This window comes from Eptesicus fuscus, chromosome 14 (assembly GCF_027574615.1).
Source record: "Eptesicus fuscus isolate TK198812 chromosome 14, DD_ASM_mEF_20220401, whole genome shotgun sequence".
Classification (NCBI taxonomy): domain Eukaryota; kingdom Metazoa; phylum Chordata; class Mammalia; order Chiroptera; family Vespertilionidae; genus Eptesicus; species Eptesicus fuscus.
In genome coordinates, this window is record NC_072486.1 from 66,992,987 (window position 1) to 67,137,165 (window position 144,179).

The following is a 144,179-nucleotide window of genomic DNA, read 5'->3' on the forward strand; positions in this document are numbered from 1 at the left end:
CCCCGGCGTCCCGCCCGCCTGCGGATTCCACGGCGGAGTGACGTCCCGCGGTCGCGCCCCAGAAGCAGGAGCCGCGCCGGGCGCTTCGCAAAGGCGTCCGTGGGTCCGAGAGGGGCCCGCAGCTCCGCGGCGGAGACCAGCCTTCCCTCCCGGCAGCAGCCGCTGGCCCGGAGCGTCCGAGAGCTGACACCACCGGCGGGCCCCGCTCCCGGACCGCAGCCCCCGTCCGACCGCGCGGCGCGCGCCTCGGCCGGAAGGGGGCGGGGCCCGGGCGGCGCGGCGAGACCCGCGGCGCACGGGGTGGTTCCTCCCGTCCGGCCCGCAGCCGCGCGTTTCCGGCGCGCTCCCCCGCGCCCTGCGTCCGTGGTCTCGCCCGCCCCGCAGCCATGTTGGATCGTGCGGCCGCCGCCGCCGGAGGAGGGCTGGCGGAGTAGGGAGCGTAGCGCGGTCGCCGGAGCGCGAGGACTGCGGCCCGCCGGCCAGAGCCTCGCCGGGCGGGAGCTGGGGGCTCCCCGTTCTCCGCGCGGCCCGCCGCCGGCTCCTCCTTCCCGTGGCCGCCGCCGCCGCCGCCTCCTCCTCCTGGCGCCGGAGGAGTGGCGAGATGCTGAGCCTGTGACTCCCCTCCTCCCGCCCCTGTCACCGAGGGGAGCGCGCGCTCGCCCACTCGCCGGAGGAGACGGCCCTGGACTCGGAGCCGCGCCGGCGGAACCATGAGCTCCGGCCAGCAGCAGCCGCCGCCGCGGAGGGTCGCCAACGTGGGGTCCCTGCTGCTCACCCCGCAGGAGAACGAGTCCCTCTTCACCTTCCTCGGCAAGAAATGTGTGGTCAGTGGCCGAGACCCGCGACGCCGGGAAGTGGGAGTGGGCAGGAGGCGGGAGCGCGCCGAGGGTCGGGCCGCCGGCCAGGCCTCCCCCGGCCTCTGGCCCCGCGTCGGCGCCCCGACCCCGCTCCCCTAGGTCCGCTGCCCGGGTGCGGGCGGTGCGGGCCGCGGCCCCGGACGCCGCCTCCGGAGCTGCCCGGGAGTGGGGAGTGTCCGTCCGTCCCGGAGCCCCGCTCGGCCGGGTCCGCACCCTTGTTGCTGGCTCAAACTTTAGCGCAGGGAGGTCCCGACGCGGTTTCCTTGCAAGAGCGGCTGGCTCTCTCTCACCGGGCCCCCGTCCTGGCCCTCGCTTCACCTCTTACCGCTTGGTCTGCACAATACCAGAGGTTTCCGCAGTGGGTCGGTCGGAAAAAGAAACCCAAATATGAATGAAACGGACCATAAAGTTGTTTTTAATCCCACTTTAGGGTTTCAGGAGGCAGTGAAGTCGAGTGCATCGGTTCAGGACGAGGGCAGGCAATGCTACTGCTTCCCATTCCAGAGCAGCGGGGTTTTATTTCTCTAGGAATCTCGCCGAGGCCTGGTTATTACTCTCCTCCCCACTGATTTTCCTTTTCTTTCTTTCTTTTTCTTTCTTTTTTTTTTTTTTTACCTGGGTGGGAGGAGGGGCTGCTCTCCCCACAACCATGTGCAGGGGAACCGAACTCTAGTAGTTCTTGACCTTTTGGGGCCTGCGAATGATTCTTAGGTTGGTGGTGTGCGGCCTGTTCAGACCCCAGATGGCTGGCTGGGAGCAAGCAGTTCCGCTGTGGGAAGGGGAATGCGTGTTGTTGACGGAAGCATTCATTACATTGGCTGCTGGCACGTCTGGGGGTGGGGAGGCCCTGTTCCGTGGTGCGGGCCTTGTCCAGCTGCTGCCGACTGCGGTGGCTGGCTGAGCTGTGGCTGAGTTTGCTGAAACGCCGCGTGGGTCCCTTTCTCCCCTCGTTGCTTGTTAGCACCTGCAGGGTGGGTGCCGCCGGAACCCAAGAAACACCTACAAAAAATGTCCATGGAACAGGTCTGCATCTTTGCAGAGTAGAGTTCAATGTGTCAAAACAGGCTACACCTGCCTAGGAGTAGTTAGGCTTTGACAGTTTCCGGAAAATTACTGCATTCATGGTTAACTTCATAGGAGTCTACTCTTTGTATCCCGTCCTATCCAATTGGACATTGAATCAGTACATTCAACTCCGATGTGGTTCGTATTTCAGAAGTTAGATCTTAAAGGACATACGTTGAGTTTACTTATGGAAAGAATGAAATAAGAGAGGTGGCTTAAAATGGGAATTTTGGGAAACTAATTTAAAGACAATCAAGTTTCCCCCACCCCCCCAGCTTTTTTTAAACAAATGAGAAAACTGTGCCGGTGAACCCTAAGTCACACAGCAATTTAGTCATGTGACCAGAACTAGGAAACCAGGACTCCCGAAGCCTAGGCTGTTGTCCTTTCCACTACATCATGTTGTTTTAGAAGTGGTTTTTCTTTCTTGTTATTGGTTTATTTCTGGAAGTGGTATTAAAAGATTAATAACTTTTGTTTAACCCAAAATTGATGTAAAGTTTAAGATTCTTATTTAAGCCCTCATTTATTGCATATTTTCAACTTAGGTAAATCACTAGCACTTTAAATGTTAAATTATCTGCAAATGAAAAATAAAAACATTGTTGTTTTATTACATTTGCTGTCAGAAAGTAGTTGTATGTTCTTTGTTTTACATACCAAACACATTAGCTTTAGGCAGGAAGGACATTGCAAGTATACTGACTAATTGCTCTGTGCTTACCTGTAAGGAGTACTGGTTTCAATAAATGACAGATGTGGAAGAATACGGTGATAAAGAATATTTTTTACTAGTTAGCATAAATGGATTGCAAATAAACTGTCTGTATTCAGTGTTTAATTTCTTTATGTCATTTATTAGTAATAAACTTTACCTTTTGAATTTCTGTCATTTAAAACCACACTGCTATAGTTACCTGCTCTCCTGGTATGAAATTATTGCAAAGATTACTTTAATATTTGACATTTCAAGCTACTAGAGAGTAAAGTAAGAATGATATTTTAATTTTTGGAACAATCTCCCCTGCCGCCCCTCCCCCCCCTTGCTGACTATGCAGGTTTTTTGTTTGTTTTTTTTGTAGTTTAAGATAATACTGAAATACATTGTTTCATTTTTAAAAAAAAGTTCAGCAATAAGATTTACAGGTCAGACCAAATTTGTTCAGCAACTGTATTCAGAGGAGTTGTTACAGTGCCAGCTCTCAGGCATTTCAGTCTTTCATTCACTCAACAAATATGTATGGAGTAACTAAATGTTGAGGTCAACCCAGGGTTGATGCCTGCCCTCAAGAAGCTTTGTGTATAAAAAAGGGAAGCAAATGTGTAAACTGATGTGTAAGTCAATACTTCAGAGTGATATGTAAGAAGCTGCATGTTACAATGGAAAATGTGTTGCTTTGTAGTCAGGAGACGGGTTCAAACTCATGTGGTCACTGTGGACAAGTTAAGCTCCCTGTCCTCAAATTAGTTTTCTTATCTCCGAAATAGGGATACCATCTTATGGGGGCAGTGGGGTTGTGGATTAGAAGGACTGTATGTAAATATATGGGCTATTATTTTTATAAGGATTTAGGGGACCAAAAGAGAATGAGTAAAAGCTTTTTTAGAATGGTGTATACTTAAATATTTAAGATTAGTGGGTACTCCCCCAGGTTAATGAGAGGTATGAAACAGCTTGGAAAGTCAGGGGACCTATTAATAATAGTATGTTATGGAGCAAAGAGGGTTTCTGCTTGGGTTCTCAAATTTAGTTTGCATTGGAATTATGAGGAGATATTACAAATGCATAGAACTAGGCTGAATTCCAGATCATGGATCAGCAGGAAGGTGGGGCAGAGAGCTACAGGAAGGGGCAGGGCAGCAAGCTATGAGGGGGGAGGGGGTGGGGGAAGCTACAGGGCAGCAGGCAGAGAGTTATTGGAGGGCGGCAGGGAGCTACTGGTGCATGGATTCGTGCACAGGGCTACTCATATGTAATATATGTGTTATGTGCTTCCACATAAAGTAAATAGTTCATTAGATGGTAGTATTTTCTAGAATAATTAAAAAGAGTTAAAACAAGATTATCAGGTTTTGTTTTATAGTTAGTTTTGTTGTCTTTCATGTAGTGTGGTTTAACTTATTTTCTATAAAGAGTGAGTATGTGCTCTCTTGCCAAGTGGAGTTTAATATATAGTCCTGAGTAAGAAATTAGGTAAGGGTTGGAAAAAATAAAAACCTTATACTAGCCCTCTGCAACCAACCATCTCTGGCCTAAAAGGATTGGGGTTTAGTAATGTTATTGGCAGTTACCTTTCCCTGTCATACTCACCTGGTTTGTTTGTTTCAAGATTTAATGATACCATTTTTATTAACCAACTTTAATCTTCATTTCATTTAATTCCTAGCACTTGCTTATATTCTTTAGGTGTTTGTTTTCTCATCCTGTATATAATTCTGGGAGATTGGACTTCATGCCTGTGTAGTTTTCTATATAATTTTTATAACATCTAGCATACAGATTACTGAATACTCATTGAATTGTTCTAATTGCTAACTTGTTTATTACTTAGGAGCTCATTCAGCATTTCTTATTGCTTCATCAGGTTGTTAAGATCTTCCATTTCTAATGTTCTACTAATAAAGTCTTTATTTGTTAGGGAAACAAAGTGGTTTAATGTTGCTACTGATAGAGGTAGTATCAGTAAGTGTCCAACAATTACTTATTTCTGTTCAAAATCCTTAAATAGGTCTAGACTGAGGGAAGGGTGCTTAGAGTGGTCATTGTGTTGATGAAGGCCTGAATTAAGGGAGTTAGGGGTGGAAATGTATTTCACCTTGAGTAATGTGGAAGGAAAAAGGTTAAAAATTCATGGGATTTGGAATATACAAAGCTGAGAAAGCAATCTTGCCTAGTATAGAGGAAAAAGGTGACTACAAAGTGCCAGAGTAGACATTTAGAAGAATCCAGATCTGGGTTATAAATCCTGTTTCTTGTTATTCTTAGCTGTATAACATCGGTTTTCAACCTTTTTCATCTCATGGTACATATAAGCTACTAAAATTCTGCAGCACACCAAAAATAGATTTTTTGCAGGTCTGACAAAAAAAAATAGGCATAATTTTGATTTCTTTTATACTGGACTAGAGGCCCAGTGCACAAAATTTGTGCACGGGGAGGGGGGGGGGAGGGGGTGTGTCCCTCAGCCCAGCCTGCACCCTCTCCAATCTGGGATCCCTCTCACAATCCAGGACTGCTGGCTCCCAACTGCTCGCCTGCCTGCCTTCCTGATTGCCCCTAACTGTTTCTGCCTGCCAGCCTGATCACCTCCTAACCACTTCCCTGCCAGCCTGATTGATGCCTAAACGCTCCACTGCCAGCCTCTTTGACCCTAACTGCCCTCCCTTGCAGGCCTGCTCACACCTAACTGCCCTACCCTGCAGGCCTGGTCATCCCTAACTGCCCTCCCCTGCAGGCTTGATCGCCCACAACTGCCCTCCCTTGCAGGCCTGGTCCCTCCCAACTGCCCTCCCCTGCTGGCCATCTTGTGGCAGCCATCTTGTGTCCACATGGGGGCAGCCATCTTGTGTATTGGAGTGATGATCAATTTTCATATTACTGTTTTATTAGATAGGATAGAGGCCTGGTGCATGGGTGGGGGCCAGCTGGTTTGCCCTGAAGGGTGTCCCAGATCAGGGTGGGGGTTCCCTTGGGGTGTGGGGCAGCCTAGGCAAGGGGCCTGTGGTGGTTTGCAGGCCAGCCATGCCCCCCGGCAACCCAAGTGGAGGCCCTGGTATCTGGGATTTATTTATCTTCTATAATTGAAACTTTGTAGCCTTGAGTGGAGCCAAGCTTCCTGCTTGCTCCGTGGCCACAGCCATTTTTGTTGGGATTTATTTATCTTCTATAATTGAAACTTTGCAGTCTTGAGTGGAGGCCTGGCCAGCCAGGGTGTGTGGAAAGCTTAGCTTCCTCCATTGCCCAGGAAACCCAAGACTCCTGCTCGCTCTGTGGCCGCAGTCATCTTGGTTGGATTAATTTGCATACTCACTCCTGTTTGGCTGGTGGGTGTAGCGGAGTGGTGGTTAATTTGCATACTATTCTTTTATTAGATAGGATGGCTATTGTTGTGTTGGCTGTTGTCACTTTTTTTATTTGACAATCTAATTGAAAAGAGGTCATTGCCCTTGACTAAATAGTCAGGTATTGCATGTTTTAAAAATTCTTGTGGCACACCCATTGAAAATCACTGCTCTATTATACACGAAAAATTCTTAACCAGTATGAGCCTCAGTGTCTAGATTTGTAAAATGGGCTTAGTCAAGGATTTAGAAAATAATGCCGTAATATATGTAAAGCACTTAGAGTGCATGACACGAAGTGTTTGGGGAGTTTGAAAAAGCATATGAAAGAATGCCATCATTAGTACCATTCCTGTTACTGGCAAGAAGGTTTTAAAGTAAAAAATTTGAACTCTATATTGTATTTGTTTTGATTTAGGGAAATTCTCACAATTGTATTTAAATGTCAATTAATTAGAGTTTATAAATTAGAGTTAAGCAGTAGCTGGAACTGAACTCTGGGGAATTCTAGGCCAGCCTTAGCACCCCTGACCAAAGAGGAAAAAAGGGATTCTGGTATAAGAGTTAAAGAGTTCCTGGGTTTTAGTCTGTGCTCCACCACCAGTTGTGAACGTGAACAAGAATAAGAATCTCTGCCTTCCTAAACTTCATTTTCCTAATCTAAAAATGAGGGCTTGGACAAGATAACACCAGTCTTTCCAGCTTTAATATTCTATCATTATAACTATTCTAGATGCCAGGGACTCTGTAGCAGGAAAAGAATAGCCTTCTGTTAATTTTGGCATACATGTGTTTTGCACACTAGAGACAAAGATATATCTAAGTAAAAGGTAGATAATCAGAAATTTCATTGCAAATTCCCATTTCTTACTAACCTTTTTCAAAGCATAACAATTTAATAAATGTTTTACTTTGAAAAGTCGGGTGAATATCATTAAAAGGCATTAGTAATAGGATTGTCAGTCTTAACTAATTTGAATTATTATGAATTATTTCTTGTGATTGCAAGGAATATTTAGCTTATTAGAAGTATGGTGCCTTTTAATTAAGGTGGAGTTGTTTCTAAGAGTTTCTCTTATTGACAAATTAATTCCAACTAGAACCTTATTTCTTACATGAAATTTTATTAGTGATATGATATTTAGCTGTTACATTTTGTTGCTTATTTAAGGTAAAAACGGTTTTTAAAATTTTTAGTTTGTGCTAGATTCAATAGTTACAGTGAACAGACTTTATTTTAGAGACTGATTCAAAGTTAAAGTTTGAAAGAGCAGATAAAGTTGAGCTTCGTGTAAATTACTCTGTCCAATAGATGAGAACCCAGCATTATTAATAGAGTTCACTTTTACTGTAAAGCTTCTAGAAGCAAAACAAGTTCATACATTCTTGTCTACAGTAACAAATATTACTAACTGTAAATACACTTTTTATTGGTGTATGACTGAACAGTCTAGTATTTTTAAGTGTTTAGTAATTAGAAGATTTTTGGCATATTTAACTTGATTCATAAATACAGTGTAACAAAAGTATATTCTGCTTTTATCCATATCAGTATTCTTAGAAGAAGTAGATTACAGCACTATAATATCAGTATAAGAAAATGAAATTAATAAGGAAACATCAGTTTCATTTTGGAATCAGTGTTATAGAGGCATTGTGACCCCCCCCCCCTTTTTTTTTTAAGAGAACAAATGTTTGTAAATGGATGTAAAGAATGTTGAAAAGGCAAATCTAGAAAAGCCCCCTTTAGAAAATAGAATCAAATGAAAGATTTATAGTAACTTCATATTTCAATTACTATGATTATTTGTTACTTTAATTGTTCCTCAATATTCTTGGCCACTTGCTTCCTCTGCCATAGTGATTTTTCTAAAACTTATTTACTACAGAAATCTGTCCCTGTAAAAGGAGTATTCACTAAATATCAGATAAAGTGAAACAACAAGGAAATAGAAAAGACATTCAGTAATATAATGTGCTATTAAAAATGATATGAGGAGATAGAAATTATTATGAGCCAAATATACAATAACTTTAGGGCAATGAAATGTTTTTCAAGTTTCATTGTAAACTTTTATATTAGATTTGGAGAAGTTAAAATTATCTAGTATTTTTAAGAATTAAAAAATAGGCAAAATTATTTATTATACCTCTGGTTCCAAAATTAAAAATTTTAAATGAAATGCTTCCTCTACTATGGTGAATACTTTTATTGCCATAAAAATATCAGAGGATACCTAAATATCTAAGAAATTTTCATAATAATGGAGCTGATTAATTTATAAGCAATGCATAAAGCTAGTCAGAAACTCAAATGATTTTCTTTACTTTTTATTAATGAAATATCATCATGATCAAGTATTGAGACTTACTGAGTACATAATAACCTCCCAGTACCTTGTATAAAGAAGGGGTAAGTAAGGTTCAGTTCTTACCCCTTCGTTGCTTGCTACATAGCTGCGGAACACAAAAATTATGCACACAAAAAATATGTTTTACAAGCTAGTCTATAATAAAAATTTGAATAGAGAGGAAAGAGGGGTCACTGGGATACATCATTGTGGGGCTTGTCATAAGCAAGGAAGCAGCTCAGTTGAAGTATGGGGAAATGTGGGAGCAAGTTTGAAGTAGAAAATTTGCATCGAGTATTTGGAAGTATTGAATAGATTGGCTTGGCTAAAACTGAGAATTGTATTTGCTTGAGGAGATAGTGAATGATGAAGCGTAAAATGAGTCCAGGTTTTGGAAAATCAGACTTAGAGGCTGAGCTTTAGTCCCTAAGTAGTAAGGGATCTAAAGTTTTTTGATTCAAAAAATGTCAAGATAGGAAGGATCTAGAGATGGGAAAAACTGGAAATTATTATTCACTAGAGGCCCAGTGCATGATTAAATCATGCACGTGTAGGCTGTCTGTCCGCTGGTCGGGACCTGGTGTGGCCGGCAGCTCCGAAGTCCCTGGGCCCCTAGGGCGCGGCAGGGCGGGGGCGTGGTCCTCCGGCGGCCGGAGCCCAGGCCTGGGTCTTGCCTTTGCCTCCCGCCCAGGAAGGCTGGGGCCGCCGCCGCCTGCTCTGCCTTCCAGCTCCCTCATGAGCCCTCCCTTGTCCGGCCCAGGCTGCACAGAAACCCGCATCCTCTGTGGACACCTCTGCGCGCTCCTGTGGCCCAACTGCCGCCAGACTCCTCCCCCGGGAGCCGCGCTGCCCGCCCGCGCCACCTCGTCAGCCGTGGCCCAGAGGCCCCTTCTGTGCCGCAGCACAGCCATGGTGCAGACGCTGAGCTCAGCGTCCTGCCGGCCCAATCACCACCCAGGCCACCCCGAGTCCTGCCCCCTGCGCCTCCCGCTGGCCCAATCGTGGGCGTAGCAGAGTGATGGTAATTTACATATTACCTTTTTATTATGTAGGATAATAGAAATGCTTTAAAGTTTACTGCTCACTTTTAAAAAGTATTTTTATTGATTTCAGAGAGAGCGGGGGAGAGAGAAACACCAATGATGAGAGAGAAATCATTGATTGGCTGTCTCCTGGGGATCAAGCCCGCAACCAGGGCATGTGCCCTGACCAAGTGACCTCCTGGTTCACAGGTTGATGCTCAGCCACTGAGCCATACTGGCTGGGCATCTACTAAACACTTTTGTACTTATTATCTCAGCAGGCCTGACCTGGCTAAGGAACTTGAATTATAACAGCATCTGCAACATAAAAAGGATTATGAGAGATACAAAGTCCTTGGTCTTTGTTTGTACTCAAGGCACACACCATCTAGCCCTCACAGCATTTTTCCTTACTGCTTCCAGGAATGGTTTTTGAATACTCAGCATATGCCTAAAGGCAGCCACTACTAATCAGTCCAGGTTCATAGTAGATGAAATCTAGTTGCCATGTCAAAGCTATACTCTACAAAACACTGTGAAGAAAAAGAATTAGCTGTGTGAATTCTAGATGACAACAGAACCTCCTAGTGGAAATGGCTAGATAGTAAGAATTGCAGGACTAGAACTTTGGAATCCTTGCAGAGTGTTGTTATTGAGGTCTTGGGAGTGGAATTAGATCTGGGATGGTGTCAGTGCAGGTCAGGATTACAGAGGGAGGCAGTCTGGCTCACATTTGACTTGGCCAGCATTTGAGAAGGATAGATTTCAATGAGGAGTTGAAAGGGAAGAAAGATGTTCTCTTTAATTTATCAGAAAATGGTATTATACGTATTCTGTAATTTAAACTTTTTCACATATTAATGTAACTTGCATATATTTTCATTCCCATTTATATCTGTCGCATACTTTTTATTACTTCATCCTGTATTTTATGCATTTCTTGTAACTTCTTAACCTCTGTCGATGGGGTGTATTAGTTTCCTAGGGCTGCCGTAGCAAAGTACCATAAACTGGGTGATTTAAAACACAAATTTATTTTCATACTTCTCGAGGCTAGAACTTCATAATTAAGGTGTCACAGGGTTGGTACCTTCTAAGGACACTGAGAATCTGTCCCATGCCTCTCTCTAAGCTTCTAGCATTTGCTGGCAGTCCTTAATGTTCTTGGCTTATAGATTCATGACTCTGATCTCTACCTGTAATCCCATGGTGTTCTCAACTTGTCTGTCTCTGTCTTCTCTTCTTATAGGACACCAGTCATTGGATTAGTGTCATTCCTAATGACCTCATCTTAAACACTGCGGATGAATCACGGGAATTCTCATGTTTTCATATTACACAGTGTTTGACAAAGCATCATACTTTAAAAAGATATTAGCTTGTAAGAACATGTAATAAATAACTTCAAAATGCAATGGATATTTAATTTTAAGGCATGCCTTTAATATTTTTGTAAAATGTTTTTTGTACTCATTCAATAGAAATGTATCTGGCCACTGGGTAAAGCTAGCAATAAAACTACTGGTCTGCAATGTTAACTTGGTTGCATCTCCAAAGACCCTCTTTCCAAATAAAACCACATTCACAGATACAGGGGTTATGACTTCCACATATCTTTTAGGGAGACACAGTTTAGCTCAACAATGGGTATGTTTACTTTCCAAGTTTTTGCCTTTAGAAACAATGCTATAATGAACATTCAAATACATATTTTTACGTATCCTTTCCAAGTATTTCTATAGAATAAATTCTAAGAAATGAAGTTAGAGGGCATTAGAAATGAACATTAGAAATACTAATAGATATGGCTGGATTTTCTTTCAAAATAGTTGCTACAAAACTATATATTCTCATCAACACTAGGATTTAAAATTTTTTTTGTTTTTGACAGTTGCACTGGCCAAAAAAGTCTCATTGTTCCATTTGTAGTTAATTATCTTTACGTGTCTGTTGGTCATTTATATTTCTTACGTGAATTGCTTTTCTTGTCTTTAGACCATTTTTCTACCTGTTTTTTTTTTCATAGTAACGGGAAGAACTCTTTAGGGATAGTAATTAAATTACAAATTACAATATTTTTGGCAGTTGTTTTGTTTATCTTTGATAGAACTATTTTTGGTGTTTTTGGTCACTGTATTGGTTTTAAATTTTTGTGTATCAGGTTTTTATTTAATATTGTCCCAGCTCAGAATTGCAAAAATATTTACTCACATTTTCCTAGTACTTTTATGGTTTTATTTTGAACATATTATCTTTGATATTTTTGGAAGTGACTTTGGAAAATGAGTATAGTAGAAATCCAGCTTGATAATTTTACAAATGGCTAGTTATTCCAGTACCACTTATTTTCTCCTGCCTATTTGAAATGCTACCTTTATAATTTACTTAATAAATTACCAGATTGTTTAGATCCACTTCTGCATTCTCTTCTATTTATTTTATTTATTTGCCAGGATACAGAGTTTTTAATTAGTGTAGCTTTATAATGGTATTATTTGATTAGCATTAAGTCCTTCATTATTCTCATTTTCAGCATTTTCTGGCTATTTTTATGTGCCTATGCATAATATTTTTTGAGTACAAAAGTAACACCCAATTATACTCATTGTTTAAAGTGTGCACACACACACACAATGTACTGTACAGAGTTAAAAGTTAAAATCACCCTTTACCTCTCTCATTTCTCAATACAATTAGGCTCCATAGGAAGCTCTTCTAAATTGTTTGATGTGACTCTTCCCCTTTTTATATGCATAGGATATGTGTGTATTTTATATTTACATTTACATCTGTTTGCATTTTACCTAAAAGGGGTCATATTCTGGGCAGTTTATATGAGGTACATTTATATCTACCTCAAGTTTAAAAAAAAACAACAACATTTTTATTATGGAAACTTAAACACATACAAAGTAAGATAGTATTATCACCTCATAGCTAATCTTGTTTGCTTTATATTCCTACCCACCTTCCCCATTCTGAACCCCACCACCACCACCTGAATTATTTTTAAGTAAATCCCAGGCGTGTGAGATTCCCTCCTCCCCCCTTCTCCCCCCCCCCAATCAGTCTGGCTAGATGTTTATTAATTTTATTTTTTTTTTAATGTTTTTTGTTGAGTCCTGGACAGGTGATTTAGTTGGTTGGACGGTAATCCTGCACACCAAAAGGTTGCTGGTTTGATTCCCGGTCAGGGCACATACCTAGGTTGCAGGTTCTATCCCCAGTTGGGGTGCATATGGGAGGCAGCTGATCAGTGTTTCTCTATCTCTTTCCCTCCCTTCCTCTCTCTCTAAAATCGGTAAATAGCCCAGCTCAGTGGTTGACCACCTGGTAGTTGAGTGGTCAGGAAACATGCCTGGGTTGCAGGCTCAATCCCTAGTAGGGGGCGTGCAGGAGGCAGCAGATCAATGATTCTCAATAATGTTTCTATCTCTCTCCCTCTCCCTTCCTCTCTGAAATCAATGAAAATATATTTTAGAAAATAATAATACTACAAATATTTCTTGTTTACTACTAGTATTTCATTGGCTTCTACTCTGATCTTTATTATTTACTTCTGCTTAGTTTGGGTTTAATTTACTTTTCTTCTAGTTTTCCTTAAGGTAGTAACTACTAAGGTGATTTGAGACCTTTTTTCATTTTCTAATATAGATATTTAGTGCTATCCATATCCTCCTAAATATGCTTTACATATTGGATATGTTGTATTTTCATTTTTATTTTTTAAGTTGCTTTCTGATTTTCCTTTTCATTTCTTTGACCCACTGGTTCTTACAGATGTATGCATTTTAGTTTCCAGAGATTTATGGTTTTTTTCCAGATGTCTTTTTATTATCAATTTCTAACCTAATTCCATTTTTTTGGAGACTATATATAAATCCTTTTTATGGAGCAGTGTTTTATAGCCCTAAATGTGGTCTAAATTGGTGTTCTTTATAAACTTAAAAATATGCATTCCAGTCTTATTGGGTGGAGTGTTGAGCAAATGTTAATTATATCAAGTTAGTAGAGTTTCTATTGGCTCTATCAATTATTGAGAAAGGAGTACTGAATTCTTCCGCTATAATTATAAATTTGTTTCTCCTTGCAATTCTATAGTTTTGCTTCATATATTTTAGATGCATAAACATTCATAATTATGTCCTCTCAAAGAATTAACCATCATGAAATGACCCCCATAGTCCCTGATAAACTTTGTTCTGAAATCAACTTTGATATTAATATAGCCACTGAAGCTTTCTTTTGATTAGTGCTATAATCATTTTTGCCCAACTTTTAGTTGGGTTGTTGGGTTTCTTATTGTTGAGTTTTAAGAGTTCTTTGTCTAAACACATTCTTTATTAAATGTGTGTTTTTTCATATATTTTCTCCCTGTATGTGGCTTTTCATTCTTTTATCAGTGTTTTTTTGTAGAGTAGATATTTTTAATTTTAATGAAGTCCAAATTATCAATTTCTTTCATGAATTGTGTATTTTTTGTTTGTTTGTTTGCTTGTTTGTTTTTGGTTGGTATTTCTAAAAAGTGAATCCCAAGGTTACCTACATTTTCTACTATGTTATCTTTTAGAAATTTTATAGCTTTGCATTTGACATTTAAATCTGTAACCAATTTTGCATTAATTTTTATGAAAGATGTTAAGGTCAGTGTCTAGATTGGGGTTTGTTTGTTTTTTTGCATACGGATATGTAGTTTTTCACCATTTTTCAAAAAGATATCCTTTCTCCATTGGATTGTCATTGATCCTTTGTCAGAGATCTGTTGAATATGTTGGTTTACTTCTGGGCTCTATTCTCTTCCACTGATCTGTTTGTCTCTTCTCTTGCCAAAATTATACTGCCTTGATTACTATAACTTTATAGTAAGTCTTGAAGTCAGATAGTGTCAATCTTTGACATTGTTCTTTTTCTTCAATGTTGTGTTGGCTAGTATGGGTCTTTTGCCTTTCCATTATAAACTTTTTATTTTATTTTACATATTTTCCCATGTAAACTTTAGAATCAGTTTCTTGATACCCACAAAATAACTTTGATATTCCCTTGAATCTATAGATATAATTGGGAAAAACTGACATCTTAACAATATTTTGTTTCCTGATCCATGAATATAAAATGCCTCTTTTTATTTACATTTCCTTTTATTTCATCAGAATTTTGTAAATATAAAGCTCTCATGTATATTTTGTTAGATTTATACTTATTTTTCTTTTTTGTGTGTGCTAATGTAATTGGTATTTGTTTTTAAATTATAAATCCCAGTTGTTCACTGCTATATATAGGAAAGCAATTCACTTTTGCATATTAACCTTGTAGCCTACAACTTCGCTATACTTGGTTATTTGTCTCAGGAATTTTGTTGTTTTAATTCTGTGGGATTTTCTACATAGATAATCATGCCATGTGCAAGCAAAGACACTTTGGTTTCTTCCTTTCCGATGTGTATTTTTATTTCCTTTTCTCCTTGCATTAGCTAAGACTTGCAGTACAGAGTTGAATAGGAGTGGTGAAAGGGGACTTTGTTCCTTGCTTTGTACTTGATACTGAGTCAGAAAGCATGTAGTTTGTTAGTAGTATGTATGATGTTAGTTTAGGTTTTATAGATGTTCTTTATCAAGTTGAGAAAGTTCACCTCTATTCTTAGTTTGCTGAGAGTTTTTATCATGGGTGTGGGATTATATCAAATGCTTTTTGGTATCTTATTCATGTGATCATTTGTTTTTTCTTCTATAGCTTCTTAATGTGATGGATTACTCTAGTTCAGTGGTCGGCAAACTCATTAGTCAATAGAGCCAAATATCAACAGTACAACAATTGAAATTTCTTTTGAGAGCCAGATTTTTAAAACTTAAACTATATAGGTAGGTACATTGTTATTAATTAGGGTACGTAGTATTTTGTGGAAGAGCCACACTCAAGGGGGCAAAGAGCCGCATGTGGCTCGCGAACCGCAGTTTGCCGACCACTGCTCTAGTTGATTTTTTAAAACTTTTATAAATTTTTTGTTAATCTTCACTAGAGGATTTTTTTTTCCATTGATTTTTAGAGAAAGTGGAAGGGAGAGGAGAAAAAGAAACATCAATGTGAGAGAGACACATTGATTGGTTGCCTCCTGCACATGCTCTGACCAGAGCTAGGGATCCAGCCTGCAATCCTTCAGTCCATGGGCCAACACTGTCCACAGAGCCAAATCCGCTAGGGCACTTTAGTTTGTTTTTGAATGTTGAATCAAATGCTGCATACCTGGAATAAATCCAACTTGATCATGGAACATAATTCTTTTTATGTATTGTTGGTTTCAACTTGCTGAGAATGTTTACATCTATTTTCATGAGATGTATGCATCTGTAATTTTGTTGTTGTTATAGCTTTGTCTGGTTTTGGTATTCGGTTAACTGGCCTCAAAGAATAGTTATGGAGTGTTCCGTCTGCTTCTATCTTCTGGAAGAGATTGTAGAGAATTTGTATCATTTCTTCCTTAAATGTTTAGTAAAATTCATCAGTGAAACCATCTGGGCCTAGTGTTTTCTTTTTTGGAAGGTTATTCATTATAGATTAAATTTCTTTGCTAGAAGTTTATTCTGATTAGCTAGTTTTCCTTGTGGGAATTTTGGTAGATTGTATCCTTCAAATAATTGGTTCATAACATCTACCTTTGTGCACATAGGTCCTCTTTCATTTTTGTTATTTGTGTCTTCCCTCTTTTTATCTTGGTTACCTTACCCTGTCTAGAAATATATCATTTTTATTGGTCTTTTCATATCTCCCTTTGATTTCCTGTTTTTTATTACATTGATTTATGCTATAGTTCCCCCCCCCCCCCTGCTTATTTTGGATTTAATTTGCTCTTTTTCTAGTTTCCTAAAATAGATGCTTACTCAATTGATTTTTAGATCCTTTTTTGTTGTTTTTTCATATATGCATTCAATGCTAAATTTCCCTCTAAGCATTGCTTTTGCTGTATCCCACAAATTTTGGCCCAGAATGTGGTCTCTCGGTAATTATTCCATGTGAGCTTGAGAACAATGTGTTGTTGGATGAAGTAGTCCATAAATGGGAACTAGATCCAGCTGATTGATGGTTGAATGGTGTTGAGTTCAATTCTGCCCTTACTGGTTTTCTGCCTGCTGGATATGTCAATTATTGATAGAGGGGTGTGTGAAATCTCCAGCTAAAATAATGAGTTCATTTGTTTCTCCATGTGATTCTTTCACCTTTTGTCTCAAATATTTTGATGCTCTGTTGTTAAATGCATACACATGAAGGATTCTTATGTGTTCTTGGATAATTAACCCCTTGATCATTATATAATGCCCCTTTTTATCCTAGATAATTTTCCTTGCTCTGCAGTATGTTTTGCCCACAGTTAATATAGCTACTCCAGCTTTTTTCAGTTATTGTCAGCATAGTATATTTTCATTTATCCCTTTGCTTTTAATTAACTTATTTTTTAAAATGTACCTTTATTAATTTCAGAGAGGAAGGGAGAGTGAGAGGACATTAGAAACATCAGCGATGAGGGAGAATCATTTATTGGCTGCCTTCTGCACGCCCCCTACTGGGGATCAGCCCACAACCAGAGCATTTGCCTTTGGAATCAAAAATGAGACCCTTCTGCCCACAGGCCAGTGCTCTATCCACTAAGCCAAACCACCGGCTAGTGCCCTTTGCTTTTAATTTATATGTCCTTATAATAAAAATAGGTTTCTTGTAGACAATATATAGTTGATTGTTTCCTTTAATCCACTCTGTCAATCTATCTTTTATTTGGTGTTTTTAGACCATTTACGTTTAAAGTGCTTATTGATATAATTAATTAATATTGACTATATTTGTTAACTGTTTTTTATTCGTGGCCTTTGTTTTCCACTCTTACTCTGCTTTGTTTGGTTTTAATTGAGCATTTTATATGATTTCATTTTCTCTCCTAAGAAGTAATTTATACTTTTTAAAAAAGATTTTGCCATTGTTTGTAGCGTACACTTTTTATTACTTTATACTTTTAGAAACTGTACTATTCTATTTTCAATAAAAGGTCTACTTAAAGTGAATTAGTTGGTACACAGTTACAACCAATCTATGTTCAATTTTAAATGGATAGTAGCGGTACCTTGTTTTTACTTTTAATTTTTATGTATTGATTTGAGAAGGAGAAACATCAGTTGGTTGTTTCAGCATAGTATATTTGCTGAAATGTTTAGTAAAATTTAGTTTCACTTTATTTATGCATTCACTAATTGAATCTTGTATGTGCTCTGACTGGGACTGAACCTTGGCATAGCGGGACAACTAACCAACTGAGCTACCCAGCCAGGGCAAGTAGCAGTACCTTATAACAGAGAATGCAATTGCTTCCCCTGATAACATTGCTGTTATTCATTTCACTTATCCATAAGCCATAATCACCAAATGCATCTACTTTTAATTTACGTATTGGCTACTAGAAGTTTTGAAATTGCTTATATGATTCACATGGTATTTTTATTGTACAGCGCAAGTTTGGCAGCTTTCAAAATAATATGACAGAAGTGCAAAACATCTATAAATCCCATCCCCCAGGAATAACTAACATTTTTGTCTATATCCTCCTGGGTTTGTTTTGTGTGAATTTTTTGCATGAATTCTTGAGTAACGTACATATGTGTTTACTCTCAGCAAACACACCTCACAAGCACAGACATGAATTTTTTGTTGACAGTGTTTCATGTCAGTGAGTATGTCATTTTCAATGGGTACCTATGGATTTACCAATCTCCAGGGATGGACAGCATCACTACGCTTGAAGTTGGGGATATTATTAAGAATAATAAGGGTTACTTGAATACAAGCACTGGAATACTGTGATAGTTGATCTGATAACCAAAATAGCCATTTAGTGACTAATGGGTGGTTAGTGTATACAGCATGGATATACTGGACAATGGGATGATTCATATCCAGGTGTGATGAAACTAAAATGAAAAGTATGGTATGTTTCGGCATCTGCAGATTACCACAGGTTAAGAAAGAGCTTAAATCCTTGCCAAAGAGTTTGGACCTTATTCTTAACATATAGGAACCTACTGTTGACCTATAAATCAAAAGGCCTTTCAAAGTGAGAGGCAACACGCATTTATTTGAGATCAGTAAGAATAGTTATTCCGGAAAGCACTGATTCAGGCAGAAGCAATTGTTCTGATTACGAAACAAAGGCAATGGGTATTTATGAGAAAGGGAAGGATAACAATTATATCAGTAGAAGGAAGGCATTTCTACTGGTGTAGATAACACAACATAGTGATGTTAATTCTAAGCAGTGCTTTTAATTTTCAATCCAGTATATAACTGCTTTCTTGTTACCTTTCCAACTAGTTTGGTACACAGTGTTGCTTTAGGCAAATTCAGAGGTTATTTCACCCTGTATTAACATTCCAAAGATTTGGGGCATAAGACATGCAAGGCAGTTCCACTAGAATAGCAGCTCCAGCTCCATTTTAAAGTAGCTCTGTTTATTATTGTTTACACTAGAGGCCCGATGCATGAAAATTCGTGCAAGAGTAGGCCTTCCTTCCCCCGGCTGCCAGCACCAGCTTCCCTGTGGCACCCGGGACCCAGGACCCGGGCTGCTTCCCTCCTCCAGCTGCCCGTAAGTACCAGGGAACTGGGCTTCTTCCTTCGGGCTGCCTGCAGGCACCCGGGCCCCAGGCTGGCTTCCCTCAGGCCGCCCAGATTATTATGTTTTTAAACATGAATCTATTAAAAGATAATTGGCAAGAAGAATTTATAGAGAACAAAATAGATGTAAAAGGTCTACTTAAAGTGAATTAGTTGCCAAATAATTTACACATTAAAAATGTAGAACATTCACGTTATTAAATGTATACATAGGATCTAAGAGTTACCCTTTTCCATTTAAAGACAACATCATTGGTTCGTTTTTGTCTTTACAGTACATAGTATAATTTTATGGACTTACTGTTATTATATAAAATCCTCTCATTCCCTCTCCACCCCCAAGTTCATGATTTATTGATGGTAAAGATCTTTTAAAAGAGAGAAAGAAAAAAAAAACAAAAACATGATCTACCTTTTATTTTATCAGTTAACTTCCTACTCCTTTGTGGCGGTTGCAATCAAACATCTAGTTATGGGTATTCATTCAGTGATAAAAACCAGAGCTAGAAATGCTCATGCATTTTGAATAAAAGTTGCTTTTTGAAACTAACAACATTGCGCTTTCTGAGGAAATACATAAAACCCGATGAGTTGAATTTTTCAAATTATTGACTAGGTATTTATTAATGTTTTACACGACAATTTTAAGTCTGCAATTGTGAATAAAGTGCCAGTCTTAAAAACAACTTCAGAAAGGTTCTACCTCCCCCCTTTCTTTTTTCTTTTCTTTCTTTCTTTCTTTCTTTCTTTTTTTTTGTGCCTAATTCTTATGCATAATGTATGGGAGAGTCTCAAATGTTGTACCTAATGTCCTTAGTTAGGTTGTACATTGAATTTAAACTTATTTACTCTCAGATTAACCTTATCTTTGCATGTCCTTCCCCCCACCTTGATTGTACATATAAAAGTCAAACAACTTAAATGTGTTTGTTTATATATATAAACACATATCCCTGTGAGTATCTTTAAAATCTTGGGTTATATGAGTTGCTACATATAAAATAACAAGTATGGAAGACAGAGCCAATTGAATTTTAAACTTGCTTATCTTGATTAATCATGGTTAAGAGTTCAGAAGACGACAGTTTGTGAAAGAAATAATAGACTTTGACCTTCATTACAAACATAAGCTATCATTGCCAAAGTTTGCTTTTTTATTACTTTATGCTTTTAGACACTGTACTATTCTATTTTCAGCAATGTTCACTTTTAATTTTTAAAGGGAAACTTACAAGTTACTAGAAATTTTTCCTGGGTTACAGTTTCTAGATAAGAAAGATGTTTCTTTTTGCTTTGTTTTACTTTTTTCCTCCCAGACTTGTACCATAGTATGACTTGAATTGGTATTTTTCGTGTGTGTGTGTGTGTGTGTGTGTGTGTGTGTGTGTGTGTGTTTCAAATCAACTTGAAAAGCTAAAATATTCACCTGGTTGAAAATCAGAAAGTATGTAAAGCAATTGAAAAGTTTCTCTTCCATCTTGTCCATATTTTTGCTTAAGTCTTTATTCCCTGACAAAGCACATGCACACACACAGAACCCTTAACAGCTAGCAACTATTACTAGTTTCCTATGTCCCTTTCTAAACAGTTTTATTTATACTTGGGCAAATGCAAGTTATTTATTTTTGTTACTGCTTTTGTGCCCAAATGTAAGCATATTATTCCCTTCATTTTACATCTTGCTTTTTTCTTCTGTAAAGTATCTTAAAGAGCCTCTTTATTCTTTTTTTGCAGCTGTATAGTATTGTATAGCTGAAGTGTGTTTTAATTGAGTGGGAATTTTTCTTGATGATCTAGGAAACTTCACTTGCCTGAGGAATTTTGGATAATTTTCAGCTTCTAAAGATTTGAATTAATAAATGTAAGATTTGAAATATTTTAATGGTTTTAATAGAAGTCTTTTAAAAATGTTACCTTTTACCCAAGTTTAATTAAACACATTATTGAACTTATTTCAATTCACATATGATAAACTAGGTCATCTGTGTGAACAGTTTGGGTACCATATATTTTATTATGCTATATTTCCTCCAAAGTCCATTGTCACTGTAGGATGCAAATTGCCTTATCATCATGCTGCACCTTTTGAAATTACTCATTTTGACCATGGTGAGACTTAAGGCTGTAATAGCTCTTTTCACACTGTATATTATAGTTTTAATTATGTAACATTTCTCGTCCCTGCTAATGATCAGAAATTTATACCTCAGTATTTTATAGATTTATTACTATTCTGCATAGGCAGGATTGTTTGAGTAATGCTTGCCTATATTTTCTGATTATGTGGGCTCAACTGCAGAGAACTTGTGGCAGTTGTGCTTTTGAGAAAGCACTCACTTCTGCTTTCTATCAGGAGAGTTGTTATTGGTATTAGGAGTCCTAGTGGGAAACCCATGTACTTACTAGCTGTATCAGAGATCATACATTTTCCTGTTCTAAGCTTTTTGTTTTTTCTAAATGAATTTAAAATTTCTCAGCAGGTTTGCTTCTTGTCAATGGTGTGATTATGTATTTCATCTTATTCTTTAGCAATTCCTGTTCGTTAAAAAATAAAAAGTATAACGCAACCATTTGTGTAGTTTGAGAGGACCTAATTACCTGACTAGTCCACTGACTTTTTTGAAGGTAATTTTCTTAGTAAGGCAGGCTTACTGAAAAGAGGAACTGCTGCTTCTTTCCTCTGATTTGGATGACTGAAGCTGACCAGAGTGTCTTGTTAGGCAAGCTCATGTTGCTTATCATCATAATAAGTAGGATATAACAGGTTAAGTGTTAACACTTTGGGGGGTGGGGGGAGGGGGCGGGGTCAGTTAAGGGATCCTATAGATGAAAACTGAGATTTGAAAGGTGAGCAGTGTTAGCCAAGTAAAAGGACGAGAGAGGGAGGATGGAACTGAAATGGAAGGTCAGGATCTTTTTTTAAAATATTTTTTATTGATTTCAGAGAGGAAGGTGGGAGAGAGAGATAGAAACATCAATGATGAGAGAGTAATCCTGCACACCTCCTACTGGGGATCGAGCCCGCAACCCAGGCATGTACCCTTGACTGGAATCAAACCTGGGACCCGTCAGTCCACAGGCAGATGCTCTATCCACTGAGCCAAACCAGCTAGGACAAAGGTCAGGATTTGAGAGGATAATGAGTTAGAGAAAGACTGTCCCATGCATCTTCAAAATTTAATGAGACAGAGGAGACCTACATGGCGACGGGAAGGACCTGAGTTAGGGTGAGAGTGTGAGTGGATAAATGTGTGTGAGGGAGAGTGTGCATGGGTGTAGTGTGGGCAGGCATCTATATGGAGTGGGAGCTCCGGGGGGAGTGGTTCAGGCACTTCTGTCAGAGGCGCTGCCGACGGCTACGTGATGCTGGGCCTAGGAGAGTGCTCAATTTGCTGCTGGGCCTGGGAGAGTGCTCAATTTGAAGGAGCAGGAGGGTATTCCACAAGAGGGAGCTGCGGGGAACGGCTCTGCACCAGTGGCCCTAGGCCACAGACAGATGCACATGGCCCCACTGCTGGGACCTTAAGCACCAGACACACTGACCAGACAGACCAGACATAGCAACTTGTTGTGCCTAACTAAGGACCAGCTGGCTGCATTGACAAGCAGTGCGTGGGGCCTCCCTTATTGGTGAGGGGAGGTGCCCTGCCCAACCTGCCCTGACTCATCCATGAGCAGAGCGATCAGCCCGGTCTGCCATATTGCCCCAGCCCCTCCACCAGTGGAGCAGCGTTCAGCCTACCTCACCCCTTCCGTCAGGGAATAGTGCTCAGTCCTCCCTGCTACCTTGACACGTGGCCCACCTGGACACAGGGACCTGCTGCCCTAACCATCTGACACCGCCTGGTAGATGTGACCTGGCACCCCCAGACACACAGACCCACCACAGCAATCCTGTGCATCTAACCCAGAGCCACCAGATTGGACCCACTGCTGCAACCCAGCATGGCCAGTCACCTCTGGATGCATGGACCTGCCCCCGCTACCCTTGCCTGCCTTGCCAGGCGCCCCAGACTACCAGACTGCTAAAATGAGGAGACGAAGAAGCAACCCCCAAATGAAAGAAAAGAAGGATTTACCAGAAAAGGTACCAAATGAAATGGAGGCAAGTAGTTTGTCAGGAAAAAAATTCAAAGTAATGGTTATAAGGGTGGTGAAGGAACTTAGAACTACAAACAGCTTAATGAAAATTTTAAGTAACTTAATGAGAACTATACCAACATGAATAAAGTGGTTGAGCATCGACCTGGGAAACACTGGTTTGATTCCTGGTCAAGGCGCATGCCTCGGTTGCAAGCTTGAATACCAGTGGGGGGCAGGTGGGAAGAAGCCTATCAATGTTTCTCTCTCATCAATGTTTCTGTCTTTCTATTCCTCTCCTCTCTCTCTTTGAAATCAATTTTGAAAAACATTTTTTAAAATGAGGTTGAAACAATAAGAACCAATGGGTAGGAAGAGATCTGCCAAAGAACTTGTATGCATATATGCATAACCCATGGACACAGGTGATGAAGGCCTGGGATGGGCTGGGAGAGGTCAGTGGAGGGAAAGGGGGACCATATGTAATACTTTCAACAATAAAGATTTATAAAAAAAAGAAGAATCAATGAGAAATGAACAATGACATAGTTGAAATAAATAATATCCTGGGAGGATTCAACAGTAGACTAGAAGAATCTGAGGGCAGAATCAGCTAATTAGAAGAGAAGGTAGTAAAAAACACATTCAAAGTAGCAGTTGGAAAAAAAATATATCAAAAAAACAGGAGGAGCTTTGGGACAACATGGAATGTAACAACATCCACATAATTGGGGTACCAGAAAAAGAAGAATCTGAGCAAGGACTAGAGAACCTGTTTCAAGAAATAATGACTGAACACTTCCCTGGCATGGTTTCACACAAGTCCTCAAAACACAGAGAGTCCTAATCAACATGAACCCAAAAAGGCCCATGCCAAGACACATCATAATTAAAATGCCAAGTGTTAAACACAAAGAATCTTTAAGGCTTCAAGAGAGACAGAAAGTTACCTACACAGGAGCTTTCATTAGACTGTCAGCTGATTTATCAATAAATCACTTCAGCCCAGAGGGAGTGGCATGAATTATACAAAGTAATGAAAAGCAAGGAACTGAATCAGAGACTGTATCCAGCATGGCTATTATTCAAAATTGATGGTGAAATTAGGAGCTTCACAGACAAAAAAGGTTAAAGAAATTTATTACCACCAAACCAGCACTGCAAGAAATGATACAGGGACTGTTGAAAGAAGAAGAGAGAGGGAGGAACATAGGCATAAAGAATAAAAATGGCAACAAATAAGTATCTATCAGAAATAACATTAAATATAAGTGGCTTAAATGTTCCAATCAAAAGACCTAGGGTAGCTGAATGGATATGGAGACATTTTATATATATATACACTGTCTATAAGAGACCCACCTCAGAACAAAAGATTTGAAAGTGAAGGGATGGGAAAAATTTTCCAGGCAAATTGAAATGAAAAAAAAGGGGGCTGCGGTACAAAAATACTCATATCTGACAAAATAGACTTCAAAATGAAGACCATAACATGACACAAGGAAGACCACTAAAGGGGTTGATCCAAAAAGAGGATATAACCCTGGTAAACATAAATGCACCCAATCTAGGAGTACTCAAATATATTTTTTTAAAAACTCAGGAGGAATTAAAGGGAGAGATTGACAGCAATATAACCATGATTGGGGGCTTGAAACCTCACTGACATCACTGGATAGATCCTCTAGACAAAAAAATCAATAAGGAAATAGCAACCCTAAATGACACACTAAACAAATGGATTTAATAGACATTTTCAGGTCATTTCACCCCAAAGCTGCAGAATATACATTCTGCTCAAGTGCATGTGGAACTTTCAAAGATAGACCACATGGTAGGACACAAACTAAGTCTCTACAAATTCAAGAAGATAGAAATCCTATCAAGCATTTTCTCAGATCACAATGGCATGAAACTGGAAAGCAACTACAAAAAACAAAACAAAAACACTAAGTAGCATGTTATTAAGCAAGGAATGCGTTACCAATGAAATCAAGGAAGGAATCAGAAACTTCCCAGAAACCAATGAAAGTTGAACACACAACAACCCAAAACCTATGGATCACAACAAAAGCAGCCCTGAGAGGGAAGTTCATAGCACTACAGGCCTACCTCAAGTAATAAGAAAAAATGCTAATAAACTGTCTAATCCTACAGCTTGAATAACTAGGAAGAGAACAAGAAAAGCCCAGAATGGATGGATGGAAGGATGGATGGAAGGAAGGAAGGAAGGAAGGAAGGAAGGAAGGAAGGAAGGAAGGAAGGAAGGAAGGAAGGAAGGAAGGGCAAGAGGAAGAGGGGAGTGGAGGAGAGGAGAGGAGAGGAAGGAGAGGAGAGGAGAGGAGAGAAGGAGTAAGTAGAAGGAAGGAAATAATAATGATCCGAGCAGAAATAAATGACATACGGATCAATGAAACCAAAAGCTGGTTCTTTGAAAAGATAAATAAGATTGACAAACTTTTAGCCAGACTCATCAAGAAACACAGAATGAAGACCCAAATAAATAAAATCAGAAATGAAACTGGTGAAGTAAGAGTTGACACCACAGAAATACAAAGGATTCTAAGCAAATCCTTTGTATTTCTGTGGCATATGAAATATGCCAATAAGCTAGAAAACATGGGTGAAATGGACACATTCCAAGAAAAATACAAGCTTGCAAAACTAAATCAGGAAGAATCAGAAACTCTTAAGTAGGCCAATAACAACTGATGAGATTGAAGTAGTAATTAAAAAAACACACACACAACAACAACAATAAAAAACAGCGAACAAAAGCTCTGTCCCAGACTGCTTCACAGAGGAGTTTTACCAAATATTGAAAGAAGAATTAACACTTACTTTCCTCAAACTATTCCAGAAATCCAGCAGAAATGAACATTTCCAAGCTCTTTTTCTCTAGGCCAGTATTATCCTAATCCCAAAACCAGATAAAGACAAGACAAAGAAAGAGAATTACAGACCAATATCTCTGATGAATATAGATGCTAAAATCCTCAACAAAATACTAGCAAATCAGATCCAACAATGTATTAAAAAAAAAATCATACACCATGACCAAGTACATTTTATTCAAGGGATGCAAAGCTGGTGCAACATTTGCAAATCAATAAATGTAATACAGCACATAAACAAATTGAAATACAAATCACATGATCATATCAATAGATACAGAAAAAGCATTTGACAAAACCCAGCACCCATTTTTGATAAAACCTATCATCAAAGTGGAAATAGATGGATCATACCTCAACATAATAAAGGTACTATATGGCAAACCTACACTCAACATCATACTTAATGGGCAAACACTAAAAGCATTTCCCCTCACAACAGGAGCAAGACATATTTGTCTTCTTTCACCACTTTTATTCAACGTAGTACTGCAAGTTCTAGCCACAGCAATCAGATAAGAATAATGAATAAAAGGCATCCAACTTGGAAAGGAGGAAGTAAAACTCTGATTATTCACAGACGACATGATATTGTACATAGAAAACCCTAAGACTCCACCAAAGAATTGCTAGACTGAACAAATGATTTAGGCAATGTAGCAGTATAATTAACACCCAGAAATTATTTTTATACAACACTAATGAACTCTCAGAGAATATAAAACATCAATCCCACTTGCCATTACGACAAAAAGATTAAGATACTTAAGAATAAACTTAACTAAGGAGATAAAAGACCTGTACTCAGAAAACTCTAGAACGTTACAAAAAGAGGGGAAGATATAAACAAGTGAAAGAATATACTGTGTTTCTGGATTGGTAGAGTTAATATCATTAAAATGTCCATACTACCCAAAGCAATCCCTACTAAAATACCAATAGCATATTTCACAGATCTAGAAAACACTCTCCAAAAATTTTTATGGAACTAAACAAGACCCAAAATAGCTGCAGCAACCTTGAGAAAGAAGAGCAAAGTTGGAGGAATCACAATACCAGATATCAAGTTATATTACAAAGCCACTGTACTCATAACAGCCTGGTACTGGCACAAGAACAGGCATATAAATCAATGGAACAGAACATAGAACCCAGAAATCGACCCAAGTCATTATTCTCAATTAATATTTGATAAAGTAGGCAAGAGCATACTATGGAGTACAGTTAGTCTCTTCAATAACGGTGTTGGAATAGTTGGACAGGCACATGTAAAAAAAATGAAACTAGACCACCAACTTGCACCATATATAAGAATACACTCAAAATGGATAAAAGATATAAATGTAAGTTGTGAAACTATAAAAATCCTTGAAGAAAATGTAGGCGGCAAAATATCAGGCATCTCATATAGCAAAATTTTCACTGATACAACTAGGGCAAGAAAAACAATGGAAAAAAAATAAATGGGACTACATCAAAATAAAAAGCTTCTACACAGAAAAAGAAACCAGCATCAAATTGAAAATGGAACCCACTGTATGGGAGGACATACTTGCCAGTATATTTGATAAGGGGTTGATTTTCAAAATATATAAAGTGCTCATACAACTCAAGAGGAAAACAAACAATCGAATAAAGAAAATTTTTAAAAATGGGCAGAGGACCTAAATAAACATCTCTCCAAAGAGGACATACAAATGGCCAAGAGACATGAAAAAAATGTTTGAAATCACCAATCAGAGCGATGCTAATTAAAACGACAATGAGGTACCACTTCACACCTGCCAGAATGACTACCATCAATAAGTCAGCAAACAACAAGTGCTGCTGTTGAGGATGTGGAGAAAAAGAAACTCTAGTACACTGCTGGTAGGAATGCAGACTGGTATAGCCTCTATGGGAAACAGTGTGGAATTTCCTCAAAAAATTAAATTGGAACTTCCATTTGATCCTGTGATTCCATTTCTAGGAATATATCCTAAGAATCCTGAAACACCAGTCAGAAAGAAAATATGCATCCCTATGTTTATAGCAACATTATTTAGAATAGCTAAGATCTGGAAACAGCCAAGTGCCCATCAGTAGATGAATGGATACAAATTGGTGGTACATTTACACAATGGAATACTATGCAGCTGTAAAAAAGAAGGGTCTCATACCCTCTGAGACAGCATGGAGGGACCTGGATAGCATTATGCTAAGTGAGATGAGCCAGTCAGAAAAAGAAAAATATCACATGACGTCCCTTATATGTGGAATCTAATGAACAAAATAAATTGACAAAGCAGTTTATGGAAGCATGCCACAGGTGGGATTCCCAGAGGGGTGAGGAAGATGGGTGGGAAGAGATCAACCAAAGAATTTATGTGCCTATGTGCATAACCCATGGGCACAGACAGTAGTGGATGAAGGCCTGAGAAGGAGACAGTAGTTTGGAAGAGGGAAGTCAATAGGGGGGAAAAAGACATCTCTAATACTTTAACAGGCAAGATTGGGTCTAAATGTATCATGTGCTCCAAGAGAAGACGGTATTGCTGGATTTGGGCAGATGTAGAAGTGTAATGCATCCTTGATGGAAGTTCCAGTATCACCTTCAGGGATTTCTGGTGAGGAGTGCCTAGGCATGAGGCTGGTGTTGGTGCTACCTCATGTGTCCCAAAGGAGAACAAGCCAGACCTTGTAAGGGGCTCTCCCAAGTAAAGGACCCTGAAACGTACATTTAACGACTTCATGGTAAATCTACCATGAATGTATATGTTACATCTGTTTGAAATTTTTTCTCATGCACCAGCAATCCTCTACTTCCCACCACCACCTCTGCCAACCTTCCTCTTAGTCCAGAAGGGATCAGTAGAGGAATAAAATTATGTCAAGGACATATAGTTCTTGTAAAATCATTTAGATGGGATATGGCAAAATTTTGACAAATTGGGAACTGGGTTGAATCAATGAGTAAAGTATGGTAAATATAAAATGAGTAGCTGATTGGGAAGTTTATCCAGAGCTGAGCAGTAAATTCATTTGAAAATGAATTTATCTCATTTGTAAAGTGAGGGAACTGAATTATATGCTTGATCAATTTTTTGTGAAATGGTATCAGATGGCATTTGGCTCTAGGATTCAGGAATACTCAAATCCTATCAATGACCAAAATACCTACTTTTTCACATTCTTATCCCAAACTATTACTTGCACAGGCGTGTGTGTGTGTGTGTGTGTGTGTGTGTGTGTGTGTGTGTGTGTGTGTGTGTGTTGCTGCTGTTGTTATTAAGGCTTGGGTCTCAGCTGGTAATGTTAAACTTCCATGAGCTAAAGTGGGAATCCTAGGAGAGCTCTTTTCTATGTTCATAACCTGAACATTCAAACCCAAACATCAGGTTTTATTAAATTTCAACTGATTTTGCAAGAGAGAGTTAGACAAAAAGTAAAAAGACAGAAGAAGAAAGAAAATAGAAACTTTTAAGCAGGTCCACTTGAGCTACAGAGAAGGGAGAAGCAGAAAAGAGCAAGCCATACCTCTGTTCTACCCTTTAACAGTGTCCTCACCTGCTTATAAACATGACCCAGTCTATAATGAGATCACCTTTATCTGTGTATGATTGTCTTTCAAGTTGAAAATTAAGAATACCGTTTGCAGTTTTAGCATCTATAAATTATATCTCTTGTAGCATCTATAAATTTGATTGTTTAGAGGTCTGTGTCACATAATTTACAATTTTCTAAATGTATGAATTTAAATCACAGTCACCATATGAGATTGATGTGTGGCTATGGTTTAATGACTGAGCCTTCTCAGTTGCCCAGCACATACCTTTAGTAAGGTTTTTGGATATGAAATAATTTTAAAATAGTTCCAAAAAAAGAATGTGTGCTGGTAATGAGAGTGTTCTCTAAAACTTTTATGAGTTCTAGTTTAAAAGTTTTGGTGACTTTAAACATATGTTTAATGTAAATGGAACAAAGGAAAGAGCTAGAACCATCTATGGTTCATTGTTTTTTAGTATATTTAAACAGTCCTGTATATCTGTTAATCTGTTGCTGCAAACAAACCACCTCAAAACTTGTGATTTAAAGGACTATCAGCTTATCACAGTTCTGTGGATTGGCTGGGTGGTTAGTCTGTTTCTGTTACCTAGGTTCACTCAATGCAGATGCATTCAGCTGGCATGTCTAATGGGAACTAGGCTCAACCAGGATAGGTAGGATGACTCGGGTCCTGCTCTCCATGTGGTCTTTCACTCCAAGTTTTAGGGCAGCGCTTAGTAGGTTCATGAATGAATATGCCTGGCAGCACTTCCAAGAGGGCAAGCCACAATGTGCAAGTACTTTTCAAGCTTCTACTTAGATTTCCTGAGGTCCTGTTGGTTAAAGCAAGTCAGCTGGACACACCCAGGGTCAGTGGGGGCGGAGACTATACAAGAACTAGGTTACTGAGACACATTAAATACCACTGTACCACATCTCCAAACAAGGGTTTCCAAACTCTATATGACTGTTTTATCTCTCAAAACCACAGAGTTGAGCCATGTTTGATGTGACTTTAAGTCTGTAATTTCATTCCATGCCACTAATCTCTTTTCCACCCTATACAGCTCCCAAAACTCCCCTAGCACTTCCTCATGGTTGAGTCTTTATTGATGCGTCTACCTAGGATATTACCTTCTCTCTACTTTGCTCACCAGACTCACCCCTTTTTATTCTTTAGGTACATTGTCTCTTTAGGAAAGCCCTCCCACCCTAGGTAGGTTTTACATTTTCCTCGAATACTGGATTTTTCCATTATAGCATCAATAATAGTTATTGATGTCTGTCTGCCCATTAGAAAACATGTTTCATGAGGACTCAGTCTAATTCATTTTTGTATTTGACCCCACTTTCATTTCCACCTCACCTTCATTTATTACAGTCCTGTGTACATGGTAGGTACTCAGTAAACATTTGGTGAATTAATATGCCTGGCACAGTAGTTTTCTTAAGTGACGACTAAGACCTAAAAGACTGTTGGTGTGTTTGTTTCCCAAGACAGCAGCTATTTTTTTTATTAAGCTCCATTTCCCTTCACTATTGGAATTGTTTGTTACTTAAGGCTTTTGTCATCCTCTTCCAATCTTCCAGCTTTGCTTAAAAAAAAACAACACAAAAGACTGTTTCTTGTGATGTCTTCCTGTTCTTGATGTATTTTTAAAATTTCTATTTTTTTCTTTTTCTTTCTGATTATTTCTCACAGTGGAAATTACCAGGTTAATAACATTCCTCTTTTTCAGAGTGAATTGTTTCTGTTTTCTTTTCCCGGATAATTTTCAGTGATACTCACCACTCAGGAGTTTTGTTTCTGTATTTTAAATTGCTGATTTCTTTCTAGTTTTTTAGGTTGCTATGTAAGTGAGGTGTTATATGTTATTTGGCAATTGCTCCTTGAGATCACTGCATAATTAAGTAATTATAAGAATTCAACCAATTTTTTATCTTTATTGTTATAATTCCTTCTATAATGTTTTATATTCAGGATAATAATGGGACACTTCAGGTGACTACTTTATCAGAGCATCTAGAAACATGTTGAAAAGTTTGCTTTTATATAATGAGAACATTTAGGATGAGTGTTCCCAGAATAGATTTCAGAAATTTGGGACACACACACACACACACACACACACACACACGCTGGAGTGTTTTGACCATTAATCTAGATCCTTGTAATCATAGAAAAGACTTTAAATTTTAAGTCAATTGATTTTTATTTATACATTCACTATATTTTAGACATTCTTGAAATTATATTTTTTTAAAATTAATTTCCTTTAACCATGAGAGTCTTCTTCCGAAGACTGCCATGGCTATAGAAGGGGACTGTCTTACATTTAATTTGAGTCATTTGTGCTCTAAAATATTTTTATTCAAAATAACTTCATATTTACAGAAAAGCTGCAAAAAAAATACATAGAATTCCTATATGTTTTTAACCTAGATTAGGCTAATGTTTATAACATTTACCTTGGTTCTCTCTTTTCATATGTACATACATATTATTATTTTTTAGTCACTTGAGAAGTAAGTTGCTGATAGGATGCCCCTTTATAATACTTCAGGGTGTGTATCGTAAAATCAAGGTCATTCCCCTATTTCTTATCAGAATCAGAAATTCAGTTTTTAATTTGACAAATATTTGCTTACAAGGGGCCAAGGTGAAATGAAAGTATAGGCTTGCAGAACTATTTTAGGTGCTTAAAGGAATAACAATGTATTTAATAGGTAATAAGTTAATATAGAAAAGTATTCTATTTTAGAAGAAGACATGATGTAATAAGATTTATACAAGACTCACGAAAAGGCACTAGAAACATGAAGGAAAAGCAGACAGTAGGAACTTCGGGAATCAAGGATATACTTCTTGACTGGTACCGAGTCAACCCAGTAGAGGTAAAAGTGCCCTGCCAAAGGACAGTGGGACAGATTTCTGTCCCTAACCCACCCTCCATCCTTTTTTTTTTTTTTTTGAGAGAGAGAAAAGAGAAACATGGATGTGAGAGCAGCACATCGATTGGCGGCCTCCTGCACCCCCCTGCAGGGATAGAGCCTAACCTGGGCATGTGCGCCGACTGGGAATCTTTCAGTGCATGGGTTGACACATAACCAACTGGAGCACACTGACCAGGGGCATCCTCCATCTTATTTGAAAATGAAAGTTATGAGGATGCATGTGTTACTGTAATAACAGTACTGTAATATCAAGATGTGTAAAATAGGCTCTATTTCTACAAAAGTTGATATAGTACTATTTTTCCTTTTAATTAACATATTTTAACCCTAACATTTTTGAGCTAATAAATAGATTTCCTTTCCTAAGCACTTCGTCCTTAGATTGTTTTTCAAGTAATACCTTTTTGATTAAGAAAGACAAGAAGTAATGGAGTAGATTAGCTGTAATTACTTGAAAGGAATGGAAGGAATGTTTTTAAAAACTTAATTAAACCCCTTGTCAGTCTAGAGTTTAAGGGATAGTCAATTTTTATTTCTAGTATTTATATCTCAAATTTTATGTGTGTAAAGCTATTCTCACATTCGCTATAATTATTCTGAATTAATCAGAAAAGGCTTTAAAAGCTGTATAATTTTCAGACTTTGCCAGTTTAGATAAGAAGGAGTAAAATGGACTAACAAAAGGTTGCAGCAAAATTTTGAAAAATCCACTTACTGAAAATTGCTTATGATTAGTTGGGTTCTTTAATATTAACATAATATAGGTTGTTTTAGAATAAGGTTATAATTTCAACTGTATTTGCGTGGAAAATTATAAAACTGTTTCATGGGTTTCTATTTTTTAAGCAAACATTTTAAGAATTTGTTTTAAACTATATCAACGTTTACATACGGATTTTTAGTTTTGGGAGTTTGTTTTAAAATTACATACACATCTAGACAGTGTTTTATAATGTTAATCCTATGGCAAGAGATTTCCATAATAGAAGTAGACTATTTAATAAGACACTTTTCTTTTGCAAGCTGTTACTTCTTGTTTTCTGGTTAAAAAGTAAAATACGAGAATTTTTAGATCTCTTTAATGGTATCTGGTTTCCTAACTGCTTTTCTTTTTAGAAATGAATGCATTTGGACAGCACCATATTAAAAAGGCTGTAATTTACAGGAATTTTCTTTAGAAAACAAATTTTTCCATCTGATTTTTGAATTCTTTAACCTTGTCTCTTACACCATTGGATAATATATGCAAAATCCATTTTTCTGTAGTTTTTAATGCTAAGGTTTAGGGTTAGAGAGCCTATGGAGCTATCATGCTGGGACTGTACTTACAGAAGAGCGCAGTATGTTTTGAGCAGGCCAAAGCCATACCCACATTCTTCAATCTCCTTTTTAAAGTCCAATGTCCTAGGGTCTAAGCTATCTTTATAACTTTTAATGTCTCTTGTGGACATTTTCCTGCTGCTTTGTGTCCTGTTCATGACTATCTGTGAAATTCAAAGATGAGTTTGGTCTGCAACATAAAATGGAGCACTGTTATCTGGGAATATATGTCTTCATGAAATTTTGGTCCCCAACAGTATACTGATCTTACTTTTTACTATATTATTTTTATAAAGTACTTATACATATATATATTTATATATAATAGTTCTTTACTTTTATTATTATAAGAGACTTATACATATACATATAATAGTTCTTATCATAGGGGGTCATTTCCTAGGCATAATTTGGTAATAAAAATAACATTATTCAAATCTTAATGTAGTCTATTTTTTATTACAGTGCCCAATATTCATTGAATGGATATACCATAACTATTTAATCATCTCCACTTTTTGAATATTTGAAGTCTTTCTATTAAAAATAATTAGCATATATTTATATACATATTTTGTCTTTTTATATTCATAATAAAATAAATTTTGGTTATATTTTATTTTTTCTCACTTAAGGATATGTTTTTATTGATTTTAGAGAGAGGAAGGGAGATAAAGCAAGAGAGGAACATTGATGTGAGAGAGAAACATCAGTTGGTTGCCTCCTGTACGTGTCCCGACCAGGGATCAAACCCATAACCTAGGCATGTGCCCTGACCAGACTCGAACCCACAACCATTTGGTATACAGGACTATGCTCCAACCAACTGAGCCACCTGGCCAGGGCCATTTTTTGGTTATGTTTTAAATTATTTCATATTTTTTTAGTTTAGGAATGAAATTACTGGATCAGAAAACATGATTATTATTTATAAACGACTAGAGGCCCAGTGCACAAGATTCGTAACCTGGGGTGGGGAGGTCCCTCAGCCCGGCCTGTGCCCTCTCACAGTCCTGGAGCCCTCGGGGAATGTCCGACTGACTGCCACGGAGGCGGGAGAGGCTCCCACCACCACAGCTGCGCTCACCGGTCATGATCCCAACTCAGAGCTTCTGGCTGAGTGGCACTCTCCCTGTGGGAGCACACTGACCACGAGGGGAAGCTCCTGAATTGAGCGTCTACCCCCTGGTGGTCAGTACACATCATGGCGACTGGTCGTTTCGCCGTCCGGTCGATTTGCATATTATCCTTTTATTCTATAGGACTAGAGGCCTGGTGCATGAAATTTGTGCACCCTTTCCAGTCTGGGACCCCTCAGGGGATGTCCTCTCACAATCCAGGACTGCTGGCTCCCAACTGCTCGCCTGCCTGTCTAATTGCCCCTGTCTGCCTCTGCCTGACAACCTGATCGATGCCTAACTGTTCCCCTGCTGGCCCGATTGCTCCCAACTGCCCTCCCCTTCCAGCCCAATGGCCCCCAACTGCCCTCCCCTGCCGGCCCAGTCGCCCCCCAACTTCCCTTCCCTGCTGGCCCAGTCACCCCCAACTGCCCTCCCCTGCTAGCCATCTTGTGTGAGGGACTGACAGTCAATTTGCATACTACCTCTTTATTATATAGGATTTGTAAGTTCTGTACTAGTATATGTATGTACCACTCTTATAGAAACTTAAAATCCAATAGTTGCATTCTAGATTATGCTATAAAATGACTTAATTTAGAATTAAATGAAAATTTCCATTGTTTTGTGATACAGTTATGAGGGAGGTGGCAACATTGTGTACTGGAAAACCTGAATGCTGGGGACTAAGGTGTCCATTGCATGTAATGAATTAGCTCTCTCCTATGCATCTAAAAGGGCACTGCACTATAATTAGTAGCTTGTTTTCAAGTTTGACTTAATAGCTATACGAAAGTGGTTAATTGCTGTATAGAAGTCAACCTTTACTAATACTACTTCTTAATTGCTTGAATGTTCACTTTATTGGAAAACAGTTTATTACAGGGAATAAGAATATAGGATTTGAACTCACATTATCTGCATGGGAATTTGAACTCTGTCACTTAGGTTTGTGGTATTGGACAAATTACTAGTATTTATCCTCTTTAACCTTGGGTTTCTCAAGCATACAATGAGAATATAATAGTAATAAGAATTAAATGGAGTTATATTTGAATGTGCTTAAGCACATTTTCTAACACATTTTAAGCATCAGTACATGTTAGCTTTCAATAATTATTTTTAGTATAGCTATTATTTATTACTACATAAGAAATTGCTTCTAAAGTAGTGACCTAAAATAACAATAACTATTAATTCCTTTTTCTATGGTTCGGGAATTCAGGGGCAGCCTAGCTGGGTGGTTCTGGTTCAGTGTCTCTCAGGAGACTGCATCAATATGTCAGCAGGGGCTGCAGTCAGTTGAGTGTTATTTTGAACCTAATGGCTATAAACTTTTTATATTGCAGACTATGTCTTCAGCAGTGGTACAGTTATATGCAGCAGATCGTAATTGTATGTGGTCAAAGAAGTGCAGTGGTGTTGCTTGTCTGGTTAAAGACAATCCACAGAGATCTTATTTTTTAAGAATATTTGATATCAAGGTGAGTTTTGTTTTGCTTCCTCTAAACTGCAGGTGATTAGATTTTCTACCTCAATTATAATTTAATATAGATTTATATATACCATATATAATATCTAAGTTATACTTAAATTAGTGTTACAAGGGCAAAGCTTGGTTTTAGATATCGAAGCCTGGACACAGACCGAATGGGAACATCTCCTAAACCAGACATGAATAGTTTCCTATTTTATCTTCCTACTACTTTGTTTATTCTATGCCTTTGGGTCTTAGGCTTTCTCCACATTCTCTTCTTTTCTAATGATACTCTTTTATTCCATCCTGTCTACTACAGACTAGCATATATAGTCCTTTCAGGAAACTACAAAAGTATATTTTAGTTTGGTATATACTGTCATTTACTCAGCTCTTGTTTAAAGCATTATACAGTATATATAATAATGTATCTGCACCCAGCCGGAGTACTCAGTTGGTTGAGCATTGTTCTGTGCACCGAAAGGTTGCTGGTTCAATTCCCAGTCAGGGCACATACCAAGGTTGTGGGTTTGATCCTGGATTAGGACACATCTGGGAAGGCAGCCGATTCTCATTCTCATTCTCTCTCTCTCTCTCTCTCTCTCTCTCTCTCTCTCTCTCTCTCTCTGTTCTCGAGTGAGGATTAAAAATAATAAGGATGATAATGTATTTGCTGCCCACTTTTTCTTATGTTCCTCTCAAGATGGGTATGTTCATATTTTTGCAGCCTTGTATCCCTCACTCTGAAACATAAATCCACATTCACATTGTCCTAGATTGTCTGTTCTTTGTCAGGTATCCATCCATTATAGCTATTACAAAAGTAATTCTCTTTGCTGAGATGAAGTCTCCATTTACCTTTTGAAACCTTTTCCATAGGTAAGCCTCTTTAATATTTGTATGTGACAATACGTATAATGGAATTATAATTACAGAAAACTAAAATTGACTTTGAACTCTTCCATGATGCTTCCATGATTATAGTCAAACTGTTTTACTTCTCTAGGCCTCAGCTTAATTATTTGTAAAATGGGATAACCATCTGGCTCTGTTGCAAAGTATTTCCCTGAGATTAAATGAGATTTAAGCTACTGCACTTTTGTTTTATTGGGGAGGGGAGTATTGTGTGTGTTGTTGTTTTTTAAACAGCCACATATTGCCTAGTGAAGTATTTTTTGTTTGTTTATTGATTGGTTGATTGATTTTAGGGAGAGAGAGAGAGAAATAATTGATTTGTGTTCTACTTATTTATTTATGCAGTCATTGGTTGATTCTTGTATGTACCCTGACACGGGGGATCGAAAACTCAACCTTGGCGTATCTGGACGATGCTCTAACCAACCGAACTACTTGGCCAGGGAACTGCACTTTGTAAATTAGTGTTTTTTAGGTTTTTTGTTTGTTTGTTTGTTTTTAGATTTTTTAATTGATTTTAGAGAGAGAGGAAGGGGTGGGGAGAGAGAGAGAAACATCAATGTGAGCGTGAAACATCAATTGGACACCTCCTGCACACCTCCCACCAGGGATCGAGCCCGAAACCTGGGCATGTGCCCAGACCGGGAATCGACCTGGCAATTTTGTGCACGGGACTATGCCCAACCAATTGAGCCACCCCAGCCAGGGCTGTTAGTGCGTCTTAACATCTATATTTCCATACCCCAGGACAGCTGAGAGATGTGGCATACTCCTGTTACTAACAGTGGCTTGCTGTGGCAGTGATTATGGGAAGTGGGAGAACACCTGCATAGTTTGAAAGAAATTTCTAAGTACTTTGATATACAGGGTGGGACAAAAGTAGGTTTACAGTTCATTTGGAAAATACAATAAGTTATAATACAAGAATAAACTATGCTTTGCCTACTCACAACTGAAAACCTACTTTTGCCCCATTTTATTTCTCATCACCAATGAGAAGTACTGTTTACAAATGGAATGTACATATAACTACACTAAGAAGAAAGGAATTCCTGTATAGTGATCATCGTGTATGTACAGTATGTTGTCAATATTTTTAAATTTTGGTATAGGTATAACCTTGCATTTCAGAATTGGGCAATGATTGTATTTCCCTAACTACTTATTTTCAATTGTAGATAACCATTGCTGAATACTTGCAATTAGTCACCTTTGGTATTAAGGTTAATTATATTTCTTATACTAGGGCCATAGGTATGACAATCATCCATGGCTCTCTTAACCATAGATTAACCGTGGTGCACTCTAATAATTGGGTTTTTTTCTGCACATGATTGATACTGCTTATACCAGTGTTTAATTAGGAGGCTACTCTGCAAAAGTTAGGAATTCAGAGATTATTAATGAGCAGTACAGAGAAGGTATATTTCACCCTTCTAGCATCTAAAGAATTGAGAAAAAAGAACATGAACTCTTCCTGTAATATTTAATAGTATACAGTCTATAAATATTGCTGATGAAATTATGCATTGATAATCAGTGCATGTACAAAAGTATTTTATTCCTATCTAACATTGATCTAGTAATTGTTCTAGTTATGTTATTGAACAAGTATAACTGTATTTGGGAATGGTTGGCTAATGAGATTATATCATAGCACACTGAATTAATCTCACATGGTATGTACTTTTTATGAGAGAAACATTATCTAATATTAAGAAATTACTGATTAAATTATAGTGTGTTACTTATGTATTATGTATGTTTTATGTATATATGTAAAAGCTATTAATATAAATTATTCCCTTAATACTAGTCATCTTCTTTGTTTTATTCCTACAGATTATCTTCTTGGTAACTCTAGCTTTTACTTTTTTCTAGGATGGGAAACTATTGTGGGAGCAAGAACTATACAATAACTTTGTATATAATAGTCCTAGAGGATATTTTCATACATTTGCTGGAGATGTAAGTTATTTTTTTTTATTGCCTTGTTTAATGTAATTGCTTTTACATTTGTCTGTGGAAAGCATTTATGCGTTTTCTGTGTAAGCATTATATAGAAAAAGAATTATTTTACTTTTAAAAACTTTATAGATATGAAAGCTACATTGGATGAAATGGCTAAGATTTTTTTTTAATGTGTATATTTTTATTGATTTTAGAGAGAGAAAGGGAGAGGGAGAGAGAGAGAGAAACATTAGTGATGAGAGTAATCATTGATTGGCTGCTTCCTGTACACCCCCTACTGGGGATTGAACCTGCAACCCGGGCACGTGCCCTGACTGGGAATCGAACCATGATCTCCTGGTTCATAGGTCGATGCTCATCCCCTGGGCCATGTTAGCCAGGCAGAAATGGCTAAGATTTAAGGGCAAAAATAAAAGGTTTTATAGAGAACTGTAAATGTAATTTGCTATGTAGAAAGGAAATTTGATCTTTTTCTTTAAAAAAAAATATTTTTATTGATTTTGGAGAGGAAGGGAGAAGGAGAGAGATAGAAACTTCAATGATGAGAATCATTGATCGGCTGGCTGCCTCTTGCACACGCCACACTAGGTACTGAGCCCACTGTCCAGGAATGTGCCTGAACAGGAATGGAACTGTGACCTCACTGAGGCATGTGGGCTGGGCTGATTTTTTTTTTTTTCTTTTATCTTCTCTCTGTTTTGGGGCAGATAATTTAATCTCTGTGTTTTCTTATGTATAAAAATGAAATCTTAATTGTTCACTAATCCATGGTAGTTTTTAAATGTTGAATATTTTATTGCCATTCAAATTATTTTCTGAAAGAGGAGTTTATGACCTAGAACCGTAGTCGGCAAACTGCGGCTCGCAAGCCACATGTGGCTCTTTAGCCCCTTGAGTGTGGCTCTTCCACAAAATACCACGGCCTGGGCGAGTCTATTTTGAAGAAGTGTTGTTAGAAGAAGTTTAAGTTTAAAAAATTTGGCTCTCAAAAGAAATTTCAGTCGTTGTACTGTTGATATTTGGCTCTGTTGACTAATGAGTTTGCTGACCACTGACCTAAAAGAATGCTAAAATACAGTAAATGGGGCGAGAGGGGGGCAATTTAAAATATACATTGAATATACTTGGGGAAAATGTTAGAAGGATTTTTATACCATACTAGAGGCCCACTGCACAAAATTTGTGCACGGAGGGGAGGGTTCCCTCAGCCCAGCCTGCACCCACTCCAATCGGGGACCCCTCGGGGGATGTCCGACCACCAGTTTAGGCCCGATCCCTGTAGGACACCCCTGTCACAATCTGGGACCACTGGCTTCTAACCATTCACCTGCCTGCCTGCCTGATTGCCCCTAACCTCTCTGTCTGCCTGCCTGATCACCCCTAACCTCTCTATCTGCCTGCCTGCCTGATCTCCCCTAACTGCCTCTGCCTGCCTGCCTGATCACCACTAACTGCCCTCCCCTGCGGCCTGATCGAGCCCCCAACTGCTCTCCCCTGCCGGCCTGATCGAGCCCCCAACTGCCTCTGTCTACCTGATCACCCCTAACTTTCCTCCCTTGCTAGCCTGATCTCGCCCCCAACTGCCCTCCCCTGCCATCCTGATCTCACCCCCAACTGCCCTCCCCTGCCAGCCTGGTTGCCCCTAACTGCCCTCCCCTGCCGGCCTGATCGCCCCTAACTGTCTCTGCCTGCCTGATCGCCCCTAATGCCCTCCTCTGCCGGTCTGATCTCGCCCCCAACTGCCCTCCCTTGCCGAACTGATCTCGCCCCTAACTGCTCTCCCCTGCTAGCCTGATGACCCCTAACTGCCCTTCCCTGCCGGCCTGATCTCGCCCCCAACTGCCCTCCCCTGCAGCCAATTTAGTTCTGATTGGTCAGTTTCTCTGCCAGCCAGCTTCAAAAGGTCCACCTCCTAGGCAGCCATTAGCTCCTTACATTCACCCAGATTTGGTTCTGATTGGTCAGTTTCTATGCCAGTCAGCGTCTCTGGGCCCATCAACGGGGCCTGATTAGAAAGGCAGGGCTGATCAGCAGCCCCAGTGGAGGCCTGGAGAGAAATGGAGGTGCGGTTGTTGGCCAGGCCAGGAGAGAAAGAGAGGCAAGTTCTGATCAATGGCTGCCACAGAGGCTACGGATCAGAACCAGCCTTTCTCTCTGCAGGCATCTCTCCAGGCCTGATCTGCAACCCCTTAAGCAGTCAGTGCTGGGTCAGGGCACCGGCAGTGGCCCCAGTCAGTGCTGGGTCGCCCCGGCAACCCAGCAGTGACTTCCGGTGTGATCGAGCCTTCAGTCATAATGGTCGTTATGACCCTGGCTCTTTAGTATATAGATGCTCACAGGGATTATCTGAGTGAATGAATTATAGGTGAATTAATTTTTGTTTTTATACTTTTATTTTGTAACTGTTCTTCAATGAAAAAGGTTTGGATTAGATGGTATATCTATCTTTCTGACAGGTTTTTTTCCTTTAACTATTTTTCATATTTCTCTTGATAGGATATAAGTATGTACATATTTAAAAGTGTGTATTAATTGCCATTAATAATAATGTCAGTATGTTTTTATATTTTTAATAATTTACCTGAATTAAGGTTATAATTTAAATAATGCCTATAATTAAGCTGCAAAATAAAAACAAACTAGTAAAGATAGTTGATCTGCATTTTACCAACTTTTCCCGTGTTTGCCTTTTCTAATCTAAATTGTATACAGAGCTCTATTGAAGGATCAAATTCAATTTGCCTCTCTTGTTTTTTGAAGAAACAATTTAATATTTGAGTATCTACTGTGATAGGTAACTTTTCTAACAGTAGTCTTTTATTTTACCTTTTTACTTTTTGCCTTAAGTTACTCATGTCATAAAATGAGTTCTTTTAATAAAGTCAAACTTTTCTTCAGAAATGTACTTCTGTTGGTTATCACCTTTTTGATATATAAAACTAAATTCATGTTTTTTGTTGTTTATCTTTTTGATGAAAAATATTTTAGACTTGTCAAGTTGCTCTTAATTTTGCCAATGAAGAAGAAGCAAAAAAATTTCGAAAAGCAGTTATGGACTTGTTGGGCCGGCGACAGAGGAAATCTGGTAATTTTTTTTTTTTTTCTAATTCCTTTTAACAGGAGCTAGCAAGCTATGGCTTACAGGATAGATCTGGCCCATTGCCTGTTTTTGTAAATAAAGTTTTTTTGAAACACAGCTAAGCTCATTGGGTTACATATTGTCTATGACTGCTTTTTGCCACAACACAGTTGGATAGTTATGACAGAAAAAAAAAAAGTGAAAATCTAAAATATTTACTATCTGATCTTTTCTTTTTTTAAAAGTTGCTAATCCTTACCTTAAAAATTATTTACTGACTTTTAAATTTGCATTTTTATGGCACTATTTGTAACTTACATTTTAAAAGTATTTCATACTTTGTGAACAAATATTTTAGGCAAGTCTTGAAGCAAATAATCAAAGTTACAAACAAGATCTATAAACATTATCGCCTTGTCTTTATTTTGTCCCTAATGTTGTAAATGATGAAACCATAAGGAACTTAGTTTAATGCATAAGATGCTAATACACATAAAACAGTTAGAGAATGATGCATTGCAATACTGAGCTTTAAATTCTTTGGTATACAACTATTTGACAGCAGTGTGCAAGGCCTTTCTGTTGTAAAGTAGGAGAAGGAGGGTCATTAAGAAAGGTGAACCTCTCCAGAATTATCTTAAGCAGATCAATTGTAGGAGAAATAACACATGGAGTTGAGATAAGCAAATAAATTCCTTTAAAACTAGCTATTCCCATATACTCCTTGAAAAGTCTTTCTATACACCCAGGGGTACATGTTACCCCAGTTTGAAGATTACTGTTTTCAAGATTGTACTTTACCAATAAGAGGAAATAAGCCATAAAAATGGTAGAAACTGGATTGGGAAACAGGAATATAAAAGCATATATTCCAGTTTATACATCTTTATTGTTCTCTTAAAGGGTTTCCAAGTGGGAGGTGAGGTAACACTGAAAATAAAATGAACTAGGTTGTTGCCTCACTTATTATATCCCACTTGTAATAAGTGAATAGGAGAATTACTAGGGGCCTATTATTTTTGTTACTTCTTTTGGCAGCTAAGGCATTTACCACTTGATTCCATGTTAGGAAAGGATTTAATGCTTTCGAATTATTTGTGGTTCAGTGCGTAATTCAGTGACATGCTCTGGTCATAGGCCAGGAGCTCCCTGGGACTTCTTTTAGTCAAAATGTGTGACATTTTCAATATGCAAAAGAGTAAAAAATACTTCTTAAAATATATAATAGTGACTTTGAAATTAGTAGGTCACTTACTCTTACCTGGTACAAGAATTCTATTTGATACTAGAGGCCCGGTGCATGAAATTCGTGCACTGGGGAAGGTATCCCTCAGCCCAGCCTGCACCCTCTCCAATATGGGACCCCTCAGTGGATGTCCAACTGCAGGTTTAGGCCCAATCCCAAAGGGACATCCCTCTTACAATCTAGGACTGCTGGCTCCTAACCCCTCACCTGCCTACCTCATTGCCCCCTAACTGCTCCCTTGCTGGCCTGATTGACACCTAACTGCTCCTCTGCCGGCCTGATTGCCCCCAACTACCCACCCCTGCTGGCCTGATCACCCCCAAGGCTTTTATTAGTATAGATATGACCCTTCACAGAAAATTTTACTAACCCTGCTTTACAATAAGAGCTTGACAATTGAATCATTAGGATCAAACACCAAGATTTTCTTTCTTTGAATAGTGGAAGGAATAATTATTTTTAAGTTGCCCTGAAATTAAAATGAGATAATGACTTAGAAAAGTATAAAAGCACCATATAAAGACAACTGTCTTTTTCATGTACTGAAAAGATAATGAAGTGGTAAAATGAAAAACACTTTTTATTCTCCCCCTTCCTTCCTTTACAGCCTTTATTTAAACTTTGAAGTTTATAAAAATTTCACTCCAATTTTCATTTCTTTATATTCAGTATTATTTTGTATTGGTTTCAGGTTTTATATTAGTTACAGAATAGTGGTTAGACAATCATATACTTTACAAAGTGTTCCCCGATATTTCCAGTACCCACCTGGCATCATACCATCATTACAACACTATTGACTATATTCCCTATTTAAGTGACAATGGATTTACATGTTCCTTCCAGTCTTTCTTTTGTGTTTCTTGTCCTTCCTTTTCTTTCTCACTTCTTCCCTCATTTTCTTTATATAGTATCTCAATTGGCCATCAAAGCTCAGTGAAGGCACTGGGACACGCTTAATCCATTTTACAGGCCAGGAAACAGAGACCAATTCCAGTTGGCTGTGGAACTTGACTCAGCACACAGGAAGCCCTCAGAGCCATGCTCTTTGCACTTCCTAAGGGGCAGCGGCCCAGCAAACAGAACAAACCTTCCAGTCAGGCTTCCCAGCCTCTTTCTCAAGCACCTCTTCATTGCGGATGCTCCACATTCTTTCCTCTTCCCCCATTCTTTACTGCCCCCGCTTCCCCGGAGCAGGTGGAAGGCTTCGCACTCATGGCCTAGGCATGCTCTGCTGTGGGGCAGGGTGGCGCGGGCTTGCTTTTGGGTCAAGGAAGGAGCAGAAGTCACCGCCTTTGAGGGGCAAAGGCCACCTGGATGAGGCCGGTTAGCATTGGGAGCTTCTCTGAATCACATCAGTCAGTCTGATACCCTGCAGTGTGTGGCACCCCTCCACTGAGGTGACACCGCCTCTCAACCCCCGCCTTTGGGCTGAGGGTCCTTGCCCCTCTGCCCGGGAGTCCTTCCATGCCCCTTGATCCCTGGCTGGGCCCACCTGTGTCTTTGGGCCACTGCAGAACCTCTGCCTCTCTGCAGGTGAGGCAGATCCCTGTCCTTGGTCTCTGCGAAGCTGTGAATCTGTGGCCAGAGGCCCAGTCTGGGTTTCAGCAACCCCATGCCTGAGATGTTCCCAGGGCAAAGCGGGCGTGGATAGGCTGGCCCAGCAGTGCCTCTGCCTCCCCGGGGCAGCGATGTTCCCGGGGTCCCACGGGAATGGCTAGGCAGGCCCAGCCGAGCCTCCCCAGGGCAGTGATGTTCCCAGGGCCCCACAGGAGTGGCTAGGCGGGCCGCCGCCCCCCCTGGGGCCTGCAATGGACCCAGACCCCTCCAGTGGCATCTGGCGCTGCCCACCCGCCTCCCCGGGCCAATGGACTGGTACCTTGTGGGCTGTGTCTGGTGCGGCCCGCCGGGCCTCCTCCACCCCCGATGGACCCATACCCCCAGGAGCGGGCCATTATGCTGCCTGCCCTGCTTTCCTATGCAAATTAACCGCCATCTTTGGTGGGTTGCTTTGCATGCTCACTCTGATTGGCTATGAGTGTAGCGGAGGTACACTCAATTTACATATTTGTCTATTATTAGGTAAGATAGTTCCTAAGATTTTAGACAAAGTGTTTTAAAAGGAGAAAGATCACAACATTAGGGAGGGAGCTGATTCATCATTTAGTAACTCTTCATGCTAACTCAAATTCCAACCTTCTCTTTAACTGACATGTATGGGGTTCAACTTTTGGGGCAGGAATAGTATCATCTAAGTAATTGCTTTTTAGAGTTTATGCTCTCAACTTCATATTTATCTCAATACTAGTGACCCGGTGCATGAAATTCATGCACATTAACCCTTTGCACTCGCTTGCTTTTTTCTCGATTCCTTTATTCTAATGCTAACCGTGTCGAGTCAGACTCGACATTCGAGTGCAAAAGGTTAAAAGGGAATTAATTAGAGGAAATACTTTAATATTGCTATTTGCCCTTTCTCTATAATGGAAGTCTCAGAAATGAAAGAAAATTAGTAAAATGTATATGAAAATCTTTCTCCTGTCAGAGTCTGGGGCGCGCCACGGGAACCAGTCAAGTCCCTGCCCACCCACGTGCGCCTTGAAATCATGAGAGACCCAGACCCGGCCGGCCCCACCCCTGTCAAGTCCCACTGGGTGAGGGTGTGGCCTCAGGTCGCCTGGCTCGGCACCAGGGCGGAGCGTGCGGCCTGAGGTCCCCCGCCCAGGCCTGGGGGCACACCTTGAGGTCCCCTAGCCCGGGCTGGGGGCACAGCCTGAGGTTCTCCAGGTCAGGACGCACGCCTTGAGTTCCCTCATCAAGCCCCGCGGGCTGGGGGTGCAACCTAAGGTCCCCCATCAAGCCCCGATGGGTGGGGGCATGGCCTGAGGTCCCCTGTAAAGCCCCACTGGGCGGGGGGTGCGGCCTCAGGTCCCCTGGCCTGATTCCAGGGCAGGGGTTGCGACCAGAGGTCCCCTGTCAAGCTCCACCTGGCGGGAGATGCACCTGAAGTCCCCTGTCAAACCTGTCAGGCGGGGGCACAGCCTGAGGTCCCCCAGCCTGGGGCAGGGAGAGTGGCCTGAGGTCTTCTGTCAAGCCCCACCAGGTGGGGGGTGCAGCCTCAGGTCCCCTGCCCTGGCCCAGTGCCACTCAGCCTCAGGTCCCTGCTGATTGCTCATTAAGGCTTGTTACGGGAACTTGGCCTCCGCTGTGGGTTCAGCCATCTTGTGTTACGGAATCCCCACCTCTGCTGTGGGCCATCCATCTTGTGTTACAGAATCCCTGCCTCTGCTGTGGGCGCAGCCATTTTGTTATGGCGTGATGATCAATTTGCATATTCCTTCTTTATCAGATAGGGTATTTCCACATCTGTGTTATCACCAATTTTAAGAAGTATTTCCTCTCTGGATGCAGAGATAACATCATCTTGGAAATTGGAGATTGACATTCATTGACATAAATAAGACTAAATTACTTTAACTGTTTCAGAAAGTTATTTCATGAGACCACCAGATGGAATAATATATTTATATTTACTGTTGCCAGAATTCTTAATTTTAATTTATAATGGAATTATTTTATGGTGTGTGTGTTTTTCTCTTATAATTTTGGAGAATTTTTAATTTTAAAATGTCTGGAAATTATATTTGTTTAAAGTTCTTTAACTACTTTGAATTTTTTAAACCAAAATTGTCTCAAACGTGATATGTGAGAGTGTGAATACAAAGGATTGATAGCAGTTCTCTTTGTATTACTCCTACCTAATTGGCTACAGTTTTTCACTAATTTTTTTCGTTTGCCCCATTGCTCAGACATTTGAGTATTCTCATTAACTTTGTGCTTTAATTCAGTCCTCTAGCTTTGAAACTGTCTCTATGCTGATGATTCCTAAAGTTTTATCTTCACTGCTGATCTTTCATCAACTTTCAAATTTGTCTACTTTAATTGGGTTTCAGAATAGCCTTCAAATTTAGCATATCTGAGCAGAACACTTGATCCATGTTCCCCAACCCCAATCAGACCTGTTCCTTCTCCTTGCCTAGTCTTCCCATTTCAGTAAGAGGCGTTGGCTCCCTCTCATCACTCTGGCTCACCATGGTCCCTCATAAATCCTGTCAGTGAGTCGCATTGGCTCCACATTCAAAATATGTCTTGGATTTGTTTCTCACCACCTCTGCTGCTATCACCTTAATTAAAGCCATTATCATCTGTCATCAGGACTATAACTCCCTCACTAGTCTCTCTGCTTCCAGTCCATGCCTCATACTATCTTTTTTCTACATAGTAGCCAGAATAAACTTTTAAAAATACAGATTAGATCATGTCTCTTTCCATTTTCCAAACCTATAAGAGCTTTGTATTATACATAGAATACAATCTATATACCTTAACCGTGGCCTGTGGGACCTTACATTATCCAGTCCCTGGTTCTCCTTCTAACTTAATCTCATTCTACTCTTCCTTTCTCTCACTCCAGTCCTGCCTTCATAATGTTCCTTCATGCTATTTCCTTCTCAGAGCCTTTGAATATGTTCCTTCTCTCACTTTATTCAGATGTCTGCTCAGTTGTCAGTTCCTCAGAGAAACCTTTCTTAACCACCTGTAATCAATCCAGACAGGAGTTTAAGTAAATGTTTTATGTTGATTTTTGTACTACATATGTCTAATAATATTCTTTTATTTTCTGACAGAGAAAAGACGAGACGCCCCTAATGGTAAGCTTTTTTATAATTATTGATCAAAAATATCTTAGATTATAGTTTAATCCTTAAAGAAACATATATCATACATTAATATCTAATTAATATCTGATCTAATACTATGTTCTTAATTTACCTAATAATAGACAAACATGTAAATTGACCGTACCTCCGCTATGCCACCAGCCAATCAGGAGTGGTATGCAAATTAACCCAACAAAGATGGCAGTTAATTTGCATACTCAGCCACTGAGTGATGGGGGCGGGACGCTTGTGTTGTCGCCCTGGCGACGACACAGGCGTTCTGCCCCACCCCCAGTCTCAAGGCCTCTGGCAGCATGGGAAGGAGGGGCCAGAGCGGAAAGAGGTGGCTCCAGGGCCTGAGCAGAAAGGGCCTGGGCCGGAGTGGAAAGGCGGTGCCGGCAGCCAGGGAAAGGAAAGCCCATTCTAGCATGAATCTTCATGCATTGGGCTTCTAGTTTTAAAATTACAGATGATAGATGAAGCTTAGAAAGGTACTATTTGGCTTTTTTTTTTTTTTAGGATGAAGGAATACTACATAGATCACTAATCTTATATCTTAATTCTGTATTCACAATTAATTAAGTTTAGAAACTGCACAGTCTAGTTTTAATATCTTCCTTAAAGGCACTAAATTTTGCCTAGCATGTTGATTCATTTCTTACTTTAGATTTATCTTCTTGTCTTATTTTGAAATATTTCACACTGGTAATATGAAACTAGCTCCTTTTAGTGTTTAGAACTAATAAGAGCTGCACATAACCCTTCTTAATTTGATGAAGTATTATGGATTCATATATTTAAAAAAATACTGTATATTAAAAGTAATACCAATATATAAATGACAAAGTCCCCGACCTCTAGGGCAGAGATTCTCATTTGGACTCTATAAATCCCCCTTTAAATTGTGTGCTAAATTTTATAAGTATATATGGTTTTCACTCTGGGGAGAGACAATCCATGACTTTTATCACATTTAAATGGTGTTCCTGACCCTATGAAAGTAAATAACTATTGCCCCTTCATTATAATGGAGAATATAGCTGCTTTTTTTTAAAAGTATCTCAAATCCTCTCATCAGAATTTAGGAATAATTATTCAGAGAAACACAACATAATACAGAGTTCTTACTATGTAACAAGTATTAGTGATTATTAGAATTTGCTTCTTTTAAACAAATATAATGCTTTCTGATTTTTGTCCTTAAATTTATTTTCCAATATAAAAACCAAATGTTATTGTATTAAAATTTTGATTATTTGCCTTACCAGTTTTATTTTTGTTTTTGTTTTTTTAATATATTTGTATAGATTTCAGAGAGGAAGGGAGAGGGAGAGAGAGAGAAACATCAATGATGAGAGAGAATCATTGATTGGTTACCTTTTGCATGCCCCACACTGGGGATTGAGCCCGCAATCCAGGCATGTGCCCTTACCGGCAATCAAACCGTGACCTCCTGGTTCATAGGTTGACGCTCAACCACTGAGCCACGCCAGCTGGGCCTTACCAGGTTTTTTTAATGTCTGACTATCTTACCATGTGCCAAGTATTGTATACTTTGACTTCCTCTTAGTTAGTTAGTTAGTTAGTTAATTTGGTTAATCCTTACCCGAGGATATTTTTCCATTGATTTTTAGAGAGTGGAAGGGAGAGGGAGAGACAGAGGGAGAGAGAGAGAGAGAGAAAGAGAAACATCGATGTGAGAGAGACACATCAATTGGTTGCCTCCGCACACACTTCCTGACCAGGGCCTCAGTGTTCGAGCCTGCAACAGAGGTAAGTGCCCTTGACTGGAATCAAACCCAGGACCCTTGAGTCTGCAGGCTGACACTATATCCACTGGGCCAAACCAGCTAGGACTGACTTTCTCTTTTAAATGAAAAATTTGATACTAAGTTGATAAGGTTTCTGTGGAGAAATGAAGTACTCAAAAGTGCTTAGCATAATGTTTAATAACCTAGTTATCATGATGAAGACAATAACAAAGATAATAGCAGCTGCTATTTAACCATCATTGACAACCTGCCAGGCATTGCCCAGCAACCTTATATCCCCATTTTATACATGAGCAAACTGGGGCACAGATAGGTAACTTGTTCAAGATCACCTAACTAGTAAGTGGGGGAATAGGATTCAGTCTCAAGAGATCTATATCCAGAGTCACTTAGCCACTGTACTATCTATGTCAAGATGATTTTTAAGGAGAAACTGAGACCTAGAGGGGGTTAATAACATGCTTCAATTCACGCAGCTAGCATGTTGCAGAGGCAAAGGAAGTAGAAGCCGCTGAATCGGAAGTCATTCATCTGTGAGCCTTTAAAGCAGTATTGTAATTATTTTTCCTTGATATGTGCTCAATATTTTCATCACTTTTTTATTTTATTATTTTGCATTCTGTTAGCATATATCAAGTACCAGTGGGGAAGGCTTCCTAGTGGTGGCCTCTTTGGAGAGAGTAACCTAAGATTTGATGTTGTACAAATAATAATACAATAAAAGGATATAAATACTTCATGGCTTTTCAAAATTTTAACCTTTTCAATCCATATAAAATGTATTTCTCAAGAGGTACCTAATCCATGAATAGATAGAATTTGCATATTCTTCTTTATGTGACAGTAGCGTCTCACAATTTTATTATCTCTACTAAGAGAGAGACTCATAATTAATGTAGTTTCTTTCTCTGAGATTGATCTTGGTTTTAAATCTTTAGATCTGTAGCTCTGACCCGTTGGTGCAGTTGTCCCAAACTAATTTTTTCATTAAATAAATGGAGAGTTTAAAAAATAGAATCGTTAAAAGGCAAAAATACACAGCATATATTGCCAATATTTGTATATTTATATATAAAATATATATAATATGGTATTAATATAACACATTAAAATAAATAATGAAATAATAATTAATAGAAATTTTAATTTTTTTTTCTGCTTTGCCTTGTTCTCCCTACTGTGTGGAGACCCCTGTTTTGGAGGCAGCGTATTTTTCTTTTCTGCATTTGGTGCAATACCACTAGGTGGCAATGGATACCTTAACCACTTTGCATTGTCCGTGCTGTGTCTCAGATCCTCATTTAGATTATCAGTGTAGCAGACCTTTTCAAATGTAACTATTAAAAGGATACTTTATGTAGGAGTAACATATATTCCTGAAATGCAATTCAGTGTCTTCCTCACTAACTCCTAATCCATACATCTTTCTTTTTTCTTTATTGGTCAATCTCACCTTTTAGCTTAGATGCTTTCCAATAAGATTTGTTCTCAACTTCATGCCTGCTTGACATCAGAGGCCTCTGGGCCACCTGTTTCTCAACTATTTTACCTTGGTGAGAGTTCCTACTTTTTATGTAATTAAGGGGAAGACTTTAGTTTATTCTTTTAATTTTAAAACTAACTAGAAATGCTGTTTAATGAGAATATTTTTTAAAAAACCATTTCTGTGACAGTTGTCCTTAATCAGAAGATGGTAATTTGTCCTTTGACTTGTTTTTGTTTTCAAAAAGAAGTAAGGGAAATGGCCCTCTCTATTATATATTTAGTTACTACATGTTCTTAGGATGAGTGTAATTTCATTAACGGCAAATTAAACTTCTTAGAAATGATTTAAGAGTATCTCTGTTACCGGATCTCCTATAAACATACTTATTAAAAAAGACTCTGCCTAATACCCATTATCACTTTTTTTACTGTCACTTTTGAAACAAATATTTAATTGGGCTTTAGAACACCATTTTAAACTTATTTCCTAACACCTTCAAAGTCTGAAGTAAATTACTATTGTCAACCCAAATAACCAAGTACCTCATTTCTTGAACATGTAGAAAACCTTTTATCTAAATTGTGAAAGTTAGTAGTAAATATTTATTGAATAATGAATTATTGGACTACAAACTTAAGAAAACTGATAAAATGATAATATTTGTAGTATTGTTATTATTAATCACTTTATGGTTTGAAGTTTGTGTAGCAAGCATAGGAGTTAAGATGAAGTCTAGCCGAAACCGGTTTGGCTCAGTGGATAGAGCATCGGTCTGCGGGCTGAAAGGTCCCAGGTTCGATTCCGGTCAAGGGCGTGTACATTGGTTGCGGGCACATCCCCGGTGGGGGGTGTGCAGGAGGCAGCTGGTCGATGTTTCTCTCTCATCGACGTTTCTAGCTCTCTATCCCTCTCCCTTCCTCTCTGTGAAAAATCAATAAAATATATTTAAAAAAAAAAAAAGATGAAGTCTACTAGGAACCAAGTAGACTTCATCATTGCTTTTGTCACTGTGTCACTTTAGACATGTCACCTGATGGTTCTTGCCCTTAGCTTTCATATATAAAATGAAACATTTAGAAAAACTCTAAATTTCCCAGCTAATAGTAATTTTCTAACATGTTTTTAATCTGGATATTCTTATATAGACTTAAATAATATCTTAACAAGTCCTAATATAATTTACATATTATGACATTAAATAGCTAATGCCAGGGCTTTATAACTGTGTGGCAGATATGTTACAGTATATCCATATCTGATTTTTGGGTAGAGAGAGGAATGGAAACAGTGCACCTACAGTACGAGTTAAACTGTGTTATTCATTCCACATAGTGCAACTACAGTGTGAATTAAACTGTGTTATTCATTCCACAGAACACATTTATTTCTGTCTCTTTGTCTTTGAACTTTCCTCAGAGATGGCTCTGTTATTTTCTCTAGTGAGTTATGAATTGGGCTTATAAGAACCTTTACTTAGTTATTTCCCAGAAAATAATTTAATAGCTTGGATAATTTAAACTGTTAAACTTGACCCAATTCTTACCTTAGAACATCCATAGTATAATAGATTATTATATATAAGCTAAAGCAGCATAAAAATATTTTTTGTTCTTTTATAAAAACTAATTACACTAGGCCCGGGTGAGGCCACGTGCCCCTGGGTCTGGGAGAGGCCAAGCGTCCCTGGGTCCGGGTGAGACCATGCATCCCTGGATCCGGATGAGGCCTCGTGCACCTAGGCCCGGGTGAGCCCAAGTGGCCCTGGATCTGGGAGAGGCCAAGCGTCCCTGGGTCCGGGTGAGACCATGCGTCCCTGGATCCGGATGAGGCCTCGTGCACCTAGGCCCGGGTGAGGCCACGTGCCCCTGGGTCTGGGAGAGGCTAAGCGTCCCTGGGTCCGGGTGAGACCATGTGTCCCTGGATCTGGGTGAGGCCTCGTGCACCTAGGCCCGGGTGAGCCCAAGTGGCCCTGGGTCTGGGAGTGGCCAAATGTTCCTGGGTCTGGGTGAGACCATGTGTCCCTGGATCCGGGTGAGGCCTCGTGAACCTAGGCCCGGGTGAGGCCACGTGCCCCTGGGTCTGGGAGAGGCCAAGCGTCCCTGGGTCCGGGTGAGACCATGCGTCCCTGGATCCGGATGAGGCCTCGTGCACCTAGGCCCGGGTGAGCCCAAATGGCCCTGGGTCTGGGAGAGGCCAAGCGTCCCTGGGTCCGGGAGAGACCATGTGTCCCTGGATCCAGGTGAGGCCTTGTGCAACTAAGCCCGGGTGAGGCCACGTGCCCCTGGGTCTGGGAGAGGCCAAGCGTCCCTGGGTACGGGTGAAGCCAGATCCTGGGTCCGGGTGAGGCCGTGCGCCCCTGGATCCATCCGGGTGAGGCTGGGTCCCAGGCCCGGGTGAGACCACGCGCCCCTTGGGTATGGGTGAGGCCACGTGCCCCTTAGTCCGGGTGACGCCGTGCCCCTGGGTTCGGCTGAGACCAAACCAGAGGGAGTCGGACCTCCATTACCACCATTTGTCCACCATCCAGAGCTGAGGGGTCAGTGCTGACATGTACACACAAGGAACTACTGGACATCGAAATTGGGTCTCAAAAGAACTGTTGGTCTAGGGGGAAGCTCGCTACAGATTGATTCATTTGCCTGTCAGCATAAATATTATTGCTCGTCTCACATTCAGTTCTTATTAGTATATATCTAGTGACATATGATCTCGTTCATCTAGAGGAAATGATGAACAACATAGACTGAGGAACAAGAACAGAACCAGAAGCAAGGAGGCATCGATCGGACTATCGGGCCTCAGAGGGAGGATAGGGGAGGGTAGGGGGAGGGTGGGGGGAGGGGGAGAGTTCAACCAAAGGACCTGTATGCATGCATATAAGCCTATCCAACGGTTAAGTTCAACAGGGGATTGGGGCATGCGTGGGGAGAGGGGTGGGATGGGAATGGGGGGATGAGGACAAATATGTGACACCTTAATCAATAAAGAAATTAAAAAAAAAAAACAAAACTAATTACAGTTGACCCTTGAACAATATGGTTTAAATTGCTTAGATCCACATCTATAAGGATTTTTTCTAGTAAACATGTACAGTAATATAATGTATTTTCTCTTCTTTACAATTTTCTTTTTTTCTAGTTTACTTTATTTGTAAGACTATCCTACATAATAAAAGGGTAACATGTAAATTACCATCACTCTGCTACGCCCACGATTGGGCCAGCGGGAGGCGCAGGGGGCGGGACTTGGTGTGGCCAATTGGGCCGGCGGGACGCATGGCTGTGCTGCGGCACAGAAGGGGGGCCTCTGGGGCAGCAAGCCCACGTCCTGCTGCGGACCATCAAAAGCGGGGAGCGAAAGCGGGGGAGCTGGCTGTCTGTCCGCTCCGGCACCAGGCCTTTCGAAAGCCTCTGCCACGCCGGAGGCTTTCGAAAGGCCTGGTGCACCAGCAGACAGACAGACAGCTCCCCCGCGATCGAAAGCGGGGAGCTGTATGTCCACTCGAGCACCAGCGGACCCCCTGCCATCAAAAGCGGGGAGCAGGCTGCTAGCAGTGTCCACGGAGCGTGCTAGGCTTTGCAGGGCAGTGGATATGGCCTGGATGGCAGGTTAGGCCTAGGGGACCCTACACGTGCATGATTTAATCATGCACTGGGCCTCTAGTAGTATATAATATATAGAACATTCAAAATACTTGTAGATTGTTTGTTTTATATATATATATATATTATTGATTTTTACAAAGAGGAAGGGAAAGGGATAGAGAGTTAGAAACATCGATGAGAGAGAAACATCAATCAGCTGGCTCCTCCACACCCCCTACTGGGGATGTGCCCGCAACCAAGGTACATGCCCTTGACTGGAATCGAACCTGGAACCCTTCAGTCCGCAGGCCAACGCTCTATCCACTGAGCCCAACCAGTTAGGGCTGACTGTTTATGTTCTTGATAAAACTTTTGGTCAACAATAGGCTATTAGTAAGGGGAGTCACAAGTTATGCACAGATTTTCGACCGTGTGGAGTCAGCACCTCTAACCATTATGTTGTTCAAGGGTCAACTATGTAGTTGCTAATTTTCTTTTGTTTTGTTTTAATGGTGAATTTGTTGCTTTTGTAAGGGTGTGGCAAAAGTAGACTTATAGGTGTTCGTATGGAAAATAATATAATTATTAATAAATAATAATACAAGAATAAACTCCGTATTTCATGTACTCACAACTATAAACCTAGTTTTGCTGTATGAACACCTATTTAGGAAGGGTGGTATGTATAAAGGGTGGTATGTATAACTCTGGTACTCCTAAATCTGTCTTAAGTCAGTGCTTACGTCCTATTTTACTTATACTATTGAGTATCAAGATGAGAGTAAATAATAATTTGCAGTGTCTTACTGTGGACAGTGTTGCTCTTACTGATTGGTAAATTATAAGAAGGAAGAAAGCAGAAAGGGGAGAGTGAGAAGTAAAATCAGGTCACTAGATACGTCTATGAAGGTATGGGTATGACCCCAATTCAACCCTCTTAACACACAAATTCTGGGTATTCTCAATACGTTCTCTTATTTTGTGAAGTTATAGCAAGCATAGAAATCTGATGTCTGAACAACTTTGAAAATCCAAGTCTTTATCTACTGTTTAATAAGCTTTCTGTATTGCTTAATTGAATATATCGGGGTGACATTGGTTAGTAACATTATATAGGTTTTAATTGAATATATCGGGGGTGACATTGGTTAGTAACATTATATAGGTTTCAAGTGTACAATTCTATAACACATCATAGCTTGGATCATTTGCATTGTCTGTTTACCACTCAAAGTCATATTTCCTTCGTCACCAAATATTTGACAACCTCTACCCTTTTCTAGCTCTCCAGCATGCCCCTTTCCTTCTGGTAATCGCCATATTGTTGTCTCTGTCTGCAAGTTCACTTGTCTTATTTGTTCATTTGCTTTCAGTTTTATGTCTCACATATTACTGAAATCATATGGTTCTTGACATTTTCTGTCTTTATTTCGCTTAGCATGTATTCTCAAGATGCATCCATGTTGTTACAAATGGCAGTATTTCATCTTTTCTTATGGCTGAGTAGTATTCCATTGTGTATATGTACCCACATCTTCTTTATGCAATCGTCTATCAAAAGACACTTTAGTTATCTCCATGTCTTGGCCACTGTGAGTAATGCTGCAATGAACATAGAGGTACTTACGTCTTTGCTAATAAATATTTTTAAATTTTTCAGGTAGATACCCAGAAGAGGGGTTGTTGAGTCATATGGTAACTCTGTTCTTAACTTTTTGAGGAATTTCCATACTGGTTTTCATAGTGGCTATTCCAGTTTACATTCCCATCAGCAGTGAATGAGGGTTCCTTTTTCTCCATAACCTCTCCAACTCTTGTTTATTGAACCATTTATAAACTTATGTGTTTGTTATATATTATTTGTCTTACTGATAGTAGCTACTCTTACAGGTGTGAGGTAGTATCTCATTGTAGTTTTGATTTGCATTTCCCTCATAAATGGTGAAGTTGAACATATTTTCGTATATCTATTGGTTTTTTGTATGTCTTCTTGGGAGAAGTGTACCTCATAAGCAAGGGAAGTAAAGGCAAAAATAAATGAATGGAACTATATCAAACGAAAAAGCTTCTGAACAGGAAAAGAAAACAAAAAGGCAACGAACCGAATAGGAGAAGATACTTGAAAACAATACCTATCTGGTAAAGGGTTAATATCCAAAATATATCAAGAAACTCATGCAATTCAACAATAACAAAACAAACAATCCATTTAAAAAATGGGCAGAAGGCTTTAACAGACACTAAATCTTTAATTCTTGAGCCAGTTATTTTCAGATTATTCCTTGACATTTTAAAAATTGTCATTAATATAATCATCTCAGAGGAATTTGGTCTGTTAGGAGATTTTGTTCAAGTCTTATGTATTATTTGGAAACAGCCCAAGTGTCCATCAGTAGGTGAATGGATAAAAAAACTGTGGTACATACTTACATAATGGAATACTACTCACCTGAAAAAAGGAGAAAATCTTACCCTTTCTGTGACAGCATGGTTGACCTGGAGAGCATTATGCTAAGTGAAATAAACCAGTCAGAGAAAGACAAGTACCATTTGTGGACTCTAATGAACAAAATGAATTAAGCAAAATAAACACAGACAGACAGACAGATAGACAGACAGATAGACAGACAGACAGACAGACAGACAGATAGATAGATAGATAGATAGATAGATAGATAGATAGAGAACAGGCTGACAGCTGTCCGAGAAGGGAGGTTGCGGGGAATAGAGGGGTTGGAAAAAAAAAATTTATGAGCTCTGGCAACTGGTGATTGCCAGGGAAGCCGGAGTGGAGGGGCAGGGGAAGGTGGAGGAGGGTATTGGGTGGATAAATGGTAGTGGAAGGAGACTTGACTTGGGGTAGTGAGCACTACAAAAAATTGTACAGATGATGTGTTGTCGATTTGTGCACCTGAAACCTGTATAATTTTGTTAACCAGTGTTACCTCAATAAATTAAAGGAGAATCACATATTAAAATGAGACTTGTAAGGAACATGTATTACCCTTCTAGTAACTTCATAGAAAATTTTACATTGAATACATTTTGTTCAGACTCTTATACTTTTAAGACCAATAATATTTTTATGAATCATAAAACAGGTTTTGTGCTATATTTAGTGCAACTCCTAAAAATGCTATTAACAACATTTAATAGGTGCCTAAGATAATTTTACAGTTGGTTATTGCAGAAAATTAGAGTTTTGAGAATTTTCTTTCATGTTAAGTTTTTGTGCTCTACTTAGGATAGTCAAAGTCTATATATACTGATGGGGAAAATATTACCAGACTTAAATATGGAAGTTTTGGAAAAAAGCAGCAGTAATTGCAGTACTTTTTTCCTCTTAAACTAAAATTGAAACAAAGAGGTAAGACTAGATTTCTTTGTTAGATTTAAAAGTAAGATAAGTGGCAATTTTACTTTTTTTTTACTATTCTTGTTATGTGATATATACCACTCTATCAGTGACTAATGTGTTGGATGTGAGGCAATTACTGTGAAAATTTAAGGGACTAGACCAAATAGATTTAAATTCTTGTTGAAAATTTATATTCTTCACGAGATTTAATGTTATAAAAGCACAAGTTTGCTTTGAAATAATGTATGTATGCTGATATGTTTTAAGAATTTATTATATAGTCTTTTTAAAATTTAGGCAGTACTTTTTTCATTATTTATAAAAATTAGCCTGCAGTTTTAAAATTTAAATAATTTATAATAATGAAGTGGTCCTACTTCAGAAAAAGACATTTTAATTATATATTATGATTATAATAATTATGTTAAATTACATCCTCTTAATACTATTTAAACTTTATTTGCAGGTCCTAATCTACCCATGGCAACAGTTGACATTAAAAATCCAGAAATCACAACCAATAGATTTTATGGTCCACAAGTTAGCAACATCTCCCATACCAAAGAAAAGAAAAAAGGAAAAGCTAAAAAGAAGAGATTAACCAAGGCAGATATTGGAACACCAAGCAATTTCCAGTAAGACAGTTCTTTTGTTGTTTTTATCTTTATTTTTTATTTAGTCACTAGAGGCCTGATGCATGAAATCGTGCATGAGTAGGGTCCCTAGGCCTAGCTGGTGATCAGGGCCAATCTGTGGGGCAATCGAGGGGCCCCCCCTGACACCCGCCTTGGCTGGCCTAGGGCCTGTGGGCTGGGAGCAGCGCCTGCATTGAGCATCTGCTCCCTGATGGTCAGTGTGTATTATAGCGACCAGTCGTTCCACCACTTGTTCCGCCATTCAGTCGATTTGCATATTAGGCTTTTATTATATAGGATTATGACTCTAGGTTTTTAACTTGTTATAAAATTTTCTTTTACTAGAACCCTTACATTTATCACTTGCATACCTTTTACAGATTTTGCTGCAGTTTTCTGTTTGTTTGTTTTTTTAAGCTAACTTTCTGTGGATCTTACAGTTTATTTTACCTTTTCATTCATTAGAAAAGAAAAATTAGGTAATGTTTCTTTAATTATTGGACATAAAGGTGATTTCTCACTTTTCTCTATAAAAAAATGGTATTTAGCAATTCCCTAGAGGCATTGTCCTAATCTGTTTGGGGTGCAATAACAGAATACCATAGACTGGGTGGCTTATAAACAACAGAAATTTTTTTCTTACAGTTTTGGAGACTGGGATGTTCAAGATAAGGCACAGGCAACATTTGGTGTCTGGTGATGTCCCACTTCCTGGTTCATAGACAGCTGTTTTCTTGCTGTGTCCTCACATGTTAGGAAAGGGTCAAGGAGCTCTTGGGGGCCTCTTTTTTAAGGGCACTAATCCAATTCATGACTTAATCACTTCCTAAAATTCTCACTTCTAGATACTATCACTTTGTGGATTGGGTTTTAACATCTATGAATTTTCAGGAAGCACAAATAGTCTATAGCAGGCATTATTTTATTAGCTCGTTACAAAATTCCTTTCCTCTCATGTATGTATATAAAAGCCTAAGCAACCAACCGGTCGACTGGTTGGTATGACGTGCACCGACCACCAGGGGACAGATGCTCAACATACAGGATCAGGCTCCCTCCTGTCTGGGTTGGGCCTGCGAGGATCGGGTCGAAACCGGCTATTCGACATCCTCCAAGGGGGTCCCAGATTGCAAGAGGGTGCAGGCCAGGCCGAGGGATCCCACCAGTGCACGAATCCATGCACCGGGCCTCTAGTGTGTGTGTGTGTGTGTGTGTGTGTGTGTAATATAAAGCTTGTATTAATATTCTAGTTTGACAGTTAAGGAAATGAGTGCTCAGAAAGATTGTGCGAAAATGTTAAGACTCATTTAGTAGCAGAGCCTGGGCTAGAATCTTCATCTCCTGCCTATTTGTGTAGTTTTCCCCTGAATATCGTTATGTCTATGAGAACTATTTGTTAAGGCCAACAATTCAGTGGGTAGATTGGATTTCATATATATCATGGTGTTAATGCCCTTTGTGTGTTTTTTTCCCTATCTTCTACTTTAGGCACATTGGACATGTTGGTTGGGATCCAAATACTGGCTTTGATGTAAGTGTCTTTTCAAGCCATAAACATTACTCTGAATATGTGGGAATATTATGGCCTATATTTGGATTTTTGTTTTTTATTATTTTGTGAATTTTAGAGCTTATTTGAATGTGCTATGTTTATATACATATCACTAAGGTTTGGAACCATAGTATTGTTCTGTAATTCATGGCTAAGTCTCTAAAGAGAAAGTTTTTGTATACCTTGGCTTTATTTTACTGTATAAGTAAAATCCTTGTGTTTTGAAAGCAAAGAGAAGAAAATTATTTCTGCTCAGTTATTTCAGGGAAATAAACATATGCCAAATTATTGGAAAGTACTATAATCAAATTCTGAATATTCAGTTGTTGAATGGCCTAGGTCTTTTCATTCTATTATTCTTTTTGGCAGTTTCATCATTCATTAATTTATAGCACTGTGAGCAAGATAGGTGAAACTTCAGGCAAAAAAGGTGTTTAATATTTTATCTCTACTTTGGTTATTTAAGTAATAGGTATTTCACATTTGACAGTCAGGATTTGGAAAAATTAATTTGAAAATAAATATTTCTGATTGAATTTAAAAATCCTTTTGGTTGTTTTGTTAAAACTACAATGTTAACTCCATAAGTGTTGAGTGCCTTTTTGTGTTGGACGCTGCACAGGGTGCTTGGGGTTCTCAAATTTTCAAATTGATTTGTATTTCTTGTGTGGTTATAACTAAATCTTATTTAGGATAATGTAGTAAAGGTGAGCATTAAATATATCTGAATCATGAATTGGTTAGAAAAAATCTAATTGACATGCCTGTTTTTTTAAGGCAAGGAACAAAAAAAGAGGAGATAAAATATAAAACCAATTCTTTTTAAAATATGTATATATTTTATTGATTTCAAAAAGGAAAGCAGAGGGAAAGAGAAATAGAAACAACATTGATCTGCTGCTTCCTGCACACCCTGTACTGGGGATGGAGCCTGTGACTTCCTGGTTCATAGGTCAATGCTCAACCACTGAACCACACAAGACAGGCTAAAATCAATTCTTATCCTTTTTGTGTTTTTTTTAAATAAGAAAGTTTAGTTCGCATACAAACAATATAACCATATTAAAAGTATGAACTTAAAAGAAAATAATTTCATAATTAGTACAGGTGGGAATTAAATATTATGCTTTTTTTAAAAAATTGGGATAGATTTTATTAGTTGTTTTATCTGTTGTAGCTGAATAATTTGGATCCAGAATTGAAAAATCTTTTTGATATGTGTGGAATCTCAGAGGCACAACTTAAAGACAGAGAAACATCAAAAGTCATATATGACTTTATTGAAAAAACGGGAGGTGTTGAAGCTGTTAAAAATGAACTACGAAGGCAAGGTAACTTTTATTTCTATTTAGGAATCCTGATCTATTTGTTCTTTTGAATATTTAGGTTAATTTCTTGAAAGACAACTACCTTCCTTAAGCAAATGTTTGAGTTTATTCATAACTAGTTTGGCCCAGTGTACTATGTTTTACATTATTTTGGTATAACAAAAAAACTTGACAAAGTTTTGCTTATTATAAAGATGTCTTATATTAAATTTATGAAAATTCATACAGAATCTCCTGGCTATTCTATTTTAAAATGAAAAAGTATTATTATCTAATATTTCACTTAATGAATCTTAGAAGCCATTAAAGTTTTTTTATTACAATACAGAAGTATTAATTTAAATACAATCACTACCTAATCAGTAAATTGTAAGCTTATTTAGGATATAAATAACAAAAATATTTATTTTTAAATACAAACTTTTTTTCTTAAAGTATAAAATTTGTCTTTTGATACCTGGATGCACAAATAATTTGCAACCATTTAAGATCGAAGCACCTTGTATTTTAGTTGTATCTTAATAATTATCACAATAAAACGCAAAGACAGTAACTCTAAATTTTCCAGTATGGCAATCATTTCTTTGCCACCTTATTTATTTGATGCTGCTTTTTTTTGTTTTTGATATTCATAATAAAGTTTAGCAAAATGAAAGCTCTAGTTAATCAAATCATTCTTCTGAAGAATTTACCTGTCATTTTAACTTAGGTGTTTGACTTACCTGAATTTTTAACCAGTGATGTTCACTTAATCTTTCATTCGTTCATTCATTCATATATTCAGTAAATATACTACCACTAGTCACTACTCAGGATACTAAAATATAAAGATATGGTCTGTCTCTGGCCTCAGAAATTTTATAGACCATTGTGGAAACATATGTAAACAGGTATTCAGTCATAATTACTATTGTGGAAACACAATGCTAGTTCCACTGAAACTAGTATGATGCTAATGGATCTTACTTTTTTAATAATTACATTTTCAGTTTTTGTAGATTTTTAATAAAACATTGTGAGCCACTGTACCATTGTTATAAATGCTCGCAGAGTAAGTCAGAGTTACTATTAGTGTACAGATGGTGGGAAGTCTTGAGGACGCTTGTGTGTTCCTTGAGTCTTTTTGTTCACTGTTAACCACAGACCCTCACCTTACACCACTAAATGGGTCTCAGGGTCTCTGAGCTCTCTGAATTTATAAGTATAAATTATTGTTGACACTTATTAGACCACCCGTACTACAACCCTTTCACCTGAATACCTGTAACTAAGAGTTTACTATATTATCTTGATTGGGTTTGTTTGTGTTTTTAAACTTTATTATTCCTGCTTGTCATTTTAACTGATTTTAAAACATTAAAATAAGTAAGGCTTTCCCTCAATTAAATGACCTAAAACCAACAAACAAAGACACAGGCATTAAAAACAAAACCAGTGTTGGAAACAGAGTTATTTATTATCATACTCAAGAACCTAATTCCTAGTGTAGAACTTTCTTGACACCAAACGGTGGTTTTTATAGAAGATAATTTTTTTAAAAGGAAGAATAAATTGGAATTTATTTTTATTAAGGCAATATTTTCTAGGCTGAGCAAATAATGGTTTTAGAAGTATGAAAAAATTAGGGAAAAGTTTATGAGTTTTTCTGTAAAAATCTATTGAATCAAATGTCTTAACATTTAATTTTGTAAAATTATGTAATCAGGATTATAAAAAGTACTAGGCTTGTGATTTCCAGTGTATCTTTCTTTGTGTGTATGTGCAATTGTCTGAAATCCATTAACTCATAATAATCTGCCCTGTAGGTCCACCACACTGGAGCGGTATGTATGTGGGATGTTATTTGACCCAGTGTACTAAATTATGCATGCTGTGGTGTGTTTATTTTCAGAGAAGCTAGAGTTCCTTTACCCTGCCACCAAATCTAACATCCAGTGAGGTCTGTTGCCCTCTACAAAAACTAATGTTTTGGGCATATAGATGCTTAAAGTAAAAATAAAATTTATTTCTGTATGAGTCAGAGCTCATATTTTGTCCAAATTTATATAATTTTATTGGAATTCTGTGGATTTTTTTTAAAAATCCTGTTCCCATAGCACCACTGTTGTTTTTATTACTTACTAGAGGTCCGATGCATGAAATTCATGCAAGGGACTCAGCCAGCCCTCACAGCCCCAGCTTTGTCCAGAAGGTCATCTAGAGGTCGTTCTGCTGTTCGGTCTAATTAGCATATTAGCTCTATTATGTAGGATTATACTTACTTTTAGTCAATGCTTCTCATACTTGGCATTATTTAATATCCTATGTAAAGCATATTTACATTTGTGGCAAGAAAGGAGGACCAAACATAAGCTCACACTTAGTTCTATAATTGCCTACTCAGAGTTGTCAGTATTTTCATAAGTTTTACTTTGTGGTTAATAACATTTTTCTGAGTGCATGAGAACAGTTCTTTAATGTTTTCCTGAGTTCTATAATACTGCATTTAAGTATTATAATATTTTATAATTTCTATAAATATCAAATATCTAGAGAATTATCTACTAATTACTCTTAATATGAATATTTATTTGAAACAATTAGTTTAAAAGTATATTGACTTTCCTTAATAGTGTACCATCAAGACAAGGTTTTTTTCTGTAAATATTAAAAATTTTTTTTCATTTTAACTAAGCTTTGATAATAATAGTTTTCATTTGATCTAAGAAATAGTATGTCATTCTCAGTCTAGTGTTTGTGGTGACCCTTAGAGTTTTGAAAACTTTTAGGCCATCAGACTTTCTCGTAGTGTTGTTGTGTGGTATCTGCTTAGCAGACATTTTTGTGCATATAAGCCTAACTAACATTGGGCCAAGAATCAAATGTGAATTTAATTATTTAACTCACATTTTTACGTTGGGATGTGGCATGTTGTTTTCCTCACAAAAATATAGATGTTTCTCTTATTTTCAAGTTAATAGAAATGCTAACCTCGTGCTATACCCCAAACTGGATGCAGCTGACTTTTTTTCACTATAAATTAAGGCTTCTTCCCTGAGTAATGATTTAGTGTCTATTTGAATGGGTATTAGCTGGATCCTAAATTATTCTGATAAATGTACTTACTGCAAGTTCTCTCTACTGAAGAAATATATCATTTTACATATAAAAGATTATGGATGGAAATTCCTCAGTGAAACTATGAGAATAACTAATACTTTTTATGGTAGAATAGAGTGGGTCCTTTTCTTCTTGATTAATAAACAACTAAAACATAAAAGTGCCAGTCTAGACAAATATCATTAGTATTTGAAATAAAAATCTTAAATTGGTTAAAATGAAATCTTTATACCTACTTGAAGGATTGTATGTACTGTCTTATTCAGGGAGTATACATAATACATACATACCATGTATCCTCTTGGTTTCACTCTTTTTTACAAAATATGTTAGGTCTCCTTGCTTAGGATCTGGTCAGAAAATTGGGCATATCTTAACTCTGCAGCCCTTATGCCTTGAGTGCAAATCATAGGAGCCTACATCTCTGATGGCCTACATCTAAGTAGGATAATACTCCTGTTTCCAGCTGTATATTTTTTTTAATTATAAAAGTTTGTATGCCAGGAGACAATACCCTTGTGTATATTGGCCTTTCTGCACACTTCATCGAATGTTTATGATTATATTTGATAGCATATTTGTAATAGCTTGTTTCCCCTGAATGTCCCAAATTAAACTGGAAGATGCCATTTAATTTCCTTTGAAGTGAGTCTTTTTTTCTCTTTGGTACCTTTGCATTATTGTTATCTGTAATTAAGGTAGGTGATTGTATTCATGTAAATCAAGCATGTCAAACTCAAAGGCTAATAGGGGCCAAATAAACAAGATTGGAGTTTATGTGGGCCGCAAAAAAACAAAAGCTTCAATTTTCATAGAAATGTAGGTTTATTTCGATAGAGACATGCTGAATACAAAGGGCTGAAATAAATGAGTAATCGTTAAGGTAAAATAATAGAACATTTTAATAAAAATTAATATTTTTTCTTGAACATTAGTATTTGAAATAAAAATCTTAAATTGGTTAAAATGAAATCTTTATACCTGAAGAACAGCACAAATTAATAAGTGTAACGCAAATAAACCTATTTTTCTTGTTCTCCAAAAGGGAAATATTTCCTGTTGAGCACACCAAACAAGTCAGTACGAAACTATTGACATGGTAATCGGCTGCTAAAATGTTTGTGCTAGTATTAGTGGAGAGAAATGGTGCTCTGTGTGTGTGGTGCGTAAGGGAAATGAGTGCAGCACGATTATAGTGATCAGTCATTAGTGAATGTTGTAGTTCGTTATTAATAATTATGTATAACAGGATATTTAAAAATTAAGTTACAAAATTTTTATTAAAATGTTTCTTACATACTGTTATATTGGCTGGGCCGCAAAAATATTTGTTGCGGGCCGCAAGTTTGACATGCTTGGTGTAAATTATAGAAGTATCCATCAATTTATATATTAGAATTTGTATCAATAAATAGAAATAGCTATATATGGATTCTAGGATTTCTCTACTAAAAATAGTTAATTTTTGTATTCACTTTTTAAAATGAGTGGAGAAATAATGAAGTTCATTATTATATAAATATGTGTATACTGTTGATAAAATCATATCTCTAGAAATATAATAAATTTATACTTTCAATTGGTTTCTCTATTATATTTTATATTTCCACTTCATATAATAAGAGTAAAAATATTACTACAAGAATAATGTTAATATTTTATTAATAGTTTTTATTTTGTGGTATATAGAAATTTTCAAGTTAATTTATTAATAGTTCTTGTCTCCTGAATAAGTAGTTGAACATTTCAGCTGAGCAACCAGCCTCCCTAAGGCCATCACTAGAATTACTGACCATCTTTTAGAAATACAGGACATTCTATATGTTATATATTATTATAGTATGTTGCATTAGTCATTATTTTATATTATATACAATCTGTGTATTGTTATGTGGCCTATATATAGGGTGTCCCTAAGAAATGTTTGCACACACTTTGAATAATTATAAAGGCAGTGTTTATTAAAATACATTTAGCTTTCAAAATTGACTATCAGCTATTAAAGTGTGTTTATATTTTTGGGGGACACCCTTTATAGAAAATACAGGACAAAAGTGCAAATGTAAGTTAGGTATCAAAGGTTTACATTTTAAAAGAAAAAGTATTATATTTGGGTTCAACTCAGATTACTTTGAATGAATTCTAATGTTAGGCTACATTAGCTATTTAATTCTGAATGTGAATTGATGTTATAAAACAACTAAATATATACTTGATTCTTTAAAGAGGAAGTATTAATTAATTTCTATTAAATGTAAAATAATACTATTGACAAAAATATTTAATTCTGTTGTTTATTTTGTTACCGTATTTTAAAAAATGTTTATTGCCTTTCAGAAGTGGTGCTGATTCCTAAAAACTACATTTTACTGTTTTAGCTATTATTTTTTCAAGAAACAATAGGAAGGTGATCTTTAAGCAGAGTATTCCTAAATAGAATTGTAAGATATCATCTGTGGTCAGATATCTTTATAAAATAAAAAAGATGAGTGCTTTTTTTGTCTTGTATAGTTTTTTAAATATATGTTAAAGTAAGTTACTTTTTCACTGATGTTTATGGGAGGAAAACGTGCTTTCTTTTTTGTTTTTATTTCAGCACCACCACCTCCACCACCATCGAGGGGAGGGCCTCCTCCCCCTCCTCCCCCTCCACACAGCTCAGGCCCTCCTCCCCCTCCTGCCAGAGGAAGAGGCGCTCCTCCTCCACCACCGCCTTCCAGAGCTCCCACAGCTGCACCTCCACCACCGCCTCCATCCAGGCCAGGTGTAGGGGTCCCTCCACCGCCGCCAAACAGGATGTATCCTCCTCCACCTCCAGCCCTTCCCTCCTCAGCACCTTCGGGGCCTCCACCACCGCCTCCACCTCTGTCTGTGGCAGGGTCAGCAGCACCACCCCCACCGCCTCCGCCTCCACCACCACCTGGGCCACCACCTCCCCCTGGCCTCCCTTCTGATGGTGACCATCCAATTCCAACTCCTTCAGGAAACAAAGCAGCTCTTTTAGATCAAATTAGAGAGGGTGCTCAGCTAAAAAAGGTGGAACAGAACAGTCGACCGGTGTCTTGCTCTGGGAGGGACGCACTTTTAGACCAGATCCGACAGGGTATTCAACTGAAATCTGTAAGTAAGCTTTTCTTTTCGTTTAGACTATCATTATGGATTTTTAAAATAATTTGTAAGAGATCCTTGAAAAGTATTTTTTGATTTTTTTTCTCTTGGTATTCATTTTTTAAACTGAATTTCTGATATTTTTATATACCATAAAATACATAAATTAGACCTATACTTCTGTAACTGGTACTTCTATATCTAAATATCACCCCAGAAAATTCTCTCATGTCTCTTCCCAGTTAGTCTTCCTCCCCAAAAGAATCACTGATATGGTGTCTGTCACCATTGATGAGTTTTTCCTATTCTAGACTTCATATAAATGGAATTTTACAATTCATTTTTATAGACTTTACTTTTAAATAAAAGGTACTTTAGAGAAAAATCTTCATTAAACTATGGAGAAGTAAAATAGCCCTACTTGAAATCAATTTTGATTTACCTAGGTAAATTCAAATCACTAACCTGTGAAAACAAAATCATACTAAGGTTTCTGTGTCTATAAATTTAGCTGAGTAGTGAATCAAACTCCACAGAAAATTGAAAGAGTTCCAATAAACTTTCTGATATGATAGTAGATCATTTTGAATTCTCTGAATTGAATGAGGTGATCATTTTATTATATAGAGCAGAGATTTAGCAAACTTTTTTCTTTAAAGGACCAGATAGTAAATATTTAGGCTTATAGGCCATTTGGTCTCTGTCACAACTACTCAGCTCTGCTATTGAACCACAAAAGAGGCAGCCAGACACGTATACTACAAAACAGCCACAAACAGTACATAAATGAGAAGGCATGATTGTGTTCTATAACTCATGGACACTGAAAGTTGAATTTCATATCATTTCAAATGTCACGGTTTTCTTTCATCCATTTAAAAATGTAAATGTTCTTAACTTTAAGATTATACAAAAGCAGAAGACAAGCTAGATTTGGCTCATGGGCAGTAGCTTGCTGACCTCTGCCTACATTCGGAACTTCCTTCTGGGTCTATACGTGTAATCTCTCAGGGCTGGTAATCAATGGTAGAATTTTCTGTGCAGTAAGTGGTGATGAAAGGAGGAGATTTTAACTGAAGATTATTTTGGAATATATAAAATTATGGTAACTTTCTCAAAAGAGAATGATGCAAAGAGAACATACTGATTGAATGAAAACATTAGCATATCACAGATTTAAGAAGCTTCTGGTTTCTAAAATATATCTGAGTCTTTTGTTGCTGATACTTGTATCAGCCTGTGAGCAATCATCTCTGCTCCCTCTTCCCATTTAGTTCAGACTAAAGGTTCCTCAGGAGCAGTTTAAGAACTTTGAATAGTTGTTAGTGGGGAGAATTAGTGTCAAAATGACCACAGGCCCAGGTGAATAGCAGGTTTTATTTAATAGTGTCCTTTACTTTCTGATTTTACCTTGTAACCTATGCTAGTTCCTGTGTCACTCTCACTCCCATCTCCTACTCCTAACCTACTCTTGGTTTCTCTTTTCTCTTTCCTCTCATCTTTACAGCAAGCTTTTGTTTTTTTCACTCATTTAGTGAAAGTAAGGTGTTGATTTTTATGTACAGTCGTGTCCTCTTTTTAACAGTTGGTAAGATATTTCCTAATTTCTTTCCCCATCTCCTTTTTTTATCACCACCACCAAAAAAACGCACAACCCTATAAATTGTTCTCTAAATTTATTTTTAGGAAACATGGTGTTTTTTCTAAATGTAGAATAGATTATTTTATCCTAAATAATCACTTTCCTTTTTATTGCATTTGGAGCATTTTCTCTTTTTTTGGCTTTTAAAAAAAATGTATTGATTGATTTTTAGAGACAGAGAGGAAAGGAGCGAGAGATGGAGGGAGCAAAAGAAACATTGATTTGTTGGTCCACCTATTTATGCATTCATTGGTTGCTTCTTGTATGTGCCCTGACCAGAGATCGAACCCACAACCTTCATGTTCTGAAACGATGCTCTAACCAATTGAGCTACCTGGGCAAGGCAGGAGTATTTTTGTGAAGTGCATAATCAGTGAGTCATTGGCATGTTATACATGTGATTTGAGTCCATAATTTTACTTCATTTAAAAAAAATAACCAATCTGTGGTTGAGATTTCTCTGGCCCTGTTTCTTTAAATATTCTATATAAATCATCAATTTAGTATGTGAATATGATTAACATAAAACCACAGATTTAATTGAAAATGTTGGCAGGAAGTGTATAGGTATTTGTTTACATACATTTGGAATTCTGTGTTCATAGTACCTCAGAGAGCATCATGTCCAAGAAAGTGCTTTAAAAAAAACAGTGCTTATGACAGTGCTGTGCTCCGCTTTGTATTATCAAATTGCTCAAAGGGAGTCAAAGTGATTCTCCTTGCTATTGTTATACTTCTTGTAGCACCTTGTTCTGCAATTTAGAGTTCTGAAACTATTTATGTTTCTTCTATACCAGAAATACTTAATATACAGTCTCTGAAAACCTAAATACTAATGAATAAGCCTGTATCTTGTGGGGAACTAATTTGAATATTTTTTCTTTATTTTTTTCCCTATTACCATTTCTCTCCTCCCCCCCCCCCATATTCTGCCACCTCCACCTACCCCATTCACCTCGCAATCACCACACTATTGTTCGTGTCCATGAGGTCTTTCTCTTTTTTCTCCTTTTTTTGTTTAATCCCTCCCTCTCCCTGCAGAGCTGTCAGCCTGATCTCTGTTTATGAGACTGCCTCTGTTTTGCTTGTTAGTTCAGTTTGTTCATTAGATTCTACATATGAGTGAAATCATATAGCACTTGTCTTTCTCTGGCTTATTTCACTTAGCATAAAGTTGTCCAGGTCCACCATGCTATTGTAATGGGTAAAATTTTCTTTTTTTTGGCCAACTAGTATTCAATTATGTAAATGTACCAAAGCTGTTTGTTACCCAGTCATCTATTGATGGATACTTGGGCAGCTTCCAAATCTTGGCTGTTGTAGATAACGATGCAGTGAATATATGGGTGCATATATTCTTTCAAATTAGTGTTTCGGGTTTCTTCGGATAACTTTCCAGAAGTGGAATCACTGGGTTATAAGCAGGTCCATTTTTAATTTTTGAGGTAACTCCATACTGCTTTCCATAGTGGCTGCACCAGTCTTCATTCCCACCAACAGTGCCCAGGGGTTCCCCTGTCGATATATCCTTGCTGGTACTTGTTTGTTCATTTATTGATAGCCATTCTGACTGGTGTGAGGTGATACCTCATTGTGATTTTAATTTACATTTCTCTGGTGATTAGTGATGTTACGCATCTTTTCAAATGTTTATTGGCCATTTGTATGTCCTCTTTGGAGAAGTGTCTATTCAGGACTTTGCCTATTTTTAATTGGATTGCTTGTTATGTTGAGTTTTATAAGTTATTTATAAGATCTATAAGATCTGTCAGCAAATATGTGAATTTAGTATGTGAATATGGTTAACATAAAACCACAGATTTAATTGAAAATGTTGGCAGCCCCATTCAGTGGGCTGTCTCTTCATTTTGTTGATGGTTTCCTTTGCTTTGCAAAAACTTTTTAGTTTGATGTAGTCCCAGTTGTTAATTTTTCCTTTTGTTTCCCATGTCCAAGGAGTTGCATCAGAAAAAACATTGCTACAAGAAATTTCTGAGATTTTCACTATGTTTTCTTCTAGGATTTTTAGTTTTTAGTATAACATTTTAAGTCTTTAATCCATTTTGAGTTTATCCTTGTGTGTGGTATAAGGTGGTCTAGTTTCCTTTTTTTTTTTTTTGCATGTATCTGTCCAATTTCCCTAACACCATTTATTGAATAGACATCTTTAACCCACTGTATATGTTTTTGCCTCCTTTGCCAAATATTAATTGACAGTAAAGGAGTGGGTTTATTTCAGTGCTCTCTATTCTGTTCCTTTGATCTATATGTCTGTTTTTATGCCAGTATCGTGCAGTTTTGATTACTATGGCATTGTAGTATAGTTTGATATTAGGTAGTGTGATTCCTCCAACTTTGTTCTTTCTCATGATAGCTGTTGCTATCTTGAGGTTTCATATAAATTTTTAGAATATTTCTTCTAGTTTTATTTAACATGTCATTGGTATATTGATAGGAATTTGTAGATTGCTTTGGGTGATATGGACATTTTAATGATGTTAATTCTTATCCATGAACATTGTATATCCTTCCACTTATTTGTATCTTCTTCAATTTCTTCATTCAGTGTCTTATAATTTTTCGAGTACAGGTCTTTTACATCTTGGTTAAAATTATTCCTAGATACCGTATTTTCCGGCGTATAAGACGACTGGGCGTATAAGACGACCCCCAACTTTTCCAGTTAAAATATAGAGTTTAGGATATACTCGCGTATAAGACTACCCCTCTTCCAACACACACCAAATAAAAATGAAGGCATGTGCTGGGGGGTAGGGGAGGCTGGGGGAAGGTCAAGGGGGGAAAAAAAAAGGAGACATATGTACTACTATTTGTAATACTTTAAACAATAAAAGAATAAAGAAAAAAAAAGACACCCGGCGTATAAGACGACTCCCGACTTTTGAGAAGATTTTCCTGGGTTAAAAAGTCGTCTTATACGCCGAAAAATACGGTATTTTATTCTTTTTGAAGCAATTGTGAATGGGATTGTTATTTTAGTTTCCCTTTCTGATAGTTCATTATTGATGTATAAAAGTGCAACTGACTATGGATATTTATTTTGTATCCTGCTAGTTTACTGAATTCATTTATCAGTTCTAGTAGGTATTTGGTGGATATCTTTAGGGTTATCTGTATACAGTAACATGTCATTGGCAAATAGTAAGTTTTACTTCTTCCTTTTTTATTTGGATGCCTTTTATTTCTTCTTGTCTGATTGCTGTGGGTAAGATTTCCAGTACTATCTATAATAATAAAAGGGTAATATGCTAATTAGACTGGACATCTTCCGGACGTCCTTCTGGACAAAGCTATGGTGGCAGGGGCCAACACAGAAGTGGTTAGTGGCGATCAGGCCAGCAGGGTGGAGCAGTTAGAGGGCGATCAGGCTGGCAGGATAGCAGTTAGGGGCATCAGGCTGGCAGGCAGGCAGATGAGCAGTTAGGACCCAGCAGTCCCGGGTTGCAAGAGGGATGTCCTGGATTGCAGAGGGTGCAGGCTAAGCTGAGGGGGCCCCCCCCCCAGTGCACCAATTTCATGCACCGGGCCTCTAATCTACATTTATATAAAAGCCTAAGCAACCAGAATGACCAGTTGACCAGTCGCTATGATGTGCACTGACCACCAGGGGCAGACGCTCAATGCAGGAGCTGCCTCCTGGTGATCAGTATGCTCCAACAGCCAGCCAACCTCCCATGGTCCCTCCCCATAGGGCCCGGCTGGCCCAGCCGCAATCAGGACTGGGCAAGATGGCCCCGATAGACCCTGATCACTAGCCAGGCCTGGGGATTCCACCTGTGCACAAATTTTGTGCACCAGGCCTCTAATGTTGGATATGAGTGGTGAAAGCATACATTCCCTTACTTGTTCCTGATTTCAAGGGGAAACTTGTAGTTTTTTCCCATTTTGTATGATGTTGGCTATGGCTTGGTTATAATGGCCTTTATTACACTGAGGTATGTTTCCTCTTTTCCCACTTTGCTGAAAGTTTTTACCATAAATGGATGCTAGATTTTATCAAATGTTTTTCTGCATCTATTGATTCGTGTAGTTTTTATCCTTCATTTTGTTTATGTTGTGTATCATGTTTATTGATTGGTGGATATTGTACCAGCCTTGCATCCCCAGAATAAATCCCACTTGATCATGGTATAGGATCTTTTTAATATATTCCTGGGTTCAGTTTGCTAATATCTGTTGAGGATTTTAGCTTCTATGTTTATCAGGGATATTGGCTTATGACTTTCTTCTTTTGCAGTGTCTATCTGGTTTTCAAATTAGGATAATGCTGGCCTTGAAAAATGTGCTTGGGAATCTTCCCTCCTCTTGAATATTTGGAATAGTTTTAGAAGGTTAGGTGTTAGTTCTTCTCTGAATATTTGATAAAATTCGCCTGTGAAGCCATCTAGTTAAGAGCTTTTGTTTATTGCGAGTTTTTTTTTTATTACTACTTTGATTTCACTAGTTGTAATCTGTGTATTCAGATTCTCTGATTCTTCCTGATTTAGTTTTGAAGATTATATGTTTCTAGGAATTAATCATTTTTTCCAGATTGTCCAATTTGTTGGCATATAGTTGTTCGTAATATTTTATTACAATCCTCTGTGTTTCTTTGGTGTCAGTTGTTACCTCTCTTTAATTTCTGATTTCTAGTTTCATAGCATTATGATCAGAGAAGATGCTTGATATGTTTTCAGTCTTCTTTTTTTTTTTAGTCTTCTTATACCAATTAAATTCATTTTGTCTAGTGTGTCATTTAAGACCATCATCTTCTTATTTATTTTCTTTCTGAAAGACCCATCCATTGATATCAATGGAGTGTTAAAATCCCCTAATATGACTGTATTACTGTCAGTCTCTCCCTTAGTAGCCATCAAGATTTACTTTACATATTGAGGTGCTCCTTTGTTGGGCACATAAATGTTTACAAGGTTTATATCTTGTTTGATTACTCCCTTTATCATTATGTAGTGCCCTTCTTTGTCTCTTGAAGTCTATTTTGTCAGATAGTAGTATTGCTATTCCAGCTTTTATTTATCTCCACTTTTAACTGTGTTCCTCTGTTTGTTTGTCCTTTCCCTCCCCCCGACCCTTCCCCCCATTTGACAAATCTTGTAATACTGATTTGGTGTTAACAAACTCTTTTGGCTTTTTCTTGTCTGGAAAGCTCTTTATTTCTCCTTCAATTTTAAATGAGAGCCTTGCTGGGTAAAGTAGCCTTGGTTGTAGTTACTTGCTTTTTCATTACTTTGAATATTTCATGCCAGTCCCTTCTGGCCAGAAAAGAAACATTTCTGTTGAGAAATCAGGTGACAGTCTTAAGGGAGGGTTTTGTGTAGGTAACTAACTGCCCTTTATCTTGCAGCTTTTAAGATTCTTTATAATTAACCTTTGCCATTTTAATTATATTCTGTCTTGGTGTGGGCCTTTTTTGAGTCCATCTTGTTCAGGACTCTGTACCTCCTGGACTTGTGTAACAGGTTAGGTAAGTTTTCTGTCATTATTTCTTCAAGTAGGTTCTCATTTTCTTGCTCTCTTTTCCTCTGGTACCCCTATTATGTTGTTACACTTCATGTTGTCTCAAGGTCCCTTAAACTATCCTCATTTTTTTTTAAATTCTTTTTTTCTATTTGCTGCTCTGATTGGGTCTTTTTTCGACCTTGTTTTCCAAATTGCTGATTCGATCCTCTGCTGCATCCCACCTGCTGTTTATTTCTTTCAATGTATGCTTTATTTCACATATTGCATTCTTAATTTCTGACTGCTTCCTTTTTTATGGTTTCTGTGTCTTTTTTCATACTCTGGAGCATCCTTATAATTATTACTTTGAACTGTATATCTGATAAATTGCTTGCCTCCATTTCATTTAGCTTTTCTTCTGGAGTATTCTCTTATTCTTTCATTTGGGGCTTGTGTTTTTTTTTCTTCCCACTTTGGCTGTATTTGTTTCTATGTATTAGGTAGCTCTGCTATGCCTCCCAGTCTTGGTAGGATGGCCTTATTTAGTAGGTGTCTTGTGGGACCCAGCAGCACAGTCTCCCTGATCCCCTGAGGTGATTGCTCTAGAAATGTCCCTTGTGCATTTATATGCACCCTTTCCCCGCCCCCCTCCCCTCCCCCACGTTGTAATTGAGTTTTAATTGCTGTTGGCTCCTTCATGAATGAACTCAATCCTCACACTGACAGACTGTGAGGCTCAACCACCAACACAGCATGCAAACTGCTGTGTAGGCACGGATCACAGGAGCAGAATTCACCTCGGCAGGGTTTGGTGCTGGCTGAGATCTCCCTGGGGATATGCTGCTTGTGAGGCTTATTGGATCCTGCTCTGTTGTTGTTTGAAGCTGGCCACTGGTTGTATTGGTTCTGGACCTCTTCAAGGGACTCCAGTGCAGGCTATGTCAGATGCTGCCTGGGGCGCCCTGGGGCAATCTATTTGGAACTATCAGCAATCCACCACTTGTGGCTTCCTCTGCTGGGCTTGGGTGCATGCAGAATGGACCAAGCTGTATACCAAAGCCAGCTTTTACTAGCACTGGGCCTTGGAGGCAGGTCAGCAAAGGGCTCAAATCACCTAGACATCTGCCTCTGCCTGCAGGTTTCTTGTTAGGCTTAGTTACTGAAAGAGCTTCTAGCCGTACTCCTCAGCAGGGTGTAAGCTCTACGGTGTGGGGCAAGAGACATTCCAATGGGTCGGGCTATTACTTTCCCCCAGGCTGATGCTACATGGAAGGGAGTGCTCTGCCTGAAAAAGATGGCTTCTGCAGTATGGGGGAATGACTCAACATAGGGATCATGGTGGCTGACCCTTCAGGTGTCTTCTCAGAGCCACCAACGCCAGACTCTCCTCACAGGGCTCTAGTCTGCTCTATACTCCTGCAGTAGGCCAGGGTGAGTGGATGCACATGAAATAATATGTGTTGGCCCTTTAAGAGGTTGCCTGCCTTTCAGGCAGACAGAAATCCCACTGCTTTTCACAGCTGGATGTTATGTGGGCACCTTTCCATGTTCTGGGCTCTAGTGTTGGGAGCCTGGCTTGGGGTTTAGACACCACACTTCTCAAGGAAAACCCCCTGCAGCTGTGTTATCCCTCCAGAATGTCAGCTCCCACCCAGCCCTCTCACACCTCCACACTTCTTACCAGTCTCAATGTGCCGCCTTCTGTAAGTCCATGGTTATAAGGTTTCTCTCCAGCTAATCTTCAGTTGGTTATTCAGGGTGACTTTTTTTAAAATTTAGTTTTAATTCCAGTTTGGTCCTGGGAGGAGGTTAGTGTAGTTTCCACCTACTCTGCTGCCATCTTGGATCCTCTAATTTGAATATTTGTAAAGTAAAAAATCTTGAAGTCTAGAAAGACAGTGATTATTAAGAAAATATTTGTGAAGGCCAGAATGCAAAGTTTATCCTAATAGCGTAATTTTTCATTGGGAAATTTATTTAAAAGTTTAAATTATCTATCTACTTATATTAAAACTTGCATAACTATTTATTACAGCTTTGCCATTTCATTTTTACTTATAATAATATTAATAACTTTATGTGCTTAAGGCCAGAGACAAAATTAACAACATAAATAACTGCTCATTTTAATAATAGTATACTTGAGCCCTACTTTCTAAAGTGTATTTTTTAGTGAATCTCTCCAGACTTCTGTATCTTATCTTTTTAAATATGAGTGTTGGAATTAAGAATAATTTTATTTAGAAATTAGATTTCTAAGGAGGGTCTGTGATGTTGATTTCTCACTCTCCACCCCCAAATATACTTTGTAGCAGATAAGAAGTACTTCTGTTAGGGGTAGTTAGTTGCCTTGTGAGATAGGTACATTTTGAAAGCTACCCAACTCATCATCTTAAAGAAAAGCTACATGCTATGAGAAAAGGTTCATCTTAAATTATTGGTAAAACTGAGTTTTTCCGTCTAGAAAGACGGAAATCTCTTCAGTTGCTCTTAGGCATCTTAAGTGTGCTTCTTGCCTAACAACTCTAGGAATCTTAGTTTATAAAATGATGTTCCATTTTAGTTTCATCAGCTACGACTTTGTGTACTGGAATAAACAGAAATAACCCAAGCTGCAAGGGCAAGTGTTTTTCAAGAAAGGATTTGATTGTTATTCTAAAATTGGAATTACATTGAATGGCTTATACATTAAGAAGGAGCAGAAATATGTCTTCAATAATTCTTTTAAGGTAGTAGCTTATTTCTTTTTAATTTAGTTAATGCTGTCCTGGGCTTGGTTCGTATTTTTATCTGTTTGTTTTTTATTTAAAATAAGAACTGATTCTAAGAAAGTAAAACTTTCTAGAGACAAAATTTTTGCAAAGGATTTATTACTGAATTTTGCTAACTTTCTTTTCCAAGGTATCTGATGGCCAAGAGTCTACACCACCAACACCTGCACCCACTTCAGGAATTGTGGGGGCCTTAATGGAGGTGATGCAGAAAAGGAGCAAAGCCATTCATTCTTCAGGTACATTTCCATGTGTGCATGTATATTTAATAAATTTGAATGCTTGAGTTCTATTTTTTGTTGGTTTTATGACTCAGTCTTTGCTAGATTTTCCCTGCTATTGAATAACTTATTGTTATAGATTCCAGGGAGTATTTTAAAAGTTGTTCGCCACTGCAACTAGTCTAAAGCTTAATGGATGTCAGAACACCGCAGCCATAACTATAACTTGGAAGAACTACTTTGGAAAAATGGCAATTTTGCTTCCTATACTGGGCAATTCTGACAGAATGCCTGGCAAACAACCTCCAAACAGGCTTGAGATTCCTGGATCTCATTCTTAACATTCCTGTGACATAAAAAATTTAGGAGGTTTTCCTGATTTGTGGGAGTTTGGACTAAGAAATTAGATAATTTACACTGTTTCTGGAGTTTGCTAAAGAATCATATTGTGTGTTTTTTTTTCTTTTCCTTTTTTGTCATTTCCTTAAAAGGTTTATATGAATAAACTACTACCAATCCTGAGCTTATTATTATTAAAAATTAATATTAATAAATATTGTAAATAAATACTGCTTTTTAAAAAGAGCAAGCATATGGGTTTTGCTGATATTGAAGTTGAGGTTTAGCTTCCCCAGCATGATATACTAGAATCAGATCTTTGTTCTTATTAAATCTATTATTTACTCTCAGTGGAGCTCAATTTTCTTGTTGCATGAAGAGAATTCATAAATCCTATGACTGATGTGAAGATTAAATAAAATAAGATCCTTGAGCAACATTTGTTTTACTTAAATTGGCATATTTATTCCCATAATGTGTTACAAAGATAGGCTAATTCAGTCCACAAATACTTATTGTGGAATAATTATAAAATAAAAAAAAAACAACAAAGATTCATGTTTTCATTCTAGTGAGAGACAGACAATAAATAAAATAAATTAGAAAAAACATAGCATGTTAAATTATGATATACATATACACACATACACACACACACACACACACACACACACACACACACACACACAAATACTAGAGGCCCGGTGCATGAAAATTCATGCATTGGAGGGGGGGTCCCTCAGTCCGGCCTGCCCCCTCTCACAGTCTGGGAGCTCTCAGGGGCGGGAGGTGACCCGCGATCAGGGGAAGGCGATGCCCCATCACACCTCTGCTGCTGCCACTGCCCGCAGCGCAAGGCTTGGCCGACGCTGGTTACCTGAGCCTCAGGCAGCCCTGGGCAGCTGGGCAGCCAACATCTGAGGCTTGCCTGTGCCTTGGCTGGCCCTGAGCAGCTGGGGGGCTGAGGAGACTGGGGGACTCTGGAGGCAGGTGCCTGGGGGCGGGCCCGGCCGTGCTGTGCGCCTGCCACCCCAGCAGGGCTGAGGGGACTGGGCATCGCCATCTTGTGGCTGTGGGCGCCGCCATCTTTGAGGGTGTGACAGTCAGCATATTCCCTCCTTATTGGCTGTGGGTGCCGCCATCTTTGTGAGGGTATGACAGTCAATTAGCATATTCCCTCTTTATTAGATAGGATACATACACACACGTGTGTGTGTGTGTGTATGTATATACATTGTGTGTGTGTGTGTGTGTGTGCGCGCGCGCTAAGGAGAAAAGGGAGATAGTGTGAGTTATATGCTATGGGAGTGAGTTTATTTTGAAATAGGGTTATGAGGCCTAGCTGAGGGGACACTTGAGAAAATACTAGAATGGGTTCAGGAAGTGAACCATGTAGAAAACTAGTAAAGTGTGCTTAGGTGTCAGCCAGTACAAAGTCCCTGCAGTTGAGAAACAACAAAGAAGTCAGTATGACTAGAGCAAGGGTGGGAGGGAAAGAATACTGAGGAATGAAAATGAGGGGTAGTAGGGGGCCAGTAGTAAGGCTTTGGAGGCCATGAATGTGATGGGAAACCATTGGATGGTTCTTAACAGAGGAGTGGCAATACTCCAAGCAAAAAACGATAGAGGTGTGAATCAGGTTGCTAGCATTAGTGAGAAGTAGTTGGACCCTATTCATATTTAGAATGTGAAGATCACTGGGTTTGCTTATGGATTGAAAGTGAGGTTTGAAAAAAATCCCAAGTTTTGACCTGAAAACTAAAAGGGTGAAATTTTCATTAACAGAGTGGGCAAAGATTTAGTGGAAGCAGCAGATTTGACAGGAAAGATTAGGAGTTTGGTTTTATACATATTAAATTTGCGATACTTATTAAAAAAGCAAATGTTGATATCAGTAGGCTTTTGGTTATCTGGGATTCAGGGGAGAGGTCTGGACTGTTAGTACAAATTTGCATGTTATTAAGATATACAAGGTATTTAAAGTTATGGAATTGGATGAGATCAGCAAAGAAGTGGAAGTAAATAGAGACAGTCTGTAAGGTCTTGGGCTGGAGAATGAGATATATTAGAAGCCAGATGAAGAATTTTTGGCCTTGACTAGTATGGCTCGGTTGGAGCGTCATCTTGTGGCAGGTTGATTCCCATTTGGATACTTACAGGAGGCAGCTGATCAATGTTTCTCTCTTTCTCCCTCTCCCTCTATTAAAAAGAAGAGAGAGAGAAAAATATTTTGAAGGAGGATAGGCTAATCATTTGCGTCAAATGTGTCTGATAGTCAAGAAAATAGGAATAGGGTGTTAAGCTCTACCTCTAGCAGTGGTAGGTCGTTGGTGACCTGGAAGGAGCTGGGTCTGTGCATTCAAGAAAGAATAGGAAGGTAGAAAGGGAAACTGGGTTTTGGAACTGCTTGCTCTGTTTCTTTTATGGTTTAGTGTCAATGAGATTCCTGCCTGTCACTGGAATCGGTAGCTTAGCAGTATAGTATGCTGATTGCAATTTTATAGCCTTTCCTTTAAAAATAATGATTAAAAAGATAATGTTTTCCTAGACTTTTTTCTCTGAATGTTTATTTAGAAAACCTTCATCTGCTAATTCACATTCTTTTAATCAGCTGATGATCTAATTTTTCTCTTGAAAACATGACATTCTGACCCGTTTGGTCCTAAAAAGTTAGCTGAACTGTTCTTCAAGACATAGCAATTAATAGTAACATTACTATAAAAAGTATGATTACTGAAATTGATATTTGTTAGAATATTTTCTCACTATTACCTGGTTGGTGTTAGATAATAACTAGCAATAATTTGAACATCTGTAATAAGTCTCAGATTATCTACTTATGTATTCATACCACTAAGGTCACTTGTTTTGCTAAAAATTACCCAATAGTAAGTTTCTGTAAAGATATAAATAACCATTATGTAATAGCTATATTGATGTAATGAATATATAACATGGTTTTTACTTATTTGGGGGACCATCTCTTTTAACTATTATTTAACTGTGGTAGTACCTGATGATAGAATTATTAGCTACTTTTTCCTCACCATGCATACTGATAAATGCCTGTATTTGTCACCCTGTAAGTGCATGCATAGTTGGGTGTACTTGATGCCTTCATCCAGGTGAATTCTGTGAAGCATGTCTAGCAAAAGCTTTTGGGAGCAGATTTTTTCTCTTATTAGTAATGTAATTGGAGAGATTAACTAACATAAAGTTGATTGAACTCCTTTCCAAATAAATTCTGTAACAATTTAGAGCTAAGGCTTAATTACTTAAAATCATTGTTGTTATTATTGTACTAGAGGCCTGGTACACAAAATCTGTGCACCAGGGGCGGGTAGGTGGGGATTCCTCAGCCTGGCCTACACTCTCTCCAATCCAGGACCCCTTGGGGGATGTCCGACTGCCAGTTTAGGCCCAATCCCTGTCCCTCTTGCAATCCGGGACCACTGGCTCCTAACCGCTCACCTGCCTGCCTGCTTGATCGCCCCTAACCACTTTGCCTGCCTGCCTGCCTGATTGCCCCTAACCACTCTGCCTGCCTGCCTGATTGCCCCTAACCGCCTCTGCCTCTGCCCCTGCCACCGTGGCTTTGTCTGGAAGGGCATCCGGAAGACGTCTGGTCTATCCGGTCTAATTAGCATATTACCCTTTTATTAATATGGATTCTTATTGTTGTAAAAGTAAAAACTTAGTTTGGGGCCCAGGGAATATATCTTTGCTCTTATTTGGCTTTTGTTAATTTCCAAGTTCTAATTCTGGAGCTCAAGTACTTCTTTGTAGAAGTCTTCAAACTATTTTATAGGCAAAAAGATTATTCTGTCTTCTTTACCCATAGCTCACATATGTCACATATTCAGTTTCTATTGGTGCTTTACTAAGTCATTATCAAATACAATTGCTCCACCACTATTCTCACAAATTTGCCCTCTGTGGGTTTTATGAGGTATATAGTTTGTTAAAGTAATTATGGGAAGTTGGTATATAATATAAAAGATTGCTCATAGAATTTGATGACATCTTTATTCATTCACTCAACATGTATTTACTGAGCAGCTTTGTGAAACATTGTTCTGATGCTAAGAATCTTACCTAATAAAAGAGAAACATGCAAAATAACCATCACTCCACTACACCCACAGCCAATCAGAGTGGGTATGCAAATTATCCCCACAAAGATGGAGGTTAATTTGCATATGCAGGCATGGAGCAGTGTGAAGTCTGCTATGAAGGGAAGGGGGGCGGCGGAGGGAGCTACTGGAGTGGTGCTCCAGACAGAAGCGGGGACGTGCCAGCTCCTGGGCAGCTGGGAAGCAGGGACTTGCCGGCTCCCTGGCGGTTGGGGAGCAGGGACTTGCTGGTTTCCGGGCAGCTGGGAGTGAAGCCAGGGGAAGGAAGGCCTATTCTTGCATGAATATCGTGCAATGGGCCTCTAGTCCTAATATATAAAAACCCTGGGTCATAACGACCAAGGCTCAACCAACCAGAAGTCAGTCCTGCAGTCAGCACTGGGTTGCCGCAGGCGCGGTGCCCCAGCACTGACTGCTGAGGGGGCTGTGAATCAGGGCTAGAGAGAGTCCTGAAGAGAGAAGCAGGGACTGATCCATTACCTTTGTGGCAGCTTTTGATCAGCACTTGCCTCTTTCTTTCTCTCCCAGTCTGGCCAGCAGCCACACCTCCATTACTCTCCAGGCCTCCACTGGGGTTGCTGATCAGCCCCGCCTTTCTGATCAGGTCCTGTTGATAGGCCCAGAGACGCTGACTGGCACAGTAGAACCAACCAATCAGAACCTAATGTGGGTGCTGTGGGGAGCCCATGGCTGCCTAGGAGGCGGAGCTTCTGATCCTGACTGGCATAGAAACCGACCAATCAGAACCAAATCTGGGTGCTGTGGGAGCCAATAGCTGTCTATGAGGCGGAGCTTTTGATGCTGACTGGCATAGAAACCGACCAATCAGAACCAAATCTGGGTACTGTGGGGAGCCAATAGCTGTCTATGAGGTGGAGCTTTTGACACTGACTGGCATAGAAACCAACCAATCAGAACCAAATTGGCCAGCAGAGGAGGGCAGAGTTGAGGGCGAGATCAGGCCTGCAGGGGAGAGCAGTTTGGGGCGAGATCATGCCAGCAGGGGAGGGCAGTTGGGGGCAACCAGGCAGGGAGGGGAGGGCAGTTGGGGGTGAGATCAGGCTGGCAGGGGAGGGCCATTGGGGACGGGATCAGGTCAGCAGGGGAGGGCAGTTGGGGGCAACCAGGCTGGCAGGGGAGGGCAGTTAGGGGCAATCAGGCAGGCAGGCAGAGGCAGTTAAGGACAACCAGGCTGGCAGGGGAGGGCAGTTAGGGGTGATCAGGCTGGCAGGCAGAGGCAGTTAGGGGCCATCAGGCAAGGCAAGCAGGCAGGTGAGCAGTTAGGAGCCAGCGGTCCCAGATTGCGAGAGGGATGCCGGACTACTGGTTTAGGCCCAATCCCACAGGGCCTAAATCGGCAGTCGGACATCCCCCAAGGGGTCCCCAATTGGAGAGGGTGCAGGCTGGGCTGAGGGGACCCCCCCTTCGTACACGAATTTCATGCACCAGGCCTCTACTTCAGTGATAAAAAAGACAGGCAAGACCCTGTTTTAGAGCTTACAATCTAGTGTGAAGACAGATTTATAAACCTAAGAATTTCAGGTAGTGATGCATATTATGAAGAAAATCAAGAGGAAGGGTTACTGATTGTGGTGGAGGGTTATACTTTATATAGGGTGGTCTGGGTAGCCTCTCTGAAGAAGTGGTTTTTGAGTAAATCTAAATGATGAAAAGACTCACCCACACAGAGGAATATGTACTCCAGAAGCTCTAAAACAGGGGTCCTCAAACTTTTTAAACGGGGGGCCAGTTCACTGTCCCTCAGACCGTTGGAGGGCCGGACTATAGTTTAAAAAAATATATGAACAAATTCCTATGCACACTTCACATATCTTATTTTGAAGTAAAAAAACAAAACGGCAAAAACACCCGCATGTGGCCCTCAGGCCGTAGTTTGAGGACGCCTGCTCTAAAACAAGAATAAATTTGGCATGTTTAAGGGACAGAAAGAAGGCCATGCACCTAGCAACAGTGAATTGCAGGAGACGTCATATGAAAAAGTTTGGGGGAGGAAGAGACAATAACTGGGCAAATCATGTAGGGTCTTGTAGAGTGAGCTAACATCAAATTTTATTCAAATAACAGTAGTCAGCCACTTATATCAATAAAAATTATATTTTTAAAACTTAGAATTTAAGTATCACTCCATTTGCTTTAAGGCGAATGGACTAGAGTTGTAATATCCAAGCAAGATATGATGGTGTATGGGAGCAGTAGTGGAAGTGGAGGAAAGGAGCAGCCTTGATGGATTGGATGGGGGTGGGGGTGGGGGTGAAAACAGGATTAACTTCTAGGTTTGGGGCCTTAAACACCACAGAGACTGGTAATCATCAGGGTACAGACTAGGGTGGTGGGGGGAAAGCAGGTTGGAGAAGGAGATAAAACTTTAGAACTTTTGAGTTTGAGAATCCATGTAGAGAATACAAGGCAGCATTTGGATCTGTGCTATGCGAATCTAAAATTCAGAGAGGCCCAACCTAAATGTGACTTTACGCATAGAGAAACACACAGGTTGAAATTTGTAAGGTAAATACTAAGGGACCAGAATCTGTCTTCTGACTCCAGTTCTCATCTCTTACTCGTCACTACACTCTTTAGATGCATTTTATTAGATTCATTTTTAACTATCTTAGTAACTAGATTGTTCGGGTATCAAGTGGTTTGTGTTTCAAAAATTGAATAATTGGAGAAATCACCTAAGAATTATGTAATATTTTATTTATACAGAGGTTTTAATTGTCTTGATGATTTTCTTTTAGATGAAGATGAGGATGAAGAAGAAGAAGAAGATTTTGAAGACGATGATGAGTGGGAAGATTGATCTATATATTATATATATATTTTTAAGGTGAAATACTAAACACTACTTTCTGTCTATGGATTCTGTAAAATTATCATGTAAATGTTCTACCAATTTGCTGTATATTTTTGTTGCCTTTTTTGCTTTTTTTTTATTAATCTGTGCAATACCTCATTTAATCTGTAAAGGTTTGTCATAATCCTACAAAGCTACTCCCTGTTCTTGTGTGCAAGTTTACACCAGGATGCTCACTTAATTTGTGAATATTTTTCATTCCATCAACAAGGGAGTTTAAATATTATATGTGAGACTGACAAAAACCTTAATGTAATTTAGTTATAATGCCAGAAGGAAAACACTATTTTCATACCCTACTTTTTCTGTACCTAAATTTTCTTATTAAAATCTAGTATAGCACTACATTCTTTTTAAGTGATGCAAACCTTAGTTTATTTAGCCCCTTTATTTTGAACACAATGCTATATGAATGTTGAAGCTGATACATTGCACAGTTCTCTAGACATCACTACACTGATGTAGTTTCTCAAATTTTAGCAATATGCTCTACATAAAATCACTACAGAAATGCTAGGTAGGGAAATCAGTAACACACCTCTTACAGCAATATTGCCTGTTATATAAAGCAGTGGCATTTGGAGGCTGGTATCATTAGGAGCCCTTACATACCTGTACTTGATTGGCTCTTTTGGCAAAAATTTAAAAAATATTTTTGGTATTATTCTGAAATAAATGTTATTTAAATTATTGGACTTTGGGGAATCTTGTGAATAATTTTCATATGAACTGAAATCAACTATATTATGGTTACTTCAGCCTTTGGTTATGTATAGTATAAAAATTAGAACATTATAAAAATGATATCAGATTAACAACTGTTATTTTACAGTTTATATCAATTGAGGTATTCAAAAATAGCAGCCATAAGAATCTAATCTAATGTTGAACCCATTATGCTTTTTTTTTAATTTTTTTATAATTTCTTAAGGTTTTTGTCAAATGTCAGGTGAAGGGTTACATTTTTCTTATAAGATTGCTTTTCCCAATGTCAAATTTCTTGAAAAAATGTAACTCAATGACAGATTTTTTAAAAAATAGAATAAAACTTTGCAACCTGTACATTTGTTATGCACAGAAAAATGATATGTTAAAATTAGGGTTTCCTTGCCTCTACAATACACTAATTGCCTAAAGGTGGTTTTCATATTTATAACACTAATTATAATACCTGCCTACTTTAAATTTTAGATAGAAAAGTTATCTGATTTAAATGCAGACATTTTTTTTCTCACATTGAGTCATGCAGAATGTAGTTCCAAATGTATTTCATTACTGTAGTCACAGTATCCAACTAAAAATTAAGCTCTCTAGAATTATACCGACCCAAATCTAGTATTGGCATGATCTTGACAGGCTGGACCTGCAAGATGTGGCTTGAATTTTAACCAGTTATCACATAACTTCTAGTGATCATGCATCTAGTTATCATTAGAAATAATTTAAAAGGTTTTGTTGCTGAAAGCAGTTAAGTGGTACAGTAAAACAGTTAAGTTATTCAACGAATGTTACCTTCCTCGCGAGAGTAATTTAAGCACGTGGGAAAGATTCTAGACTTTTTGTTCTTGCAGAAACAGTGCCCTCTGCTGCTGGAAACCTTTTTCTGCTTACTATAATTTTTGTGGCTTGAGCTCAGTTGAACCTGGTGTAGATGAGGCTAGACAACTACTAACCAATAAAATTAGGAATTTGTGCAAATGGTAAATAGAACATGATACTTATTTTAAGTAATATCAAACATTTTCCTTTTTTTTTTTCAACGTTATAAAAAAAAAACATTTTAAATATTCTAGAAATGTCTTTAAGGTAATGCCAATTTAAGATCTCTCTAACTTTTGGCCAAGGAATTCAGGGTTTTCCGCTAACTGTGGTATGATAACTATCAGGAGCTGCTCTGAGCAGAGGCTATGAATTCTTTGAGTTGTAAACACAATTTTAAATACCTAAGATGGGTAAAAAATTTGCCAAAGGTATTTGAGTTCATTCTTCCTTTATTAAAGAAAAGGACTTGTTTTTGTTGCACAAAGTCTAAGTTACTATTGGTTGAAACACTGCAGCTGTGGAGTTCAGTCCGGGCATGAGGACTGAATCTGCGTTAGATGTAAAGGTTGCATGTTTCAGTCCTCCACCACCTTGCACTGTGGGCAGCACTGTACCTGTGCCTTGTCTGGAAGCCTCCTATATATACTCCAGCTAAGTGATTGTCTGACAGCCTTCGCATTTAACAAACTAGCATGAGGCTTTTTAAATCTAAATGCTACGTGATAGACAATTTCAGCTAGCCACATATTGTATGTATGAGATTCAAAATGACTTTCAATCATTCATTTCCATTTATCAACTGAAATTTTGTTTAGTATGTGAATTTTTTTTTGAAATGTATAGTGAATAGGATGTTGCACTGGTGGCAATTCATCATGGAACATAATAAAATTAATTTGACCCAAAAATATAAAATAGTGTGTTTTCATTTATTGTTAAGAGACAAAAAAGGGAGGGGGGGATGTGAAAGGGTACACAGCAGTGAACGATAATGGTTGTAGTTTTCAGCAGACCGCATGCCCTGAGAGCTAGTGTGCCACTAAGTAAACATGGAAAGAAAGGAATGTTACACCCTGTTCTGCTGGGAGAAGTGGCAGCTGCTCAGCAGCTCCTGGGCGGCTGCTGCTGAGGCAATACAGAGCATTCATGTCACAAGTCGCACTGAAAGAAACCACACAGCAACTGTGTTGAGGTTTCTAAACTAGAATATTGGAGTTTACTGGTAGTTTCAGTAAAAGCCCAATACAGCAGTTTATGTGGAACCAAAATAGCTCTTAATGAATGGTATTAAAGATGGTGCTTGCTTTAAACAGGAAGCTCAGTTTTTGATAAATGGAATTTTTGCTCTGCTGACCCTGGCACGAGTGGGTGTCTTAAGATTAAACTAAGTTATGGAATCCAGTGTGTAGGATGCTACTGAATGCCTTTTAAGACCTTTCGCCAAATTTAACAAACATGTCAAGAATAATATGTTCTATTAAAACGTTGTTTGTGTCGTACAACTGTGAACACTTAAGAATGTATTAACCAAACTTTACCAAAAAGTTTTAGAGAAAAGTGCTTCAGAATTGCTCTTGTCACATTTATATTATCAACAGAGAAATTCCTGAAATAACTTGCTCTTTTCAAATGAAGTTCTTAAAGGACAACTATAGAGATAAGGCCTATTTATAGTACAATAGAAAATACTTATGGAAAAGTGGAGAAATTTTACTTTGCATACTTTTTTTATTGCCATTGTCACCTCTACCTCCAAATCATAGCATTCTCTGACAATATTTTGGACTCTTATTTATGGATTTTTTTAAACTTGGCTTTTCATGAAGCCACTGGGAAAAGGTGTAATAATTTGGTTGTTGGGACTGTGATGGGGAACTTACTTTGTAGCTTGTGCCGTGCCAGCACGGCCAAGGGTGAACCCGAGGAGGGGCAGTGAGGGATTAAAGACAGATGAGAATACAGCTGGGGATCAGTGGATCTCCCGTGCCTGGATGAGGACACAGAAAGACCCAGCCTGCAAGCTAAAGCTTTATTTTATAGTTGGACCAAAACAAGGGAGGTGGTCAACATGTTTACAATGTTCTTGTGAGTTTGTTTCACCTTGTTTGGTAGCACTTGCTGCACCTCCCACAGCCCATTAGCTATCTAGGAAGGAACTAGGGAGGGCTTTAAGGTTAAGCTTAATTATGCTAAGAGGTCTCTGCCCTCCAAGCTGGGACTTTGCGGCCCAGCCACAAGTCAATCTGAGGCTTGACCCTATAGCCACTCCCTATAGTAGCTAATAGTAAGACCGCCTTTACTTCTATATGTGGTATATGGTATCCTCCATTGCCAGGAGGGAGCCCAGTGAAAATTTTGGCTTTATAACAAAATATGTCTAGATAAATCAGCCGTAATTTTTTGATTTTTAAATACCCATCAGTGGTCATAGTAACTGTTAATGAGTATTTCACTTCACACAACTCCATTTAAATCTAAACTGTTCATGTGTACCACCACCATTAAGATTGACAGATCAAGATATGAATAGCACACAATTATTTTGAGTAAAATATAATAGTACCTTATAGGTGGTTTTTAGTTTAGATATTTTTGTATTGGTGAATTTCTAGTAAATTTGAAATGGCCCCTTAGTTTTTAAATAAGGATTTTTTTAACCTTTCTATTTAAGAGTAAGTCCATTTTTAACAGTATCAAATTGCATTATGGAACTTAAAATTACAAGTATCACATTGGCATAATTTTCTGTCTTAAATTGATTGACGTATCTTGACCTAAATTCGGTTTTATCTTAGTTATTGATTGATGTGTAAGGATTTTCATCAAGGCTTAAGTATAAAAAATTTTTAAGCAATATCACCATATTTAAATAACTATTAAGACTAAATATGTAATGGACATTAAAACAATGGAGTAAGATAGGTTCCCCTCCCTCCTTAAATCTAAAATACTTATTTCACCACTAAAAGACAGTTGGAGATCATTGAGTTATATCAAGCCTACTCCCATTTCTCAGGCAAAGGTACCCGTGTTCAGAGTGGTGGAGGGGCTTGTCCCAAGGTTAGAAGGAGCTAATACTAGAAGCCAGATCTGACTACTAATTCAATTGCTCTTTATTATGTACCATAATACTGTTTTTCCTTGTTTTCTCTACTTTCCGTGAGTTACGGATAAATTGCAGATTTACTCTTTCTGAAAGCCTTGTGGCTATAAATTTCACTCCCACATGTCATCTGGGTGTGATAGAAGCCTATCCCTGTGTTTCCCGGGAAACCTGGCTTGCTTTGAGGAGCCAGCCTCTGACTGAAGCATGTGATCATATTTTGGCTCAGTGATGGCAGTCACCCTACATTGTCCAAGCATTTAGTCATCACCAGACACTCCTGTCATTTAGTGCTCGGTTGAAATGATTGAACTTTATATTCTACATCCAAATTATGTGTTAGTTTCTTATAAATGTAAGTGGTCATTGCCTTTATTTAAACCTAAGTATTTTGTAAACCCTTACAATAAATTTGCCAAACAAAATTAGTTTGAGACTATTAATCTTTCTGTATAATTTTCAGTCAACAGCTGCACTGCCAATTTACTGACTGGAAGTTCTTCCAAGGAGCATGAGGACAAACAGAACACTTTAACTCCAACTTTCTGGTTTCCTTAGTAGTAAGAGAGGGGAGCTTCTAATTTGGTTTCATGTACCTTACCCTTATTAGAAAACAGGAAGAAAAATAAAACACATCTAGTGTTTGTGGTACTGAAAGGAAGAAATTAAGTGAAAGGAAAAGGCATTTTGTCCAATTAACTATAGTGAAGCAAAGCTAATGTCTCAATTCTGGAGTTGTCCATAAGCCAATGCTAATTGGCCCCTCAAATCAGCTTGTGAACCTAAGAGAAACAACCTTTTTTTTCTATAACTAGGATGAGGGTCTAAGGCAGAGAATAGAAAGGAGGAGAATTTGTGTTTGCAAGTAGAGTTTTAAGATTAGCGATAGGGAGGCCCTGACTGATGGGACTTGATTGGAGTGTCGCCCCAATACACTAAGGTTGCGGGGTTGGGTCCTGGTCTCTCTTTCCTTCTCTCTCTCAAATCAATAAATAAAAATTATTTTAAAAAACAACAATTGCCAATTGGGAGAACACTGCAAGTAGAAATAAGTGGGAGTCTTAAATTTTTTAATCCTATTTTTCTCTGGTTTCATTTAAAAGAAAAATACTTTCCCATTGCTATTTATCTCTCTTAACCACTGTAGTTCCCTGCCTCCCAGATGCATTAACACACCAGTGATGGTCTAGATGAAAAATAAAAATTACTCCAATATCTTTTCTTCAAATGTAGAAGGCTTGGGGTTTTTCTGCTCATGTATGCACATGCAAAGACCCAAAGGGAAGTGTCATTCTGTTGTCAAAATTTTTAAAATGCAACATAAAGGAAAATGTTATAGTAATGTAGCTAAACCAGCAGCTACTAAAGCAAGACAAGTTTTGAGATTAGTATAACTCCAGATTTGTGCAGTATTCAGTGAATAGAATAGGATTTGCTCATCCCCATTCTTTTCCATCATCATTAAAAAAATTTTTTCTATTTGAAAGATTAGGTAACTTGCATGTTTGAGTAATCCCAAATGTTTAATGATTACACAAGAATTTATTTGGAATTACCTCAGAATCTTCTCTTCTAACTTCAAGTAATCTCTGCTGGTCTGTCTTCTTACCTTAAGCATTTTCCATTTATTTCATATCTTTATCACCCCAGTGGTGACTTTTAATTTATAAATTAGAGGCCCGGTGCACAAATTCCTGCATCAGTGGGGTCCCTTGGCCTGGCCTGCGGGGATTGGGCTGAAATTGCTCTCAGACATCCCCCAAGGGGTCCTGGGTTGCAAGAGGATGCAGGCCAGGCTGAAGGGCCCCACGGTTGCACGATCAGGGACGCGGGAAGTTGGCCAGCCGGGACGGGACCGTGGGAGGGCTCCAGGGCATGTCTGGCCTGTCTCGCTCAGTCCTGATTGGCCGAACCCCAGCAACAAGCTAACCTACCGGTTGGAGCGTCTACCCCCTGGTGGTCAGTGCACATCATAGCGACTGGTCGACGGGTTGAGTGCCCCCTGGTGGTCATTGCACATCATAGCAAGGGGTTGAGCTGCCTTAGCATATCATTAGCATATTACACTTTGGTTGGTTGAACAGATGACCAGACACTTAGCATATTAGGCTTTTATTATATAGGATACATGTGGACTGGAGAAGAATCTGATGTTCCTGGATAAAAGATTCTGTGTCAATTATGTCCATTTGGTCTAGTGTTTCATTTAAAGCCAATATTTCTTTTCTGATTTTCTGTTTGGTTGATCTGTCTAGAGCTGTCAATGTAGTAGTAAAGTTTCTAACTATGATTGTGTTTTGATCTGTTTATCCCTTTAGTTCTGTAAGTAGTTGTTTTATATATTTTGGTGCTCCCTGGTTGGGTGCACATATATATATTAAGAAGTGTTATGTTTTCTTGATGTAGTGTTTCCTTTATCATTATAAAGTGTCCATCTTTGTTTCTCGTTCTCTTTGTTATCTTGAAATCTATTTTGTTAGATGTAAATATGGCTACACCTGCTTTTCTGTGGATGTTATTTGCTTGGAGAAACATTTTCCACCCTTTTACTTTGAATCTACCTTTGTCTTTGCAGCTTAGATGTGTCTCTTGTAGGCAGCATATGCTTGGGTTTTGGTTTTTGATCCACTCTACTACTCTGTGCATCTTTATTGGTGAATTATTTACATTTAGGGTAATTATTGATATATGAGGATTTCTTACAGCCATTTTATCTTTTGTTTTCTGACCCCATTGGTTCTTTTCCTTTGTGTTTCTATCTGTTGTATTTGTTTGGTGGTGTTCCATACTTGTTTCCACTGTTTCCTCTTTTTTTTAACTATGTGTTCTGGTTTGGGGATTTTCTTGTGTGGTTACCATTACATTTATAAGAAATAAGGTTGCATATATACAGTAGTTTTTTTGTTGTTTGTTTTGAGTGCATCTGATCTTCATTCTCCTTTGCCAGATCAGACCTTTACCTCCTCCCCTTTTATGTTTTGGTTGTCACAAATTATCCCTGTTTATGCTGTAAGTTTTTTGGTGATTTTACTTGTAGCGTTGTGATTTTATGATCCTTGTTTCAAGTAGAGTAACTCCCTTGAGTATTTCCTGCAGTGGAGGTTTTCTGGTGATAAAATCCCTCAGCTTCTGTATGTCTAGAAATGTCTTTATTTCTCCTTCAAAATTAAAGGATAATTTTCCTGGATATAGTATTTGTAGCTGGTTATTTCTCTTAGATGTTTGAACGTTTAGTTCCACTCTCTTCTGGCTTGTAGAGTTTCTGCTGAGAAGTCAGATGAAATTATGATGGGTTTTCCTTTGTAGGACACTTCCTTCTTTTCCCTGGCTGCTTTGAGAATTTTTTCTTTGTCATTAATTTTTGACAGTTTTAATGCCTTGGTGATGGCCTCTTTGGATTGAGGTAAGTAGTTTTTCTGTTTGCTTCTTGGGTTACAGGATCTAATTCTTTCCATGGGTTTGGAAAGTTCTCATCTACTATTTGTTTGAATAGACTCTCGATTTCTTTCTCCCTCTCTTCCTCTTCTGGAATACCTATTATTCTAATACTAGCTTTCCTGTTGCAGGAAAAATCCTGCAATAGGATTTCCTGCTGCACTCTACCCCGCCTCCGTTCCTCCCTTGCCTCGCCTTCTCCTCCAGCCCACCCGCGTTTCCTTTCGCCCCCAGCCCCGCCTCTGCTCCGCCCTTGCCGCCCGCCTCGCCTTCTCCTCCAGCCCACCCGCGTTTCCCTTCGGCCCCGGCCCCGCCTCCGTTCCGCCCTTGCCGCCAGCCCCGCCTTCTCCTCCAGCCCGCCCGCGTTTCCCTTCGCCCCCGGCCCCGCCTTCTCCTCCAGCCCGCCTTCGTTTCCCTTCGCCCACAGCCCTGACTTCGCTCCTCCTTTCTCCTCCCCCCGCCCCCCTGGCTTGCTTGCTTCTTCGAAGCTTTACTCCCCTTTGCAGCTCTTGGCTTCTTTCGACACTGTCTTGATATGCAAATTAGCCGCCATCTTTGTTGGGGTGATTTGCATACTCATCCTGATTGGTTGGTGGGCGTGGCTTGGCTGGTGGGCATGGCTTAGGTGTAGCGAAGGTGCGGTCAATTTGCATATTTGTCTATTATTAGATTAGATTGCTTTTTCTGATGGAGTCAGTTCTCAAAGAACTCTTTTATTTTTCTTTATGCTTAGGTCTCTCTCTTTTTCTTTCTGTGTTACTTCTAAATTCCTATCTTCAATATCACTAATTCTTTCCTCCATCTGGTTGCCTCTGTTTTCTGTGCTCAGTAGTTTACTCTTAATCTCCTTAATTGTATGCTTCATTTCCAGGATTTCTGATTGGTTGTTTTTTAAAGTTTCAATCTCTTTACTCATTTTGTTCATTGATTTGTTTTCTGAATGCATTAAATGGCCTGTCTGTATTTTGTCACATCTTGATAAGTACTTTCAGAACTGCAGTCTTGAAATCTCTATCATTTATGTTGCATATTTCCATGTGTTCTAGCTTGCTTTCTGGAGATTTTTCATTTTCTTTCTGCTCATCCTTGTTACTGTGGTTATTCATCGTATTTGCTGTTCTCCTTTGTCTAGGCATGTATGTCTGTGGGTTTGCTACAACAGATTTCTCTGAAGAGGTCTTTCTACTATTTTCTAGTATATGGTGCTGAATCACAAGATTTTTTATGTCTATGAGCTCCCAGACTTGACCTTCACAGCTTTTGTAAGAGTACAGCCGTGCTGCTCTTAGGTGGGGTTTGTTTTGCCCTCACCGTGATGGTGACCCCTGACCTCTGTGGGGGTCCTCCCCAACCTGGGATCAGTCACAGAGGGAAACAACAGATCTATTGGTTTACAGGTAATATGCTTCTCAACCCAACTCCAAGGGGAATGGGAGGCAAGTTTTGGGAGTCCAAGTGGTGGCAGGGCTTTGTGGTTCCATTTCTTTGAAACACCACTGCCCAGCCTGACAGTGGAGAGCTGCATGGCAGAACCCTGTGCTCTGTCAGGTGTCTGCTGGCTCAGTCACTGTTCACTCCACTTGCTCTGCTGGACTTCCCCCCACAGCTCTCTGATCCTCCTGTAGAAGGAAGCACCTGCTACCGCTGCCTTCCTCCCCTCTTCAGGCTGAGCCGCGAGGTCCCACCTGCAGGATGCATCTGTGGGCCATCTGAACTGTTCTCCATTTTCATCTCACTGTTTATTCCTGGTTGCCCACCTTTAGATGTTTCAATTCCTGGGTTTCTCAGGCATGCCTCCGTATTGAGTAAGTAATTCTTTGTTGAATTATGGTTGGTTAACTTGTTGAAATTTCATGGGGAGAGGCCAAGGGGATCTCTCACACCGCCATTCCTCTGCCGTCACTTTAAGTAATATCCCACATATAGAGAAGTTGGTTTGTTTTACCTTTTTTGTATGTGTTAAAAATTATTTGCATTTCTTTAAAAATGACTTTTATTAGGGACAGCTTCTGGGATAAAAGAATCATTACCATCCCAACAAGCTCTGACAGGTCAAGATTCCTATTAAACTTCCTATAAGTATCTCTGAAAATAGTCACCAAAATTTCTTGGCTGCATTTAGAGAAAAATAAATGAGAGTGTTAGTGCTCCCTAGCTCCTCCTGAATGTGACATTTTCAGCTTTTGGCTGTTCTCTTTTCTCTTGCATAGTCTTATAATTAATCGGTAACATGTTGATAAAGCAAGAGCTACAAAGATTAAAGTATAACTTCTAGAAAGACATTCACAAATATATATATATATTTGCATATATATGCAAATTGCCCCCATGGGAGTTTGACCAGGAGACCAATCACTCACTATGACATGCGCTGACCACCAGGGGGTGGCACGGAATGAAGGAAGGCACCAGCCAGCAGCCGGAAGGTCCCGATCAGCCCTGACCGCTGGCCAGGCCTAGGGACCCTACTTGTGCACAAATTTTGTGCACCGGGCCTCTAGTATGTATAATAATTGTATTTTCCCTCTGACTCTTCCTTTAAATGTCAAAAAAGCTTAAAATTTTCACAATTTTGCTTCAATGTAAAGAGTTCCTCTGAGCGGCTATTGGTTGCATCATTTGATCACATGAATGCACTGGTTTTCAATGTAGGATGCTGCCACCATACAGCCCTAGCTTGAAGGGGAATTAATGCAGGATAAACTCAGGGAGGGTACATATAAATTCAGGACTGACTTTAGATCATTTGTTTCTGTGTTTATGTAACAGGGATTACTCAGATCATCCGAGAGTTCATTCAGAAAGAGAGAAGTTAGAAGTTTATGCTGGTGATGACAGCATTTTGATCGGAGGAGATTCAATCAGAGACTTGATCAGATACTTTTCCATTATGTACCTAATTTTTAAAAATATGTAACTTTGCAAAAGTTGTCTAAGAAACTTTAATTTGTACTAAAGACTATGATTACACAATGTTTAAATCTGGAATAAGTGACTTTAAAAATTAGTGCAGAATAACCAATGTACAAACGTAATATATCAAAGTAAAAACCTCTGTTTAGAATGAAAATTTGTGAATTCAAGAGTTAGGGTTTTAATGATTTTACTAATTTTATCTCAGAATTGTTTATTTAGAGAACAGGACTTCCATTTTCCAGTTTTCAGTCCCTGGTTTGTCCAGACATTCTCCCGACTATATCCTGCACAGCCAGGGATGCCTACAGCCCAACACCTGCCCCCGATCACATGGGAAGGGGTGAGGTCTTCAAGGGAGGAGGGCACGTGAGAGGGGATGTGAATATTCAGAATTCTGGCCCTATAATGTCCACAGAGGGAATGCCTACCACTGCTTATTCCTTTGTGATATGCTCCTTGGAATCCCTTTGTGCCACCTGCAGATCCTGCCCTGTCCTAGACCCTGGGACCAGTGTTGCCTCTCAAGCATCATTTCTCAATTATGATTCTTTTTGATCCCATACCAGGGCTGGCCCCCCTTCGAGGACTCTTCATTGTCGTTGAGTAGCTAATTATCTCCAGCTATTCAAATGTACATATTGTGTGCTGGCTTTTTATTAAGCACAAAGATAAGATGCAGTTTCTGATCTCTAAGATATAGAATCCTTTACAATAATGGGAAGATCAAGGCATATTCACAAATAGTATATAATGCAAGGCAAAATGGACTGTGAGACTAGAATATGGAAGTTAACAGGACAGGCATTGGAGGAGGCAGGTGAGGGCAGTTTCCAACACACTGTGTCTGTCCATTTGAATGGATGGGTTAAGAATCATGGGGGTGGTATTTGTGCTCGAAGTAAGAATTGGGGGGTCACGTGGTATGGGTGTTACTTAAAGATAAGAGTTTGGATGAAATCACTCAGGGAGAATGTGCAGGAGAACAGAGGCTCTTGAAGGATGCCCCTTTCCCCATCTCCTTGGGGACAATAAGCTACTCATCTTTCAAGGTCTCTTCTGAAGGATGACCAGGCACTAATCAGCTGTAACGAGTGAAAGGGAAAGTCTAGACAGGTAGGATGGCATGTGAAAAGGTGTGTTTCAGAGGGGGCAGCACTTGTTCAGTGACCTGCAAGTTGCAAAGTCTGGCTTAAGTACATGAGGACAAGTGATGGGAGATGGCGGAGAACGATCATCAGGGCCATGTTTGCTATGCCAAGGGATTTGAATTTCCTTCTATAGAATATGGGTTACCCCTGAAGAATTTCTAATAGGTGACTGACATGATCAGAATTGCATTTTGGACGAATATCACTCTAGTATGTTGACGACAGATTTCAGGTGAGTGCAAATAAAGACAGAGAAACTAGTTAGAAAGTGGTTAGGAACCAGTTAGGAAGAAACCAGTTCAGAAGCAACAGTCCAGATAACAGATTGTGAGTCAACAGGGTTTTTGTGTTGGTTGAGGAGAAGACACACCGCCATTTTTCAGAGGGGGGAAATTCTGCTCACAACAAGGGTAGAGTGGCCCCTGTTAAATAAGGCTCTAGATCTGCACCACGCTGACCAGTTGGGATATGCAAAGGGAGAATGGAGCTGCTCTTTGGGAGAGGGGCTGGGGAGACCTGTATTGCTGTGCATAACTGCGAAAAGATTTCAAAGTCCCAACTATAATTTAGGAAGACAGCAACGACACAGAATCATGAGAGAAGAAGAAAAAAAGGGATAAACTGGCAAAAGAACAGACCATGTGGGTTTCAGTAACCAGCGGGGTTCAGTTAGCGAGAGGATTTATAATAACAGTAATGTCTCATGTTCTACTGTATTGCTGTAATGTCAATCCCACCTTCGTTGCTCACATACTCATGCAGTGTTGGAGAACTGGAGAATGAGGGCTGATTGCCACATTAGGTCAATTGCCACATTAGGTCAATGCAATTTGGAATAGGGCCACTAAATCACGGATTTGTAAGATTCAAGATCTAGAATCCAGTACAATAATGGGAAGATGAAGACATGTTCACAAATAGTACATAATGCAAGGCAAAATGGACTGTGAGACTGGAATATAGAACCTGAAGCCAGAGACAACCCATGAGCAGATACGTCTCCAGCCACCACCCTCTATCCCAGGAATCCTCAGAAATCTGGCAGAAGACTTCGGGCTGTCACGAGATGGAATGAGGTTTCCAGTTGACTTTATATATATGTACACACGGCACTTTTACTTGACCTGAGAAAAAATATAATACGTAAATGTATGTATGTGTAAATATATAATCCATTTTTTCTCCTGTCAAGTAAAAATAATGATCTATGTATGTATGTGGGCATACATGTATATAATATAATTTTATTTTTCATGTAAAGTAAAAAAATGACACACCAGGAAGATGTGCCTTTTTGGTCTGGGATTTGTGGAGCCTCTAACCCTTTACCAGAGCAGCACACCCATTTAAGACACAATGCTCTTCATACTCTCCATCTTGGCGAGTCGTCCCGCTCGACCCCTACAACCTGATTCCATCTCCGCTGCTCCCAGGGACTGGCTCCCACCAAGATCACTGTTCAAGCTCCAGACCTGAACAGCGTTTTATGCTGCTGACTGCTCCTTCTTCTGTGTCACTCTGCTTTGCCACATGAGTCTCCTCTGGTTTTCTGGTCACCCTCAGCCTCTGCTCTTCTCCACACTCTCCCTGAGTGACCTCATCCAAGCCCCCATCTTTAAATGCCACCCATTCTGCATGACTCCCCAAATCCTTATTTCCGGCACAGATCCCACCCCCATGATTTTAGACCCACACATTCAAAGGCACAGGCACCTCTGAAACAATATATTTAAAGACTAAACGCATCTGTTTCATCCCAAAGCTGCTCCTGCTATATTCCCTAGCCCATTTTCGGTCGCCACTATTCACCCAAAAGGCCCAGCCAGGAGCTAAGTGTCACCTTAGATTCCTCGCCTTTGTGACCTCCTGCCCCTTCATCTAACCAGTAGCTGAATTCCGCTGAGCAGGTGCTTTCTTAGTCTCTCATCTATCTGTTCTGACCTGTGTGCCCCTACTCAGCGTTCACAGTTCAAGTCTGCATCACTTCCTTCTTAGATCGTGATAACAGCCTCTTTACTGTTCTTCCTGCCACCAGCTTGGGCCTCACTGACTCCATCTTTTTTCAGTTTCCCCAGTCCTATACTTAAGCTCTATAAGCCTTATGTCCCTTCTCCTCCTGCAGGCCTTTGATGCTGCCCATGACTTTCACAATTGAGTGCACCTTCCTTAGTTTACACTACCGTGTTCGGGCCAGGCTCCTGGGATTTCCCAATCCATCCCAGGCTTTTTATCCAGAGACAGAAAATTGTATGGACTTTCTGAGATGCATCTTAGCAATGCATGCCTTTGAGGTTCAGATCAGCATGTAATTTGGCTGAGGGAAAGTTGCTAAACATGACAATTTGGTTGAAACCTAATTTCCAGTTTTGGTGTACCACAGTAATGCCTCAACTCTTGTCAACTTTGAGCTGTCAGTCACTCAGTCAATCATTTCTTCTAAGGGTTTTTGGGAAAAGTTAAAATTTAGAATAACTCAAATAATGAACAAACTAAATATCCAACATCATAGAACTAATCAAAATAACCTAAATATCCAACAATTATTGAAATTGCTTAAATAAAATATGGTGGATTACATAATGGTATGTACTGTACACTATCTTCCCCTTATTGTAGTCATACGTGTGTTTAAATATGCATTAGAAAGGACCTAAAGGGATATATGCTAAAGGGTTATCAGTAGTTCCGTGTTCTTTCTTTTGCTTATCTGTATACTCTGGTTTTTCTTTTCTTTTTTTTTTTTAAAGTTTTGTGTGTTTTTTTTAATATATTTTATTGATTTTTCACAGAGAGGAAGAGAGAGGGATAGAGAGTTAGAAACATCAATGAGTGAGAAACATCGATCAGCTGCCTCCTGCACAACCCCTACTGGGGATGTGCCCGCAACAAAGGTACATGCCCTTGACCGGAATCGAACCTGGGACCTTTCAGTCCGCAGGCCGACGCTCTATCCACTGAGCCAAACCGGTTTTGGCTACTCTGGTTTTTCTTAATGATCATGTACTATTTTTGTAAATAGAAAAGGCCAATATAATAGTTCTCTTCTTAATCCACCAAAATTATCAATACTAGGAAAAAAAATTAATTCTTTAACAAATGTTTTCCCAGAAATACCTAAATTCTATGGTTGTTGTTTTTTTTACTATTTTCTATAACACCCTGGTTCCTCAAACTTAAATGTCCTTCCTCATTCCCCACCCCCCGACACACCATCATTTGACTTTTTTTTAGCCTGGCATCTTCTCTATTCTTTACAAATCCAAATCACCTTCCCTGATAAACTTTTCTTGACCTCTAATCTGCGTTTGGCCAAGGGTTTATGGTAAACCGGTCACAAGTTTGACTGGCTCACAGTCAAATCCATACAATACCTATTTTTGAATAGCCTGCAAATTAAGAAGAGTTTTTACATGTGTAAATGCTAGAAAAAAATCAAAGAATAAAATGAACAACACATGAAAGTACATAAAATTAAAATTTTAGGGCCTATAAATAAAGCTGTATTAGTACCAGGCGCGTTCATTCATTCATGTATTGTGTATGGCTGCTTTTGCCCCTCAGTAGCAGGTGGAATAGTTGCGACAGAGACCAAATGCCTGCGATGTCTAAATTATTTATTCTCCAGCTCTTTGCAGAAAGTTTGCTGAGATTAGTTTTAGGTGATGATGCGTCCTCAGTGCCCACACAGGACACTAGAGACCTGCCTCTAACTCAGTGCTTACCTCGTATCCTAGAATGGATGATTTGCTTAGAATTCCCATTACTTTCAAGTGGAGGATACTTTCTAATTCAAGTTGGTTGGTCTCACCACTGAGCAGAGCGCCTTGTACCCAGGAGGCACTTGATAAATACATGTGTGATGTATGAAGTCACGGTGTAAGCTCCCTCCACCCGAGTGTAAGTTACACGAGGCCAGGTGTTTTATCTCCTTTCTTGGCTGTGTACCCTCAGTATCCAAAAGCGTATCTAGTGGGCACTCAGAAAATATGTGTGGGAGTTGTTAAGTGCATCAATGTTGGTACTATATTTTTTAGTTTTGTAATTCTTTTTTAAAAATACATTTTATTGACTTTAGAGAGGAAGGGAGAGGGAGATAAGAAACATCAATGATGAGAGAGAATCATCGATCAGCTGCCTCCTGCATGCCCCCCCCTAGGGATCGAGCCCACAACCCAGGCATGTGCCCTTGGCCAGAATCGAACCTGGGACCCTTCAGTCCGAAGGCCGATGCTCTATCCATTGAGCCAAACCAGCCAGGGCTAGTTTTGTAATTCTTAAGTCAATTCTTAGTCTTTTATATCATGGTATTTGGTGATTGGTGGAAATAAAGCTTTACCTCCGAAGCCTCAGAAAATAAACAAACAAAAACCAAAGAAAAAGACAATGTTAACTTTGTCAAAAAAAGAAGTAGTTAAGAGATCCTTTTAAGAATGTATCGATTTATCCCCTCTTCAGCATTTCAATACAGGCATAGCAGCCGGTATTTCCTCCTCCTTTCACTCACATTTCACTCACTCGGAGCAACTACAACTGGGCAGGTATTAAATCAAATCCAGCTGACACCGAGTTATTAAATACCTGTGGCAGCCGGGGGCTCAGAGCCAGCGAGACTCAGTACCTGGCCCCATTTCAAGTGGGGATGAGGTGTTCTTTAAGAGATTAATGTGCAGATATAAATCACAGCCTAAACACTGCCTCTGGTCTTGGACAGCCTCTCTCCCAGTGAGCTGAAAGCTCTTTATAGAGGATGAACGAGTTTGTTTCCATATTCGCTCTATGAGTTTGCAGGAGGGATGAGCTAAGAATCTCTGCCCTGTGCTGAATAACACCTTGCATGTTTACGGGATTGTCTTGTGCAATAACATTCTAGAAGTGCATTTCTGAATGACCAATGTACTCACTTGGTATCTGATCATATCACCCTTGTCTTACTGTCTTGTTATGGGCTTTATAAAATTTCATTTTGTTTTTTAGGTTGAGTGTGAGGGTCCAAATCTTTATTTCATTTTGTGGTGCACCTAGTAAGTGCAGGCTGCTCTTTCCTGAGCCCCAGAAGTCCCAGCAAGGCAGCCTTTTGAAATGCAAAGGAAACAATATGTGTCTCCTGACCACTCCTGGTGAGGCCTGGCAGCTCTCCTCTCTCCCCTCACTCTGGGGGGTTGCAGCACACCCGCTTCCTGGGGTTCATGCATGGTTTTATGAACAACCCAGTTCATGAGCAACCATCTGCTCCTCTGCCTCATCGTGATGGAATTGGAAGCGGTTCCCCTTTAGCAGGGCCTCGTCCTCGTGCACACAAAAGGGTCAGGGGGAAAAGGAAGGTCTGCTTTGGTTTCCTGTTCTAAACTCTCTCTCTCTCTCTCTCTCTCTCTCTCTCTCTCTCACACACACACACACACACACACACACACACACAGACACTCACACACGCGCGCACTTTTTAAAAACCTACCTGTTAGCTTTTATTTCTTTGAACAGCAATAGTGGGCAGGATTGTGAACATCAATGAAAAGAGGTAAAAACAGTGACATCTCTACCAAGGAAAACTGAATGGGGAGCCTTCGGGAGGTTTGAACAGAGAGGTGCAGGGGAGTGTGGGCCGAGCCGTGACAGACAGCCAGTTTCTCACACAACCTCCCCCTCTCCGAGCCTGGGCTTCCTCATCTGTAAAACGGGATAGCATCAGTCCATGTTGCTGTGAAAAGTTCATGAGACAACTTAGTTCAGAAAATGCCAGTCACTCCCCACACCATGTCTGGACACTGAGCTACCCCCTTAAGAAAAATGATCAGCTGTTCTTACTGAGTACGAGACTGGCAGAACAAGAGACATAGACTAAAAGACACAGACCCAAGAACTACTGGAGAGTTTTCTAGTGAAAATTGAAGGTAATTTTGATTGAAGATAATCCAAAGCTTTGTATATAGAGCAAACAGTCATTGAACAGGTGACCCAAGACCACTGTTCTACTCTGCCGGAAACGCAGGAAACATTACTAATCGTGTTATTACAAGGGCCGTTAAAAGAGATTTGTAGCTTTCGTAAATTGGAGTGGAGAAGTCTTTCTTATTTGAATTGAGATCTTTCCTGAGTGAGAGGGGATGGGGTGGTGACACTCTGTGATTACAGATACACGTGTCCTTGTCCCTGGATGTGTGTCGCGGATGTGGACACCGCCACTTTGTGTGGAGGGCACGAAAGGCTGAGGCCCACTGCACTAGGGCTCATCCAAGGAGCGCTCAGAAGAGGAATCGTTAGCATCAGCCACCAGATCGCTCCAAATTCATGGGGCCTGTCTTCCCGCCATTCCGCTGGCATCTGAATTCTGTTTGCCAAGAAACTTTCCAACGTTCCGTTTTTCTTCCTCCAGAAAGAGTTGATTTCAATGATAAATGATTAAATTGACCCATAAATCTTATGAGAGTGTGGGGGTGTCAGTAGACTTCCTGGATCTCATATTAATGCCTCCAGGATGATAATGTCCACTTTGGGGTCTTTTTATCTCACTACCAAGATGACTTTGAAGAGAGTTTTTGACTCCAGACCTTTAGGAAGAACTCTGATCATGTTTTTCTTGAAGAAGACAAAGAAAAGCAAATGCTAAGGACCAAAACCCTTTTTGGGTGATAATGTAATATTTTTAATATTTAACAATGTTACATACACACCTGAAAATGTATCAACTCACAAAAAAATTATTAGTTTGTTTTTTTTTAAATAAAAAAAAACTTCAATCCAAATTTATTGGGATTACAAAAATAACAGCTCATTTCATTAACTCAACAGCTCAAAGCTATGAAGCATCTTTAAACAAACTGCTTCCTGCCAATATAAATCTCATGACATTAAAAAATAAGTTTATTTTCATATTTACAGTAGAAACATGCGGACTGTTTCTTAAGATTCTCTTTGGACTTCATGGCTGAGGCTCTTTTTAAAGTCAGAGGACATTTCCAACTGAAGAAGGTATTTGAGAAACATCTCCCAACGCGTTTTACTTCATGCCAGTGAAAAATTCTGCATCCTCTTCTCACGATTGTTTTTATCGCAGAGCGTCTGGAACTTCCACCTACAAAATTAGGGGATTTTCTTTCAATAAAAACAACACAAATGAGGAAGGGAAAAATATCTCTAAGGCATGTGTCCAGCAGGACTCCCTGAGAGGAGCGCAGCGATGGATTGGTTTTTGCTACCTGGTATTAAAATTGTATATTACAAATTAGGTTTGAAACCACTTGCAACCCTTCGGTAACATTTTTGACAAGTGGATCTTTTTTGGAATGCAGATTATACTCCCTGATTTTGTGTTGTGTTTTTTTTTTTTTTTTTTTAATTAAGGGAATCAGTATTTTTATATGTTGGGGCGTCTTTACTTTGGGGCTGGCCCTTAAAACCTTAAAGGACCAGGCACATCTCTGAAATGGAAATCCGCCCACCAGGGACCTGCTCCTGATGTTACAAACTTGGTAGGCTTGCTCTCGCTTATTAAAATAGTAACAGGTATTTTGGGAGGCGACCTGGGTGCCGTTGCGCAGTGGGGCCTGCGCCCCGGGGTCTCCTCGGGGTACTCACCCGCCTCAGCTGCCTTAGGCTGCTCCCCCGAATCGCTTCCATGAGGCTGTCGTGGGCAGATCTCTGTGGGGTAGACGGTCGGTAACTGTCTTCTGTTTTCTTCTCCTGCACGGGCCTCAAGGCATTTTTTATTTCCTTTAGGACATTTTTCGGCTGTTTCTTAACCCTTTTCCCTTTTTTCTTTTTCTGTCCATTTTGTAAAGCCAGCTGGGCACTCTCCTGTTGTTTGATGACCTCGGCGATGTTGCGGGTGATGAGCTTTTTCTCGGGGAGCGGCGGCGGCGGCGGCGGCGGCGGGGGCGGCAGCCTGTGCGGAGCGGGAGCGGGAGGCGGCGGCGGCGGCGGCGGAGGGGGCGGGGGCGGGGCCGCCGGGGACGGGGGGCGGCTCCTCACGGTGGGGACTTTCTTGGGGAGTTTGGGGGATGACCAGGGAGACTGCCTGGGCGATGCATAAGGCGAAGAGCCGGGCGTTCCCCTGGGCCAGACCGCGGTCCTGAGTTGGGCGCCCCCGTCAGCGCCCTCCTGCTGCTTCTGCTCCTGCCTGCGCTTCTGCCTCTGCTGGTCCATGTTGCGCGTCAGGAGGCTGGTCATGCTCATCCGCGGCCCCGGGAGCTCGAAGTGGTAGCCCAGGCGCAGCAGCGTGGTGTTCTCCCTGAGCAGCTTCACGATCTCCATCTCCACCTGGCTGCCCATGATGTGGCGCTGGTTGTGGAAGCGCAGCTCGGTGAGCACCGCGTTGTGCTGCAGCGCCCTCATGATGGCCAGCACGCCCTTGCCCGTGACGAAGTTGGACTCGATGTTGACGCTGGTGATGTGCCGGTTGACCTGGAGCATCTCGGCGATGGCCGCGGCCGCGCTGTCGTCCGCGTGCGTGTTGGCCAGGCTGAAGGTCCGCACCACCGTGTTGGCCCGCAGGGCCTCGGCGAAGCGGGCGAGCGTCTGCGGCGTGATGTTCTCGATGTTGTTCAGGTTGACCTCGCGGGTGTCCGGGTCGTTGTTCCGGATCTTCGCCAAGGCCTCCTCGATCACCGTGGGGTTCCCGCTGGGGTGGAGGGCGGCCGGCGACTCCGTGTGCTTCCCACCGTGGCCGTTGGTCAGACTGATGTTTTCTAATTGACTTTTAAAAGTCTTCGGCCTGGCGTCGTCGGGGTTGACACCATCGTAGTTTACAGTGCCATTGATAGCTTTCTCGTCTTCCGCTGCGCTCTCCTCCTCAGGGCTGTCCTCCTCCTCTTCCTCCTTCCTCTTCTCCTCCTCTTCCTCCTCCTCCTCCTGCTCCTCCTCCGCCTCCTCCTCTTCGGTGTACACCTCCTCGGACACCTCACTGTTACTTTCAGTAAAAATCAGCTCTTCCTCACTCTCCTCTTTGTCTTCTTCTGCAACCTAAAGAGCATGGCACCATCATTAAGTTTGTCATTGCTAAGCACACTTTTTAAATTTACCAAAGTAACGTGGTTTTGCAATACCCTCGATTTTGCAGACCTTGTTGGGCTTGGGTTCAGCAGACAACATTTTCCATCTGTTTGTCTGTGTGAAAATGAACACCTTTAATTTTAAAATGCTTACATATAACCTAGATTTGCTGATCATTAAATCACAGGTTATTTATTTTTTGTCATTAATCCACTGTTATTTTAAATACATTTTAGCGAACAGACCATATGTTGGAAAAAAAAAAACACTGTCTTGATTTCCCCAACTGCTGCCCGTGTCCCTCCCCTGTCCCCAAATAAATATTACATGTCTACAGCCACAGTCTACATATTTAAATCCAAGAGTCACTGTTCGTAAACAACGTTCAGGGAATGATTAGCACGTGATCACACCGCATTTCACACAGTGATTGGTTCCGTTGTCGTGTGGCGTGACTTTCTGCAGCAGTTTGAACACGTGCAGGCCCATGTCCCACCTGCGCTGAGCCACACCCCAGCCGTGTGCACTGGTTTACTCGTGGTGACTGGTGAATGCACGCATTTACTAGACCTATTCAGTATACATTTAAAGTGACAGTAGTGCATATAGAAAACTTTTCTGTGAAGGTAAACTTTTCATACACACTTAATTTTAATTGTCTACATAAGTAAAAACAGGCTAACTAGTTTGTCAATTTTTAAACATATGTATTCGGAAAATCTACCTTACCAAATTAGTCCATGATATCAAGGTTTTACTGTTATGGTGTACAAATAAAATGAATACATTGTTATATGTCAATTATATCTCAATAAATAAAGAAAAAGAAAAAGCAACACATGGCAAGTAACACAAAAATATAGAAGAAGAAAATTTAATCTCCTTGGTGACCAAGGTTAACATTTAATTGCATACTTTTTCAACAAACATTTCAACAAACAGCTTTTTCTACAAACATTTCTTGTGTTTTCTGCAGAATAAGCATTTAGAACGCAATTTGTTGAATTAAAATTTACCGTCATGTTGCCACTTTGAAAAATAAGTTGGCACTTCGGCTTTGGAAAACCCGTGGTAAATTTTGTATTCTCTTCACTACCTGCTCTGAAGTACTTGACACCTAGCCTGCGTACAATTTTTAGAAAACTCACCCCTCCCTTCTGGAATCAGCCCTCACCCCTTTGTCCATGCGTGTTTCTCCATCCCAAAGAAACACATGGCAACACGAAGACACAACATGTTAATGGATTTCTTCTCTTCATGTTCAAGACTTTTCATAAATTTGGTCTCCTGTAAGCAGATGTGACAGGAGCCAGGTGCTGTCAGCCCGGCCTGTCTCGGTGGAGACAGGGGCGTCATGTGCTTCTCCAGCATTTATCTTCCTCGGGGGCAGAGCCTGGCACAGGTGCCCAGAGACCCCACACCCGTGAGCTGCTGCTGGCCCTGCCCCTGCTCTGGGGCAAGAAGCCCAGGGAGCAGGGCTGCTGTCAGGGCAGCAGGGCAGCGCTTGGCTCTGTGAAGAAAAACGCTGAGGTCACCCTTTTCGGCAAATCAACTTGAAATCTCACGCTAGTGCAGGGTTAAATGAGACGGACCGCAGAAACTGGACTCTAAGGGTAACGAGGAACAGCAGAGAACAGTAGAAAATCTTAAAGCAAGCCATTGCCTCAGTCCACGGTCTTCAATTACTTACCACGTTTCAATTATGAAAGACCTTCAGGCAAACACAATTTCACTTTGTCTCTCCTTTTACAAGACTCTATTAAAAAGTCCAGCTGACTCCTTTCTTTTTCTTGCTACCTTTTCTGATTTTAAAAAGAAATTGCTGACAGAGTTCAATTTTTCCATGTCCCTCCCCTGTCCCCAAAGCCTTGGTCCTTCCCTCTACCCTGGCAACTTTTTTTTTTTTTACCCTGAGGGCTCCTCCTGCCTGAGGCCTGTGGAATGAGCCTTGGATAACACTGTGTTTGTCTCCAAGTTTGTTTGCCCAGTTGCTATCACAAAATAGCCTCCAGTTATCCACTTGTTTGGAGTGGCAGGCACCAAGTGATGGCCTGGGGAAGGGGTCAGCCTCCTGGAATGGCTTGTCCAGTCTTAATTTACTCTCTTCTTCAAGATCAGGAGGGAGAGGGACACGTGTGTGTGTGTGTGTGTGTGTGTGTGTGTGTGTGTGTGTGTGTGTTTAGCTGCTTCCATATTTACAGGAAAGGGGCCTTTCTCAAAATTCAAGGTATGGCGCCTTGAATGCCACCCTTACATTTTTATCCACTTTGGTTTTTAAAGAACTTTAGGCTTTATCTGCAAGAGATGTTGTCCCCTCAAAACGTACGTTCTTCCAGAAAGCCTTCTTTGACACCCCCTGAAATCATCCTGGCGACGCATTCCCACGACGTTGTACTTCCCCCTAAAAAGTGCCTATTTTAATGACTTGATTGTCATTTCCCCCAAAGGCTGTTAGCAGGGTGAGGACAGGGATCATGTCTGTTTCGCTCACCTGGCTCAGCATGTAGCAGGGGCTCAATCAATATTTGCTTACTGAGTGGATGTACAATGACATGGGCTAATGGCCTGAGTCAGGACTAGGCCAGGAGAAAAGTACTGACAAGGCTGGATGGGGGTAAGGTGACCAACTGGCATGGTTTTTTTGGGGGGGATTGAAAACTATCATAGGAAGCTGGGTTTGGGGTTCTAAAATCTAGCTAGTACCAGGCAAGTGGAGGTGGTTGGTCACCCCAGATGGGGCGGGAAAGGGGGGAGGGTGAGGGGACATCTAGAAGAAGAATAGCAAAAGGGAGAAAGGTGTCAAGAGAGGGGAGGTGGGAGAATGCAAAAAACAACCTGCCTACTTTCTAAATGAGTCCAGATCTCCTCTCCGCCACTGCTCTGGAGTCGCCCCTGCTCCTGTGAGAATGGGGGTGGCACGATGGGGATGCAGTGAGGCAGTGATGGGTACCGTTTCTCCCAATCGCCTTCCTGGCATCGTTACATGAACAAGGAGGCAAGAGGCTTGGTTTTCAGTTCTGGTTCTGGGTCAACCTGTAAAGAGCCGGTTGACTTTAGACAAGTCGCCTCTGCAGGGGGAGCGGGGGGTCTCAAAGCAACTCCAGTAGAGTTCAGGGCAGTGATGGCGAACCTAAGACACGCGTGTCAGCACTGACACGCGTAGCCATTTCTGATGACACGCGGCCGCTCAGGCGGCCGCATGCCGAGGATGAAACATTTGCTGCTCCTGAGGATGAAACATTTGCGAAATAATGTTTTTTCCTCAAAGTGACACACTACCCGAGTTATGCTCAGTTTTTTGGCGAAGTCTGACACACCAAGCTCCAAAGGTTGCCCATCACTGGTTTAGTGGTTCTCCACCTGTGGCGTGTGTCATATTCACACGCAGGGCTTGTGAACGCACAGACTGCTGGGCCCCGCGCCCAGAGCCCCTCGTTCAGCGGGTCGGAGGGAGCGTAGAATTAGCCGCTCTGAGACGTTCCCAGATGACATTGTAGGTCGGGCATTCACATTTTTAAAAAATATATATTTTTATTAATTTCAGAGAGGAAGGGAGAGGAAGAGAGAGATAGAGAAACATCAATGATGAGAGGGAATCATTGATTGGCTGCCTCCTGCACGCCCCCTGCTGGGGACCGAACCTGCAACCCAGGCATGTGCCCTTGACCGGAATCGAACCCGGGACCCTTGAGTCCGCAGGCTGACGCTCTATACACTGAGCCAAACTGGCCAGGGCTGGGCACCCACATTTCGAGAATCGTGGTCTTTGTGCCATTAGAATTTGGTTTGAATGTCAGCTTGCTTTTAAAGTGTAGATCTCAAATGCATTTCCTAACCTCTCTTCGTCTGAGTTCTCGTGTGCGGGAGGTAAGAACTCAATGAAATGATGTGAATGTACTCAAGCTAGGGGAGTTAGAGCCTTGGTCTCCAAGGCCCATGGAGCTATTTAGTGTTGCATAGCTTTGTGTGAACCCGGGGGCGGGGGGAGCGGGACAGAGACTGTCATTCAACAGAAGTTGAACATGATTTTCATGAGCTTTTATAGAGCCAGTAGCTACAAAGACCCCCATCTTCTCCTCCTCCTGCTCTGTGCTGTGTGCTCCTCACTTATGCTGTGGCTCCTGACCCGCCCGCCCACCCACCCACCGCCTGCTTCGAGCTTTGCCCTGTGTCTGGAATGGATTTACACTCTCCATCAGCGAGCTTCTGCCCAGCACTCCGCGTGACTGCAGAGACAGCTGGCCGGCGAGGAAAGCGTAGTGAGAGAAAAATTAGCCAGAAAGGAGTCAAAGTTCATCAACACGGCAGCCTCTCTAATTGACTCGATAAGCCACGGGCAGGGATCCGCCAAACCTTCGGCGGGATCAGGTGGGCTCCGCCCGCCGCTGACAGCAGGCTTTGCCCTCTGTTTCCCACCAATCTAAAGACGTGATGGCATTAAAATGCCTTTGCCGGGTTATTGCTGCAGTGGCTGTTCGTCCTGCATCTTCTGGGTCACCTTTAATCTTTTTATGAAGGAATTTCTTTCCTAACTGTCATAAACATGTCCTATTTCATGTATTTTAACGCACATTCCCACATCAGGAAAAAAAAAAAAAAAAAGACCTCTAAACAGCATGGCTGTGGAGGAATTGACCTTAAATCCTGGCCTGTCATGTGTGTCCTTCCTTATCACCTCCCGCTCCAGCCCTTCCGTGCAGGCGGCCAGCGTGGCCTTGGCAGACACCGGCCCGATCCCAGTGACCCTTCCTGCGATGATTGACATGGGCAAAGCTCACACATATCTTGCCACAAATGTGGCCCACACACCCTATCACCAAGATCATCTAACAGCGCCTGGATTAGTCCTGGGAAGTCTTACCATGGGCTCCAGGCCACTGGCCTTTCAGATGATTGTAGTGAAGCACAGACCTTTTAAACTATCGCTCCTGACCCGTCTTCCAGAAATTCAAAAACTGGCTGCATCAATGTTCTTCTTGCCGTTACCATTTTCCCATAGTCTTCTGAACTACTTTTCATGATTCATTTGGCAAATTTAAAGCAACGTTTACTGGGCAGAGAACAAAAGCGCGAGAGGCCTGCGCGCTAATAGAAGTCCATTTCCTGGCCCCAGCATCACGGCTGTAAAGTAGGAAGGAATCTGAGAGCCGTCTACCCAGGCATGCTTACCCTGGGCTCTCAGGTGGGCTTTGGGTGTGTGTCATCACTTGTGAAATTCTGTGGAAAAAGGTGTGTGTGTGTGTGTGTGTGTGTGTGTGTGTGTGCATTTTCTTAAGGAGGTCCACAACAGACCCAAATGTCAAAGGGGTTTTGGTTGACACGCGCACAATAAAACCACTGGCTCCCAGTCCCTCAATGGACAGCCGGGAAAGAGGAGCCGGCGTAAGTGACTTAGACACAGAAGGGACTAGAAAGAAGGTCCCCTGACTCTCGGTTCCATGTAATTTCCTGCCACCCCACACTTCTTGGTGTTGGAGAAAAAGAAACTTTTTACTGTAGCCACATCACAGTCAAAACAACGAGTACCCATTTTTGTCTTTAAAGAAGAAAATAAATTTACTTAATTGCAATATATATATATATATATATATATATATATATACACACACACACATATATATATATGTACACACACACACACACACACACACACACACACACACACATATATATATATATAAAACCTCAGACACAGATACTATGCCACATCCCCAACTTATAGCTCAAATTAGACTTACGTTTGGCAAACTATCTAAACCTATGCCTTACTTTCGAATTATTTTCTTCTTGAAGATTCCGTCTTTAGCCAATTATTAGAACCCCAGCCAATCATTGTACATATTACGATCCTTGGGGGGGGGCGGGGAGGGCATAGAAGTCACAGGACTATTCAGCCCGAGACAGTGTTCAGTAGCAGGTAATAAGGACAGAAAGGTGAGGAGGACTGCAGAGGGAGAGAAAGCAGGTTCCTAGGGCTGGGGTGGGGAGGTGGGGGGTGGGAGGGGGCGGGAGCAGCCAAGGAAAGATCCGGAAAGCCTACCTTTCCACACTCCCCCAGCCGCTCCTTCTCCAGCAGCTTCTGGGACTCCTTTTCCCAATAGGCCATCAGCGCCTCCCGGCTGAAATTCCCCGTGGGGGTCTTCTCCGTCAGACTCTTCTGTCGGAGCCCCACCGGAAGGTTGCGGTCAGGTTCAATGTCTTCCAACTCCCTCTCCAGCTCCTTCAGCTCCTCGGCCGACAGGGAAGCCAGGAGCTCGTCCTCGTCGATGGATTCATATTTACTAAGTCCTCTCCTGTAGCCGAAGGTAGACATGGTCCCTGTTTGGTCAGACCCACAAGGAGCTTGAGGACCCGGGCATGCAAGGCAGCCAGGAGCAGGCGAGGCGGCCAGGGGCAGGCTGGCCAGCAACTGGTGCCGGGAGCGGCTGCGATAGCCTTTTAAGAGGGTGATGCAGGCCCTGACAATGCGGCGGGGGTGAAGGCATGGGCTGTTTTAAGCATCAGACGTCAGCTAGACATTTGAACACAAAGAATGTCACATCAGTGGTGGATGGAGGTCTCAGAACCAGTGGGGATTATGCACACACTGGCCAGCGACAGATTTAGCTGCGCCTGATAGCTCCCGAGGACAGGCAGAGAGGTTTCCGATAGGGAGAGACACGGTTTTTCACTTTGTATGCAAACAACAGGGGAATACAAGTTCAGGTTGAAGTGACTGGCTACCACCACCGTGGCCATGAAAAGCGTCCTTTTAATTTGAGGGGTGGAGAAGTTAGTTATTCAGCTTCTAAAGACACAGTGATGGGAACAGACAGCTACGCTCACAGAGCACTTTAGATGTTTTATGGCATTTTGTAGTTTACAAAGCACTTTAATACAAGTTTCCTGATCACAAGTCCTGTGAGACGGCGAACAGTGTCCTCCTTTACAGATTTTGGCAACCAAGGCTCTGAGAGATGAAGTAACAGATTGGGAGTCAGCCAGCCAGACTGCGAAGTGGCCTTCTCCGTGGCGCAAAATGGCTCCCCTCTCCTCAGCCCTGAGGGTTAGGAAACACCTAGGTTTGCAAATAAAACTCGGAAAAGACAAACAATAATACTGGGGAGGATTTGTTAAGAACTGACACTGTGCCAGCCTAGTGCTAAGGGTTGTATATAGTTCATCTCATTGAATTGTACGGTTCTGTAAGGTAAATATTATTCCCACATTTTACTAATATGGACTCAGAGAGGTCAAGTAACTAGCCCAGGGCCACAGAGCTAGAATTTGCACTCATATTTGTGTCTGGACTAAAAACGGAAGAGAAGCTAATTTGAAATTATATATATATATATATATATATATATATATATGCTCATATTCTTATGAATGTGATAAAATATATAGCTCATGAGACTTTGTAAATGTATCATTTTAGCACAGAGATAGATAAAAATCGGTTAAAATGTATATGCGTTGAAATATACATTTATGAATACATGTATAATATATGATATTTTGTTTGTGTACTCAGCAGCTGGTGAATATATAAAATATTTGGATTGTTTCCAGGTTTGGGTTATTATAAATAATGCTGCTGTAAGAACATTTATATGCAAGTGTTTATGTGGCCATGTGTTTTCATTTCTCTTGGGTAAATAGGAATTGCTGAGTTATATGGTAAATTTACATTTAATTTTTTCAGAAACTGACAAACTATTTTCCCAAATGGCTGCACCAATTTACATTTTCATCAGCAATTGAAGAGAGTTCAAATTTCCCCATATCCTAATTTGCTATTGCTTTTTCTTTTCTGATTATAGCCATTTCAAGAGAATGAAATGGTATCTCATTATAGTTTTAACTTTCATTCCTCTAAAGTTAATGATGTTGAGAATCATTTCATGTGTCCATTGTCTCTCTTATGTCTTCTTTGGTAAAATAATTATTCAGATTTTGTGCTCATTTTGAAAATAGGTTGTGTCTTATTGGGACATATATTTTCCATATACTCTGGACTTTGTCAGAGATATGATTTGAAGATCATTTCTCCCATTCTTTGGCTTGTCTATTGGTGTCTTTTGAAGAGCAAATGTTTTTAATTTTGATTAACTTCAATTTATCAAATTTTTCTCATATTGCTTGAGTTTTTGGTGTCATAAGAAATCACTTCCTAGCTCAATGTCAGAGAGAATTACTCCTGTTTTTTTTCTAAGAGTTTTATAGTGTTAGGTTATTATATTTAGGTTTGTTATTCATTTTGACTTAATATTTGCATAGGTGTAAGATAAGAATCTAAATTCATCTTCTTGCATGCAAATACCCAATTGTCTTAGCACTTAAAAAAAAGACTATTCAATTGCATTGGTGCCTTTGTGGAAAATTGCTTGTCCACAAATGTAAGGGTTTCTTTCTGGACTTTCAAATCTGATCTATGAATCTGTGTGTATTTTCTATGCCAATACCACATGTATAGCTCTGTTGTACGTAGTGAAATTGCAAGTGTAGGTACTCCAACTTTTTTCTTTTGCAAAAATATTTTAACTATTATTATCTTAACTCATTATAGTATACTGTCTCCAAAAATAGCTACAACTCTTTTCAATGATTCTAATGAGAGAGATGATTATGAAATTAGAAATGATGAGTTCACTGGATTTTTTTATGGCCTGAGCATATGCTTTTGTATAGCTTCAGTGGTAACACATCTTTTCTTATGTGAAAATGGTTTGGTTTTTGGAAAGGACAGCAAATCATTATAGCCAAGTGTGGGGAAGAAGATTAGTTATTCACAAGTATAATGACATTTTAGGTAAAATAATGAATTATGATTAAAACTATAGTAAAACCTTTGTATGTTTTTTTAAAAAGCACAAGAAGCAAATACATGAAAATGAAAACACAAGTTTATTTCTTCAACAATTATGTATTGGCCCATATGATATGTGCAAATTTGAGAGTATGTAATTTATGTACAAAAAATAGTGGAATTGCATTTTACTTTCCTTTCTGTCTCTCTTTCTTGTTTTTAATTTTTCGGCAACACTTTGATGTTGTTTTTATTTGACAATGTATTAAACACACACTGCATGTCGGATTCTACTTTAGGTGCTAGAATCAATGCGGTGAAGAAAACTAACAGCATCCCTTCCTTCACGGAGCTTGCATTCTAGTTGGGGGAGACGGACAGCATGCAAATGACCCAGTAACTACAGAACATGTCAGACAGAAGCTCCATGGACAGAAACAGAGCAGGGCAAGAGGGAAGAAAGGAGATTGTGGGAATAATATTCCAAGTAGGAAAGATCTCTGTAATAACGCGACAGTTGAGCATAGACCTAGAAAAGTAAGGGCTTGATGTGTGCAGATTATAACGCTACACATTTAATGTGATTATAAAATAATTACTCAGATATCCTTGGAATCACAGATGATCAGAACTCAAAGGCACTTTCAAATACATGGATTCTCTTTATCACTTCTGTTCAGTGGTCACCTAGCCTTTGCTTGAACACTTTCAGTGGAAATTTTACATTACCAAAAATTCATTCCATTGTTGGATGGCTCAGTCATTACAAAATTCTTATTTCTATCGTGTTGTAAACTGATCTCTTGAAAAACCAGCCTAAAATTTTTTGTTTTATCACTGGAACAACCCAGAATAAATAGTCTCATGTGAGTTTTTTCTCACAAATCTTGGGTGGCTCATGAATGACTGTAAAAATGACTCCAAAAGAGGAGACGTTAAAGTGTTTGCTCTGTGGCAGCATCACTGGGAAAAAATGGCCTCTCAGGGACACTACTTTAAGACAATATCCATTTAGATATCCTAATATATATGTTAAAATGACTCTGATTATGATAATAATCGCAACTCATTGGGATCTTAATTCACTGGATCCCCCTTTAAATATTCTCCACAAACTTTAAGTCCATTGAATATAATTCTGCTGAGTGACAAAACACCACCACCTAGCCCTGGCTAGAGTTATGTATAATGAATAATTTAGATTTCCTTGCAACCTCGTCTATATTAAGAGGGGGAAACAATCAAATCATATTTCTAGCACCACCAGCATTTTCTATTTTGGGATTTTAATTTGAGCACATTGTGGTGTGTTTATTTAAAATATATTTTTATTGATTTCAGAGAGGAAGGGACAAGGAGAGAGATAGAAACATCACTGATGAGAGAGAATCATTGATTGGCTGCCTCCTACGTGCCCCCTACTGGGGATTGAGCCCTCAACCGGGGCATATGCCCTGACCAGGAATCAAACAGTGATCTCCTGGTTCATAGGTCAACACTCAACCACTGAGCAACACTGGCCTGGCAAGCACATTGTGTTTTTGAGCAGAATTGCTTTTAGAGTCAATGATACTATAAGCCTTTTCAAGATTAGCATCGTTTGTTAAAAAAAAAAAATCTTTATTGTGGGGAGAATTATTTTCATGGTTCCTGATTGGCAATCAGATACACACTGCTTCCCAGCATATTGTCCAGTTCCCTTTTTAGTGAAAACAGTTTCTTCTTTCGCCTTTTTTTTCCCTTTGGTTTCCTCTTGAAAATGCTATTATTTGTTTATTATGCACATGTTTGCCAAGTACCTGCTGTGTGGGCAGGTACTGTGCTGGGAGCTAGGGTTACACACAGAAAAATAGAAATTGATCTGGCCCTGCTCTCAGGAGTTCATCCTCCAGGGAGAAGGCAGACAACTGAGGGCAGCGGAGTGCAGTGAGGGCTCCGCCAAGAACAGCAGGAGGAGACGGGTGGAGTGCAGATGCAGAAGCAACGTGCCCGACTGGGAGTGGGAGTGTGAGTCGGCGAAGGCTCAGAGGTTGATAAAGAGCTTTCCACACAGACAGAGAGGCCTCTGAGCAAACCACAGGAGGATGACAGCATTATTCGGGGTAGGGGTGGGAGTATGAGGAGATGGCCAGAATAATACAGCTGTTTCTTGTGCTATGTCACACAGAGTGCTTTGGTAACTTGACCCCTTCTCCCCCATCATTTCTCTCTCCCTCCCTTCTTCCTCCTCCTCCTCCTCCTCCTCCTCCTCCTCCTCCTCCTCCTTCCTCTCTCTCTCTCTCTCTCTCTCTCTCTCTCTCTCTCTCTCTCTCTCAACAGCACCATATCATGCCTGCACATGGTAGATGCATATAGATGTTGAACATTTTTTATTTGAAGGGCCATGTCAAGGAGTTTGGACTTCATTATCATCGACTGTTAAGTGGAAATCTCTAACATTATCCCATAGCCAGCCTTCATAGTCATAGTTTGCCTTCTTTAATGTAGGCAACTGTTGATCCTGGCAAGTGTTGGGAGAATGCCGGAGGTTCAACAAGAATAAAACTCATCAGCACCTCCAAAAATCAGCAGTGCCAGCCCTGCCAGCGGATCTGGTATTTCCATAAGTAGCATTGATAGGCAGCGATTGGAGACCTTCTAATGCCACTTGTACTGGCTGCAGCTTAGCACTCTGTATGCAGGAGACTCCCACTGCCTAATGAGTTGCTTAGCGTGTTGCCTACGTCCTTTTGGTTATTAATGTTAGAAGTATTGGGAGGCCCTACCAATCGATTCTTTCTTTTCTTTAATAACCCTCACATTACAAGAAGAGTTTGGCAATTTCTGGAATTGTTCATATTGCAAAATGTTTATATCAGCATTCCCATTTATAACACAGAACAGTTAAATGAATGTATTCTATGCATACATTTAATAAAAGTCTCACCTCCCCTGATCCTCTGCTTTATTCTGCATTACACCCCTGTCACTCGCAGATTTAATGCGTTGTCATTTCAATAATTGAAAGGACCCCAAAGGTCCAAGATTTCCAATTGCATGTCATTTTACTGAACTAAAGTTAGTATCCTCGAGCTTAAGATGTTTCATGAAAACACTTAGAAGATCTCCACCTGGCTGTCTCCCTGGCACTACAACTCAACCTGCTTCAAAACAGTAACACCGTTCCCCTCTTTCTTCTCCCCCCGCCCCGCCCCTGCCCCCACCCCTGGCTGCCGCGTTTCTGAGCGGTACCCCTCCTCCACCCTCGTGTGGGAGCCTGTGTGTTACCTTTGGCGCCTGCTCTCATCTACGTTGTCATCTTGTCATCGTCACTCGCAGGCTCTTGAATCCGATTTCACGTCTCAGCTGGAGCCTAAGCTGCAGTCCTTTTCTCCTGCAACATGGTGCAGTGTGGCCGGGCGCTCTCCATTCCCCACACACAGCCAGAGCACTCCTGGCAAACACGCGTCTCAGCGGGTCCTTCTCTGCCTAAAACCCTCAACTGGCTCCCATTTGCTTCAGGCAGAATCTCTAACCCTGGACCTTCCAGGATCCGGACCTGCTCACCTCTCCAGCCTCAACTTGGGTCACTTCCTCCAAGTCTCACACTGGGTTTTTGATCTCCACACTCGCTCCATCCCCAAGCCATTGCGCGTGCTCCCCACTTTGCCTCCCCCCGCTCAGGTCTTCAGCAACAGGCTCATGGGGAGACTTTTCCTGATTCCAGGGACCAGCTCCGTTCTCCCAGCTCCCACAGAACTCCATTCCCTGGCAGCACCCCACTGGGGGAAAGGGCCTGGAGTAGTTTTTAGATGTCCAGAAATTAGGTTTTTAAAAAAGTCCAAATCATATCAATGGCAGTGTAGACAGGGGTAGATCTAGTTCTTATAGAGTCTGAAGTTTGTATGGTGTTGAGGGTCTCTCTAATAATAATAATAATAATAATAATAATAATAATAATAATATAATCCTATATAATAAAAGGGTAATATGCAAATTGACCCTAAAGGCAGAACTACCAGAAAGACTGCTCGACCAGTCACTATGAGGCACACCGACCACCTTTTGGTCTCTTTCCCCGGCCAGCAGGCTCCAATCACCGGATGGCAAATGGGGAACCAGGGGTGGGTGGTGGCGGGGGGCGGGGCCAGCTGCGGGCAGCTGGGGAAGATGGCCCTGATCGCAGGCCAGGCCTAGGGACTGTACCTGTGCACAAATTTCATGCGCCGGGCCTCTAGTTTATAAATAAAAAGTTAGTTAAGAGAGAAGGTTAAAACATAATAAAATCAGGACAAATGACAAAGTCTGAGGGGATTTGAGCTCCTTCTAAAATCTTAAGCAGGTTCCAGAAATGCTTATAGAGAAATGCTACTTCATTATAACATTGAAGCCCCCTCTCCCCCGACGTACACGCCACTATTCCTGGGAACCCCGACACTCACAGGGATGTGGCCACTACAGGCTCATATCTCAGGATGCTGTTTTTGTTCATTTCATGAATGCCTTTCTTATTTAAACTGTCCCCAATTTGCTGATGAAGAAACATGGAAAGCATGTGCTATAGTTTCATTTGCAAAGGAAATTCTCTTATGCTCACAAATAAAAAACAAACAAACTGGAAATTGGACACACCGAGTCACCAAAAACAAACCAAACCTGGGAATTCTCTTATTCTCACAAATGTCAGGGCTGTCCCTAATTTTCATCTTCCGTGTACCTCTGCCTTTTTTTTTAGGCTTATATAATCACTCTCACTACACAGATGCGAGGATGCTTCCTGGACTAGATCTAACACGTTTCCCACTTACACAGGAGGATTGAGTTTTCAGCATTTCCTACCACGGTCTGTCATAAGGCTGCTGAACCAAAGTGATGAATGACCCCTAAGGAAGTTAAGCTCCCGACTTCCCTCAGTCTGTCCCCTGGAGCTGCTCAGCTCGCTGGAGAGAGGCTCCCGGGGGAATGTCAGGCTAAGGTCAGGCTCTGGACGCACAACAACCAAACAGGCCCCAGGGATCAGCTGAGAACTGGCAACACCCTTATCAAGTCTTCACTCCCAGGCTTGGCAGCCAAGCTGATCTCCCAGCTATGCCAGCTTGTGGTGGAGTGAGCATGAGTCAAATTTAAAATTATTAGAGCTATTTATAACAATATCTTGCAATTGTATAATATTTACAGTTTACAAAATGCCTTTACATACAACGTGCCAAGCAGTCTAACATAGTAACTTGGTCTCCATTTAATCACTGTGTAGCCCTGGCCAGGTGGCTCAGTTGGTTGGGTGTCGTCTTGTATACCAAAAGGTTTCGGGTTCAAGTCCCAGTCGGAACACCTACCTAGGTTGCAGATTTCATCCCCAGGGTGAGTTCGGGAGACAAGGGATTGATGTTTCTCACATTGGTGTTTCTCTCTCTTTCCATCCCTGTCTCTCTCTCTTCTCTCTCTCTCTCCCTTCTTCTAAAATCAGTAAAAACATATCCCTGGGCGAGGATTAAAAAACTATGTACAGCCACCACTTACAGTTTGTGAGGCAGCACGTGGTATAATCAACACTATTATTTCCATTTTTCAAAGGGCAAAGATGGGTTTTGAGGTTCTGAGAGGTTAAAAAAATCTCTAAGTATACCCAGCTAGTGAGTGGTAGAGTCATGTCATAGGTCCAATCACTTCTCATGCTGAGAATTGCTGCTTTGTCATTTCAAAATTTGCCAAAGTGAAAGACAGACCGAAAAATCAGACATTGTTAACCCAGCATCCGATGCTTTCCCTTATGTATAGTAGATTCGATTATCTTTTGTTGAACTAATTCAAAAACATAAAAATAAGTCCCATGCAAGCAAAGAGAAAGATAAACTATGTTAAAACTGTAAACAACAAAAACAAAAAAATGGGGGAGGAGGGGATTTCCAGAAAAAGCAACAACAACAGAAATGAAGAAAGAACAGCTGACTTTCATCCATCAGGCCTTTCATCCAGTGCTGCAGACCATCAATACGGAGTTCCACTCATGCCACGGGCAGATTTGAGATATATCGTACGAAATTCTAACAATGAAAGTTTTCCTTGGGGTGTGTGGAAGGTCTGTTTATTCATTTCAGCAACGAGCTTCCTGTAACCCTGCGTGTTGATAGCAGGGTCTTGTAGAGATTTGCTCACTGTGGTGTTAGATGGGTCTTTTCCCTGGGAGGGCTCCCCACTCACCGCAGGTTCAGGACAACCGTCCCTTTAGAAAACTCCCAGTCCTGCGGGGAAGTGCTCACTTAAAGGGCAGCAAAGCCGAGCGCCTGCTGTGAAGAGGGGCTGGAAAGGTAACTTCAGTAGCAAAGTACAGGAATATGGGGACTCGGTGCTTCCAATAGTGGGACAGTTAGTGCCTGAGAGCTGGTATCTTGTTGCTGAGCCTTTTCATTTGCAATTTTATCCTGAAAATCTAAGACACTGTCTTTTCACAGAGACTCCCAGTTCCTCACTGACCTTTCTGTCCATAGTTCCCCGGTGCTCTTGAGATCCATGACCTTGTGACCGTTTGCCTTCTCTGGTTTCCCCGGGCTCTCACTTCTGAATGCTGTGCCCCCACTCTTCTTGTTGTCCTTTCTCCTGCACCCCAGGGAATCCGAGCTAGAAGTCAAGGGTGTCACTGAAGACCCGTCCCACCGGTAACACGATGCCTTGCCAATTCATGCCCTGACTAGGATAGGAAACATTCACTTCTAGCTCTCAATCTGTATGTTTTTGTGTGTTTATAAATAATAATAACACAAATAACAATGTCGGAAAGTCCTATCACCCCCAATATGAAAATGTCCGTTCAGCCGAGCAGATGGCATTTGTCTGGGTTGAAAGCCAGTAAGACTGGGGAAAGCAGCAAGCATTGTGCTGCCCTTGAACACTTCTCATCATCTGCTTTTCACCGTCTTATCAGCAGAGCGAAACGAATAATCATGTGCTGCCAGCACAGGAACAAGTGCTTTCCTCTGAGCCAGATGCTTTCATTGTTCAGTTGGGCCACCTCGGCGAGGGTGTAACCATGGCATCACCTGTCAGGGAGAGACATACCCCTTCTATTCTCTTTTAAGCGATTTATTCAGATGCGATTTACATCCCCTAAAATTCGCCCACTTGAAGTGTAAAGTCCAATGATTTTTTTTTTTCAGTAAAATTTCCAAGTTGTGCAACCATCATTCCAACCCAATTTTACAACATTTGCAGTCAACCTTTGCTCCAACCCCCCAGCCCCAGGGGACCACGAATCTGGTATCATACACTGCTCGGCATTTGCGTGTGGCTTCTTTCCCTTCACCTAATGTTTTTGAGGCCCATCCATGTCGTAGCGTGTTGCCGAGTGTTGTTTTGTTGTATAGTTATGCCATATTGTGTTTCTGTAATTGCCAGTTGATGGACATTTGGATTGTTTCCACTTTTAGGCTTTTATGAACAACGCCCTCCTAATCTGAACTAAAAATGTTGGGGTGGAAAGAGGTCAGGATTTATAGTCAGGAGACGCAGGTTGAGTCCTAGCTTAGTTAACTGAACGATTGATTTCCTTATCCACAGAGTGCAGGTAACTAACCCCTCCCCTGCCCTGCTCCCAAACTAGTTGTAAGAGTCAAATGAGATGATGTACGTATGTGGAATGCCTGTGAACTATCAAACACAGGACAAATGAAAGGCATTGTTATTGAAGTGGTTTTTCCAGAATGTATTCAAGTGAGCTAGATGTTTCTCAAGATTCTTTCCACATTCATAGATCAAATAATCAAGCTTTTGATTGATAGGAAATATTTACTCATTTTCTTCTATAGGGTTGGGGTTCTCACCATCTTTACCTAGCTAAAGCTTGTTATTTAGAAAGGCTTTAATATGATTCTACCTCTCTTAAACTTACTTGCATTCTAAACCTTACTTTTGATTGTCAAATAAAAGGCTTTGTTTGAAGAGAGGGTCTTCAGAAATCCTAGAATAACTGTGTAGGTTGTCAGACACAGTGAAGTTCAGGTTTAATCAGAGCATCCTCCAACCCACAGATTCAATTTGGTCTCTTGGGTACCTCAGGTGATTGTGAAGGGCAGGCCCCCAATGAAGGGTCTGGAGTCAGAGTTAAGACCACGCCAAGGGGCTTCCAGTGAGTCAAACCGAAGCAAACATTACTATTGTCCAGTGAAAGGTGATTAAAGTTGTCACTTCATTGAAACAGTATTAAACTAGATCTCTAGGAATATTCAGACATTCATCCATACAGATCGTTGACCACTGAATGTCTTGCCTAGTTCTTTGACTTCCACAAAGCATAAAAAATGGCTTCCTTGGGAAGCTAGAGCAGACTTGGCCTCACATAGAAAGAAGCTGATACTGGCATCTCACACCCACTCAACCCCAAGTAAGTATCACATCGAGCACCTTCCACACCTTCTACCTTATCCAGCTCTATGGGCTGCTTCCCAGAAGTTTTATCTTAAATCTCACTGGGAGATCTGGGATGCAAGAATTCCAAAGCAAGGGAAATGGCCATTCCCAGTTTACTGGAATCTGAAGCACAGAGTGTTAGTAGCAGTCAAATGCCTCTGGTGGCATCACTGGCCAGACCCAACATTAGAACTCAGGCACTCCCAGTGCCCAGATTCAAATTACTAGGCTGTCTCTTTCCAAAAACAGCAAATCCCCAGACATCTCTAGCACTCCCTGAAGTTACAAAACAGAGGCCACCAAGGTCAAATAAGTCTATTCCTTCCACACACCTCCCGTGAGAAGCCTTTTCTTCCCTTTTCAACAATTGATGATCAGGGCTTTCTAAGTAAAAGCAAATGTGAGGGATTACATGCTAGGGACAATTCCCTGCTGTCTTTATTCTGTGCCTTTTCTCCAAGTATTTATAGGTATTGTAAGATGCCATGTATGACTCTACCATTATTTTTCATATTTTCACATCTAAACATGACAATATGCAGCCTTATACAATAAGGCAAAGATTCTTAACTTTGGCAACTCTGGCACTATCCATGTCACCATGTAAGAATGATGAAAGTTCAAGTGTCACATGTACTTACTCTATGTTAGATAGTGTGTTTATACATTTATATCATGTCTTGTTCAAATCCAAGCAGCTAATAATTAGTGGAGCCCTAGCCAGTTTGAGTGTTGACCTGCGGACTGAAGGGTCCCAGGTTCGATTTTGGTCAAGGGCACATGCCAGGGTTGCAGACTCGGTCCTTGGTAGGGGGTGTGCAAGAGGCAGCCGATCAATGATTCTCTCTCATCATTGATATTCCTATTTCTCTCTCCCTCTCCCTTCCTCTCTGAAATCAATAAAAAATATATTTAAAAAAACAATAATTGGTGGAGCCTGGTTCAAACTCATGTCTCTTTGGCTACAAAGTATATGTTCTCACCTACTGCATTATATTGCACAGCTAATATGCCATACTATGATGCATGTATCTATATATATTATATGCATATATGAGAGGCCCGGTCCATGAATTCATGCACATGTAGGGTCCCTCGGCCTGGCCAGCGATCGGGGGCTGATCAGAGTGTCACGCCCAGTCCCCAAGGGGGCCAGCCAGCCAGGGGGGATAGGAGCCGCGGGAAGTTGGCCGGTTGGGGGAAGGGACCACAGGAGGTTGGCCGGCTGCAGAAGGTTGGCTGTGGGAGCGCACTGGCCACCAGGGGCAGCTCCTGCGTTGAGTGTCTTCCCCCTGGTGATCAGTGCGCATCATAGCGACTGGTCGACCAGTCGTTCCGGTCATTCTGGTCGTTCGGTCATAACGGTGGCTTAGGGTTTTAGCTATATAGATGTCATATATATGTACTATGTATACAAATATGGATATATACATGTAGTGTGACATTTTCTTCCTTAAATAACTTGAAATAGTTGGAGTTTTTATATGTTCTAAATGATTTCTGATTTGGAAGGTGACAATATATATAAGAGTGATGTGTCTTGAAACCAAAATTTGGATAGGGATGTCTGGTAAAAGGCCAGGACAAAGCTTAAGTGTGGTTCTCTTTGATGTAAAACAGTTCATCTTTTTTGTAGTTCCCATGCTGTCTGATCCATAATGTCTTGATTTTTCAATAGTACGCATCGAAAGGGAGTATTACCTATGAATACTGCTGGGTACAGTCATGTTCACATTTTCTGCACTGCAGTCCTATTGCCTGGAAACACGCACTGTGACTACTGAAAACGAATGAACCATACTCTTCAGGAGGTGCTTGATTTCACTGGACTAATGGCATTATTTTAGGTTGGAAATGGAAACACTATTTAAAGATCACCTCCTGAAAAACCAAACAAAACACACTCACATGAGAGGTCAAACCTGCTTCTTTCTTCCCAGGATTTCTTTAGAATACAAAATGGAATCCACAGTGACCAAACTGGCCGTGACATCATGGCAGCATGGAAGGGTGTCTTCAAAACACGACCCCATCGGTGTCACGGTGGTTACACAGGCCCCACCGGAGAATGTCTGGCTTCCCCAAAGGCTCAGAGGGATGAGCAGCTGTTGGCCTCTCCCAGACAGTGACATATTCTGGGAGAAACAGAGTCCTAATTAGATAGAAATTCATTCTCCTTACCATCCAGCCCACTCAAGAATAAAAAACACTGCTAGGAAAGTTCAAGATGTGATAAGAAAAAGATCAAATCCATCTGGGACACAGTGATTGCCTCGGTTTCATAGAATACATTTTTCTCCTACTTTACAGACACACACACACAAAAAAAACATTTTTAAAACCTGTGCAGTGAATTCATATATTTATATTCATGTGTTTCTTGAATATATTTACATAAACTACATTAAAGAAAATGTCAAAGCTTTAGTGTACTAGAATTTATTTAATAGTTGGAGTATCTTGAACACATTTATGCAAAAATACGTTAAAGAAAATGTCAAAGCTTTAGTTTATTTAATATCTGAAGTCATATGGCAAACTTGTATGCTTGTGATTATTTTTTATATATTTAATACACTATTTGTAGGTAACAATGCATTTTAGCCTCAAGTAGGAGAGTAACAGAGGAACTGTGAAATCCTATACATAAAACATTATAGTTCTAATTAAATACATTACAGTTTAATTTATATAAAATATATTCTCTAGGGACTAAAACTACTGATGTGTAGATTTTACATAGGCCTGGAATCACTGTTTGAAGAATACATTTTTAAAAGTGGTTTAAGCCTTGACTGGTTTGGCTCAGTGGATGGAGTGTCGGCCTGCAGACTGAAGGGTCCCGGGTTCGATTCCAGTCGAGGCCATGTACCTTGGTTGCAGGCACATCCCCAGTAGGGGGTGTGCAGGAGGCAGCTGATCGATGTTTCTAACTCTCTATCCCTCTCCCTTCCTCTCTGTAAAAAAATCAATAAAATATATATTTTAAAAAGTGGTTTAATATGGTTGAAGGGGAGGGGTGAAGGAGACACCGAGAAATAAGGCTAAGGAGGAAGGCAGGAAAGTAGATCGTGGAGGAACTTTGAACTTTATCCTAAGAGCAATGGGAATGATTTTAAGCATTTGTAAAAGATCATTCTGGGATGTTGTGTGTAGAATGCATGTTAAATGGGACGAGACGAGACAACAGGAAGGAAGGCCAGTGAGGCAGTTCTACAGTATCCCAGACAATGGACCTAAGAGCTGGAATTAGGGCCAAACCAGTGAGACTGAGAAGAAGATGATTTCAAGAGATAAACATACCAGGATCTGGTGATCTGTTATATTGGGTAAGGAAGATGGGATGGTCAAGGCTAATGTCCAGGCTTTTGACCTGGGAAACAGAAGTAATCATTGCACTAACCATTGAGCTGGACAATATAGGAGAAGGAGACTTTTGGTGGAGGAAGGTAGTGACTTCATTTGTGACATATTGAACTTGAGGGGGTCTTTGTGTTCATGTGCATCAGGGCAATTGTCTGCACAGGTCTCAAGCACACGAGAGAAAGAGCTGAACTTCAGATATCCATTTTGTAGTCAACAGCACACAAACAGTAATCGAAACTGTGAACATGGATGAAATGTCCCAGAGACTGTAGCATAAGAAGAGAAGAGGGCTTAAGACATGTTACAAAAGGGTTGGCAGGAGAAGAGCGACGCAGAAAGAAGCCAGAAACACACGGGTGGGGAGGAGCGCCAAGACAGGAAGGCAGAGGCGCTGTGGAAACCGCGGGAAGACCTTTTCCAGGAGCGGGCAGGCCAGTGCAGGTGCCGCATTGACAGTAGCAGCAAGAACTTGCTAAGGACCCTGGGAAAGGCAGTGGAGGGAGCAGAAGCCAGATAGAGTGTGTGAGTCTGCAGGCAGGAAGGCGCTCGTTCATGCAGCGTGGCCATGAGAGAGAGGGGAGGAAGGGCCAGCAAGGGGCTGAAGCTGTGGCTTGAAAAAGTGGGTCCTTTGTCTGTTTTATAAACATGGGAGAGACTTGCTGATGGATACTGTAGGAGCCACTTGATAGGGAGAGTTTGAAGACTTGTTGCAAGTGAAGAAAATCAATAGGGAGTCAAAGACAAAATACTGACTGGCTTAAAAAAATCACGTTTAATGGGGGAAAAGGAGGACTTATGTAATACTTTCAGCAATAAAGATTAAACAAACAAACAAAAAATCACAATGTAACCAGAAGGATGGTTTTCAGAGGGGAGGGATGGGGGAATGGGTGAAAAGGGGAAGGAGAATATAGCAATAATATTGTATTGTTTGCACAGTAACAGATGATTACTAGAATTAATAGGATGATCACATTATAAGGTATAAAAATGTCAAATCACTATATTGTATATCTGAAACTAATATAACCAATATCATATTGCATATCAACTATACTTATATTTTTTAAAAATCACAATGTTAAGGTCTTTAAAGATATAAAATATGGTGTCCTCGTAAGAACACAGGATCCTGTTATAAAACTGTCAATGGACTTAAACACAGTTAAGGAGATAAAATGATTCCAAGAAATATTTTTAAAATCACATTCTAAAATGTTACTTTTAAATTATGGCAGTTTTAGCTCTTGTCCGTAGAGGTCATACTCTTTAAACAATATGTATCTTTGAATGGTTGGTGGTAGAGGAAGCTTCTCGATGGAGGCTGGCTGGCAGAGTCGCTGGAGTCCCATAATTCTTCGGATTTTTAACCGACACAAATGCTTTAATGAGCAAGGATTCTCTGAAATGAATGGGGAAAACAAATGAAAAATAAAACCCAGTATTAGTGGATGGATCTGGAAGATACAGACCGTTTTAGAATAACACCAGTAGGTATGCACACGTTAACAGCTGTGACTTTAAGGGAAAGTCACTTTGTAATTAGGCCTTCCAGACCATTCCTCTGGGATGTAAGCTCCAGGCAGGCCGGCCTGCAGTCTGTCTGTGTCAGGAAGACAGCCTCGCTCATAGCGGGTGTTCAACCAGGGGATGTTAAATGAATGAATGGACTTCATTGAAGCGAGCAAGTGCTCACACCTCCTCCTACTTATTCTTTAGAATTGGGTATTACAGAGATATATTTCTTTACTTTATCTCTCTTCTACCAATCTTTCTGATGAATAACTATCTAGGAAATACCTGATGCAAATGATTCCATATGTCCACGATTCTTAGGTTTGTTTCAGTGTCTGACACCTAAACATTTTATATTTAAAAATCTACTAAGGTTAAATATCAGAGTTAGTCTTTATTTTCGACTCTTCCTTTATCTCGATGGCAATGGCAGTACTGACACATTATCCCGGCAATGCGAGCTAGTGAAAGGGCAGCATGGCACAAGGGCTCAGCCGCAGGCCCTGGGCTCGGTCAGCTTGCATTAAATGCTGGGGCTCTGCCACTTAGTATTTGTGTGACCTTAGACGAGTTACTTGACCTCCGTGAACTCAGTGTTCTCATCTGTGAAATGGGGATAAGAATGGGACCTACCTCTTAGGGTTGTTTGAAGATCAAACAAATTAATTCATGTCAAGTGTTAGAAAAGTACTTGGTACCTTGTAGCCATTCAATAATGTGAACTATCACTCAATTCAAAAATAAAAGACACCACATTTCTATTACACTTGAGACGGTAAACATGTAAATTATTTCTTTTTTGAAAATGAAAGCAATGTTTTTCAAAAACCATTGAGGCAAAATAATTGTTACCCAAATAGGCAGAATAAACCCATCTTTTTTTTTCTTTACGATTTAATTTTCTTCCCTAACAAATACTATACTGCCTTCTGTGTACCTGGAGAAATGCTGACATCCAGTGGTTATTCATACTCACAGCAATCAACTGACTTACTTTCTGGTTGCAATAATATATGACTGAAACAACCAAAAACATTCCTCTTATTTATATTGGGATTGCCTTTCTAAAGTCATAAGGATCGGTCCTTCTTTTTCAGTATAAACACATGGAAAATTAATTACCAATTAGAAGCAAAATGTTCTATGACAGGAAACACACTGGTGTTGGAGAAAGAGCCTAAGTTTTGAAATGAGACAAGCAAGGGTTCAAATCCTTGCTTTGTTATTATCTATGTCTACAACTTTGGAAAATTAATTTGTCTAAACTTTAGGGTTTTTGCCCTTATGATCTCCAAAATCTTTTAACCTTTTTATTATAAAATAAAATATAGATAGAGCAACTGGACAAATGTATAGCTTCTTAAGTTATAAGTGACTAGAGGCCCGGTGCACGAAATTCTTGCACTGGGAGGGTGGAGTCCCTCAGCCTGGCCTGCGCCCTTTCACAGTCCAGGAGCCCTCAGGGGATGTCCAACTGCTGGCTTAGGGTGCAGGTATAAGCCAGCAGCAGACATCCTTAGCGCTGTTACGGAGGAGGGAGAGGCTCCCACCATCACCACTGCACTCGCCAGCCATGAGCCCAGCTTCTGGCTGAGCAGCTCCCCCTGTGGGAGTGCACTAATCACTAGGGGGCAGCTCCTGCGTTGAGCATCTGCCCCCTGGTGTTCAGTGCATGTCATAGCAACCGGTCGTTCTGCTGTTTGGTCTATTTGCATATTAGCCTTTTATCATATAGGATTATTAGGTCAACATCTTTATCTCCCAGGTTATAATAGAAGAACTTCTCTAGCCATCCCAGAATTCCTTCCAAAGTCCACCCCAAGCTTCATGTATTCCTCCCCTCTAAGAAACTACTATTCTGACTTGTACAGGAATCAGTTCTTGTAGCGCTTCATCATCTCAGTGTGTTTACCCTACACCAAGCATGTCAAACTCAAAGGCTAACACGGGCCAAATAAACAAGGTTTACATTTATGTGGGCCGCAAAAAAAACAAAACCTTCAATTTTCATAAAAATGAAGATTTATTTCAATAGAGACATGCTGAATACAAAGGGCTAAAATAAATGAGTAATTGTTAACATAAAATAATAGAATATTTTAATAAAAATTAATATTTTTTCTTGAACATTAACTTACCAGACACTGAATAACTGCACAAATTAATAAACATAACACAAATAAACCTATTTTTCTTGTTCTCTGAAAGCAAAATATTTCCTGTTGCGCACACCAAACAAGCCAGTACTAGACTAATGACATGGCAATCGGCTGCTAAAATATTCGCTGCTAGTTGTAGTGGAGAGAAATGGTGCGCCTGTGTGTAAGGCGCGTAAGGGAAATGAATGCAGCATGATTATAGTAATCAGTCATTAGCGAATGTTGTAGTTTGTTACTAATAATTATGTATAACAGGATATTATAAAAATTAAGTTATGAAATTTTTATTAAAACGTGTCTTACATACTGTTATATTGGCTGGGCCGCAAAAATATTCACTGTGGGCCGCATGTGGCCCGTGGGCCACGAGTTTGACATGCTTGCCCTACACTATAGTATTGACAATTGACAATATTTTTAAAAATTTGACATGTCTATTTATATTTCTCTTATAATAAATTTATATGAGGTTTGACTGTGATACTTTTCTGTTGCTCATTTTTTTAAAATATACTTTATTGATTTTCTACAGAGAGGAAGAGAGAGGGATAGATAGAAATATCGATGAGAGAGAAACATCGATCAGCTGCCTCTTGCACACCCCCTACTGGGGATGTGCCCGCAACCAAGGTACATGCCCTTGACCGGAATCGAACCTGGGACCCTTGAGTCCGCAGGCCGACGCTCTATCCACTGAGCCAAACCGGTTTTGGCTCTGTTGCTCATTTTTATGGGAATTTAGTTTTCCCGAATTTCTGGAAAAAAGCTAGGTTCAAGACAGCTCTTTTAAGTTAACAGAGCTTCCTATTCTGTCGCCTTCTTGCAATGATCCTCAACACGGCCGGTGCCTTGCTCTCTGAGGTTTCCTGGTTTTGTTTGCGTCCACTCATGTGGACCTCTCTTATCTCCGTCCTGCTTGATGTTGTTGTTATCCCAATGTGGGCCCCGCTCAGAAAGGGAGGCCTGTCAGCCCAGTTCCTGAATTCATAGGGTCCAGACTGTTTTATAATTCCCCTTAGCCTCAGTGTTTTATTGATAAAAATTAGCATGACAGCACACAACTCTACAAGTTGTGAGGATTTCATGACATACTTTATATGTGCATTTCATACTTCACATAGACTTACGTATAATAAAAATAATGTAAAAACACTAATAATGTAGTTCATAAAATAGCTAAATTTATTAAGTGTTTTAATGTTCCACATTGTATGCTAAGCACCTTACATGCATCATCTCTTTATTTATTTTTTTAAAATATATTTTTATTGATTTCAAAGAAGAAGGGAGAGGGAGAGAGAGATAAAAACATGAATGATGAGAGAGAATCATCGATCAGCTGCTTCCTGCACACCCCATACTGGGGATGGAGCCTGCAACCCGGGCATACCAGCTGGGCCATGCATCATCTTTTTAAATTCCCACAACAATCTGATGAGGTAACCACTATCCTAGCCCCATTTTGCAGTGGGAAAACCTTGGCATAAAAAGGGTAACTTTCTCAAAATCACACGGCTAGTATGCTATCTTGGTCTTTTTTCAGAAAATAAAAAAATTCCCCTCTCTTCAATGAAACAACAAATTATTGTTTGTTTCCATGAAAATATCAGCCCTGAATGGCATATACAACTCAGCAATCCTATTCCTAGATAAGGCCAGAATTTTATGCCATCCTAGGTCCATATAACCCCAGAGGTCAATTTCTAGGCTCACAATACTGCATTACTCATCAGATTCTCTAAGATTCCAATTTTAGTTTCCACAAAGTCTCTTCTATTGTAGAATTCATTCAAGGGGAAGTCATTTGAGAAAATCCAAGCTTACCTCCAAATCTGCATTTGAACTATCAACTTTCTAGCCAAAGTCTCCATCCTTCCCACAAAAAAACTCAGGTGAATTAATTTAATGTGTGAGACTCTGATTGAAACTAAATGTTTAAATGAAAACTACTTTACCACTCATATTTCTTTTTATAGAACTTTATATCTAACAAATTTGATATGTAAATCAGCTCAACATTTAAGTTTTATCTTATTGACTGAGAATTATAATCTACCTAAAATTTGCCTGGCCCTAAAGAATTAGTTGTTGAGGTTTTGTTAATCCATTCATGGATGATTTGGGTTTATTAAGATTGCCAGATTATATGCATGTGACGCAAAGTTCTATTATGCTTCTTTAGGCTCCATGCAATTGATGTCCAAGTAGTTTGGGAGTTCATTTTTCCAAACTCATATTTTGAAAGAGAAAACCTCTCCAATCTATTATTTTTTCTAGTTTCTATATGTATTTGAAGTAATTTTAAACTCCATTTTATTGAAACATTTGTAATATAATTCACATCTATAATTATAACTAAACTTTAACCTCGAGAACACCAAGTAGCCTGCCTATAATAAAAACATTTGATGGTAGGAATTTGTCAATAAAGACCAGAGAGAGAGCATATTAAAAAGGATAATTCTAATACATACCATTCATTCATTTACTCATTTATTGACTAACACTTACTAGGAATTATGCTAAGCCTTGAGAATATAAAAATAAACAAAACAGATTCCTGCCCATATGGAGATTACAGTCTACATACTTTATAATATTCTAGGAGTTAACTTTAAAAAATGAATTCTATTTAGAATGTTAATATAGTTATAATATTACCTATTGTACAATCAAAGAGTTAGAAAGTATTAAGAAAAGCAAAACAACATTAGCATCTTAAATCAGAGGAAATAGTAAGGGTGACTTTCAAAAACAGTGAAAATAAAGTAGCACTGAAAAAAAGTACCAAAGATAACATTGAGAAATTTCCCCTATAGACATTTTTCATAAAAAAATTTGTAGGCAAACTTGTTTTTACCTAGTATTTGACGGATTTCTGGCCATTCTCTCTGTACTTCCAGTGCAGTCTTCAGCTTATCACACAGAGGGATATAATCCATGTAATCTATTAATACACGAATAACGCTGCCTACCAAGTGTTTCATCCAAGGAACTGTAATAAACTCACAGAACTGAGAGAATTGATAAAATTTAATTTAGTAGTACTTTTACTATACCATATACATAAGCACTCAATTTTATGAAAATTACTATCTTTGTCTTTTTACAGGAAATAAAAGGTACCTCCTTGTAATGAACAAAAAAGAAAAATAAATGGTTTGCTTGTTTCTGTGAAACAATGGGTCCTGGAGTTATATGCAGGCTCTGATGTGATGTAGCCAGCATAACATGGAAAAATCATGCTTCTTTCCAGGATTCTTCTTTCCATGCTTTTAGCCCCAATATCCCACTGAATAAGCATAAGTTGTTAACTGAATACATTTTCACATTCTTCTACATTCAGTTTCCAATTCAAGAAAAATACATACCTTCTTCGGTGCCTAGTTTTACTCATATATCCCCACATTATTGCTAACAAAAGTTCAAGCGTGAGAAAAATATCAAAGTTAGAGTTGATTTTTCTTTTCTTGTTACATCTCCCAGTGAGCCAAAGGTAGGCTCATTGGGAGATGTAACAGGAAATGAGCCCAGCTGGCGTGGCTCTGTGGTTGAGCATTGACCTATGAACCAGGAGGTCACAGTTCAATTCCCAGTCAGGGGACATGCCTGAGTTTCGAGCTCGATCCCCAGTGTGAGATGTGCAGGAGGCAGCCGATCAATGATTCTCTCTCATCACTGAGGTTTCTATCTCTCTCTCTCCCTCTCTCTTCCTCTCTGAAGTCAATAAAAATCTATTCAAAAAAATGAAATGAAAAGATGCACAACGAAAGGCTGTAACTCACCGGGTTATCCTTTATTATGCAAGATGTCCACCCCGGCAGCACCTCCTCCTCTATCTCTGACCACACGAATGAGTTCCCAAAGATGTCCCCGTGCATGCACTGGAAGCACAGCTCCACTTGGTAGCCGTTATTCAGCAACAGCCGCAGCATGGCCTCGTCGTTGAGGGCGTACTGAATGGCGCTGGGGAAACGCGTGTCATTCACATGCATAAAATAGCAATTGACGTTGGCTCCGTGGGAGAGAAGCAGCCGGACGATTTCGTGATTATTGGCCCTCACTGCCACAAGCAGACAGTTGAGGGGGTCTAAGTTTGGATCCGCACCTGCATTCAGAAGAACTTCCGTGCAGTGGATATCGTTATTGGAAACTGCAAAGTACAGCGCCGTCTTCCTCCCATCGTCATAGCTCTCAGAAATGTGGTCAGCAAGCAGAGTATTGACATCAAAACCATTTTCAATGAGCAGTTCTAGACACTGGACATTTTGCCCATCTGCTGCTGAGTGAATTGGTGTTAACCCACTTTTCCGGATTGCATTTTTGGATGTTACTGGGATAAGATATTTCAGTGCACTGAAAATAAAAATAAATCAAATATCCACATGGCTTGAAGACAATCGAGAAATTAAACCAGCTTCCTCATTAGACAAATGAGTGCAGTTTGTATCAGTTTTCTTTACTTTTGCTAGATAACCTTATACAAAGACATATAATCATTGTCCATTGACTTACTACTATTTGGTTTAGTGTAATGTAGTTTAGTTTTTATTTAACTTCCTGTTCTAAATGTTCCTGGGGATCACGATGGATCATATGTTTGGCTCTAGAATTTTGGCTCCTCAGGAATCCTCCCCATCTTCCAATTCTTCTCTGAACAACATACAATTTACCAGCAACCAATGCTATTTCATGAAAACTATAAAAGAAAGGTAAGCCCATCTGATGCCATAGAGAAATGCTTCATAATCTTGACCATTAGAATCATGGAGTCACGGGAAAATAAAACTGGAAGTGGCCTTGAACATCACTCAGAGCAACTCCTTCGTTTAACAGAAGAGCAATGTGCAGCCTGGAGAAGTGAAACGACTTGTCCAAGGTCACACAGACGTGGAGCAAGGGTTAGATTGCAGGCCTCTTGAATTCTCATTCATTACTCCTCTTTCACTGCTATCTGAGCTACCCATGCTTCACCATTGGCCATGAACATCCTGTCTACTTCAATATAACTCACAATGGAATTATTAACCATAAGAAGCTTCTTTCTTATTTCATCAACTTTCTAATAGTCCAATTGAGGTAACTAACACTGCTTATGTTTCTAAGAACTTGTGATAGCTACAAATTCCACACTTGACTGACCAACTAAACATGTATGAGAGCCATCAGCAAGGATAACTTGATCTCTTGTGCCTAACTCAGAGCTACCATGTGTGAATTTATGAACACTGGGAACAAATCCAGGTAAACTTTAACAACGTGTCACTTAGCGTTAATTATGTCATTGGCCACTTAGCTGATGTGGCCACTGAAGGTGATAAAGCCTAAGTATTTCAAAGTTTTGGAACTTATTAAATATATTTCATTGCCTAAAACCAACCTCTCATTGCAGGTAGTTTAATATAATGATTATAGACTTCTATTGATATGCCAGTTGTGGCACTTTGGTGATTAAAAAATCTATCCAGCCATTTTTTTTGGAATAAAGAACTCTATACTTTTAATGAGACTTTTCTACTCAATAGTTTATTTGACATTATACTATAATATCCATTCATGTTGCTAAATAATTAGAGTAATACTGATAATATTCTCACAAATTTTAATTATTTTCAAAGGGCAAAAATTTTTAGAAACTCTATAGCCTTTTATAAACACAGTTAAAAAAACAGGAGGGCATATTTGGATGGCTTGTGAAGAATTCTTATGTGTAACTTTCCTCTAAAAGAGAAACTCTTCATTATAAAAGTAGTATACATTCAATGTGGAAAATTTATAAAGTACAAAAATATATTATGATGGGTATTGGTGTGGGCCTCTTTGGAGATGGGTGAAAAGGTAAAGGGATTAAGAAGTACAAATGGGCAGTTAAAAAATAGTCATGGGATGTAAAGTGCAGCACAGGGAATATAGTCAATCCTATCTAATAAAAGTAATATGCAAATTGACCGTACCTTCGCTACGCCCACAGCCAATCAGAGCGAACAAGATGGTGGTTAATTTGCATACGCTGAGGGAGGGAGGATTGAAGAAAGCAGAAAGCAAGGCAGCTGCGCGGGCGGGCGGCAGTGCGGCTGTGGAGCATGCGGCCATGGTGGCCTCTGAGGCGGTGGTGGCAGTGGATAGGGCATGGCAGGTGGTGTGTGCAGCCGCGGCAGCCTCGGAGGCAATGGCAGGCAGTGTGCGCAGCGGCAGTGGCGGCGGTGGCAGAGGCGGTGGGCAGGGCGTGCAGCGGAGGCGGCAGGCGGGGCGTGGTGGGCAGTGTGCGTGGCCGCGGTGGCCTCGGAGGCGGTGGTGGCTGCGGGCGGGGCGTGGTGGGGCGGGTGGGCCGGGTGGGGCACGCAGCAGCAGTGCGTGTGACTGAGGAGGCGGCGGCAGGGTGCATGGCGGGTCAGGGTGCTCAGAGGTGATGGCAGTGCGCGGCCACAGAGGCAGCTGCGTCAGCAGGCGCGGAGGGTCGGGAGTGTGGGGCGAGGCTTGCAGCGGCAGTGGCTGTGTCCCCCGTGTGGCTGCGGAGGCGGAGGTGGCCGCGGGCTGGGTTGGGTGGGCGGGAGGGGCAGGGGGTGCCCCACCCATTCCGCCCACCCCACCCCACCCCGCCCCGCCCGCCATAGCGGGAGAGGTGGGGGGGGCGGGAGAGGTGGCCGTGGCGGGAGGGAAGCCCACCAGAAGTCTTGCAGGAATATTCCTGCAACGGGTCCCTAGTATTGTAATAACTATGTGTGATGTCAGCTACTAGACTTGGCGGGGTGAGCCCTTCATAAGGTATATAGATGTCTAAACACTCTGATGTACATCTCAAACTAATAGAATGTTGTATATCAACTGTAACTGAAAAAATTTTTAAATTGTTAAAACGTAAAAATATAAAAAGGGTAAAAGTCAACATGTTTAGAAGAACAAAAAATGTTGAACATTTAGCCTATTTCTTTTTGGATTTGGGGGGTTATTACTTAGAGAGAATTATGATTACATTATACATGCAATTTTGTATTTTTTAACTTAAAATGACCATCCTATGATTGACCACTCACAGGTAATGTCCCTCGTAGGCAGCTCGGTGTATAGGAAGATGCCCTGCTCTGTTAGGCACATTTCCGCTTCCTCCATATTCCAGCAGGAGAGAGATGCAGTCAGGATTGCCCCCTCCTGCTGCCTCAAACATCACTGACGCCCCATCGTCCGCCAAGGCAAACACATCGCCCCCTGGCAGTATGAACACATGCACAGTGACAACTGGACGGATTGGAAAGATGGGCTCCTTCCAATTAGACGATTGTTTTCCTTTCTAGTTAGGACTTACAATTGAAAGTATAGAGTTAAGAACATCTACATTCTCAATATTTTTAAATAAACAATTATGCAGCATGTTTCCTTTTATTAGCAAACCTTTGCTTCGCTGGAACATCTGAGAAATAAGTCAATTTCTATAACAGACAAATGCTCCTGGGAAAAGACATCAGTTAACACTCTGTTTCAACTGATGTTTACCAACTGTGCTGTATGTGAAAACACTGGGTGAGACTCAACAGAAGATCCTAAGATAGCAACTCTATTTTAAGAAACTCCAAGGGGAAATGAAACAAAAAATCATCAGAGAACACAAAGTGTAACATTCGCCTGACATCAGGACTAGCAGGTTCCATGTAGGGGGAAAGGTCTGTGTTTGAAGTACGGCTTTGCGGCTGACTGTGGTAGCTGGGGACAAGCTATTTACTTGCATGAACCACATCTCATCTAAACTAGGGTGCCCAGCTTATGTCATAAGACTTATTTAACAATTAAATGAGGCTGCACTTTGAGGTCCTCAAAAATGTTAGTCTTTTCCTCATAGCTGATCCTTGGGGACCCTGTGGTCCTAGCCTCTATTTAAAGACGAGGAAAGTCAGAACCAGATGTTTAAGTAACTAAGCTAGGGGCAGACAATGAGTAGGTAGCAGAAACCAGTTTCAGAATTTGGTTTCTTAATTCTTTTTGAAAAATATATATTTATTGATTTCAGAGAGGAAGAGAGAGGGAGAGATAGAACATGCATGATAAGAGAGAATCATTGATCGGCTGCCTCCTGCAACCCCCACACTGGGGATTGCGCCCACAACCCGGGCATGTGCCCTGACCGGGAATCAAACCGTGACCTCCTGGTTTATAGGTCCACACTCAACCACTGAGCCACGCTGGCCAGACTGGTTTCTTCATTCTTAATAAAGTACTTGGAGGTTTCAAAGGGGGAGCAACATCACAATCTGTTGGGCAGAATTAGGGAAGGCTTCAGGGAGGAGGTGTTTCAAGAAGGTGATTCTGAATTATGTTGGACAGAATTCCAGATGAAGGCAAACATCTGACTCTGACCCAGACAGCGGGATGTGAGGCATGCTGAGGAGCAGCCATCTAATTTGGCTGGAGTGCAGGATACACGTTGGAAGTAGTGAGGAATACACCTGGTAAACAATTCGAGATGATGCAGAGGGGCCTGTGTATAACGCAGTGGGCAGCGGGGAGCCACTGAGGACTTCTTACTGATTTGCACTATTGCAGCTGTCCTTTAGGCAGAGGAGCTGAGTTCCGTATGCAGTAAATATTCTCTGATGGGGAGACCGGAAACCTGAAGAACAATTAAATGACTGCAGTGGTCCAGAGAAGGTGTGAGGGGCCTGACCGGGATGCAAACCAGAGGGACTGCCAAGAACAGGTGAGTGGAACACGGCGGCATTCGGCACCGGACTGGATTTGGAAAAGAAGGTGATGGAAGAAGTAGAGGTAAATCTACTTTGTCTCGGATGACAGAAATCATTAAATCAGAAGTGTGAACGAAGAGGAATTCCGTTTAGAAGGTGAGTGTGAGACCCTGGGAGTCATCTATATGAAAACGGGGCTGTTTTTAGAGACAGCAAGCTGAGCTGGGCGTGCAGATTTGCAGGTAAGTGTGCATACGGTTTAGTTGAGCACTCGCTGGTTTGGTTCAGTGGATAGAGCGGTGGCCTGTGGACTGAAGGGTCTCAGGTTTGATTCCGGTCAAGGGTTACATGCTTGATCCCCAATAGGGGGCATGCAAGAGGCAGTTGGTCAATGATTCTCATCGTTAATGTTTCTATCTCCCTCTCCCTTTCTGAAATCAATAAAAAAAATTTTTTTAAATATATATATTTTTAAAAAGCTTTTATTTTAAAATTGAGTTGTGGAATAGGGGACCAATCGGGAGGCTGTCGAGAGCTGGGCACCAAAGCCGGATGCCCAGTTACTTTCAGAAGAGGAAGAGAGGCCAGCAAGGAGTGGAGAAAAGGAGACATGCCAGGGACGCGCAGTTCCTGGCCACGTACCTTTGTGGATTAGGTGCTCCAACACATCGCAGTGGCCGTGCTCAGCAGCGACCCCTAACGGCGTGACGCCGAAGCCGTCTCTCAGGTGCACACTGCCGCCGTGCTTCAGCAGCAGAGCTATGAGGTCTTTGCGGCCTTGTTTGGCCGCCTCGTGCATGGCCGACCAGCGCTTGGCACAGGGCTGGTCCAGGCTGGCGTCGTGCTTGAGCAGAGCAGACACCATGTCGTAGGAGCCCCTTCTTACAGCTTGAAGAGATTTTTAAAATAACAATCGACAGTAGGCATATTAACATGAATATTAGATGGTGTTAAAGTGACCAATGTTAATATCAAAAGAGAATACTGTATTTTTCACCCCCATTTCATTTCTTATATCCAAATTTTGATTGCAGGCCCTAGCCAGTTTGGCTCAGTGAATAGAATGTCGGAATGTGGACCAAAGGGTCCTGGGTTTGACTCCCGTCAATGGCACATACCCAGGTTGCAGGCTCCTCCCTGGCCTGAGTCCTGGTAGGGGCGAATGCAGGAGGCAACCAATCGATGTGCTTCTCTCACATCAATATTTCTCTCTGTCTCTCCCTCTCTCTTCCGCTCTCTCTAAAAACAACAACAAAATAATAATAATAGTAATAAACCCCACAGATTTCTATTGTGAAATGTAAGCAAGCAAGATGACACTGCTGTTTCTTTAAGACTCTGACATGAGAAGGTTCAAGAGTTTCATGAAAAACAGTGCATATTGCTAAGATAAGATGCGGTATATAATCTTTCTAAATTTTAATTTCTTCATTAACAAAATTAAAATAACATCCGCTGTTGGGTTGTATAAATTAAATAATGTATGTAAAATTTTTAGCATATACTAGGAGCTCAGTAAATGATAACTATTATCTACATAATAAAAAGGTAATATGCAAATTGCATCACTCCACTACGCCCACGATTGGGCCAGCTGGAGGCGCGGGGGGCGGGACTCAGGGTGGCCGATTGGCTGGTGGGAGGAGCGGGGGGTGGGGATCGGAGTTCCTCTCTGGGTGGCCGATCGTGCTGGCAGGAGGCGCTCTGATCTGCGGGTGGCCAGAGGAAAACTGCTGCTGGCGGATAACTGGTGCCGGCAGCCAGGTGAAGGAAAAGTCTATTGCATGAAACTTCGTGCAACAGGCTTCTAGTTATTAATAATATCATTTCATCACTGTTAGGATCCTGAAGCCACATGTATAAATAAGGTTTATCAAGTTTTTCCCCCTCTAGAAAGTTCTCCCGACGATAGCAGTATGAAATGTACATCTCTTTCCTATACTCTTAATGGGAGTTCAGCAATAGGAATGTTTAGAATCTAGGTAGGTTCTAAATAGATGAAGCATATGACAGCCAATGAACTACAGTTTCAGAGGTTTACTAAAGCAGCTCTCTCCCCTTCTTTGCTTGTCTCTAGTATCTAAAATTACACGGTTAAAAGTGGTTTCCCCCTTTAGATTAATGATATATTTTCCCAGCTTAGATATAAATATTTCTTTTTTAAAATATATTTTTATTGATTTCAGAGAGGAAGGGAGAGGGAGAGAGAGATAGAAACACCAATGATGAGAGAGCATCATTGATCGGCTCCCTCCTGCATGTCCCCTACTGGGGATCAAGCCAGCAACCCAGGCATGTGCCCTTGACTGGGAATTGAACTGTGACCACTTGGTTCATAGGTTGACACTCAATCACTGAACCACACTGGTGGGCTATATATAAATATTCCTAAAAGATGTAATGCATTTTCTCTTATCATTAAGTAAAATCTTATTGAGAAACAGCAGGATGAATGCTGCTCCCTGCAGCTGGGGATAAATACAGATTCATTCATTCATTCATTCATTAATTCATTCAATACCTGCCACAATAGGAAAGGCACTGTGTTAGGCACTGTGGACAACAGAAAAAGACAGATGTTTCTCACTTGTGGAATTTACAGGTTAGGGAAGAAGGCTATCCTGTCTTGTGTTTGGAGAGGAAGTCAGAATCTGGGCCTTTGCTGGGAAAGGCAGGAGGAGATGTGGGCCCACATAGAACATCCTGGGCACCCAGGAGGCAGAATGCAGAAAGGGTCTAAGGCCAAGCCAAGGGAGAGGGCTCCAAAAGGCCTAAACTAATGCTGAAGACAAGCTTTGAAGGCAGGCAAGCCATCAGTGCAGTGAGATTCAGGTTTTGTCCTACTCACTGTCTAAATTAGAGTCTGTTGACAAATGCATTTCTCTGAAATCACCCACCTGCCACTGGCAGCTCTAATTACAGTGTATTACCTCATCCTAGCTGGTGTTATTGCAGAGCAAACATCAATAAGTCAAACCAACTAAAAGGTGTGTCCTCGTTTATCTTCTTGCTCCTATTGCATTTTTTTCCCTTTTGCCTGATTCAGAGAACATATTGATTAGAGATATTAGTCTTTCTTCACGAGAACAACAGCAAATCTAGGCCATATTCAACTTAAAATACTTTGAAAAAATAAAACTTAGCTTGTAATTTACTTTTTTGGAAAGAATATGTTTTCTTTCCCATAAACATAATAATGCAAATTGTGGGGAGCCCCTCCCAAGTTAACCCACAAAGACATACCTAATCAATAAATGGCTGAATAATGAAAATTAACAGGACACTATATTTGTGTAACATAACCAAGTACAAATAATTTATGAAGTAAAAAATACACACACACACACACACACATATATATATATATATATATATATATATATATATATATTCAGTAATAACATTTTAAGAAAACCCTGTTTCAGTTCAGGAGTTAGAGAATTCCCATTAGAGAATTTTGCATAGTTTAAAGGCACTTTTGTACATTTATCATCTGCTGGCACTTTTCCTGTTTATTTAAATTCCCGACACTTTCTCTGTGGGTATATGTGTTTTGCTCACATAATTTACTCGTCAGCAGTGAATTATTTTCTGACTCATATGACATACAAATAGAGCAGATTTTTCTGAGGTATCTTGACAGGCAATGGAAGATCGAAAGAGGCGATGGAGTGAAGAGAACATACGTTGATTTGTGAGAAGGGAAATGTCCGAAGCAAAATTAACTGGCTTCTTCTGTACCTTGGGCCCCAGTGGCCAGGACAATCTCGTGGCTATCCAATTAGAGAAAGGTGACACCAACTTCAGAGACAGGGCAGAGAGGGAATTTGAGTGCAAAACCCTTAAGTGTCAGGTCATCACAAATCAGGTATCTACCACTCAGCAAGTAACTGTGTAACATGACTGCAATGCATCAAAGTAGCATAGTAAGGCCAGATGGCTGATGGAGGGACCAAAAGTGACTTTGGGGGGCCATTTAGGGATATCAAATAAGTACAAGGATAATGGGATTGACATTGCACAGAAAAAGAAAAAGGACAGCAGTTTTTTCTCTTATCTCTCCTTCGTGAGTTAATGGACTGTAAGTAGCAAATTTCAAAGCATCCCACAGATTCAAGAAGAACATTGAGAAGGTACCATGAATTATCCATTTCCCTATGAACCTAAAAAGACAAGGTGGTTTTCACAATGAAGGTCCTGAAGAATTTAACCCAAGAAAAATTCTTATTCTCCAGGATGATGGGGACATAAGTGAACACCTCCAGAATATTTCCTTCACGAGACCCTGTCTTCTCTTTGATATTACCATTTGGTTTTAAATATATCTTATTTCTAAATGTTAACTCTATTTTGACTGATAACTCAATGATCAAGTTCCTTTCCCACTTCAGATACTGATAGAGTAGAGAAACCAACAAATGAAACTTTGAAATGCAAAGAAATGCTTACTGCTCTGTTGTGGGCATTAAGCATTTAACAATTTACATGAAGCA

The 144,179-nt window shown here is 40.1% G+C and overlaps 3 protein-coding genes across 3 annotated transcripts in view; 1 reads left to right on the top strand and 2 right to left on the bottom strand.

Annotated features, from left to right (window-relative positions):
- Positions 1-628: 628 nt before the first annotated feature.
- WASL (WASP like actin nucleation promoting factor) lies at positions 629-87,012 on the top strand. Its single transcript, XM_054725915.1, has 11 exons — positions 629-824; positions 36,250-36,384; positions 39,174-39,260; positions 42,252-42,348; positions 48,277-48,300; positions 58,976-59,144; positions 60,633-60,675; positions 61,874-62,027; positions 67,720-68,243; positions 78,235-78,343; positions 85,557-87,012. The coding sequence occupies exons 1-11, from the start codon at positions 711-713 to the stop codon at positions 85,616-85,618; spliced, it is 1,518 nt and encodes a 505-aa protein (XP_054581890.1). The 5' UTR covers positions 629-710; the 3' UTR covers positions 85,619-87,012.
- A 17,433-nt stretch (positions 87,013-104,445) lies between these two features.
- Positions 104,446-113,199, bottom strand: LMOD2 (leiomodin 2). The gene is made up of 3 exons (XM_028136607.2): positions 112,842-113,199; positions 105,389-106,771; positions 104,446-104,885 (listed from the first exon to the last, which is right to left on the bottom strand). The coding sequence occupies exons 1-3, from the start codon at positions 113,112-113,114 to the stop codon at positions 104,859-104,861; spliced, it is 1,683 nt and encodes a 560-aa protein (XP_027992408.2). The 5' UTR covers positions 113,115-113,199; the 3' UTR covers positions 104,446-104,858.
- A 12,817-nt stretch (positions 113,200-126,016) lies between these two features.
- The window catches only part of ASB15 (ankyrin repeat and SOCS box containing 15), a 24,499-nt gene continuing 6,336 nt past the window's right edge, over positions 126,017-144,179 (bottom strand). The window contains exons 5-10 of the mRNA XM_008159668.3: positions 140,329-140,574; positions 138,046-138,217; positions 134,797-135,367; positions 133,872-134,025; positions 128,560-128,739; positions 126,017-126,106 (exon numbers count right to left, since the gene is read on the bottom strand). Coding sequence (XP_008157890.1) covers positions 128,567-128,739; positions 133,872-134,025; positions 134,797-135,367; positions 138,046-138,217; positions 140,329-140,574 — 1,316 coding nt within the window. The 3' untranslated portion in view covers positions 126,017-126,106; positions 128,560-128,566. The remainder of the gene's footprint in view (positions 126,107-128,559; positions 128,740-133,871; positions 134,026-134,796; positions 135,368-138,045; positions 138,218-140,328; positions 140,575-144,179) is intronic.

Bases quoted from the DNA above. Each gene is read 5' to 3' on its own strand.
- WASL (XM_054725915.1), top strand. From the start codon at position 711: ATGAGCTCCGGCCAGCAGCAGCCGCCGCCGCGGAGGGTCGCCAACGTG. The intron at 42,349-48,276 runs GTAATTTTTTTT...ATTTTCTGACAG, and splicing joins CCGGCGACAGAGGAAATCTG to AGAAAAGACGAGACGCCCCT. The intron at 78,344-85,556 runs GTACATTTCCAT...ATTTTCTTTTAG, and splicing joins CAAAGCCATTCATTCTTCAG to ATGAAGATGAGGATGAAGAA.
- LMOD2 (XM_028136607.2), bottom strand. From the start codon at position 113,114: ATGTCTACCTTCGGCTACAGGAGAGGACTTAGTAAATATGAATCCATC. The intron at 106,772-112,841 runs GTAGGCTTTCCG...CATGCTCTTTAG, and splicing joins GGCTGGGGGAGTGTGGAAAG to GTTGCAGAAGAAGACAAAGA. The intron at 104,886-105,388 runs GTGAGTACCCCG...CTAATTTTGTAG, and splicing joins GCCTAAGGCAGCTGAGGCGG to GTGGAAGTTCCAGACGCTCT.